We start from the raw sequence: 113,953 nt of genomic DNA on the forward strand, positions 1-113,953 counted from the left end.
GGAAAGGTGGTGGGGTAAAAATCACGTACTTTAATATAGAAAATGTAACAATATAAAAGACTAGCTGACGTGAAAATATTAACTTCAAGTAGCGGGTATTCATCTTAACACAGAAAGATGTGATGATGAAGAAATGAGAAGAAATGAGTGTGTTAGAAGCAGTATGGTGTGTCGAGTGCCATAGTAGAGAAAAAATGTGACAAGGAGTAAAAGAATAAGCTAAGAGAGGCTTTGTAAATCTCTCAACCCATAGATTTTTCCAAAGTGTAACGCGTGGAAGGATAGTGACGTTTATGCTCTTAGTGTAGGCAGAGTAGTGTGCTAACTCTTGTCCCTGATTGTACGCCAGTTTACACACACACACACACACACACACACACACACACACGCACGCACGCACTTACACACACACACACACACACACACACACACACACACACACACACACACACACACACACACACACACACACGCACGCACGCACGCACGCACGCACGCGCGCGCTCAAGGAACCTATCAGTATTCCAGTTTGGTGTGTCAGTGGGGAGCGGGGGCGAGGAGGTTGAGGTGGGGAGAGTGGAAAGTTACAAGTACCGGGCATCATTCAGAGAGAGAGAGAGAGAGAGAGAGAGGAGATTCTTGCGTATCGACTGCACGAGGACCATTAATTGTCTCAGGCTCCTATGACTCACTCGCAGCTGAGTAAAATCGTTCAGCACTAGGTGGAATAGAATGTCAAGAGTTGTCCTGATCGAGAGAGGGTTGGTGGTGGCATTATTAGCACTCAGACTCCAGTGCTCACACCAGCTGAAGAAAATCGTCTTGCAGTAGTTGGAATAATAATAATAATAATAATAATAATAAAAACTAGAGCTGCCTCGATGATGAGTGGGTCAGCCCCTTTAATACAGAGACGTTTTTCTTAGTTAATTCTTGCTTCCTCCAGACGATTTTATTCAGTCTGGAATTATCTCTCGTAGTGAGGGGACCTACGAAGACTATCTCATCAAATACTAAAAGTCGCCCCCCAAATAAAATCGTCTGAAATTAACAGGAGTAAAATGCAACGTCACCGTACTGAAGGGGTTAAAGTAGGCAGAATCTGTTTGCTAAGGCACAATATTCCGCTGGAACAAGATCCGGATTACTTACCTCCCCCTCCCTGTTGCATCTCCTGACATTGAGAGGGCTCTCCCCCTGTCCTAAAGGATCTTTGTATGCGGCGTGTGTTAGGAGTGGAATGCTGTATGATAGTGAGACCTGGGCAGTTAGGGAAGACGATATTCGCAGGCTCAGACGTACAGAAACGACGATGATTAGGTGGATGTGCAGTGCGTCCTTGAGTGCGAGGCCTGGAGGGGGGCTAGCTTTACGATGGAAGTGTTAAGAGGTGGGATGGGACTGGAGTGTATTGGTGCTCTGATGAGGAGGGTAGAGTGAGGCGGTTTTGGGCATGTGGAGAGGATGATGCAGAAAGTAAGAAGTGTTAACGTTAGGGGTAGGAGGTAGACCGAAAAAATCCTGAGATGAAGCCATGGAAGGGACTGAATAGAGAGGCTACTAGAGATCGAGCAGCATGGAGAGCCGCCATTAGGTGACCAAGGCCGACGCGTGGAAACACGTTGGAGCCTTTAAAAACGAAAACGAACGTCCCATATAAGTTCGCAGCTGAGAGTGATGGGACAAATGTGAGACGAGATTGAAGTGATAGAAAGCAAATTGTTGTGTGGTCCTTCGCGTTCCCCAGCCACTCGAAAATTGTCGATCTGTTTGTCTGTCTGTCTGTCGGTTTGTGTCTATTTTTGTCTAATTGCACATCTGTCTGTATTTCCCTCTATGGTAGTTTATCGATGTGTGAATATTTATCGTCCGTCTGAGTACCTGTTTATATCAACCTGTTTATCTATCTGGCTGTCTCTGTCTATCTGCCTTCTGTTTATCTATCTGGGTATCACTATCTATCTGGCTATCGCTGTCTATCTGGAAATGACAAAACAAATGTGCGACTCGAGTGTTGTGATAAAAGCCAAATGGTTCCTTTGTCCCTCACCTACATTGGCGCTGTCCCTCTGGAGTCGAAAATGGCTTCTCCGTTTATCTATCTGTTTGTGTCTACCTCAGTCTATCTGTATGCCTATTTTTCTTTTTATCTATCTATCTATCCATATATCTATCTATCTATCTATCTATCTCTGAGTCTGTCTGTCTGTCTGTCTGAGAATGACGCGACAAATGAGTGACGCAAGTAAGGTGAAATGCGGCCAAATTATCTCTTCATCCTTTACTGCTATTGCCTCTATCACCAGTCATTCGACATTGATCTCTCTGTCTGTCTGTCTGAATCTATCTTTATCTGTCCATCTATCCATCTGTCTGTCTGTCTGTCTGAATCTATCTGTATCTGTCCATCTATCCATCTGTCTGTCTGTTTGCCTGTTTGAGAAAGACACGACAAACGGGCGACACGAGCAAAATATCACGGAAATAGTTCTTTGCCATTCGCCATTATTACCACCATCACCACCCATCCCAAAAATGTCTGTGAATCTCTCTATCGGTCTGTCGGTCTATCTATCTGTGAAATAGCATGAATTTTTGTGCATGAGACTATTTTGACTTGGGTATGAAACAGTATGTATGTCACGTATGTAGCGGCCGGTTTACGTACACACATAAAACACACACACACACACACACACACACACACACACACACACACACACACACACACACACACACACACACACACACACACACACACACACACACACACACACACAGGCAGTAAAAATGTATAAATGTGTATATGCATCAACCTGTACCCATGCATGTATGTAAAATGCCATGAGGAGTCTCTGTGTGTGAGTTTTTCTGTTTGACTTTGTGAGTGAAACAGCAAAATTTTTCGAAAAAGTGTGTATGTATGTGTGTGTGTGTGTGTGTGTGTGTGCAACAAATTACACACTCGGCACCGATTACCCTTGACCCGCCGCTCAGAATCCATTCATCACAGCACTCCGCCTTCAAGCACCAAGTGATTCATTAAGTCGGATCTGTACTCTGTTTTAACCTCTTCAGTGGGATGCGGATTTCATTTCCCTCTCGTTGCCACAGGAAGGATTTGCTCTACTCTTTCACTTTTAATTTCAGGTATTCGTCCTTTTCATTTCACATAGGTCAGTACCAGAAGAAAACAATGCTATGGCACTATATCCCTTCCATAGCGCTTTATTTTTGTGACTAGCACATGTAGAATTATGAGATCATTTATGTATCGTTCTTCCTACCATCAGTCGAATGTACTATTAATCCCCAGACGATTTTCTTCATCTTAGGACAGGCCGCTCGTAGGGAAGAATTAAATTTGACCTCCCTTTCCTTCCCTTGCTATTGTCCCTTGTCCCTCTTCACTCAGCAGTGCATATTGGGTCCTGGAACTAACACCAAATATTGCGGGTCGTATCTTACTCCAATAATGTGTCAGCAAAAATTGATTGTCTGCGTTAATGGCTCTCGTGCAGTCGACAGGCATTATTTCTAAGCCTTCTTTTTCCTTTCCTTCGATATTAAGTTCACATCCAGACGGGGAATTCATTTAAGCTTTAAGAAAGTAATAATAGTAGTAGTTCTAACCCCAGTGTCATCTGAACGTGTACCCAGTGGATCGTATGCTTAACCTGCCCTCCCTCCTGCAGTCCACCACCCTCCTTTTGGGGAATATCGAAGTAGTTGTGGGACGTTAGTATAAACAGACAGTGGAGCCGCCTGGTTAAATAAGTTCCACCACATGAAGGCGTTCCTCTCCAGCAGCATGAAGAGAGTGAACAGTTAATATAGAGCAGAGGTAGAACTGTGGCCAAAAGTAAAATTAAAATGTGGGGATTTGATGCTTCTTCCCTCTCTTCCCAGCTGTCAGTGATCGAGGAAGGGGAGTGAAGGGGAGACTCTGGAAAAACGTAAACATAGAGTAATGGAGGTTGTGGCTACCAAGGGCGTCTGCGGGGATGCGGCTCGTTTTTCCTCGGCCAAAGTGGGTCAGGCGATGGTAATCCTACACATCGCTCCACTGCAGTGGGCCCATTGCTCACCCGCGCCTGTAGGGCAAAACTAACACTCGCATTGCCTTTACCTGACAGAACTGTGCCTCTCCCGTACCCCTGAATAACAAGTCGTGATTGCATGGATTTCAGTGAACCTTTAAAAGCAGCAACGAGACTCCCTGGTTACAAGTCAAATCGACCCTCCAATCAGACTACACTTCGTTATGAGTCGTGGTGTAATTATGAAGTAGCATTAAGTCTCCCTGGTTACTAGTCAAATCGACCCTCCAGACTTGAGTTACACTTCGCCATCAACTTAGCTGTAATGGGTTAGGGATCCTTGTCAACTCTCGTATTGTAGTTTTGCAAAAGAGGTTTCGTAACACCTTTTCCTTACAGAATTATAGATACATTTAGTGTGCCAACCTGCTGACGAAGGAGCCATATTCTTGGTCATTTAAGGGGGCTCACTAGCTTATCTCCCTTCCTATACTCTGTTCATTTTAAGTAGGCGTAAAACTGCCGTCTGTCAGTCATGAATGCTGAGCTGTAAAATGAGATGAGCACTAGAATATGGTGCTAGTCACGAAGAAGTACCATGGATAGGATGCAAAGCCCTATTGTCTTATTCTAACACTCAGCTACGTGAAATAGGCTGCAAAAGGACGAAAACCTTCCACAGGTTAAAGTGCATGAACTACTATTTAATGCCACGTTAATATTTATGTTCATACCTGGAAAGAAAGTCGATAGTAATAGGATTTAAACATGATATAAAAGAATATTAAGGTAAAATAGGCATAACAAATCGATAACAATTATAGAAAGTCCACACAAGACGTCCACCACGACCCAAACACGGAAGAGCAACAACCCTCTTCACAGACACAATATATTCACCTCGTCCTAAATACAATGCCTGTACATCCACCTCTTCCTAAATACAATACACTCAGCCCATCCCACACACAACACAATCACCACAGGCCAGAGACAATACATTCACAGCCCACAGTGCATTCGCGACTGTTAGATACACACAGTTGTATTTCTCGTCAAGTGATACACCCATCGTTCTGTCGCCCCTTGGGGTGTATGGTGCATGTAGTGTGTGTGTAGGGGGGAGAGGGTTTGTGTGGGGGGGTGTATGTATGTGGGGGGGTTGTATGTGTGTGGGGGTAGAGGTGGAGGTGTGTGGGGGTGGAGGTGGAGGTGTGTGGGGGGTGTATGTGTGTGTGTATGGAGGTGCGTGTGTGTGTGTGTGTGTGTGTTGAGGGTAAATAATGCTGGAAATGAGGGTATACAAGCAGACAGGGGCGACAAGCAGTCTGAGGGTGGACAATACACAGGACAAGGGAGCGAGCCAGCTGTGTCTGCCCAAGTAGGTTAAACACTGTGAGGCGGGAGGGGGACGAGCCTGGAGGGGGGGGGGAGTTAACAGGAGAGGGGAAGAACCGGAGGAGGAGGAGCGGGGAAGGGGAAACCGGGGGAGAGGGAAGAGGAAGGGGGGATAGAGAGGGGAAAGCTCTACGACCTAATCAATTTCAGCTAAAAAATAAATAAAACAAGCCTCCATAAAACTTAACTATAATCACAAGTCTGTATTTTGTATTTTTGTCATACTAATGTTTACTTGGATTTGATAGTGTGTAGTAGCTTCAGAAGTGACGACAGACGTATTTATAAGCAATCTCAAACCCAGCTTAAAGCTTAGGAAAGTTTATAAAGTGATCCCAGGCCTGTTAACGGCAGAATTGGGTTATGGGGGAGCTGCTGGTAAACAAGGAGGCTCTTGACCATCGTGGCTGGAAAGGCTGTCGTGCTGTGAAAAATTGTTAGAAGATGTACAGTCGTGGACATAAATATTGATCCACTTCACTACAGATAATAATAATAATATAGTAATAGTAGTGTTAGTAGTAATAGTGGTAGTAGTAGCAGTAGTAGTAATAATAATAATAATAATAATAATAATAATAATAATAATAATAATAGCTCCTGAAATACAATCAAACAACGATCTTCTGTTTCTTTGTGATTGGGAAAGGTGGCATAGTCGGAAAATTGAATTGAAAAAAGTACAATTCCGGACCAATATCGATTCCATTCAGAGCGATGAATAACGAGTCAGTGAGCAATGACTTATGAAACCCAGTGATATTGTCTTCGGAACCCTGCACAGTTTTCACAATATTGCGTAAGAGTGTTATAATTCTTCAGTAAAAAAAAAACGTGGACCGATATTTCTCAGCGTAGAAAATCATACAACGCACATTCCAAATTTCGCGATGGATCCAGAAACAGATATTCGCGTTACTAACACATTTGGCGTGGTAACATTTAGGACACATTTGGCGTGGTAACAGTTAGTGTGTACTGTGGCGCTGTCCACACTGCCATTTGGCGATTCGCGGTAGCCAGAGATCGAGCCCATTAGCATAGTAGTGGAGTTTCCCCTCTTCGTGCTCGCCATGGAGGTTCTCAGTACCATTTAGGGTCATATTCCAAGTGGCGTGGGTGGGGCTTCGTAGTTCTTGTTCTTTAGCGATTTATTTTTCTTGTTACACCTAAGCTCGTCCTGTCTGTTACCGGGGCAAAATATGCCGATGTTAAAATATTTATAAATGAAAGGGGATATCAAAGTGTAATATGCTGAATAAACCACCAAGGAAGATGTGTTACGGAATCTCCAAGGGCCACTTAGTATACTTGTACAACCCGTATGGCCACTTAGCACCTCTTCAGTATCGATTTATTTTGTGTACTTGACATTATCTTTAAGGTATTTATGCTCTTTTAAAATCAACATATGTTTTCACCAGTAGTATAAAAGGGGATATAGAGTTATAATCTGCAGAATAAATCGCTAAGGAAGAGGTGCCACGAACGCCCTTACGCCAACGTGAATACGACTCATACACGGAGCCAATCCCAGTGGTGACTATCAGAATGTGACACAGCTCCATCAAGCGAGTCAGTCACGGTGTCGCTTTCAGTCACTTCGGGTACATTGCTTGAAGCTGAGGGGTTGCTGGGGAGTGGAGGGACGAGGCGTGAGATGCTGGAACGAAACTGCTGGTGAAACCACTGGTGAAACTTCTGGTGAAACTATTGGTGAAACTGTGGTGAAACTGCTGGTGAAACTACTGGTGAAACTACTGGTGAAACTGCTGGTGGAGGGTCTTTGTTCTATTCTCAGTATCACGTACCTGAAAAACTTGTGTTCTCTCAAGATGAATTCTCACCTTATCCAATGGCTCCCAGAGAATTTGACAGATCATCCTCCGTTTTAGCTTTCACGAATTTTCACCTCCCTCTTTTTAATCTTTATTACCTCAGTATGTTTTTAAGCATCGTTGAGGTTCATCTAACAGTGAAAATATCCTTTGTATCTACAGAACATAGGAAATGAGACACCTTGGGGCCAAGACCGGATAATGACATAACCTGTTGAGTGCAAGAAGAGTTTATAGATAACAATTTTAAAAAGGATAAAACAGGGTTAAGTCAGTGTGAACCATAAAATAATAATAACATAGTTGAGAGTAAGGGAAGGCTGTGGGTGGTGGTGGTGTGGGAGACGAGTGAGTTCATGTAGCACAGTGACGTGTACTAGACGCGAGAGAAGTGATAAGTAAAGAATGGATAAGGGCGACTTCAGTATTCAGGTGCAGCAAGAATGTATGACAAGTTTAACAATATTAGAAAACGAATTTTGTTAACTGACAGCTTCTTTGTAACAAATTAACATGTTTTTGAACATGGCTTCGCACACGCCTTGAATCCGCCTCACCCCCCTCGTAAGTGGAAGGAGAGCCCCAGTTTGGGAACCACTTTTCTAGAGTGAGAATTACGACTCTCATCTCTCGCCTCGTTGCCAGGGAGGTGAATGTAGCCGTTCCTGGAGTATTGCTTGTGTTTACTGCTTCCATTGACTCAGTATGAACAGCTCCTCAATACTCCCTGTCAGTAGCGATCCATTTAACGCAGCGATCTCCGCCAGCATTGAGACCTGAGTAGGTTCTCATCATCGCTGACCTATTTTCACGGTCGATGTGGGTCAAGGCGAGGCAGGGAGAGCGAGGCGAGGAAGGAGGGGCCCTATACATGGGCTTTGATTAATGCCTCCCCGCGTGATGCAAATTTATGGACGCTGTGAATGTGTATGGACTAAGAAACTGGGATGATGGACGAGGACGGAGAGGGGTGCAGAAGTGGCGGGTTAGGGTAGGATTTTGAGTAAAGCAGGGAAAAGAGAGTAGATTAAAAAACAATAGGAGGAGAGTTCGAAAAATTTGATAGGTGAGGGAAGTGGTAAGAACAGAAGCACATAAAAAGATAGTGTAGGAAAGAGAAATGGTGTACAAGTATAGGGTATCAGGTTAAGCAAAGGAAACGCTAGGAGGATAAGTTACGATAGAGGCTTAGAAAGAGAAGAGGACGAGGGGTTAGGATAAAAGTTGATACGGGAAGGGAGAAAAAGTGTTTCTGTGAAGGAAGGAGCGGAAGGTCAGCGATATGATGGGTGAGGGAGGGGAGTCTGATGAAGCATAGTAAAGCTGCCAAAATAAAGTCAGAAGATGCAGGTCAAGAGGAGGAGGAGTAGGAGGGGAGGATGTAAGAAAAGGGATGATAGAGGATGGAAGAGGGAAGTTGGTAAGTACCGAGATATATGAAAGAAAAGCGTTGGGTCAGACCAGTGATTCCAAGCTGATATTTAATACAGTGAGTTAAAGTTAGCAAAATACAGAGGTCAAGGAGACGAAGAAAGAGAATAGGGAAAGAGATGATGGAAGTGGTTAGGGACGTGTGTTCAAGAGGAGAGATATGTAAAGGATATGTGGAGGGCCAATCGAGTGACTGGTGTAAGAAATCCGATAAAGCAAGACAATAATATCAGCAAAAAAGCCTGAGAAGATTGAGATCAAGTTGAAAAAGACAGGGAGTGGGGAAAGAACTGATAAGAGAGAGGGAGAGGAGAGTGCAGAGGTATGTGATAGGGGGTGGGAGAGAGTCAGCGTAAGAAGATGGAGAAAAGTCGGGGCAAGATTTCCAACTTGATTTCCGAACTTTCCATGGCAAACTCAGCCTAAAAAGTGCTATATAACTGTGCTAAATTTCTTCAGATATTGTATTATAAAAACAGGAATTGGGTCACAGACTAAAGTGTATTGTCGCTGTATTTTCGGAACAGCTTTGCCTCGGGGTTTCACAAACGGAGCATTGCTAACGGAGGTGCAGAGGATAAGATATATACATTTTCAACACAAAGTTCTGACAGTATCCCGAGGAGGAATTAGTGAAAGTCTTCTAGTCAGGCGGACTCGTATTTTCAAGTAGTATTTATTTGTCACAAAAATTTTAATTTGGTTTTTAGATAAGTTATTCGCACCCCCCATGCCACTCTTTATCATAATTAGCAAGATATAATAGATTTAATTGGCCCTGCAAATAATTATCATGACTATCGTAAGGCTAATTTACTTCAAATGCATATTATCAAGCTCATTACTTAGTGGGTCTCAGTTACAGCGCCATTAGGGATTTCTTAAAGCCTCTAGTAATTTATAATGGACATTTTGCCTCATTATCCACCTGTATGTTACTGATGCAAAATAAATCGCTTAGGGAAATGTTTTACGAAGCCTGATATGCCAGTGACGTTTGCCTTTTATGTGAATATTTAAAGATGTGCTAGATTACTTAAATATATATATGTTAGATTATGTGTCAGAACTATATTAGCATTCTCTCTCTCTCTCTCTCTCTCTCTCTCTCTCTCTCTCTCTCTCTCTCTCTCTCTCTCTCTCTCTCAAATGAATCACAGAAATAACGATATGCCAAATATTACTCGTCACTAATCAGTCTTTCGGAGTTAAATTGAGGGCTTGATTAATAGTAATAAATTTGGACACCAGTTTGTGATTGCATTTTATGACGTTACCATCACGACTTTTTTAACGATGTTTTAGAGAGAGAGAGAGAGAGAGAGTGAGAGAGAGAGAGAATGTAAAGAGAGACTGAAAACTGAGATAAAAGAGAGGGTGCGGAGGCCAGAAATGTAACACAAAACGTAAGTAGGAAGCGAAGGAAATTCAAAACCTTGTGGTGAGAGAGAGAGAGAGAGAGAGAGAGAGAGAGAGAGTAACGAGAGAAGAGGGAGTATAAAATGGGAGCGCTTGAGTGAAAAATTCTGTAACGGAATAAAGATAAGTGAAAAGAGTGGTGAGCGAGGAGGCTGGTAAAAGAGGAAGGGAGAGAAAGGGGAGAGAAAAAGGATGAAACCAGGGATAAGATTACGGATGAATGAAGATGAGATGGATGATGAGGATGATGATGAGAATGGGGATAAGAGGGTGGATGAGGAAGACGATGAGAATGATGAGGAATGAAGGTGAAGGAGAGGATGAGGAAGAAGATGAAAATGAGGATGAATGAGGGTGAGGGGGAGGAAGAGGAAGATGAGAATGAAGATGAGAGGAAGGATGAGAATAAGGATGACGAGGAGCATGAGAATATGAGAGGAAGAATGAAAATAATATTACATTGAGAATAGAAAACTAAGAATAAAGAAAGGAAATGACCATGAGAAAGATGTAGGTTTAATAATTTCTGCCTGAGGACAATTTTTTCAAGTAATTAATTCTCGTTGCCTCTAAATTAGGCTATTAAGCTTTGGAAACGCCTCGTAATGAAGGGGTTAATGAAGGCTATAATTACACCATCCAGTTCAGAGTCTCCCCTAAATAAAAAAAAAAATAAATAAATAAAATAACAGAAATAGATGAATAGCAAAAAAAGAAAAATGACCACAGAATTCCAGCTTCTAAAAATTTTTTGCTGTAAATTTAATGGAAAAAAATCCGAGCCTCATAAAAGCCAACTGAGGACCTTGGAACAGCAATTAGATACGGTAGTTAAGGGGAGGCAATTAGAGAGGCGCAGGACACCCCAGTTGAGCAGTTAAACAGGTTGCAAAAAGTTAGAAAAAGAAATATTCACTTGGAAGAGGAAGGTGTGTGTGTGTGTGTGTGTGTGTGTGTGTGTGTGTGTGTGTGTGTGTGTGTGTGTGTGTGTGTGTGTGAGAGAGAGAGAGAGAGAGAGAGAGACAGACAGACAGAAACAGAGACGGACAGACAGACACAGACACAGAGGCAGGCAGACAAACAGAGACAGAGAGAGTGGGGGAGGGAGAGGGGAGAGAGCAGGAGAGAGGGGGTGGGGGGAAGGGGAGAAAGTAGAGCAGAAAAACTGAAAATGACGCAGAGAAATAAAAGAGGGAGTCGGAACTTTGGAAATACAACTCAAACCAATTGCTCCTGCTGCAGTCCCCGTCAAATATTGAATTCTGGGTGTGTGGCGAAACGAGGGGAGGGGAGAAAGGGGAGGAAATGAAGGGGGAAGGGGAGAAGGGGGAGCGAATGAATGGGAAAGGAAGGAAGGGGGAGGGAATGAAAGGGGAGGAGAGGAAGAGGAGAGAATGAAGGGGAGAAGGGAGAAAGGGGGAGGGGACTGCGGCTGGGGTCATGGAGGTGAATTGAGTGGCCGTATTTTGGCTTATTAGGCTTCGTAACATCGTCTCCCCGGTGTTTTATTTTGCATATGACACATTAACATCCTCTTGTATGTTATGTGATTTTAATATCGACGTAGTTTGATTCACTAATTTACAAAGGGATACTGAGGCGTAATTTGCGGACTAAATCGCAAAAGAAGAGGTGTTACTGAATTTACAAGAAGTTAGGATGGATGGAAGAAAAATTTGATGGGCAGAATATAAAAATGTGACGAATAAAAAGGAAATTCGAACAGATAGAAGGAAGACGGAAAGAACGGGAAAAAAAAAAGGAGAATGAAGGGAAATTTAGACGCATGGAAAAAAAACACTAGGCAGAGGAAATATTGGAAGGGATGGAGGGAATTCCGAGATTGACAGATTTTAGATAGGACAGGCATCTTTATCTGGATCGAGTAGGCTCTGTGTGTGTGTGTGTGTGTGTGTGTGTGTGTGTGAATTTATGTAGGTATATATGTATGTATGTATATGTGTGTGAGAGAATGAGTGATGGACAGGCCTTATGGGGTCAGATAGGCCTTCTCTGGGGTCGATAGGCCTTGTGTGTGTAGGAGAAGGGCCTTGAGTGGCTGTGTGGATGGGGTACTGAGTGTTGATGGAGGGTGGGATGGTGACTGTAGGTAGGCAGGTAGCTATGTAGGCAGATAGGTAGGTAGATTGGTAGGTAGGTAGGTAGGTGAGTGGGTGAGTATTGTTGTAGTGGGCAGGTAACCTTGTAATACTGTAATAGACAGTTAGGCAATGATGTTAGGTAATTAGTTAGGTAGGTAAGTAGTCTGAATGTAGCTAGACAAGAGGTAAGTTAGGTAGCTAGATAGGGTACTGAGAGAGTCGAGGGAGTGAGGGGAGAGGAGGGAGCCTGAAGGGGGCCAGCCAACGTTTGTGTTCCAAGGACGCTGTTTCGGGGACTGAAAATTATTCAAGCAAAGCCGACAACAGCAGCTGTTTTCTGAAATGGTTGCGCCCCAGTTTGGTTCGAGTTTATACATTTTTTTTTTTTAACATCAAGGTTTAACGGATATATGATGCCATTGAGGTGATTTTTCCTTATTTTTAATGTAGTTTTTCTGTTTTATTCGACAGTTAGGTAAGATTTTTTTCATGCAATATTACACCCCCGTGCGCTATAGCCTAACCTGGGAATTGTTTTGCTCGGCATGTGTGACTATGTGTATGAACACAAAAACTCAAATAATTTTCATCCGATTTAGAGCAAACTTAGTGGAGAGGTTGAGAGTCTATCCAGGTAAATATATTTGAGATGATGAACAAAGTTTTCTTTTAATATACACACAGATGTCTATATCTGTCTATCCATCTGTCTATATATCTATCTGCTTGCTTATAAAAATAGTTTGTGTGTGTGTGTGTGTGTGTGTGTGTGTGTGTGTGTGTGTGTGTGTGTGTGTGTGTGTGTGTGTGTTTAGTCTTCCTGTTTTAACATACAATCATGCGTTAATTTTTACAAGCAGTTTTACCTGATATAAATTGAAAGGATATATTTTAGTGCATCTGTTACATATTACACACTCATGGCATATTTCATTCGAGCGGCTGATTGAGAGATGCAATATTTCGAGCCAGTATATCATTTACAGTTTCAGTTATAGATACGTGAGCAGAGCGATATTGGCTGCGGGGCGGCCGTGTGCGTCAAGAGTAGTTTTGTATATGTAACCTTGGCCAGTGGGTCAGTTTTGGAATTGGAACAGGAACTAAAAGAGCTGTGTTATTTGGGTTATTCATCAATTCACTACGACAGGCTTACCCAAAGATGAATATAATTTTTAGATGGTGCCAGCAAAATAATAATAATAATAATAATAATAATAAAGGATGTTATTGCAGCGAAGGGGAAGTGGACATTGATTCCTGTTCTTTCACTCCGAGGGAAATTTGCGTAAGGATAGCGAGAATAAGATATGAGATGCTGTTTTAGTGAAAGGTTAATTCTCTCTCTCTCTGTCTCTCTCCATTTATTAGTCATAACGAGGAGAGAGTCATAATTTTCACCTGTATATGTCACCTACTTTACCTGTGTAATTTATATGAACCAATAATCCACGTGGACATCAAAATCATAACAGGTATTTATTATTCAGGAAATACACCATGCGTAAGTCAGAGCCGGAATACATAGAAAAGTATTTATAGGTCATAGATTTTGGCATTAATTGAATTTAGCGTTTCTCTGTAGGGCGGTGTAATGAAACTCCCCCTCCCCCCCGCCGCCTCATTAATCTTACAAACTTTAGTTTCGTTTTTCTCATATACCAGGTTGATCTCCTGCTCATTATCTGGCTAGTATTTTTTTTTTAAATCTCAGTATTGCCTTACCTTATTAACCTTCCAAGATTTATTTTCATTTACCCATATACCACTTTTATCCTCCTCCTTCTGCTCATTATTTGGCTAGTTATTTTAAAGAAAGATTTATTTCTGTCGATTACGCAACTCTTTAAGGTAGATGACTATGAATTCAAGATCTGAAGACAGAAGACTCAGCGATATCAATTTTCTTTTTATTAAGGTAAAATCTACTCATTAAAAATATTCAATTATAGATAAATAGATAGACATCAGATAGGTAGATAAATGGATAGATAAGTTTGATTGAGTGATTGATTCATTGATTAATAGATAGACGAATAGATAGATAGGTCTTTTCCGGTTCCTCTTTGCGGTATGGTGGATAAATTACATGTCTGATTCTTGACTTCATGTAAATATTCTTCGTGGATGGTGAGGTTTCGATTCAGGCGAGGTTTGGATTCAACTGCATCTCCCTCGCGTGACCCACTTGGAGGTCTACGCTTGTATTCCTTCCCCTGGCATCGACACCATCATGACCTAATACGCCGTGAGTGATAGCAATGGCGTGCACGAAGGGCTTGCATATCTGATTACCTGTGTCGCTCCGCACTACTGTACATCTTGATCCATCCATTCTTGTTAGCGTAAGAGGCTTGTAGTACCTCCTCCTTGGCTGTTTATTATGCTTATTACTCCTTAGCATTTTCTTGTATGTTATTTATTTAGTTTGGTATCGACATGATTTGTGTCAGCAATATACAAGTTTGCATCAAGGATGTACAAGAGCTGGTAAGATGTAGTATGCAAAGTGAGTCGCTGAGCAAAAGCTGTTACGTGATCTCACAAAGTCGACCAATGTGCGATCCCTTGTCTGGCGAGGCGTGCATTTTGGTGTCGCAACCCTCCCCTAGATTGTGTTACTGAGCTGCAGGACAGGTTATGCACACCAGCACTCACATATCTCCAGCCTGGCCTCGTGTCCTGACCCGTTTGGGTGTCATGTAAGAGTGTGGATATCCAGCGAGACAGAGATGGTTGGCGATATTTTAGTCTCTGTGAATAGGAACATATATCATTTACAAGGTGTCCTAGTAATTCTATGCCTAATATCAGGAGGTTGTTTTTGGACTGAAGTTACGGATCCTACAGCAAAATGAGTCCTGTTGTCAGCCCTTATGGACCTCTAGTTACTGATAACCTTATGGAGCTAAGTGGCCTCTCTCATAATTCAACCATACAGCCATCAGCATCTATAACCCCTATAATGGTTGATAATTGGCCCTGGTACAGCATTTCTTACCCAAAACTAACCTGAAAATAGCACAATTTTCCTGCAACACCCTATTTCCTCGCCTGCTCTTGTGTTGACCTGCTTTGCTCACACATGACAGAGTATGCAGAAGCCCAGAGGGACAGAGAAGATCGGGGTATGAAGATTTTTGTGAGTACGACTAACAGGGTGGCCCACTCTTTACTTGAGATGAGTTTCCTCTTATTCTGGGGAGGTGAAAACAACGTGTATATGTAGCACGACAGCCTCTCGTGAAGAAAGATGAGAGGTTGCTTTATCAGGCTCTGTGTGTGTGTGTGTGTGTGTGTGTGTGTGTGTGTGTGTGTGTGTGTGTGTGTGTGTGTGTGTGTGTGTGTGTGTGTGTTGCCTTGACCTGATCTCTTGATGGTAAACGTGCACTGTCTTCATGACCAGGGCCTCACATACACATAATGTTTATTCTTATTTTCATTTTTCCTCTGTGTTCGTGGCTTCAGTATATCAGTGGTGACAGATACTGAAGTCGGTTCCTTATCAGTGCTCAAGTTAGCTCATACTGAAACTTTTTTGGCCGTTTTATCAAGACCGATTGTGCAAAGGTGCGGAGATTATAATATATACTGTCAAAATTTAAGTACCTAAGGTAAAGAACATTATTAGACTGCATTCCACTTTAGCTTAAACTCGCTGCATTAGTGAAGCCGCTGGTGTGTGGATCTGTGTATGTGTGGACGGTGTTTTTTTTTTTAAAGACATTTATTGTATCGCAGATTCCGAGTGGAAATCTGTCAACTTCACCTTTTTTTTTTTTTTTTTTTTAATTCAGAAATTAGACTTTTTATTTCTGTTCAAAGCATCTCACAATCGTAATCCACATTGTCGATAGTCCATCACCTCCAGTCACTTTAACCTCGTCATAGCCATGGGATCCTGCAGCCCCTAGATGTATCTTTTTTTTATTCAGATCCCTTTTACTATGTAGAACTTTTAATATAGCTTTCTTAACCGCTTCACCATAAGGTGGAAATCTGTCTGCTTCGCTGAATACAAGATTGTTATTTTAACTAGAGGGACACTCAGTGGAGCGCATCTCCCCGACAAGGGTAACGTAATTTCCAAACCACTCTTCATAAAGGGTTAGGTTTTCTCACCACGGATTAGGGTTTCATATTTTTTTGTTCCGGATCCAGAATCTTTAATACAATCCGGATCGGTCCCAAAAGTTAATCATTGTTTCCAGGGACATGGGCTATCTTCCCACCAAATTTGGTCCAAATCTCTCATTTAGTTTTTGAGCAATCCTGCCAACAGACACACAAACAATCAAACAGGGGTGAAAACACTCTCCTTGTCGGAGAGAACGAGGTAAAAAAGAAAATGCTCCTTATCAGCAACTCCGCTAACGTGGCTCTTGTGGCGAGTTGGTTTCCACACATGTTTTGGGGTATTTATTTTATTTTTTATTTTTTTTTAATGCAAGGAAAAAGGAACCAAAGGCCAGGAGCCCGCAAATTGTTCCCTCCAAGAAAAAACAGAAACAAGATTAGAGAGCCAAACTCAAGATCCGTTCATTTAGAGACGCCTGTGTAAACCAAATATCTGATCAATACCTAACCCAGTTCGGATCAGATATGGTACAAAGAAAATGCACAGGTCTGGAAAGAAGTGGTTCGCTTTAGGTGCACATCTATCAAAGGTCAAGGTCAGGGGTCAAGGTTTAAGCACAGGCTCGGCATCATCTGATAAATGCCGGGTAAGATTTGGATTAAAAAAAAAAATCTCATAGGAAGAAGTGGCTCGATTTTCTATGGATTATTTTTTAATTTGTTTTTCTTTCCTCTGTTCATCGTCTGTGAAAAAAAAAAAATCGATTAAAGGTCACTGTCACGAATCAGGGTCAAGCTCGTGTCGTTGTGTCCTCCTCGTTGGTTTTCTATATTTTTATTCGTACGTCTTAAACATTTTCTTTTCATCCTGTCTGACACATTCCACTGAATCTATCATCCCGTCTGCCTCTAAGCCCATCACGTCTGACCCCGCTGCACTTAATGGCGTGTTTCATACCCCGCTTTAAACTTTTCATCATCCCTCCACCTTTTACGTCGCACATTTCTTCAGCTTTCACGCTATGCACTTTACCTCCGCACACATTGAATACCTCATCTCGCCTTTCACTTCCCCACTTTCATATGTTTCGTCCTCACGTCTTACCTCTTGTTTACCTTTTAATTAAACCTCTCGTATTTCTTACATGTACCATATCTTACAACTCTTACCACTTATTCTTGCCTCTTACTCCTTACACACCTCTTCCTCTTACCTCTGTTCTTTCGTGTATCACTCTTACTCTCACGTCCCATCACTATCTCTCACCTTTTACTCTATACCTCATACCTCTTCCTTACTTCCACTCTCCCATCCTATACTCATAAATCGGTCTAATATCCACAACCATGTTTTATAATGAACTTACTTAACATTTAGAGCCGCGGTGTCTCGGTGGTAGCGTGTTTACTTTTCAGTCTGCGTGCTTACCAAATCAAGGCTTTGAAATACAAGCCATGGCAGGGGTTAGAACTTGATGTTGTCCTTTAATACATTTGCATATATTATCATACTAGTTTATACCGATGACATACACACACATATACAGACTCTGACACACACACACACACACACACACACACACACACACACACACACACACACACACACACATACTTCGCCCGCATGGAGAAGAGTTAATCTCATCAGTCCGAGGACGCCCTTATTTCATCTTATTCCTTCTATCTCCAGACGTTGTAATTCAGGTTAGAACAAACTTTTCTAACTCGAGATGTTAGTTGCATCCTTCACTAACCTTTTCATTTGCACAGAGGTCTCGTAACCCCTTGACTGCGGGTGGAGTCATTGTACGTTTTTCATACAAGACGGTTTTATTCAACTTAGCAAAAGAGTCTGGTATATAAGGGTTTTTTCAGTGTTATATCAACCTTCAGTTTGATATATCTGTCAAAAGATGAATTTAATAGTCAGGTAATGGTAAAAATAAAATAAAAATGGTATCCCCCGTGCTCAGTGGGTTAAGCTGGATTGAAGAGTTTAACTTTAACTAGAAAATGAAAACTGCGCAACCGGATTGAAGGAGTGTACTAGCTATCAATATCCAGTTAATATGCCGGTCCGGTGCTGCAGTTGGCTTTATATGTGAACTGTTACGGTTACTGATACAGTGTGAAGGTGAAACTTCAACGCTCATGCTGACTCTGATACTTGCACCTCTCTCGCTCACCTTACACCTTTATTGCACATAACAGCGCTCCTTATTATCTTTCACATATCACCTCCGTCTTCATCTCCTGTCACTCCTCGCCTCTCCAGTATTACCTCACTTCTCCCCACCTTTCACTCCTCACCTCTCGAGTATTACATAACTCCTCACCTCTCAAGAATCACCTCACTCCGCCTCACCCTTCTTCCCTCACCTCTCGAGTATTTTCTAACTCCTCACCTATCAAGTATTACCTCTTTCTTTACCTCTCATTTTCACCTTAAATGTGTTGCCCTTTTCCCCACCTCTCACCTGTCATGCCGTCTCTCATACCTCACCTCACCTTACTTCACCTAACCTCACCTTACCTCAGCCAACCCACCAGACATATTTTTTACATCCCTCAGTTCACACACACGTTACCTAAGACAGTCTCTCCCACTCCTCCTCCCTTCCCTCCCTCTCCCCTTCCATTTCTTCCTTTCTCTCCTCTGCTTCTTTTCCTCCCTCCTTCACCCTCCCTCCCATTCTTCCCCTCTTCCCTTCTCTACCATTACCATTACCCCTCCTTTCCGTCTCTCCTCTTCCCTTTCTCCACCTCTCTTCCATTCTCCTTCCCTCCATCTCTCCCTCCCCTTCCTTATCACTCCCATTTTCCCCTCCTACCATTCTCTCCCACTCCCCTGCCTCACCTCTACCATTTCCTCCTCCTCTCCCCTTCCTTTCTCTCTCCTGTCTTTCCTTATCTCTCCTCCCCTCACCTCTTTCTCATTCCCCTTTCCACCCCTCTTTCCCTCCCCTATACCTCTCCCCGCCTCCCCCTCTTCTTCCTTCCTCTCCGTCACCCCTCTCCCCCCCATCTGACCTAGTTCACGGCTAGGGGAGAGGCCTGAGGGGGGGGAGGGGGGAGGGGAGATAAAGAGGGCTGAGAAGGAAAGGGAGAGGGAGGGAGAAGGAAAGTGAGGCAGAAATAAGAGAAGGAGGAGAGAGAAATTGAGGGGATAGAAGAAAAAAAGGAACAGAATGAGATAGGATGGAAGAACAGAATGAGGGAGGTTGGAAGGACAGAATGAATGGATTGAGAGAATAGAATGACAATAATTAGCATGAAAGAGCATAGATTGACAGCATGGTTAGCATGAGAGAGAATAGAATGACAGAATGGTTAGCATGAGAGAGAATAGAATGACAGAATGGTTAGCATGAGAGAGAATAGAATGACAGAATGGTTAGCATGAAAGAGCATAGATTGACAGAATGGTTAGCATGAGAGAGAATAGAATGACAGAACGAGAGAGGAAGAAAAGGATAAGAAGGAGGAAAAATGGAATGATAGCATGAGAGGATGGAAGGACAGAATGTATAAGAATGAGAGAAAATGGAATGACAGAATGAAAGGTTACGGGACAGAATGACAAAATGGACAGCATGAGAGAGAGTACAAGGACAGGCTGGACAGAAATAGTAGCGTTAACATCATATTGGTTCATTTAATTACTACGGACCGTTCTTGTCCTTGATCCATCTCTCTTACGAAGACGAGCAAGATACAAGGACAATGTGATATGCCAACAAGTGATATATAATGCCAACAATTGATATACAGTGCCAACAACTGATATATAATGCCAACAACTTAAAGATAATGCCAACAACTTATATGTAATGCCAACAATTATTATGGTGACAACATATATATTTAATGTCAACAATTGATATATAATGCTAACAACTTATTTATAATGCTAACAACTTTTATATAATCCCAACAACTTTTTTTTTTATAATGCTAACAACTTATTTATAATGCTAACAACTTAAAGATAATGTCAACAACTTATATATAATGCCAACAGCTGATATATATAGTGCCAACACCAGACCATAATTAATCTAACCTGTTTCCTATTTCATGTATTAATATTAGAAGTACAAACATCATTTTCTGAGAGTTTCATTTATTGCTCCAAAAGGTTATTAGGAAATCAATATATATTTTCTTCCAATATAACTTGATTGACCCCTAACTGAAGGCCATTACCCCTTCTGGAAACCCAAAAAAACGATTGTAAAAAAAAAATCTCTACATTTTAACATCCTTTTAAAACTGGAACACTAAATTAATACACCTTAAGGCCTTCTATTTTTAAGACGAAACAAGGTCAATAGCTCAGCCCTTCTTGATGGGAGGAAGAATGAGAAAAGGAGAGAGGAGGAGACCTGGGGAAGGCGAGAGGAGGATAATAGAGGAGGAAATGAGGCAGCGAGACAGAGGAAAGGGTGAGAGGAGCGAGGAGAGAGAGAGAGAGAGAGAGAGAGAGAGGGAGGGAGGGAAAGGTGAGAAAGATAATAAAGAGAGGGAGAGAAAGAGAAGATAAGAGGAGTGAAGGCTGGAAAAAGAGACGGTAGAGAAGAGAGGAACATCTGGAGAAGAGATGAAGAAGAATGAAAAGACCGAGGATGGACGAAACTAAAAGAAAGAGGACTCGATTATACGAAAGGAAGAAAATAGATGAATAGGGGAGATAAGAGAAGGAAGAAAGAGAGGAGAGGAGAAGGAAGAGAATGAGAAGAATAAGTAAAGGAGAGGGGAGAGGAAGAGCAGAAGAGGAGAGGAGGAGAAGGGGAGAAGGGAAGGAGAGAGGAGGAGAGGAGAGGAGAGGGTGAGAATGACAGATATAGATGGAGAAGGAAATGTTGGCCTTGAGGGAGGACCCCGCCAGAATTGTGTTACTTGATTTAAATGAGAGAGAGAGAGAGAGAGAGAGAGAGAGAGAGAGAGAGAGAGAGAGAGAGAGAGAGAGACTATAGATGGGAAAGCTGGGTAGGGGAAGAGTGAAGATGGAAATGAGAGGATGGAATTCGTGCATGCATGTATATGTAAGCGTTGTGTGTGTGTGTGTGTGTGTGTGTGTGTGTGTGTGTGTGTGTGTGTGTGTGAGAGAGAGAGAGAGAGAGAGAGAGGGGAGAGGAGGAGCAAGAAATAAAAGAGAACGAATCCCTGAAATCTTTCACCGAAAAGTTTGCGTGACAAATGAAAATCTGGAGTGAGAAGCAAAAGATAGGAGAGAGAGAGAGAGAGAGAGAGAGAGATAACAAAGATGGCAGAGACAAAGGGAGAGGCTGAATGTGCAGGAATCGATAACGACGCCGCTGATTGGGTACAAGATAAACAGGTGGAAAACACTCATATGTGCGTGGTTAGGCGCCTTCACACACACACACACACACACACACACACACATACACACATTTACCTGCACCATTTACCTATTTTCCACTCGTCTATCTATTCCATCTACACTTTCCACCCTCCCTCCACCCTTTTCCCTACTCTCCACCCCACTCACCCACCGTATCATTCACTCCCCTCTTTCTCCATCCCTAGTCTGTCCTCCACTCCACTCCCTCTGCCCTACCCATTCCTCTCTCTTCATTCCACCCCTCCACAACCCCTCATTGTAGCCCTCCCCTCCCCATCCACTTCACTCTTCACACTCTCCACTCCTTCCTCATCGACCCACCTCTTCACCTCCCTCCCATGCAGTCCACCCTTTCCACCTCTTTCCCATCCACATCGGGTTTTTTTTTTTCACACCAGGTTTCTCGCCCCCTATTTTTTTTTTTACAATACCATTTTATTTTCCTCTCATACTTAGGCATTCGTTGTTATGGTCATTGTTTATTTATATATGTGTTTATTTGTGTGCTTAGTTTATTTATGTTTATTTTCGTGTTTATTTCACTTGTATCTGCGTTTTTGTGTTTATTTTTTGTTTCCTTTTGTGTTTATGTAGTTTGTGTTTATTTTATTTGTGATTATTTGTGTTTATTTCCTTTTATATGGTGGCAGACCTTTATATATCTCCACCAGGCCGTCGTTTCCATGGTTTCTGCACAGTGCTCTTCCAGGAAACGTCTTGACAGAATATTTTGGGACTTCCTCTATCGTCCCCCGCCCCCCCGAAACCCTGTCCAGCACCCCCTCCCCACCAGCGCCTCAGATCCAATAGCGCCACCTCCGAAGACAGACACATCCCCAGTTTTCACCTCCATATTCTTTATGTCCGGAACTGATTGGCTGGTCGAAGAAGAGATACTCGTTTCTTATGCATTTCTCATCACAGTCTAATTATCGGAATCCATTCTTTTCCTGCTTTAATAAGTTTTACACACGATTACTTACTGTATTTTAAAGAGTCACTGGCATCAGGATCTGCGCGTTTCGAAGCCTCGGGTCGAAGAAGAGCGGTTCGAATCCAAGAAGTGGCGGGCTTTGTGGCATCTATACGTCTCTTTGGCTATAGGGTGCTCTCCTACGCCTTAACGTATCTGGACTACAGTAGCCTAGACTTGGGCCCTATCAACCTCAGGCCTTTCGAAGCTCAGAAATAATAAAGCTGACTGTTTATTTATTAGATTTATTTATTTATTTAATTATTTTACCACTTCCCCCTCTCTTGATTTCATGCATAAATCAGCATTGTCTCATCCGCGTGAAATTGTGAGTACTAACGCTCCCTCATACACTCCTCTGATTTCCCCTCATTGCTCATTTTTCTTGCCTGTCATTTTTTTTTCCCCCCAGAGTCATAGCTTAAGACGGGGTGATGGCTAGGTGGATAGATCAGTGGGCGGCTGTCAGAAAGAACGCGAAATCGGTCTCAGGATAGGGAAGGGAGTTTTTGGATTCAAATTTCGTAAAATGGTCAATACCGATCTACTGTATGGCCCACTGAAGCATGAAAAAGAAAAATACAGCATCAGCTAATACCATAACTCAGCCCTGAATGAAAAAAAGTATATTCATTATGGACGGTTGGTTTCAGAGCCAGAAGGGTGATACACGAAGGTTTCTGCATGTGAGGCTGCTGGACCTGAGAGAGAGAGAAAGAGAGAGAGAGAGAGAGAGGGGGGGGGTTGAGTTAGAATACTGATTCCATGGACATTGTGGAAGTCGATACGGGTTTACACTAACTGTACAGTTCCCGGAAACAGAGAGAGAGAGAGAGAGAAGGGGGAGGAGAGATGGATTAATAAACTGTAAAAATGGGACGGGGCTTCGTGGAACGCATGTGTGTGTGTGAGAGAGAGAGAGAGAGAGAGAGAGAGAGAGAGAGAGACAGACAGACAGAAACAAAGAGAGGAGAGAGAGGGGGATAGAATTAGTGAGGGAAAGCTACAATACCTTTAACAATTTTTTTCAACTTTTCTGGGAATGCGTTGTTATTGGAGAGAAGCTTATCAGGGAGAGAGAGAGAGAGAGAGAGAGAGAGAGAGGGGGGGGAAGAGAGAGGAAATAGTGGGAGATAGAGAGGGAGAAGGAGAGAAAGGAGGAGGGAGTGGGAGAGGATGAGGTGGGAGAGAGAGAGAGAGAAAGAGAAAGTGGAGATAGAGAGAAAGAGAGAGAGAGAGAGCAGGAGGCAGGAAGAAAGAGTCGGTAAGGGGAGAGATCTGCAGAGAGAAGAGGAGGGAGAGAAAGAGAACTAGGGAAGAAGGAAGAAAAGAATGGGAGGCAGTGCATGATAGATGAGGCGTATAAAACCGAGAAACGGAAGGAAATCTGTGACAAAGAGCATACGTGTAAGGCTGATGTGAAAGAAGGTAGAGAAAATACGAGAGAGAGAGAGAGAGAGAGAGAGAATGATAAAAGGGGGAGGAAACTGGTAAATGAAAGATGATGAGAGAGAGGGAGAGGATACTATATTAAATTCTGGTCACTGCAACCCTCTCACGGTCGGGGTAACTCTATTTCCTTCCAGCTAACGCCAGACGATTTTATTCAACAAAAAATTAAGTCATTGGGTCTCATACGAATTTTGACTTTGTCTAGAATTACCCTTTCTCCATCTTGCATGCTGACCTGTACCAAAAGATTAACGTTAGAATAAGGTGCTAGTCACGAAGAAGTGCTGTGGGAAGGATGTAGAACCAAAGCATCAAACGAAAACCTCCGCCAAGTTGCGGTGAAAGGAGTATAGCTGAGAATTCTTGATCTTGTGGGAAAAAGAATGCAGACGAAAAAGTTGCTATGATTGCCACAGGAAAGAGAAAATGAGAAAAACTGGTGAAAAAAGAGAGTGAAATTGAAGACATGATGCAAGAAAGAGATCACAGACAGATACTGAGAAGTGTTGATCTGGAACACTCAGGGACCACATTGGGTAAAGACGCTGTGATAAAGATGAGGGGCAGAGAAGAGTGATAATGACTGCACAGGATAAAGACGATGTGATAGAAGAGGCAGAGATGAATGTTAACGAATACACAGGGTAATGACGGTGTGATATCCAGGAGAGGCAGAGAAGACTGATAAGGACTACACAGTGTAAAGACGATTTGAGAAAGAGAAGAGGCTGAGAAGGGCACGGCTAGAGCACTCAGGGATGGCACGAGGCAAAGACGATGTGCTAAAGAGAAGAGGCAGAGAAGACTTGATGTAAAGCCACCCACTCACACATTCTGCATCGCCAGTGCTTGCCTCTTGAGCTGTCTTTATGTGCATACCAAGAGCTTTCACGAAGGACACGTGTTGATTTTGGAGAAGGAAGGAAGAGGGGGAGAGGGATAAGGAAGGGAAGGGGGAAGGAAAGAAGAGGGAAAGGGATAAGGAAGGGAAAGGAGAGGGGTAAGGAAGGAAGGGGGAAAGGGATAAGGAAGGAGAGGGGGAAAGGGATAAGGAAGGAGAGGGGGAAGGGAGAAGGTAAAGAGCGGATGAAGAGGGTGGCGGAAGTGGGGAAGATTAGAGAAAGGCGAGAAAACGGGGAGGAAAAGGAATATTAGTAGTTGGAGACGAGGAAAGGGAGAAAGAGAAAGGAAGGGTAGAAAGAGAGGGGAGTGAGGCCAAATGAGGAAGAAACAGAGGGGAGATGGGAGAAAAGAAAGAAATAGAGGGAGGAGGAAAGAAGAAAGAAGGGGAAATGAGAGCAGAGGGGTAGGGAAGGGAAGGGGGAAAGTGGGTAAGGAAGGAGAGAGGGGGAACAGGTACGAGGGAAGAAGGGAGAGGAGAAGGAAGGAGAAAGATGAATGAATGGGAGAGGTGAGAAGAGAGTATAAGAGAAGGGAAAAGAAGGACTGAATGTGAGAGTGGAGGGGTAGGAAAGGAGGAGAGAGTGGAGGGGTAGGAAAGGAGAAAGGGGAGGGGGGAAAGGAGTGAAGAGAGAGAGGTGGAGAAGGGAGAAGGATGAGCAATATTAGGAGTTATTTCTTTTCTAATCATCTTCTTGGACCCTTACATAACCTGTGACCTTCCACAGTACAGCTGCTTCATCCCCTGCTCCTCCCTTTCCTCCCTTCTTCTTCCTCCTCACCTTCTCCCACAAACAGCTTTGTGTCTCTCCTCAGTGCTTCCTTCACCCTTTCCCTCTCTCGTCTCATTCTTCCTTTTCTCAGTTTCTTGCATTCCCTCCTTCCTCACCTTCTCCGCTCCTCCGTTCCTTCCCCTCTCTCCTTCCTCTTCCTCACCTGATCCCACTAATATCTCTCCTCATCCTTCTCATCCCCCTTCCCTCACTCCCTTCCTTTCCTGTCCTTTCCCCTCTCGGTTTCCTTCCTGGCAGATCATCATAACATTTTCCAAGCAAGGTCAGAAATTTAACACTTCCAGTGCGGCTGCTTCCTTTGCATATACCCTTACAGCCTCAAGACAACCTTCCTCAGACGTCCCTCCTCAGATGTGGCGTCACTTGTCGGATTGAAACCTTAGGAATCGCTTCTTTGACTGGAGGGATGAGATGTAGTGTTCCTTAACCCCTGCTTCTTAGACTGGAAGGGTGAGATTTAGTGTTCCTTAACTCCCACTTCTTAGACTGGAGAAGTGAGATGCTGTTCCTTAACCCCAACTTCTTAGACTGGAGGGGTTAGATGTAGTGTTCCTCAAAGCACACACACACACACACACACACACACACACACACACACACACACACACACACACACACACACACACACACACACACACACACCGCGTTTTTCCTAACCTGACAAAGATCCCTAACCCCCTTTCACCTCAGTTCATCGCCAGACTAGAGGATCGATTTGACTAGTAACCAAGGAGACACACTATACCTCATAACTAGGGTTCACGAATTTCATGCATCCACGACTTAACAGTGATCCAGTTCCGTCATGTGAAGACAAATCAAGTATATTTTAAAGCACTGTGGATATGGGAAAGGGGGACGAACGAATAATGAAAAAAAGAAAAGAACAAAGAAAAGAAAAGAGAAGGTAAAAGAAAAATTCAGATAAAATAGGACATAAACAGATAGAAGTCAGCAGAGGAAGGAAAACGTATGGTTATTAGAGAGAGAGAAAGAGAGAGCGAGAGAGAAGGAAGGTGTGTGTGTGTGTCTGTGTGTCTGTGTCTGTGTCTGTGTCTGTGTGTGTTTGCCTGTTGGTGTCTGTGTGAGAGAGATTACCTGAACAGGTGTATTGCGAATGATATAAATGGAGTGGCTTCAAGGAACTGGTCTGAGAGAGAGAGAGAGAGAGAGAGAGAGAGAGGAAGGGGGGGGGGACTGGGCACCATATATTGATCTTAATGCGGCATCAAAGACAGGCTAGTGAGGGTAGGGTCCAGCCTCCAGTATACAGATGTGGCCAGTCCTGCTGGTGATTGGAGAGTGATTGGATGGTGATTAGTGGAGCAAGTGATTAGAGGAAGTGAGAGAGAGAGAGAGAGAGAGAGAGAATGATTTTTTAGTTTGTGTTTTTTTTTTATTTACTTTACCTTTCTCTCTTCTGCTATTTAGAGAAAAGTGGTGATTGAGTGGGGAGTGGTGATTACATGGTTGATTGGGTGGTAATTTTGTGGTGATTGGTTGGTGGTCAGGTGGTGTTTGAGTTTTAATTAGGTGGTGAATGGGTGGAGGTGATTGGAAGGTGATTAGCTGGTGTTTGGGTGGCGATTTTGTGGTGACTAGATGGTGATTAAGTGGTGACTTCTTTGCTTCCCTTCTTCCCTTCCCATCCTTTCCTTTCGTGAACCACCGTTTCTCTCCTTTCCCTTCCGTCTTCTTTTTTACCTTTATCCCTCCCATTAGCATCATCTCCCCTCTCCATCTCTTTTCCCTCCATCTTTCTCCTCCTCCCCGTCATTACCAGTCTCCTCCCTCTCCTATCTCCACCATCATTCGCGTCTTCATCTTACCCAATTTTTTCTTCATTCCCTTCTACATTCAGTTTTCGATTCCTAGTTTTTTGAGCCCATGATTTTTTTTTTTTTTTTCGTGAGTTTTTCGATTCCATGGCAGTTTTCGAGTAATTTTTTTTTTTTTTTTCTGCGACTTTTTTTTTTTCAATTCTTTTTTTTCCTATTTCCGTGACAGATTTTCGATTCAGTGATTGTTTTTGGATCCCTGGGCGGTGGTGTTTGGATTCCATGACAGTTTTTCGATTTCGTTAGTTTGTGTGTGTGTGTGTGTGTGTGTGTGTGTGTGTGTGTGTGTGTGTGTGTGTGTGTGTGTGCGGTCCATGACAGTTTTTCGATATCATTACCGATTCCATAACTGTCTGTCGATTCAGTGACCTGTTTTTGATGCCATGGAAGTTTTTCGGTGCTTCATGGAAACCTTTCTCAGTTTTTCTTGTCTGCTTCAACTTGAGGGATTGGTAGTGGTGGTGGGTGCCTGTGGGTCTGGTGGGCATGGGAGAGCTGTTCTTAGCTATCCTTGTCCTGTTCTCTGTTATCTTTGTCCTGTTCTTTGCTATCCTTGTCCTGTTCTTTGCTGTCCTTGTCATGTTCTTTGTTATCCTTGTTCTGTTCTTTGCTATCCTTGTCCTGTTCTTTGCCATCCATGTCCAGTTCTTTGCCATCCATGTCCTGTTCTTTGTTATCCTTGTCCTGTTCTTTGCCATCCATGTCCTGTTCTTTGCTATCCTTGTCCTGTTCACTGCTATCCTTGTCCTGTTCTTGGCTATCCTTGTCCTCTTCTCGCATTCTAGCCACACTCTTTGACAGGAGCTGCCTTGCATGGGACACCTTACCTACTACAGTTATCCCCCTGTGGTGTTGATCCTTCCTATATCCACTCGCTCCTTTCATCCTACTCGCTTCCTTCTCTACTTTCGTGTTTGTAATTTTCTCACTCCTCTCCTCTAAATATTCATGTCTTGCCTTGAGCCACTGAAGCTTTACTAATTTCTCCATGGTCGTCCCTCATTTGTTTACCTCTTCATGTTTATTGCCATTTCTCTCCTGTTTCCTTCGTCTTTTCCCTTGTATGCCTTTCAAGATCTCTCTCTCTCTCTCTCTCTCTCTCTCTCTCTCTCTCTCTAAATAATTTTTCTTGCGCACATCTTCTTTCCTTTTTCTTTCATAATTTTCACACCTCTGTCCTCTTGTGGCCATATTATTAAAACTTAAGTGAACGAAGATATGAGCAAATATATATCTGACGATAATTTATGAAAAGTGGGAATGAGCGAATATGTCTGATTATTCTGCCTTTTCACTTTAGCAAGACGTAAAATTGCCATCTCTTCATCCTGAACGTTGGGCTAGAATAAGATATTAATACTAGAATGTGGTACTAGTCACGAAGAAGTGCTGTGAAAATGGTGCAGGGCTGTTGTATTGTGTCCATCTTTAATGTTGAGCTATAAGAAGAGAGTAACACTAGAATATGGTGCTAGTCACGAAGAAGTGCTATGAAAAGAATACAGGATGTAGTATTGTCACTCTTGAATGCTGAGTTTTAACAAGAGATTAACCCTAGAATATGGCGCTAGTCACGAAGAAGTGCTATGAAAAGGATGCAGGACTGTAGTATTGCCTTATTTGGCCACTGAGCTCCGGGAAATAGGCTGCAAAAGAAAGAAAATTCCTCCAAACCTAAGTGAATAACCTACGTACCTTGTATTGTGGGACACAGGTTAATTACATCAAATAATTACAGGTGTTCAGGTGTTCTATAAATGACCGTAAAAAAAAATCGGAGGCTAACTTACACCTTGGCGGACACAGGTTTTAAAAATAGAGTATCCAAATGTATTCTCCTCCATCCTTTGCCTTGAACCACTGGAGCCTGCGTAATCTCTTCATGGTCATCACTAGGTTTGTTTACCTCCTCTTCTTTATCGCCATTTTTCTCCCGTTTCTCTTTCCTGGTACCTTCACTGCGATGACGTCTTTTGATTCGACAGGAGGATTAGCATAAGAGTTCGGTGGTAGTCACGAAAAGTTCTATGGAATGGATTTTGCACCGTAACTTTGCCCTTTCCTGTCATTCGCCTCCGGGCAATAAGCTGCAATAAGACGAAAACCTCCGCCCACTTAAAATGAATTAACTGTTGTATGGGAAGCAAAGACGCCAAATGATTACCATTTACTCTCCAGCAGAGTCCGTTCGAGTAGTAGTAGTAGTAGTAGTAGTAGTAGTAGTAGTCCCTGGTTCATTCGAAACGTGAACCCAGTGGACTCCATTCTGAAGTTGTCTTTCTCCTTCAGTCCACCATCCACTGCCTGGGGGATGGGGAGGGAGTTGAGGGATGTTTGTACAACCAGGCTGTGGAACCGTCAAGTTATATCGGTGCCACTCGTGATGGCGTCCGTCTCCAGCCCTTCCATACGAGTAAAGGAGGGCAATGGACAGAGTAAGAATCGAAAAAAAAAAAAAAAAAAAAAGACAAAATCAAAGAATTATGAGAAAAGGGCCTCATTTATTTTCCATAGTACAGCCTGGGTCAGAAATTATATTAGATCGAGGTACAGTCGGAGTCAGAGGTTGTCACGGGAGTCAGCGATGATCAGGTGCGTAACTTCTACCATCACTGACCCTCTGATACACCTTTCGACCCTGACCATAGCTCCTCCACTTCAGACTCTCCGACACAATTTTTACCCCCTCTTCGCCGTGTTCAAACATGGTCAGGCACTGCATACAATTCTAGCACGTCTTGGATATTTATACACTCCTGCGTAATGGCTGTGTGGGTGTTCATGCTAATAAGCGTTCGGACGTGAGTATCCCGCGGCCCCTCTCCCTCTGCCCCTCCAGCCGGTGTGTTTAAAGATTCAGAGTTTGCTAGGAAGTTGTGCAGTACCTGAAGAAGCCGACACAGGGCGCAAGGGTATCTGTCTCTCTGTATCTGTCTTTCTATCTATCTACCTATATGTCTACTGTCTATCTTCGTCTTTCTGCATATCGCCAGACACCTTAATCCCGTAAGAGGTGGCCACAAACCTAACGCCTCCTTATTACCTGTCCTCCGTCGTTAGGCAACTCTCTCTCCGACTCACTGCTCCCCTCTCTCATATACCTCTCCACCTCATCGCTTCATCTCATCCTCGGTCACCCCTTTCCCCTCTCTCTTCTCCACCTCACATACACTTTCCTAGGTGTACTAAGAGAGAGAGAGAGAGAGAGAGAGAGGAGGTCACTGGTATTTCTCTCTTCTCCTCAGAATGTCTGTTTTTCTGTGTAACATTGTTCATTCTTCTTCTTCTTCCTCATGTTTCTTTCTCTCACACATCTCACATCCTTCACCTTATTCCTCAGCATTCTCTCTCTCTCTCTCTCTCTCTCTCTCTCTCTCTCTCTCTCTCTCTCTCTCTCTCTCTCTCTCTCACACACACACACACACACACACACACACACACACACACACACACACACACACACACACACACACACACACACACACACACACACGTTACCTAATGATCAGTATTTGAATCAGGTGGTGTCGTAATTTGTGTGTGTGTGTGTGTGTGTGTGTGTGTGTGTGTGTGTGTGTGTGTGTGTACTTGGGAGGGGGGGGTCTTTGAAAACTCCTCCCTCCCCACGAACCTGATCTTACCGGCACACGAAAAATAAACCCCTTCCACCTGAGGACATGATTCCTACTCTTACTACCTCCACACCCTTTTTTCTCTCGTCTCTCGCCCTTAACCAGTTCACTCCGGCCCATGATGACTCCCTAGGTATTCTGCGCGACAGGTTAAGACCCTGGTAGTGCTCCCCTTGACCTTTAAATAAATTCCTGGGTGAACTCCAGTCCTATCCTAACCTAACCTAACCTAGCCTAACCTAACCTAACTTAACCTAATCTAACCTAACCTAATCTAACCTAACCTAATCTAATCTAACCTAACCTAATCTAATCTAATCTAACCTAACCTAATCTAATCTAACCTAATCTAATCTAACCTAACCTACCCTAACATAGCCTAACCTACCAAACCAACTCAGACCCTCTGGTGATGGCTGCTCATGTATTCTGGACGACAAATTAATGTGGTAGTTGTATTGTCCCTAACTTTAACGTAATGACCTATCCCAACCTAACCTAATCTAATCATCTCAGACCCGAAGATGATAAGTGGTCCGGTATCCTGGGCGACAAATTAATATGGAAGTTATAGTGCCACTGATTCTCATTGGTATTGCAGTCCTAGCCTAGCCTAACCTACCCTTTCATAACCTAACTAGCTTATACTTGCTGATGACAAGTACTCTGATATTCTTGGCGACAAATTGATGTGGAAGTTGCGTTGCTCCAGACTTTCGTTTAATCCCCGTCCGAATTGCCACCCTAGGCTTACTCAACTCAACCTGCTCACACCGGCACACCGCAACGCCTCAAGCATTGTACAAGATGAATGACGTCAATGTCTAGTTCATTCTTGCTGTCTCTAGGCGGTCTGAAGGCTTTCACGGTTTCATCTTCTTTCGCACTGTATTCCAAGCTAACGCCACAGACGATTTCATTCAGCTGAGAGTGAGTTACGGGAATCTAGGAGAGTTAAAAGAGGAGTTTGGAATTACCTGAAGGGACACAAGTGGTTCATTAACTGGGATCAACAGAGGGGAACGGAGGTGTGATGGTGGAGGGGGTAATAAGGGGTGGAGCAAGGTGGATGACTGGAGGGGGACGGGGAGGCGCGAGGGGTGGAGTCGGGGAGATGACGAAGGGGGAGGAAGGAAGGTGGGGGAAGCCTGGAAGAAGTGTGAATACAGAATAGTGAAGATTGGAAAGGTGTAACGATGGGTTGAATGGTAGTGGTTGGTGATGGAATGAAGGATACTGTAAAATGTGCAGTAAAAGCAGTATATATTAAATGACAGAAAGCTTATTGTACACACGAAACATACTTAAATAATATGTTGTATACTTATGTTTGTGGTTGTGTATGGGGTGCTCTGTGTGTGTGTGTGTGTGTGTGTGTGTGTGTGTGTGTAACTCTTTCGACACTTTACCGAGCGTTAAAATTCTGCTAAGATCCGATGGGACTGCCAAAGCACCTCCCATACATTTTGTCTGTGCCCTTGTCTGCCCTTCCCTCTTTATCATTGCACTGTTATCCCTCTACCTCATCTATAATTGTAACTACTTTTCTGCCACTGAATCTATAATTCCATCATCTTTACTGCAGCTAAAATCATCTTGTCTCTGCCATTCACTACAGCTTCTATTTTCAACCTATAATTTCACCACGTGTCCTTTGTCCCATCTATTATTCCATTTACTTTTCTTTGCCACATCTATAATTCTACTACCTTTCCTCTGCCGCATCAATAATAATCTTGTCTTTCACTCTTGTCCTATCTCTTCTTTCTGCTCCTCATCATCCTCTTCTTTTCATCCTACTTCTCCTCTTCTGTTTTTCATTTTCTCTCTCTCTCTCTCATACATTTTCAAAAGCCTTTTTCATACCTACCAGCACACGTGCCGTCTCTGATTAAACGTAGCCGACGATGACGTAAATACTCTGCCTTAAGCAATTAGGGAAACTGGCTCAGGCTACTTCCCTCCCTCCTGCCTTCACCCCTTCCCTCTTTTCCCTTCACCCCTTCCCCCTCTCCTCCCTTCACCCTGACGACCTGCGTTGCGTCTTACTGCTGCCTCATTAGACGTTATTCACCTTGGGAGAGACTTTTCTGGCAATGAGGGATTAGTAGTAGTAGAAGAAGTAGTAGCAGTAACAGTAGTAGTAGTAGCAGTAGTAGCCTAGTGACTATAGAAGTACTAGTGGTTGTAGTAGTAGTAGTAGTAGTAGTAGTAGTAGTAGTACATGATTCGTCTAAAGGGTCAACCTGGTGCACTGCAGGCTAAAATTACCCCCCCCCCTTCCTGCAGTCCCCCATCCTGCTTTCGGGGGATAGGGAGGGAGTTGAGGGACGTTTGTATAACCAAGCAGAGAAGCAGCATAGATATATCAGTGCCACCACATGAAGGCGTCCCTCTCCAGCGCATGGGGGGGATTAATATAGCATTCATTGACCTATTCACCACATCTCTTCGTTGAATAAAATCGTCTGGTAGAATCCTGAATAAAGTGAAAAATACATAGTCGGACTGAAGAGGTTGTCCTTGAACTTTGAATTACTCCAGATATTTGTCCTTTGCAGCTTATTTCAAGTAGCTCAGTGGCAAAACAAGACAATACTGTGACTCTGCATCCTTGTAATAGCACTTTCTCGTGGCTAGCATCATATCCTACTGTTAATCTATTGTTACAAGTCAGAATTCATGAAGAGGAGATGGAAGTTGTAGCTCAAGTTAGAGTAAAATGAGTATGACTTTAGGATACCGTCACCCATCTCGCTCTCGGGCAAAAAGTAATCTTGGACTCACCTCTGTCACCTGTTGTCCAACCTGGAATTAGTCGGAAGGAAAAGAAAGTATTGTGGGAGGTATCGTTTGTTTACTTCCCTCAGGCAGGATGTCCGTGCGAGATTAAACTCCCTTGGGTGGTCAGCCGTGACGTCATGGAAGAGTACGTTACGTCAGAGAGGGACGCAAATGCATACCAATGTGAAAGCAAGGTCCAGACTCCAGAGAATACCTTGTCAGTCCGCAGGAAGCCAGCTAGAGCCCCGTGACGTCAGCGGGTGTGTTGACAATAGAGCGACAGAGCTGGCAGAGTTGAGATGCACAAAACAAGTTACTATCAGCCGTTTCTCGTAACTTCACACTTTTCACATCACCTTGGTCTAGAATTCTGTACTTTTGCAGCTTAAATGACGGAAATAATGGTACGATTTTACATAATTTCCATAGCTCTACTTGATGGCCAGTATTGGATTCTAATGTTAATCTTTTGCTACAACCCAGCCTTCGAGATGGAGGGGATGGTAATTTTACGTCGAGAGAGAGAGAGAGAGAGAGCACAGCGTTTCAGTTTGCGCAAAGGACAAGAGGACATGAAAAATTGTGCATTCTGTGGCTGATCCGGTGTGAGAAGAGGATGATACATTATGAGTGGGAGGAATACAGAGGAGAGAGATAGAGTTCTGTATTTTCTCTAAACGTTTCAGGCTCAAGATATAGGTTCTGTGTAGCCAGAAACGTTTGTGATAATATAATGAACCTCCAGCTCTGCCCTGTGTGTTCCCTTCACGCCCAGATTATCCACACTGCATTCTCCTATAATAATAATAATAATAGTAGTAGTAGTAGTAGTAGTAATTGTTAGGCTACTTTCTATAGTTACTGTCTGCAGTTACTCTCTACAGTTACTCTCTACGTCAACGAATCCATCAATTACTTAAACTCTGATGTAGAATCAAAATGCGCCCTCTTAACGAACGGGATAAGTCTTGCCATGTTCTCCCACGTGTCACCCAGGCGACACAGGTAACATACTGACCATGGCGAAAGCTGATTAAGAGACAGGTGAACGATGAACCTGGCACCGTATTCCCCTCGGCTAGGGAGCCTCGTTGGGCATCTTCCACGTTCCCATACCTCGTTTACTCCAACTTGGTCTAAAATCGCCGTCTCTCCATCCTGAATTCGGAGTTATAACAACAGATTAACACTATAGATTGCCGTAACACTAGAATATGATGCTAGTCATGAAGAAGTGCTGTGGAAGGATGTAGAGACGCACTATTGTCTTTTCTGCCACTGAGCTACGGAGAAAAATCTGGGCCAAATTAAGGTAAAAAAAAATAATTGTGATATCTTTTGGTTTGTTACATTTTATATATTATTTTAAAATTAATTTACATATATTTTCAACTCCTTCAGCTTATATAGTTTTAATCCCTTCAACCTGGTGACGTGCGTTTTATATTATTCTTGCTATTCCCAAATTTTAGGCCAAGTTAAAGTAAAACGGGTAGAGTGAGGAAAGAGGGGGAGGGAAGATGGTTAACGAGAGAGAATGCGAATCTTAGACAGCATCGGGGAATAACCGCCTATCTCGTGACCTTCTGGAGAGACACCCACAGCATGCTGATTTTCTCTGTTATGCTGATCCTGTCTCATGCTGACACTCTCACTCATGCCAATACATCTACTGATACTGTCACTCATGCCAGTACATCTACTGATACTGTCACTCTTGCTAATACATCCACTGATACTCTCACTTGTGTTGATATTCTCATACTAATATTCTTATTCATTCTGATATTCTTACTCAGGCTAATACTCTCACGTATAAGACGAGAGACCATTACTAAGCAGGGAGAGAGAGAGAGAGAGAGAGAATTAAAGCAAGGAAGGCTCGAAGTAGTTGGCTGGAATGGAAGCAAACAACAATTCAGGTGCACTCTACGTAAACATGTTGACCTGCATAGTAAAGACAGGAGGTATGCACACACACACACACACACACACACACACACACACACACACACACACACACACACACACACACACACACACACACACACACACACACGAGAAAGAGAGCGAGGTGTGTGTGTGTGTGTGTGTGTGTGTGTGTGTGTGTGTGTGTGTGTGTGTGTGTGTGCGTGTGTGCGCGCGCGCGCTCTCTCCATATTACAAAGTTGTACAGACCACACAGACCCTTACTGGCCTTACTAGGTGGCTTGGCCCAAACGCGTAACAAAAACACTTATTCTCTAATCCCAGGAGTTAATGAGCAGAACAACAAAGCAGGATGAGAGAGAGAGTGAGAGGGGAAAGCAGACCTCGCATAACCTTGACCATCACTACGGTATGAAGATTATTGAGACATGCCACCAACCAACGAAATCTCACTTCCAAATCCCCGCCACCACCACCACCACCACCACAAATCCCTCACCCTCTCTCTTCCTCACGTCCACCGATCCATCCTTTCACTTAATCTCCCGTGGGATTATTTCATTCAGACCCTCTAGTGAAAATTATTAAACATTTATACTAGAGGTAATGTTTACAGGGGAACTTAAACTAATGGGAAATGTTTATGTGAGAGAGACACAGGTAAGAACGTGATTTCTGCATTTTCTTAACGTTTTGGGCAGCTTAGAGAGAAGGAGAGAGAGAGACAGAGAGAGAGAGAGAATTCAACCTCTCACCTGTATCTCTCTCTCACTCAGCATTTCCTCTTGTAATTTATCATCTTAACCTAATGGCCAGGTGGTATAGTGGTCAGAACACCCCAGTCGAAGTGATGGTCTTCCTTAGGTTCGATCCCCATGAGTGTATATGACCCCTTAGACCAGCCTCGGACCCTTACACTTCGAAAGGAGTCAAATGGGATCGACTGCGACTGTTACTGCTACTTCTGCTACCACTACTTCTGCTGCTGTCACTACTTCTCCTGCTACCACTACTTCTGCCGCTACTACTACTTCTACTGCTACTACTACGTCTGCTGCTACTACTGCTGCTGCTACCACTACTCTTGCTACTACCCTTCTTCTGCTGCTACTACTACTGCTGCTACTACAACTGCTACTACCACTACTTCTGCTGCTACTAGCCTTCTACTTCTCCTGCTACCACTACTTCTGCCGCTACTACTACTTCTACTGCTACTACTACTTCTGCTGCTACTACTACTGCTGCTACTACCCTTCTTCTGCTGCTACTACAACTGCTACTACCACTACTTCTGCTGCTACTAGCCTTCTACTTCTGCTGCTACTACTACTTCTGCTTCTACCTATACTGCTGCTGCTACTGCTACGCTTTCACTATTATCACATTGTTTTGTTTTTCCTTTTTTTATCGCTTTAATGTGCACTTTAGTTATGAAATATCTAGTGGCTGTGTTAGTAAGGGCAAGTATAAAGGGAAGCAATCGTATACATAAATAAGCTTAGGAATGTTAATAAATACAGCCATAGGTGCCGCATTCATAAACTTTCTTTAGCATAGTGTGTAAATTTGTGTTCCCATAATATTTCGACCATTTTCACTTTCTTTCTGTTAAATCCAGTGAATAACAGAAACTTCTCAATGTAGGTCGATTTTTTGCCTTTTTTTTTCCAATTAAATCCACAGTGAAATACCGAAAAAATGCGTAGTATTGTTCCATGGTTTCTCGTAAAGCTGATTTCCCAGGTTCCCAGAAATGCATGGGCGAGCTGTACGGAAAAATGTTATTATATTAGAGTGCATCCCTGACACACACTGGAGACAGCACGTGTAAAGATGATACATTTATTTGCACACACATCCGGCCAACATGCACCTCAGCCTCGGCGTTCACAGCCTAAACTATACTCTTTCCACCCTAACTTGGCTCAAATTTTCGTCTCTGTCTCAGCGTTCACAGCCAAACTATATTCTTTCCACCTTAACTTGGCTCAAATTTTCGTCCGCGTGCAGTCACCAACCCCTTCGCAGCCTCGGCGTTCACAGCTACTCTATACTCTTCGCACCTTAACTTGGCCCAATTTTTCCTCCCTTTGCAGCCTATTTCACAAAGTTCAGTGGCAGCAAAAGACAGTTCTACGGCCCTACCTCCTTTCCATAACACTTCTTTGTGACTAGCACCTTAATCTAGTATTAATCCGATGTCACAGCTCAGCATTCAAGATTGGGAGAGGACAAGTTTAGGTTGTGTGAACAAAAAGTCTACATCCTTTCCATAGCACTTCTTTGTGACTAGCACCATATTCTTGGGTTAATTTATTGTTACAGCTCAGCATTTAAGATGGGGAAAGGGCAATTTTAGGTTAAGCTTGAGTAAAAAGAGAATAGACCGAATATTAGAATGAAAAAATACGAACTTACAAAATTATCTCTAAGAGTAAGTAACCTCTAAGGACAAGTGTTCGTCGTACAAAACCGGCTGTGTGGATGGGGCATGTTTCTCTAAGCTGAATAAAATCGCCTGGCGTTACCTGGAATAAAAAAAAAACAGATTTCACATTTCTATTAGGTAATTTTAATAGAGAGTTTTCTGCCTTACTGCTGCAGTGGGTGTCTCAGAGGGAAAGAAAAAAGTCTGGCGTAGGCCGCAAAAAAAAAAAAAACAAAAAAAAAAACAAGACTCCCACGTGTCTGTACCACATTACCGTGGGGATTATTGTTCCGATGGATTATTTATGCTCATATTTCGTAAAGTTATATATATGGAGACACAGCAGGTATGACTCGGGATTCAGGTATGAGTGAGATGGAACATACCTGAAGGGGGGCCAGATTGAGCTATTTTATTTTATTTTATTATTTTTTTTTGTATCTACCCCTAAGTACCCTTTCTAAATGTGGATACAATGATTCTTCCAATAGATTTCCAGGACGCAGGCTGAGGGGGTGAAGATGTTTTGTGAATACCGTGCCATGACGCTGTTTGGGCCAAGGTCACGCACACAGGTAGCTTTATGAGAGGTGCGGAGCGATGAGGTAAACACGATATTTCGCGTGCAAACCCTGACGCACGCTTATATAAAATGGCCACTTTCTCTTGGTGTCTTTGTTCTTTCCTATTTTCTCTCTGTCTTAAGTACTGTTATTTTTCCCTTTAGTTTTACTTTTTCCCATGTATTCAGTCTAGTACTCTTCTGTCTTAAAATTCTCTTCAGTTCATATTTTCTTTCACTTCATTGTTTCTAACCAGCCTTTCTTTTGGACACACAATCTTCTTACGTTTAATCTCTTTGTTTCTCCCCACGTTTCCTCTGTCATGGGTTCATCGATTTCCTCCTTATTCTCTTACATTTCCTCTCACCTGTGCACTGTTGTGGGTACTACTATTCCATCTTTTTACTGTTTGTTCCGTCCCATCTTATCTTCCATGTTTACTCTTTATTATATCCTAGTCTGTTCCTCCACCTCTCCACCTTCTCTCTCTCTCTCTCTCTCTCTCTCTCTCTCTCTCTCTCTCTCTCTCTCTCTCTCAACTTTCACCTCTAATTTTGTATGAAATAATTGTTGGCTGGACTTCCCTTTGGCATCATTACATTCCAGCCTCGTTATTTGCATTCCTTGATTACTCTGCCTCTCTAATTAAGATAGAATAGAGGCACTGACGAACACTGATTATTCCTCTTGGTGTGTGTGTGTGTGTGTGTGTGTGTGTGTGTGTGTGTGTGTGTGTGGTGGTGAGTGGGTAGTGAGGATCCCGGAGATAATGGTGATGGTAGTGATAGTGGTGATCCTCGTAGTGGTAGTGGGGCTTATGGAGGTGGTGAGGTATTTGTAGCGGTAGTGATAGTAGTAGTGGTGATGGTGGTGGTGGTGGAGTGTTGTGGTGGTGATGGTGGTAGGGGATGTAGTGGTGATGGTGGTGGTGGTGGAATGATGTAGTGATAGTGTAGGTGGGGTGTAGTGGTGATGGTAGCGGTGGGGATGGATGTATGATGGTGTTGGTGGTGGTGATAGTGGTAGTATTGGTGCTGGGGACGGTAACGATGGTAGTGATAAAAGTGATGGTGGGAGTTGTACCGTCGATATTGGTGGTAGTGGTGGTAGTGATAATGATAGAGAGGTGTTGGTGATAGTAATAGTAGTAGTAGTTGTTGTGGTAGTAGTGGTGGTGGTGGCTGGTGGTGGTAGTGATGGTGATGACTCTGACAGTATAGTGATGACAGTCGTAGTATTAGTAATGACAGTGGAAGCGGTGGTGGCGGTAGTAGTGGTGGTGGTGATAATTGTGATGATAGTGGTGATATTACATTCTAGCAGAAGCGGAAACATCAAGTAATGGTGATGATGGAGATGATACTATTGGTTACAGATGATGATGATGGTACTGTTGGTTGTAGTGGTGGTGGTGATGATGATGGTGGTGGTGGTGGTGGTGGTGGTGGTGGTGGTGGTGGCTATTGTGGTGATATGCAAAGGTGAATATATTTTTGTAACTTTAAAATGGCCTTGACACCTGCACTGAAAGCCACGCTCATAACAAAGCCGTAACTCGCCCAGTATTCTTTACAGTGTGATATTTAAACTCACTCTAAATCCTGGTTACCGGCTAAAACACACACACACACACACACACACACACACACACACACACACACACACACACACACACACACACACACACACACATTAATTTTTCACTGTAATTTCTGTTTTACCTTTACTCTTTCCCTCCATGTAATTAACCCTCCCAAAGGTCGCTTCTTCTCCTGCATTATATTCCATCCAAAACCAGACGATTTTATTCAGCTGACAATAAGTAATAGGAGCTTGAGAGAGAGAGAGGGGTTTGAAAATACTTTGAGAGAATTCGGCTTCCAAAAGTCTGCACCCAGGCGGCTCTTTACCACGCCTTCTGGGTCCATCTACACATTTCTTAGTACTTCCGAGAGAGAGAGAGAGAGAGAGAGAGAGAGAGAAGATAACGAGAGGAAGAAAGAAGGAAGGGAAAAATGTGAGAGGAGGAAAAACAGGCCGAGAGACACAGACGGACGGAGGGGTAAATAGACAGACACACAGACAGACAGACAGAACGTACACACCATACCTTAACTACTGTACAAAATTTGCACCAAAATGGTGAGCGTTGAGGTGATGACTGGCAGGGAGTTAGGTGGTGTGTATTTTTGTTGAGTATATGTAGGTGGTAATGATGATGGTGATGATGATGATGATGATGGCAGTGGTAGCGTCCTCCATCTTGCTGCTAAGGGTCTGGATGATGACAAGTGAGGATGATGATGATGTTGATGATGATAATGGTGACGGCAATAGTAGTGTCCTTCATCTTGCTGCTAAAGGTCTGGATGATGACAGTGATGATGATGGTGATGATGATGATGATGATGATAGTTTCGTGCTGGTAGTATTGATGGTAGTGTTTTACCCCAAACTTAGTCGGGAATAAGATCTGGTTGATGATGATGATGATGTTGACGATAATGATGATGACGATAATGATGACGACAGTAATGATGGTGACGATTATGATGACGAAAATGATGATGACGATAATGTTGGTGACGATAATGATGACGACAATGATGACGACAGTAATGGTAGTGACGATGGTAGTGATGGCGTCAGGTGTAGCCACAAAGCGAGGCGAGCGGCCAGGTATCGACCGGAGCGGAGAACAGAATCACCCTTGACCTTTGGCTGTAATGTATTGCAATTTTTACCTTTTTCACCTATTATCCTCCTCCTCCTTCCCACCCCCCTCATCGACCTACCTGCCCATTTCCCTTGTTTATATTTATTTTCTTCCTCCTCCTCCTCCTCCTCCTCCTCCTCGTTTCCCTTTTCCTTCCTTCGTATATACATTTCTCTCCTTCCCTGCGTCTCGTTTTTATCGCCGTTTATTTTATTTTTATGTTTATTCGCCTTTTCCTTCCCTCCATTTATTTGTTTATCTCCTTCTTCCATGTATTTATATTTCTCTTTCCCCACTTCTTCCTTCTCCGTTATTTCAATTCTCCCGTTTCTTCCTTTATTTTTCTCTCTCCTCACCTCCTCCCTTTCCTCTGTTTATTTGTTTTTCTCTCTCCTTACCTCTCCGTTTTCCTCCGTTTATTTATTTTCCTCCTCCTCCCCTCCCTGTTGCCGGCTTCCCCGTCCCCTGTTACCTCACACATCTCAATTTCCTCTCCCCTATCTCCCCTCCCCTCTTCCTCATCTCCCTTTCCCTCCTCCCCCATATACCCTCCCCTCCTCATATCTCCCCTCCCCACCTCCTCATCTTCCCTCCCCTCTTCGTCATCTCCCCTCCCCTTCTCCACCATATATACCCTCCCCTCCTCCCCCATGTACCCTCCTCTCCTCCTCACATCCCTTCCCCTACTCCAAAACTCCCCTCCTTTCCTCCTCATCTCCCCTCCCCTCTCCCCTGTCCCATTATCAAGAAGCATAACTGTGTAACCTAGAGTCGTATTCTCGTTGGTACAGAGGGTTTCTTAGCGCCTGATCCTTAGCGATTTATTTTGTACATCACACCTTAACACTCTCTTGTGTGTTATTTATGTAGTTTAAAATTCCTACGTAATTTACATCAGTAACATACAAGGGGATACTGAGGTGTAACGCATAGCATAAATCGCCATGGAGGAGGTGCTATGGTCTCCTATAGCATCTAAAATACTGCCCTCAGCGTCGCCGTAGTGTCTAGGATGGTGGTGTGGAGTCAGAGGGACTTTCGTGGCAAGAGTGTGGCTAAATTCCAAGCTCCATGACAATTATATTCCATGTCAAGTTTTGTGGACTAACCGTAGGGGATCTGTTACATAATTTGATACTCGGTTGATATGCATTTGAAATATTAGCATTGTTTGGGGAGGTGGTGTGTGTGGTGGTGTGCGGCAGCCTATACCTGGCCAGGGGCGGTCGGTATATAAAGGGGCGCATGTGTGGCACCGGCCGGAGAAGCATCAGGAAGCTTGAGTAGTGTGTTTCACTTTGCCAGGGCAGGCCGAGTGGCACTTACTCTCTACTCTGGGCAGCTGTCACAGGCTGCAGCTGAGTAATTACGTAACAAGACCTGCAGCGGGATTCATCGTTGTCCGCGGTCGGGTCTTTAAGTTTATAGCAATGTTGTTGTAGTGACGAGAACTGTGAACTTTCCTAACTTTTACCAACAACCAAATCCCGGAAAAACAGACAAAGGAACCTGGAAAGGAGTGAGGAGCCTTTTCAAACAAATCTCTGAAGAAACTCAGGAAACTTAAAAGGTGTAAGGAACTTTTTTATATGGTCCGCGGGTGAAAGGAACAGCAATAGCAGCAGCAGCGCCGGGGAAGAGCCACCGGACAGCACCTGTGAGTCTGGTGTGTTGATGGTGGTCCAGAAGATGAGGTTCGAGGATCCTTTCGATGTGGACGCTTTCATCTCCAACCTTCTCTTCCTCAAGAAATACCCAGGCAAGAATGTAAGTAACCCAAGTAACCTAAGTAACCTTTTAACGAACGGAACAACTTTCTAATCTCAGTCCCCTCGAGGTATACTCCGCGCCATCCAACTTCTCCATAGATATATTTGCCTCTAATAAACTCAGGTAAATTTCTTCCTGGCGAGGTGATATGTGACCCCTAGTATGTCCATATTCTTAAAAGTCACACTAATTCTCTAAGTGTAATTTCTTCCAGGTGATAAAATTATGACGCCCAGTATGCTCATATCCGTAAATGTCACACTAATTGGCACAGGTGAAAAATTATTCCTGTTGATAAGATGGCGATGTGACACCTGGTCTCTATATCCATAAATATCACGGTAATTGGCTCAGGTAATTTTCTTCCACATGAAAAAATTGTGTGACTATGTATTCGTGAACTTAACACTGACCTTTCATGGTTTGGAATGATGGCCGAGAGGATAGTGCTTTACGAACAAGTTGGCTGGGGCGGAGTATGATTCATTGCATTATATCATAGTCTGCCATGTATGTCATCTTGTTTTGATATTACCAGTGCTTCGTGTAACTCCTATACCTCATCCAAAGTGCATGTGTTGATACGCCCACTACACTAACTAAAGAGGGGGGACAGGGAAGCAGTTACACCCTTTGAGAACTATTTTGTTTTATCATCGTCATTCCGCGTAACTCGTGTGCACTATTCAAGTGCATCTACGCTAACCACTCAAGAGATATAGCTGGAGAGATTAGGCTGCAGAGATTTAGCCTGAGAGATTTAAGCTTGAGAGATTTAGCTTGATAGTTTAGCTTGAGAGATTAACTAGAGAGATTCAGTTCGAGTACTTTAGCTTGAGAGATTTTGTTTGAGGACTTAGCTTGGGAGATTACCGTGAGAGATTTAGCTTAAGAGATTAACCTGAGGGATTTATCGAACTGTAGAGGTTAGATTATAGTCTTATTTTACAGCTACGTTTTTTCTTTTCCTCTCTCTCTCTCTCTCTCTCTCTCTCAACTTCGGCTCAAATTGCCATCTCTCCGTTTTCAGTGCCAAGTTGCAGCAATTGATTAACAGCAGCCTATGGTGCTAGTCACGAAGAAGTGCTATGGGAAAGTTGTAGAGCTGTAGCATTTCTCTCTCTCTCTCTCTCTCTCATTGATCTACACGAAATAAATTGCAAAAAAATGGACGAAAACCTGGACCAGGGTAAGGTAAAAACCAGGAAGATTGTTCAACTGAGAGAGAGAGAGAGAGTATAAACCTGCGCGTCAATCCACCTTGTGTCCCCGTGAATACATAATATCTAATTTTGACCCAGACTCACCTGCTCATTCACGACATTTCAGCTTTGCATATTTTTCACCTTTCTGATTCTATTCCCGTCCTATTCATGAGCTATGGTGGGCGGTATCTCTTTGCTGTGCGTCAGAGGCAAGATGCTCTGATAACGGGGTGTATTCATATTCCGGTATTCATCATTGCATACAGAGAGCCAGCCTTTTTATTGCGTTTAATGGGGCAGATCTTATTAGTGCGACAAAAATCTGATTCATTGGACTCGCTCATGTATTTTTACTGCTTAACTCCGCTTATGTACAGACTGAAATAAAAGTTTGCTCCCCCACTTCACCTGTTCCGCATTTACAGCATCACTTTCCTCCCAAACGCATCACAAAGAGAATCACATGGGCGGAGAAACATACCCAGCCTCTCTCAGCTCAGGGATATAGCCTACAGCCAGCAGAGGAAACAGAAATACAAGGGATGAAAAAGTAGGCTAATTTTTGTCCCCGACTGTACATGCTGTCCACCTGCTTAGATTTTTCAGACCCTTGGACAGTCTCTCTCTCTCTCTCTCTCTTTCTCTCTCTCTCTCTCTCACACACACACACACACACACACACACACACACACACAAATAAAGACCTGACTGTAACATTAACAATTGCAGGTTTTATTCTAGGGGAAGACTTATACCTAGCAAAGTTTATTTATTTATTTATTTTTTTTGCCGTAATGACCCTCGTGTAGTCGATAGTTATTAATGAGACGACGGAGAGAGAATAAGTAGAAGGAAGTACAGCGTTGCGGAGAGAGACTGACACGCAATCGTAATGTATGAAAGCAAGTTTTTTTTTTTTCTTGATAGGATCTGTTAACATTTCCCCAAACTCTTTCGCTTTATGTTTTACTGCTTTAATTCTTATTTACTAGACGTTGCATTACGCACAGTTTTAATTTTATTCAAATTAACATAAGACGATTTCGTTCAGCGAAAAAAAAAAAAAATGATGGTGAGAAGGTAGGGAAAATGACTCGCGTAACCTTCGAAAAAGCTAAAAAAAAAAAAAAAAAAAGAAATCTGAAGAAAATAGTCTGGAATTAGTCTGGATAATAAACCCAAGTGCGTCATTAGAATAATTCTTATAGTTTTTTTTTTTTTTTTTTTTTTTTTTTTTTTAAGTAATAGCACGTCCCCCAAGTTAGGTTAATGTCTGGTGCTTTCCTTCCTCCTCGTTCTTATCGTTTTTACCTGTCCTGCTTGATTCCTTCCTATCTTTTCCTGTTTTCATTCTCCCGTCCCTCCTTTCTCAGACTCCTTTCCTCCCTCGCAGTTATTACATCTCTTCTTTCTTCATTCCTTCCCTTCCTCTTATGTAACCATTCTCACCTCCTCCTTTCTCAGATTCCTTTCTTTCTTCCCCGTTCTTGGCTCTCATTTCCTCATTTCTCTCCTGCTTCTTTTGTTTCCATATTATCTCAGACCCCTCTCCTTCCTCCCCGACCGTATCTCTCCTTTCCTCATCCCTTTCCTCCTCCTTCCTTTTCTGCAGTCAGGTAGGGTCAGGTGAGGTCAGGTGGGGTCAGGTAGGGTCACAGTGCGTACCAGTGCTTCACTAATATAAAGCTCACTTAGGTTGCACTGGGTTTCTAATTTGCCGAGGATCAATGGAGTAATTTTGTGTGTGTGTGTGTGTGTGTGTGTGTGTGTGTGTGTGTGTGTGTGTGTGTGTGTGTGTGTTTATGCGGGTCACATGTACGAAGGTGTGCTGAGTCAAGGAAGTCGAGAGGGGTGCAGGGCGAAAAGAGGGGGAGGGGGCCAGTGAGGAGGCTTCAATATGCACGTGTTTGTCCGGGTGAGAGAGAGAGAGGGAGAGAGAGAGAGAGGCGGGGGAAATAGGGAAAGACAGAGAGGAAAACAAAAAAGGAGGAGGAGTGGAGAGAAAATGAAAATCCTTTACGGAAGCTTAATTTTGAGTCAAGAGTTAAAGATGAGTAGGAAGAAGATAAAAAAGGATGAAAGAAGGAGAGGTGAGGAAGAGAAGAAGGAAATACGGAAGAACGATTATAAGAATTGAGAAAAAGAGAGGATGAGAAGACGAAGAAAGATGAGAAGATGAGGAACTGGAGACAAGGAGACGTGGAGGAAAAGGAAGTAGAGGAAGAAGGAGGAGAATGGGGTAGTGGAAGAGGAGGATACCGTCAGTGGAGACAATACGAAGGAAGAAGAGAAATGGTAGAGGAGAAACAGGGGGAAAGAGACAAATATGAACGATAAAAGAGAAGACGAAACGAAAAAGGAACTGTAAGATGGGAGAACCTGAAGGAGCGAATGAGAGCAGACTGGAGAGCAGAGAAGAGAGGAGAGGAGAGGAGAGAACATGTACTGATAAGGAGAGTGTAGATGAGAGCGATAGGGGGGAGAGGGTGAGGGAAGCTGGTCTCAGGCGATGGAGGGAGAGAGAGAGAGAGGAGGAAAAGAGGAGGAGGTAGATATAGAAGAGAAGACAGAGAAGGGTAGAGAAAGAGGAGAGAAACTATTGGGAGGAAGTAGATTAGCAGGAAACAAAATAAGAAAAGAGAGAAGAGGAAAACTTAGAGAGTAACTGCATGAAAATAAAGAGTGGAACATTACCAAGTTGATACGGGAAGGGGAAGGGAATAGGAAGGGAGGAAATGGAATGGGGAGAGAGAGAGAGAGAGAGAATCAGAGGTGGAATTTGAATGATAATAAGGAATGTAAGGTGGACCACGAAGAAGGAGAAAGAGCAGTGAAGAAAGAAAAGGAGAGGAGTTACCGGGAACGAAAGAAGAGACGAACAAGAGAAGCGAAAAATTAAGGGAAGAGAGTTACAGAAATTATGTCGATTGGGTATAGGACTAAGGTGATGAAGAAGGAAGGAGGTAGAAAAATGGAGAGAGAGAGAGAGAGAGAGAGATACAGACATTAACAGGAACGAAAGAAAATATGGAGGAAGAAATAGAAGGACTTTGAGATATAAGAATTGAAAAGTAGACCAGGGTGAGGAGAAAAAGTGGGAGGTAGGAATTAAAAAAAAAAAAAGAAAAAGAAAGAAAAAGAAGCTGGACATAGGAAGAACCAAAAAAGGTTGATTGAGAAGAATGACGAAAATTAGAAGTGAAAAAAAAAAATAGAGAAAAAATGATAACTGAAGATGGAAGAGGGATAATAGGCGGAAAAATGAATAATAATGGAAATCACTCACATTGATAGTATGATGAAAAAAAAAAATTAAAAATGAAAGAGAAATGAACGAAAAAAATCACGTGAGGGATGACGGGATTGCGGAAATGAACCGAGCTTGCAATTTCAGGCTCACAGTGATGACCCGGGGAGAGAGAGAGAGAGAGAGTACTTGGAAACAACTCTTTGAAGTAATACGGCACAGTTTTCTTTTTCTGAGGTAATGAGAGTAGAAAGAAGAGCACTCACATTAAAAATAAAAATGAGAGACAGTGAAGAGGAGGTCCTAAATGAGAGAGAGAGAGAGAGAGAGGGAGAGAGAAAGGGAGAGAGAGAGGACACGGAAGAGTTTGAGTGTACTGCGATAATGAAGGGTGGGGAAATACTTGAGAGGCAGTGAAGAGTTTGTTGGAGGGGCGAGGGAGAGAGAAGGAGGGGTGAAGGAGAGAAGATAGAGAGGAGTAGGAGTAGGAGGAGGAGTACTAGAGAGGAGAAGGGAAGCGGAGGAACAGAGAGGAGAAAGAGTAAAAACGCTCGAAGGAGGAGAGGGTCTATGTAGGAGAGGAGGAGAAGGAGGAGGAGGAGAGAGGAGGAAGGAGAGAGGTTCGATGAAGAGGAGAGGAGGGAGGAAGATAATTAAGTAGAAGTTAAAGGAGATAGGAACGATGAGAGAGAGAGAGAGAGAGAGAGAGAGAGAGAGAGAGAGACCTGAATAAGAGAGGTTTATCTGACTTAGAGAGGATGCGTGACAGACCCAGTTCACCTCTCTCTCTCTCTCTCTCTCTCTCTCTCTCTCTCTCTCTCTCTCTCTCTCTCACACACACACACACACACACACACACACACACACACACACACACACACACACACACACACACACACACACACACACACACACACACACACACACACACACACACACACACACACAAGCCCTTTCTCTCGCTGCATTTTTCTCCTTTTAACCTCTCTCTCTCTCTCTCTCTCTCTCTCTCTCTCTCTCTCTCTCACCCTTACTCCCCAGCCATCGACCTCCCCACCTGTCACCCCATCAACTACCTCTATCCTCCCCATCAGCTCCCACCCTCCCCACCTTCCCCTCCTGTTATCTCCCAGTTCTCCTCATCTCCCCATCGACCACCACCTCACCAGCTTCCTCATGTACCTTCCCCACTTTCCCCACATCAACCCCACCATCCGCCCCCATATCAACCCCACCATCTCCACGGCAGCCTCCCACCTAACCGGCTTCCCCATCGACTCGTGCTATCTCCCTGGCAACCTCCACCCTCCCCAACCTCCCCACCTCCCCTCACTATCTCCTTGGCAACCCCTCCCCTCCCCACCTCCCTCCGTTATCATCCCTGCAACTCTCACATTCCCTCACCTCCCACCAACATCCCTGCCTTCTCTTCCAGCCTCCTTTTCACCTCCTTCTTCAACTCCCCATCACCTAATATTTCCCGAGCACCCTTCATTCTTCCCCACGCCTCAGTCTCCCACAGATCCCACCAGCGCCCAACCTTCCTAGCCTCCCCACTTACCCCTCATTCTCCCCACCTACTCGTCTTTCTCCCCACCTACCTAGTACTCCCACCCTCCCCCCTTTCCATCCCAGCGATTCCCTAAACTCCCCACTTACCTCAACTGTCTCCCAAGAATTTCCCACGCTCCTCCACCCCCCAAACCCTCCTTCCTTACCCTACCCTCCCCGTTTTTCCTTTCCTTCCCCTCCCCTCTCAGTCATTCCCATCTTCTCCTTCCCTCCGCACCTTACCCTTCCTTCTCCACCATCCCCTTCCTTCCGCATCTTCCCCTTCCCTCCCCACGTTCCCCTTCCTTTTCCACCATCCCCTTCCTTCCACATCTTCCCCTTCCCTCCCCACCTTCCCTTTCCTTCTCCACCATCCCCTTCCTTCCTCATCTTCTCCTTTCATCACCACCTTCCCCTTCCTTCCGCATCTTCCCCTTTCATCATCCTGTCATCCTCTTCCCCTTCCTTCACCCTTCTCCCCTTCCATCCTCATCTTCCCCTTCCCTCCCACCATCCCCTTCCATTCCCCTGCAACTCCCAGCCTCCCGCCCCTGGCTCCGCCCCTCCTCCCGCATCAGATCAATGCGACTCGTGCCCCACCCCCTCCCACGGCCAGCTGATTGCGACGAAGTGGAGGCGCCCCCCAATACCCCACCCTACCACAGCCCCCCAATACCCCACTCCAATACATACCCCACTACCCTGTTTCATCATCATCATCATCATCATCATCATCATCATCATCATCATCACCACCAGCACCACCACCACCACCACCGCCATCACCACCACCACCACCACCATAACTGTCATCATCATCATCATCATCACCATAACTATCATCATCACCAATAGGAGCAGCATCCTAACCCTATTTCTCACTATTACGGTTATCTCTTATCATTACCGGTACTGTCTTTATCTGCTATCTGCTCTAAGCCTATGAAATATCCCCATTACTACTAGCCTACCTCCTTTACCAGCCATCATCACCCATCATCCTAACGACATCGCACTAAGGCCAAAATCGGACGTATTCTGACGCAAATTTTTCCCACCGCGTAGGTCAAAGTGAACATTGGAACTAGTCGTAGTGGTGGTAGTAGTTGCAATCCCCAGGCATATCCGAATCGTGAACCCAGTGGACTGCAGACTGAAATTGCCGTCCTCCTGTAGCTTACCTTCCTCCTTTCGGGGGATAAGGAGGGAGCTGAGGGACGTCTGTATAACCGGGCAGTGGAGCAGCTCGGTTATATCAGCGCCACCTCGTGAAGGCGTCCGTCTGCAGCACCAGGTACCGGAAGAATACCTCGTTTCACCGTTTTTCACTGACACCTGCATTGTCTAGCATGAAAAACGCCTTGTCTTGAACCTGGCTCAGTGAAACGAGGTGATCTTTTTCAGGTAATTACACCAACCTGTAGTATCGCATTATTAACATCCTAATATTTCCCAGCCTCGGTGTGAGCAGACGCTAGTTCTTTCTCACGGTCAGATAGAGTATACAGAAGAGTGGGCGATATAGAACCAAGCTCTTCATCATCGGGACACGACCCCCGGAAGAAGGATGCAGTGTATTTCTCTCTCTCTCTCTCTCTCGATTAAGTAAACAATATGGTCGGTGGGGTCGTTACATCCCTATACCCATGCCAGCCAGTGGAAAGGTTTCAGTCAGGGAGGTTTCAAATAGGGAGGTTTCCAGTCTCATATTTATGCTTCTTTTAGTTATTTCTTATGGCATACAAGGAAAACAGTGATAGTAGCCCCTTGCCCCTCTCATGGTTGGGATACCTCTAGTGTTGTTGTCTATTCCAGCTATTATCAGGCGGTTTTGTTTACCTAAGTGGGCCCTTCTAACCTCTTCTCGTCCCCTTCCCCTTCTCCCATTCCTTCATTCTTCCCCTCCTCCATCATCCCTCTCCTTTCTCTCCTCCTCCTCTCTCCCTTTCTCTCTTCTCCCCTTCTCCCCTCACTCTTCCCCTTTCTCCTTCCCTCCCCCTCCCCCTTTCCCCTTCCCTTCCCCCTCCCATACCCTTTTCATTTTTATGATCTCTCCTCCGCCCACGGTTTCTTATCAGAAACCCCTCCTACTCTCTCTCTCTCTCTCTCTCTCTCTCATCCCTTCCCGCTTCCTTCATCCCTTCCACTATCCATCCTATCCTTGCTCATGTCTCCTCCTTCTTCTCTACACATCCCTCCTTCCTCTCCCCCCTCCCTCCAGTAACCCGTCCCTCCTCCTTCTTCCCCACCTACCCATCCATCCTTCCTCTCCCCCTCCCATCCCTCCGCCCAAGTGTCCTTTCTGTCTCCTTCCTTCTTTCACGTCTTCCTCCTCTCCCCTTCCCTCCCCATACCATTCCCATACTTCCCACTTCTTCCATTCTCTCCCCTCTCCCCTTAAACCCCCATATCCTCCCCCCACCCTCCTTCCTCCTCTCCTCATCCTGTCTTCTCCCTCCCCATACCTTCCTTCTCCCCTCTTCCCTCTTCCCCTCCCCTCAACCCCCTTCCTCAGTCTTTTAGAGCGCTGTGTTGGAGCCAAGTTTCCGACACTTTCTCTGAACCAAGTCTGGGAAATTTTGAGCAAATCACGTCTCCCTTATGTAATTTTCTTATTTTTCCCACTCCCTCTTTTTTCCACTTCCCCTCCCTCGATTTCCCTTTTCGTCATTATTTGCATATTTCCTCATTTTTCACCGTCCTTCATAATTCCATTTTTTTTTTCACATAGGTCATCATTTTCCCATTCCTTCATATTTTCTCATTTTCTCCTAATACTTACTCATTTTCCAGTTACATACTCATTTTACCCCTCCCTTCACGGTTCCTCATGTTAATCTTCCCTTCACTTCCGTCATCTTTTCCCTCCCTTCATATTTCCATACTCATTTTACCCCTCCCTTCTTGTATCCTCATTTTCCCCCTCGCTTCAGCTCCTTCATCTTTCGCCTCCATCCTTTCCTCATCTTGCCTGTGCCGGATAGAATCGCCAGGTGTTAGAGGGAATAAAATATAAACAGATTCTCCCAGACTTAGAGTTAAAAATTACACAGTCCAGGTCGAGTGTTAAATGCCCCTCTTTTTTTTCTCGTCGAGGTCGCCAATTCCAGGTCTCATTTGCACCTAATTAAACTCAGACTCTTAGGTGAAACGAATAGACTTACGCTTACCTGCACTTCAGTAGGGAAAATGCAATCAGTGTCCCTGGAATTGAAGACAGATATTATTCGTTTACATGTGTGTGTGTGTGTGTGTGTGTGTGTGTGTGTGTGTGTGTGTGTGTGTGTGTGTGTGTGTGTGTGTGTGTGTGTGTGTGTGTAAAGTATTAAACCTTCCACTGCGAGGGCTCTCACTTAAGCTGAATAAAATCGTCTGAGTGTAGCAGAAACCTAACAAAAAACATATCCTCGTCAAAAATTAAAATAACATAAGATTTACCATTTTTTCTCCTTTGTGTTTTTTTTCGTAAGTGTTAAATCTTCTAAAAACCAGCAGGAACAAAATACCGGGTTCAAATTTCCCACTGAGAGGGTGAAAGGAGCTGAGAGAGTCTTTAAGGAGGAGGAGACGCCTTAAAGTGGAACTGGAGGAGGAGTAGGAGGAGGAGGATTAAAGAGGAACCAGAGACAAGGAGAAGAAGGAAGAGAAGGAGGGAGGAGGAGGAGGAGGGACGGGAAGAAGAGAAGGAGAGGGAGGAAGAAGGAGTCCTCTTAAAGCAGAACTGGGGACAACATGGAGGAGGAGGGGAAGGAGGAAGAGGTGTAAGAGAAGGAGAAGTAAGAGTTCTTCGTGAGCACGATGTATTTATCCACTTCACAAAATTGCAGAGAAAGAGAAAGAGAGAGAGAGAGGGGGAGAGAGAGAGAGAGTCCTTTACCTCTCATGAAATAAAGGGAAGACAGCAATCTCTCGCCCCCTCCCCATCGCCCTCATCCTTACCACATCCTGAAATTTCGCTTCCCTATTCCTCCTTCATATATCCCTCTCTACCATCACTACAACCACCACCACCACATCACTACACCACCACCATCACCACCACCACCACCACCACCACCACCACCACCACCACCACCACCACCATTCTCCCCAATCAACTTCATGAACCCCTCTCTCTTCCTCCTTCCCAGCATTTTCCTTCCATTCACTTTTTTCTACCGATCATCTGTCACTTTTTCACCCCCTGCTGCTGCCAAGTTGTCCATTCTTCCATGCAAGTCGCCATGTTCACAGTAGAGCTCTTGAGACAAAGGATTTTTTTTTAAAGACTATATAAATCCAGAATGGCGCCTGGTGGTCTAGTGGTTAGTAAGGGACAGGCGGAGTGAAGGCCTTGTGGTGTATGGTTGTTAAATATACTGACAGTGCGACAAGGCAAATAGATTATTATTGTTTTATTTTGTTATTATGGTATTTATTCGTACTACCACCACCACTACTAACCTACTACTACTACTGCTACTACTACTACTACTACAACGAATTTAACTGCATGAATATTGTCTATGGGTAAAGAAAAATAGGACCTCTCCTTCAACCAATTACTGGATCCGCCCCTAATATAATGTATCACCATTTTTTTTATTATTTACATTTTTGCCTTTGAGGGGGCGTACTTAGTAGCGAGAGAAGAGGCTTAGTGAGGAAGGTAGAATTAATGAAACGGAGAATAGAGATGACAGAGAAAAGTGCAGTTACCACCCTTCCCCCCCCCTCCCTTCGTTTGTCAGGTAATCTATCACAAGAAATCATGACCACAACACCGATGTGGTAATGAGGGAGGTGACGTCACGGCGGGTCATGACGTGAGATGCACAACACGCCTACACCGCACCTGTTTTCCGCGCGATGGAGGTGGCAGTGGGCGTGAGTTTGCGGACAGAATTTTTAAAACTGAGTACCCGAAGGTGTAATTAGTCCACTGATTTTTGACGGTCCCTTATTGAACACCTGTACTTGTTGGATGTGATTAGCCTGCATCCCACATCACAGAGTGCAGTTAGCGACGGTATGGAAAGGTCAGAAGGTCAGATGTGTTCTACGATCGTCACATGCGTCAGAAAATATCGCCAGCTACTGGGTTTTTTCCACACTTTTGGGTATTATGTTTTGATAATGTGGCCCTAGACTGTGCAGGCCTGGTGACCATGTAAAAACTGAGAGAGAGAGAGAGAGAGAGAGAGAGAGAGAGAGTCCCAATTCCAGATAACAATTTCTAAAGCAGGTGACGAAAATAAAACACACCTGCCCATTCTTTATCACTGCTAACTGCACTCTTTTAATGTGGGATGCAGGCCAGACCGAGCAAACGCTCACAAACATTCTATAAATGACCGTCAGTGGAAGGACTTTCGCACACCCTGTTTTAAGAGTACGAACGAGTGGCTGGAGAGTAGACGAAGCGTGGTTGTTAAAATTCACCATACATTGGGCGTAATAAGGAAGTGTGCGCGGGGACCCAAGGTTGGCATGACCCTGAGGCAGTTACGTAAGCGTCATGAAAGAGAGAGAGAGAGAGAGAGAGAGAGAGAGAGGGAGGGAGGGAGGGAGGGAGGGAGGGAGGGAGGGAGGGAGGGAGAGAGCTTAGGGAGATAAAGGAAGGTAAGACTGGGGACGTCGTTCTCAGATCTCCGCGTACAGACTGAATACCAACAACCTCAGTGCACACCTGTAATAAGAGTCCTTGCATATACTTCCTCGTCGACCGTTTTAGCGTAACCATTCGTCGTTCCGTGGTGTTATCTGATTTTTGGGCTAAGAGAGGGACATAATCATCAACAGCAGCACCATTGTTGTCGCCATCGTCATCGTCCCTATGATTTGCAAATAAGAAAATGGATATGAGCGGATTGGATGAAGCATTTTATTCCTCTGTCTGCGAGTACAATCTTTTTTCCTGCTTTCCCTTCAAAATATTGAAGTACCAACTGATTTTAGCTTGAAAAAATTTGAACGATGTCAGTCAGTGCCTCAGCCCCCTTTTCTGGTCGAAGGGGAAACATGGTTATCCTACTTTCAGATCATTTTTCAATTCAGGTGATAAAAAAGTCTGCAGTCACCTCGTGAGCATTAGGGACATAACAGTGGGATAGGAATCGGATAAATTCTGACGCTGTCCAATCGTGTAGCTTTGAGTTAAAGTTTGGCTAAGCACACATCATTCATTGGCCCATGTCGTGAGTATTCCGCCCCTCAGTGCCAGACATGATGCAGGCAACAGTGAGAAACGCAGTGCCTAGAACTTCGCATTATGAAGGTGTTCTTTTTACTCTAAGCTTTGCATACACAGTCGTACAATTTACATCAGAGTACGCCTGAGTCCAACTTCACCGTGACAAGGCCAATACTGTGATCCGATACTCCACCGTCCTGAAGCCCCGTCATACTGAAGGGGTTAATTTCTATCCACTCTGGTTGTGATCCGAAGCCCTGATGGATTAGCTTACCTGATCCCCGAGCATCCCCATCCCAGCGCAGCCCCGGCGCCTAATCTGATCCAGCCAATATCAATTTGGAAGGGATATTGGGACACGACGATCCCCTCCAGACTCATTCCGTCCCGTCCCGCCGCACCCCAACCCCCCCTGCCTCTCTGTCCCCTGTCTGTCTTCTCTCTCGTCTCGATCCATTCCGTCTCATCTCTTCCCTGGCTTCCCTCCCCACCTCCCTCTGCCCTCTTTCTATCTTTCCTCCAATCAAAACCTTTAAATACCCCCACCCCCGGCTTCCCTTCTCTCCCCACTCCTATATATGTTTACCGTCTAGCCCCTTTCCGCCACATCCCCTATTTGCTTCCATATCCCCCCTTCCCCCCAGCCTCTCCCCCTTTCCCCCCCGAATACAACCACCCTTCCATCTTCATCTTTCCCCCCCTCCCGCCGTCTCTTCCTGCTTCCCTTCCAATCCCCCATTCCACCCCCTACCTCCGCCTACACTTGTCGCTCTTGCCTCTCGACTCCTTTCCCTCCACCTCCGTCCCTCTCCCCCCTTCCTTAGGCCTTCATCTCTCATCCTTTCAGTTCCATCCCACCCCATCCCATCCTTCTCACTTTCCCCTCCATCCTCTATCCATCGCCCTCATCCCCTCTGTTCGACTCAACCTTCCCTCACCGTTCCTCCATCCCTCTCATGTGTCATTCCCTCTCCCATCTCCTTCCGTCTGTTTCTCTGTGCTCCTACCTCCCTCTCTTCTCTCCCTAGCTATGTTTCTCCCCACTCCCTTTTCCTTCTCTTTTCGCACTGTTTCTCTCTTCTTCCCTCTCCTCTTTCCATCTATTTCTCCATCTCCCCTTTTCATTTATCCGTCTTCTACTCCATCTGCTCTCCTCCCCACTCCTTTTCTCCCTTCTTCGTCTCTCTTCGCCAACCCCCCTCCTCATTCTCCTCACCAACTCCCTCCTCCCCTGCCTTCCTCCTCCATCTCCCTCCTCCCCTCCTTTCCTCCCCCATCTCCTCTTCCTCCCTCTCTCCCCGCCTTCCTCCCTCTCTCCCCGCCTTCCTCATCAGCCAAAAAGCCATGGTATTAGTAGGCTCAGTCTTATCAAACTTGGGGCCGATGGAGTCGTCGACGCTCTGTGACATCGACACGACACGACAGATTTATGAAAAGGAGAGAGAGAGAGAGAGAGAGAGAGAGAGAGAGAGAGTCAAGAAATTTAACGGCATGTTTTACGATGTTCATTTCCTCTTTGATATACAGATTGTTTCATATCCTTTTTTCTCTGACATTTCTCCCTTCGCCTGACCCACACAAACAGGACAGTATAACCTTTGTAAACCCACAGCCTCCATGACCTCCCCTCACTCACCCTGTTACCTCCATCCATCCTGTCCCTCCCCCCTAACCCACATTCACCCTGCCTCTCCTCGCCCACACCCTCACCCACATCCACCCTTTCCCCCCCTCACCCACGCCCTCCACCCATCCCTATTAATAACAGTCCAACATCCCGTCCTCTAAGGCGAACGGCCATCCACCCCTGCCTCCCACCCACACCAACACTTCCACTGAGAGAGAGAGAGAGAGAGAGAGAGAGAGAGAGAGAGAGAGAGAGAGAGAGACGTGGCTTTTGTGTATAAATATATCCTATTCACGTCCACCTATTCACTCCCATTCATGTTTTGGAATAACGTCAGTGAAAGTATTATCAACACACGCCCCCGCTTCGCCATTTCAGATACTTACCTTTTTATATATTCACTGCCTTGGATATTCACTGTTTCAGATATTCACAGTTTTAGATATTCATTGTATTAGATATTGCATTAGAGATTCATCATTTTAAATACTGACCATTTTGGATATTCACTAGTTCAGATTTTCACTGGTCATATTCACCTGTTTAAATATTCATCCATTTATAATATTCACCAATTTCTTTTTTGCATTTTGGAATGAGGTCAGCGAAAAATATATTCACACACACGCCTCCGCCTCCCCATTTCAGATATTGACCAGTTTAAATATTGATCAATTTAGATATTTACAGCTTACACAATATCCATTTTTTTTCTTCTTTATATTCAGCATTTTACGTATTCATTATCTTCTCTACCGCCCGCCTCCTCCAGCCATCCAGCGGGCCTTCCACACACACACGCACACACACACACGTTTTGGTATGGCGAGTGCGTTGGACGAAGGGCAGTGTTGACGTCACGGGAACCTGACTGCTAACGAATGTAAACAATTGTGGAGAATGAGTGGGAGGCGGTGTGGAGTGGGAGTTGGGGTTGAGTGGGAGGCGTGAAAGAGTGAGAGGTATAATTAGGTTAGTTTCGGCTTGATTTGATTTGATCAGGTTGGATTGGGTCAGGTTAGGGCAGCTTGAGTTGAAATGGGAGCTATGACGAAGAGAGAGCTTAAGTTAAATCAGGGTATTCTTGGTTAAATTTAGACTAGGTTAAGGTAGGTCAATGGGTGGTGGGGTCGGAGTGAGAAGTGCAATTAAAAATGAAAGTGGAATGAAGGAGTTACGTTGGGGTGGAATGTGGAATAAGATGGGAAGTGAAAGTGCGTCGAGTAGGAAGTGGAAATGGTTGGAGAGGGAAGCGAGAATGGGTGAAGTAAGAGGAGAGGGTACAATTAAATTAGTGAAAGGTGAGATAGAGTGGGAGGTGAATAAGAGTGAGAATTAGTGTGGCCTGGAGTGAAAACAGGTGCGGTGGCAGGTGAGAAGTGGTGCAGGAGGTGTAACTTCACGCGGGAGGGGAGCGAATAGAAAACGGCGATGAAGAGGGAGATAAAGCAAGAGGGATAACTCGAGGAATGTGAAACTTATGAACATGAGAGGGGGGACTAATGAGAACGAGCTGCCTTGTCTACGTTAGGAGAAATGAAATAAGAGAAAGCAGCGATAAATCAGGAGAGAATTGATAAGAGAGAGTCGCTGGGGTGCGGGCAAGAGAAGTCATAAGGAAAGGGAGACAGAGAGGAAGGGAGAGGATGATGCTAATGAGAAAATTTAAGAGGAAGGCCGAGATGATAACCAGTTCAGTCTGATGACGTTTTAAATTTTTTTCTTACTTTCTCCAGACGACTTTTTTACTTATTTTCATATATTTTTATTTTTTTTTAGTGAAAGGGTTGGTTTTTAAGGCTATGTCTACTTTTTCAGATCGAAGTCTCCCTAAAAGCCAATTGTAAGAATGTTGAGAGGAATTCTATTTGGTATGACGATGGTATGGATGACTGGTGTGGTGTTGAGTGATGTTAATGTCTTTTAGACGATGTTTTATTATTATTATTATTATTATTATTGTTACTGTTAATATTATTATTTTTATTATTATTATTATTTTTATTTTTATTTTTATTATTATTTATATTCATGGATACCTAAAGACGATTTTCTTGAGCCATAGAGACGCTCATAACGAAGGAGAAAGAGACTGTCCCCATGAATCCCTTTCCCACGATGACTGTTTGCTATTCCTGGCGATTTAATTCAGTTCACAAGAGATTTTTCAAACGGTAGAGGTTAGATACAGCCTTCACTAACTACTTCTCTACCAAAGGGCTCTTCTAAGCTGAATTAAATCGTCTTGAAGCAGCAAAATCGGACTACTAAAAGACGCAACAAAATTAATCGGTTGAGCTACGTTCATTCGAAGGCGTCATTCTTTTGTTTTTCGTTCTGGCGACCCCCCAACGATCGTCTTTATCTCGGATGTGAAGGGAATTTTAAATAGATGAACCTTGTAACTCCATAAATCTGGTGGCCTCTTATTTTTGGTTTATTCTTGCTACCTACGGACGATGTAGTCAATATTGGAATCAGCATATATTTGCTTGAAGGTAGGACTGCATCAGGTGAGTGGATGGTAGACGCCCCCACAACAAGACAGGACTAATTAATCTTATCTGCATCTGCCTCGACGCATCCACGCAACTTCCGCTGTGAAGACTGACTTGAGTATGCCAGAGAGGAGTCGGGAGGAGATAAGGACGAAGAGGAAGTGGAGAAGGCGGTGGAGGAGGAGAAGGGGGAAAGGGTATGACGAGGAGGGGAAGGCGGAGAACTAGGAGAATAAGAGGAGGAGGAAGAATCTGACGAGCAGAAGGTAGAAGGAGCAGGTGACAGAAGGCGGAGAGGGATTTAGATTGAAAAAAGTGGAGTTTGATTTCAGATTTCCACCTACTATATTTTTCTAAAACACAATGATGTATACTTCCCAAGAATGAAATTTTGAAGAAAGATACGCGGAAACTTGAGAGCACTATGGAAGAATTTGCTTAAGCTAACGCTCCAGGCAGGGAGAGGGCGGTGGCATTGGCAGGTTCATTGTAATGCATGGCTCTATCAAACAGCCTTGAAGCAGGATGGAGTAGAATGACGGGCCAAAGTAGAATGCTAGAGTGAGGTAGAGAGAGCAGGGTAGAATGGCAGGGGAGGATAAGATGGTCAGCTTGAGAGACTTCCTTGCACCTGTTCCTGAGCGATTTATTTCTCATGATTGCAGCTTAATTATTTTCTTGTGTGCTATTTATATCCTTTTATCGACATAGTCTGAAAGAAAAAAACGTGAAAAAAAAAGCTAAATAGGAACACATGCTAGGAGAAGTTAGCCGATGGCCCGTTGTCCACTAGGCAACATGCTAAGGAGTACTGAGAGACAGGAAATGAGTTAAGTATTGGAGTTTAGACCCGCACAGGATTAGATGGCTACGCAGTGGACTCAGAGAGGGGACGGTACAGCGACGGGAAGTACGCGGCGGGCGGGGGATTTGACTCAAAGTACAAAATCTCCATCAGTTAGTTAGATAGAGAATGGTTCCTTATTACCTGGGGAGTACGTGCATCTAGAAATTGTATCATACGTACTTAGGGCACTAGGATGTGTCGAGGGAGGGATAAAGTTAGTGTAAAAAGCAAACAGCATCCCCTTGGTAGCCCCTTCAACTGATTGCCGGCATCACAGTGAATAGACTCCATTGTACTGTCACTTCTGTTATTGTAAGCCTTCGTTCCCCCCTCTGTCGTAACGGAGAATTTTTGTGGGATGATTCATGCTCTTGTCTGGTTCAAAGTTCGGTAGTTACAAGGTGATGCTCGTGTGTTATTGTGTTATAATGAGCTTTCGTATTTACAGCTCATATTTTCGCTTGATATTTCGCTACTGTTTAGTTGTTACTGTAAGCGTTAGCCCTCACTCTCACAACCTTGAGCTTTGTAGGGCGATTCTTGCTCATATTTAAGCTTCAGAGCTGAGCAAATACAAGATGGCGCACGTGATGACACAAGAACGAAGTGAGTCTTGTTATTAGCTTTATTGAGATGACAAGGTTCCGTCTCTCTTATGATAAGAGTTGGTCTTTTGTGTCGGAACCAAGATTTTGGCCTTGCCATTCTTGCTCTTTTTTTAGCTTCAAAGTTCAAGAGGTCCAAGATGGTTTTAATACTCAGTGACATAATATCCCTCCCTCAACCCCCTTCCCTGATATGCCTCACCAAGAACCCATTGGCCTACGAGTGTGCTGGCATGGTGAGTGACGGGAATATTTAAGCAGCTTCCCTCTACAACGTGCCAGTCTCTCCTCTGCGTCTCATTGGCAGCACACTCTAGTATGTTGCTTCAAGTCGCACGATGGGAAACCTAGATGAAGGCGGATGCTTGCATTTCATCGTCGATTAATACATTGGGAACGCCTGAGGGAGGAATCTGATACTTACCTTTCTTCGTCCAGTTGTTGGTCCTATTGTTTACCTTCAGTGTGTGAATGTATATAATGGAGATAGGGTGTTGGAACGGGTATGTGTGGGTGAATTTAACCAATGCAGCCCTATGACGCATTGTTATTGTGTTCTTCCTATGTCCAAAGTATTCCTTTTGCCTTAGATTAGACTTCTGAAACTGAAAGGGTTAGACACAGCCTCAGTTAACCCCTTTAATGATGATGATGGTTCCTCTCTTCATGTACTTCTGGGTCCTATCTCACAACTTCAGGTGGCAGTGGCAGCCTGAATGATGTCTGTTCAGTTGGGCATGCAGTCGATAGTTCCCCTGTTTTTGTAATTTACTGTTACATTGTCTATGGATCTTTCCCCACTTCATGTTGAGGGCCTGGATAATGATGATGATGATGATGAGGAGGAGGAGGAGGAGGAGGAGGAGGAGTGTGGGGTCCCCGGCGCTATGGGACCATATGACCTTTCCTCACCAGGCTCCTCCATTAACCTTGAGACACAAAACCCTAAGAGACATGTTTCAAGGTGGCATTGGAAGCCTCGTAACACCTCTTCCCTAGCGATTTATTTTCTAGCTTACACCTTACTTTTTTTCTTTTTTTTTCTTTTTTTTATATATGTTTAAAATCGACAGTTTGCATCAGTAACATAGAGGAGATTTATTTGAGTGTGATGTGCAGAATCAGTCGCCCAAGAGATGTTGCGAAATCTCTAAAACCATCTAGAAATACTGCCCTTCCTCCTAGACAGTTACGGCGTCACTCCTGGATCAAAGTGCACTAGCAGTTCTATAGCTTACCTTGAAATCAAGTACCATCCTTTGTTTCTTCATTCTGGTTTAGTTACATTCAAATTAAAATTTCAAAGAGTTATTCCTAGTTTCAGCTTCCCTTGTACCTTCTTTTCTGAACATTACCTAGACCTTGGTATGAAAATATTGCCCGTCTTTTAAACACACTAGTTAAAGGGACCGAGGCAAAACCTTCGAGTTTCATAATACAGGCAAATATTATTCCACTTTCCCACTAGAGCCTTGGCATTTTCTATCCCATTCCCTGAAAATAATGCCTCGGAGTGCGTTGTGCATTTCGCTAAGGCATCGTAATTTTTCCCAAGCGGTAAGTGGACTAAAGGCGCGCGTTGTGTGTAAACGTCCTTCTTCTCTTGCCGGCGAAGGCGATGGTGGGGCCGGGGAGTCCTGTCGATCGGGGCCAAGGAAACACAAATACACGATCAAATTCCATGTCGTATCTTGGGAATTGATTTACAGGAAGAACGAGGGTCATGAGAGGAGTAGTAACTCTCCCTTCCTTGCCCTGCCTGAAAAAATAAATAAATAAATAAATAAGAATAAATAAATAAATGGTAAGGGATTGGATCGTAAGTTTGTTTTGTGAATCCCATCTCAGAGAAAAAGATAATAAATGACAGGGGATTGGATCGTAAGTTTGTATTGCGAATCCTTTCTCAGACCTCACATAGACACAGACCCCTATTGTCGTCGATATAGTAAACTTCTTCATCAATCTTCCGTATATATAATTTTCCTCTACTACACCTAACCAGATTAACTATTTCAGGCTCATCTGTTCTTTGTCGTATTATTGTTGGCAGTGTAGGCTTCGTAACAGTTTTTCCTTATCTATTTATCTTGCAGACTATACTTTAACCCCATAACTACGATGATATCAATTTTCGTTATCCCAGTTATCTCCAAGCCCTCTCTCTCTCTCTCTCTCTCTCTCTCTCTCTCTCTCTCTCTCTCTCTCATGTATTTCTACCCCCACAACTGTACACTATGACATAAATCGGTATCGCTAGGTATTGTTTTTCGTATGCATGATTTTTTTTTTTTTTTTTTTTTGAACAAGAGCTGGACGTTTTTCATATATGTAAAGCTACCATATAAAGCCTCCTATGGCAAATTCATTTTTTACTCTACGGTTTTATCAATCAGTTAGGATAAGGCTTCTGCCCCTCCCCCCCTACCCAGCCAATGTGAAAAATATTACGGGGAAATTCGTGTTATACAGGGTAAACGGAACTGTGTATTTATTTGAATATTACAGGGCGGTGCATTGTGGAGTTGGATTATTTATTATTATTATTATTATTATTTATTTATTTATTTATTTGTTTATTTATTTTACGTATGTCCAGTTACTATTCATACAAGTACGACTAGGGAGGTCGTGGCTGGCTGGGCGTCACTTAACCCTCTCATTATCGTCTTCTTTTACATCATTCCCGGTAGTTCACGATCTTTTTCATTCAATTTGCGATATATTTTTGGAACTGGAGGGGGGTTACATATAGTTTTTATTACCTACTTTACTACCAGAAACCTCCTGTAGCCTCTTTAATCCGATCACGTCTTTATTAACTTTATTTCTGCTGCTGTTAGGTAATTTCGCTCAGCTTAGGACACATTTTTCGAATTAAACGGATTAGGTACCTTTGTTAAATCCTCTATGAAGCGATTCTCCCCAAAGTTATATTATCTTCTAGTAAATTAAATCTGACGTACGCGGATTGAAGAGGTTAAGCTGAACAAAACCGTATGGCGGCGACAGGGGGGGGAAAAAAAAAAAAAAAAAAAAAAAAAAAAAGGTGAACAAGGGCCGCCAAAACGTGACACTGAAATAATTTTGGCTCTCCCTCTAACCTTGACCTTACTTCGCCCCTCCTGTCCGTGGGGAGGGGGTAGGAAAAGATGCGGACACAGGGGAGGGAAGAGCAAAAGGAAGAGGAAGGGAGGAGAAAATGAAAGAAGGAACGAGGAGAAGGGAGGAAGGAGTGAAAAGAGGAGAGGAAACGAAAAGAGGAGTGAGAATAGAAGAGGGAAGGAGAACAGAGAAGAGGGGGAAGCAGCAGAAGGAAGCAGGAGAGAAAGAGGAACAAGGAAGCGAGGCGAGAGGAGGAAAGAAGAAACGAGATAAGTAAGGGATGAACGAAGAATTGAAGTGGGGTGTTGTGGAAGGCTGTGATGGTTTGTGGGTGTTGGAATGAGTTGCTGGGGGTTGGAGTGAGTTGTGGAATGAGTTGTGTGTGTAGGGGAGGACTGGATAGAGTTGTGGGATGTTGAGGAGAATTGTGGGGAGTTGGAAGGAATTGTGGGAGGCTGAAATGAGTTGTGGGGGGAAGGGATGTGTTGTAATAATTATGCATATATTATTTCTCATTTCATAAAGTATTATCCATGTAAATATTCTTGTTCATTATACCTCGTAATTCATTGTATTTTATGGTTTACTTATTATACGTCGATGTTCATAGTAAGTGTACATATATTCATTCTTTTTTTATTTGCCTACATCTGTTACACCTGTTTACACGAGATATTAAACATTTACCCCACCATTTCTGTCCCCAAAATCTGTCTCCATTTTTACCTCGTCGTTCTCCAATCTATCTTCATTTTACGCATGCGTGAATGGATAGATAGAGATAGATAGACAGAGATATTTAGATAGATAGATTACCTATAATCTTTTTTCCTACAATTTTCTACCGTCCAAGCTTTTCCTATTATTCTTTATTTGCACATTTTCATCCATTAATATAATTCCACTGTAATAATTTTCCCCTCCAGTTTCTGTCCCTTAAGTTCGTTTTCTATTTTTTACATCCATTTTCCATGTACCATTTATTCTACTTCGTTTATAAAATACTTTTCTAATAGTTTCCCCACCATTTTCAACCCGCTAAGTCCATTTCCAACTTTCCTCGTCCTTTACCCCCTCCCCACAAAACTTCTCACCGCCAGAAATACAGCCTGACCCGCTATTTACTTTCCTTTACACCTCCCATTATTTTCCATCCTCTCCACTTCCTCCTCTCTCTCCCCTCCTTCCGTTCTCCTTCGTTCTCTTTCCATTTTCTTCCCTCTCTCTGCTTTTATTCTTCCTCTCTTCTCTTCCTCTTGACACTCTTATTCGTTTTCGTCCTGTCCAAATACTCCTTCCTCTTTGTTTCCTACATTCTTTCGTTCTTTTTTTTTTTTCATTCTCTCTCTCTCTCTCTCTCTCTCTCTCTCTCTCCTTTTTCATCGTTCCCCACGTATTCCCCTCTTCCTAGATTCTATTTCCCGTCTTCCTTATCTGTTCCTGTTTTTCTCATTATTGACATTCCCCCCCCTCTCTCTCTCTCTCTCTCTCTCTCTCTCTCTCTCTCTCTCTCTTTTTCTCTCTCCTAAATAACGGTTGGCCTGAAGGATAAGTGAATTAGTGTTACGTAAAGCCTTCCTTGCCCTACACATACACAACACGTACACGCATACATAGACACGCGTACATAATATATATATATACACACATAGCAACATACACATACCTCAACACACATACATAGACACGACTTAAACACACATGCATGTATTCATACACATACACTTACATGGACACAAGCGCAGTACACACATGCACGTTTACATACACATATACATACACACACCAGCATAAATACATACGCAAATTCCTACACCTAGGTACACATTCACACACGTAAACATGAATCTTCAGAGAATAATGAAACAGTAGTGTTTGCATAATGTTCTTGTGACAAGTTACACACACACACACACACACACACACACACACACACACACACACACACACACACACTCTACAAGACTTTCATTGTCCCCCATTTTGAAACCAGAGGTTGTGTGTGTGTGTGTGTGTGTGTGTGTGTGTGTGTGTGTGTGTGTGTGTGTGTGTTTTCTATACCATACTGGGACAAGGCGGGCGTGTGCAGGGAGAGGAAATTGGGGAGAGAGGAAGGAGAAAATGAAAGGAGGGAGAGGAAAGAAGGGAAGGGAGGGGAAGGAATGAGAGAGAGAGAGTGAGAGAGAGAGAGAGAGAGAGAGAGAGTGAGAGAGAGAGAGAGAGAGAGAGAGAGAGGTGGTGATCCCCTGTACAGGCCTTGGATGTTATGGAGTGCAGGACAGTAGTGAGGCAGGGTAGGCATACTAAACACCCCACCTGGCTCACCACTGCACATGTCTCACCCCTGCACCTGCCTCACTCCTGTACAGGCCACGGTACTGCATCTGCCTCACCCCTGCACCTGCCTCACCCCTGCACCAGCTTTACCTTTGCACCTTCCTCATGCCTGCACCTGTCTCACTCTGGCTATCACCTTGTCCTTATTCCTTCTACCCCACTCACTCACTCATTCACTCACTCACTCACTCACTCACTCACTAACCCACTCATCGACATTTCCTCCTGATTCTTCCATCCTGTGTCTTTCTTTCTTCTCTGCATCCCTCTTGTCCTTCCACATTCCTGTCCTTACCTCGTTATTTTTCTTTTGGTACCTCCTCCTCCTCCTCCGTCAATTCATTTTCTTGCTGATTCCCATCTCACTTTCGCGTCTCGTCTCTCTTTCTCACCTTCCTGCTTTTCTTTTCCACAGTTGCTCTCCTTTCCTCTCCCTTTTTCTTCCTCATCTCTTCTACTTTCCTACAGTTTCTCGTCTCTGTCAAAATTTTTTACTTTTTATATCCCTAAACTTCCTTCCTTCTTCAATAGTTTTTTCATTTCCTCCTCCATAATTCTCCTTTTCTCCTCTTCCACATCTCTCCTCCTCCTCCTCCTCCTCCTCCTCCTCCTCCTCATCCTCTTCCAGTTTCCTTTTCCCTCCCCCTTTACATAATACACTCTTCTTCGTCTACATAAACCCCCTTCCTTCCCCCTACCACCATCCCCCTCCCACTCCCTAACATATCACACGTCCTTCCGCTAATGCATCACCCCCTCCCCCTTACATTTCCCCTACCCCACCACTCCCTTCTTCCATCCCCCCCCTTCTACTCAGGCTCTATTCCTTCCCCTCACCTTCCTCCGCCCCTCCCCCTTCCCTTTCCTCTCTCCAACTCCCCCCACCCCCTTCCCTCTCCTCCCCTTTCCCTGTTCAGCACCCATCCCTTCCTTCTTCCAGCATCCTCTCCTTCCCTCTGTCAGCTCCCTCCCCTTTCCCTCGTTCTAACTTTCCCCACCATCCCTTCCCCATGCCCCCACCCAACATTCTTTTCCTTTGTTATCCACAACTCCTTCCTTCTTTCCTCTGCTTTCTTCCTTCTTTCCTTCCTTCCTTCCTTCCTTCCTTCCTTCCTTTACCATTATCCCCATTACATTCTCTTCCTCATTACAACCCACCATCCCCATTTCTCTCTCCCTCTTCCCCTCCCTTCCATTAAGACTGGGAAGATTTAATATGTTACATTTCTTGGAGCCAAACCTGATTGTCGACCGAAGAGGGATGAGGGTTGAGGAGGAAGGGGAGGAGGAGGGTATACGGGGAGAAAGAGAGGACTGGGAGACGACAGTGGAGGGAAATGGAAGAAAAGGGAATAATTTAATATATCTCAATGGGTAAATGGCAACGAAAACAGAAAATAAAGAAGCAGAGTGAGAAAGTAAATAGCGACACGGAAGATGGAATGAGGACATGGAGAGTGTGGCGAGGAGAGAGGAAAGGGGATGAGGACATAACGAAGAAGTGTAAGAAATGAGGAATGGTAAGAGACAGGGAGAAACAGGGAGGTCGAAGAGGGAGAATAGAAAGTAACTGAGAAACTGTAGTGAAAAAAGAACTACTGAATACCCGATCTCTAAAGTAAGAGGGAAGGAGCAAGAAATGAAAACAGGAGAAAGGATGAAGAGAGTGAATGTGTAACGAGAAAACAAAATAAAGAAAAGACGAAGGGGAATGGATGACTGATTAGGATGGATGTGAAAAGCATTATGTTTTGCAATAGCTGAAAGGCAAAGGAAAGGAAAGGAAATCACGGTAGGAGAAAAGGCAAGTGCGTGAGACAGGAGAGTGTAAGAGATATGAGTGTTCAAAGAGTACGAGGGATGCTAAGGATCGGGGGAGAAGAGGAGAGAAGAGGGGAGTTAAGGGGTGAGGCAGATTGCGAGGTGGACAAAAAACCAGTCTGGTCACAGGGTTCTAAAAGGTTCCACCTCTTCCACTCACCTTCCTCTAACTTGCAAGGTACATTATTAATTTTCCCCTCACAGTTATCTAACTTAAGGAATTATTCAAACGCCCATTTTTACAGCAAACATAATGAAGAAATGTTGTAAACCAAGCATAGATCTCTAGCCTAATGACAAGTACTTTAACACCATAGATATTCAGCGTCTCGGGATTCTGTGTTAGTGGCGATAGTTCTAATTGTTGCCTCAAATGTAAATGCCTGTAGGAACCTAAGCACTGTACTCTTACATATACTGTTCCTAAATAAAGTCTGTTGATAATAGGGTGAACATTGCACTTTTCCAGCTTGATAGGAGATGTGTGTATCAAAGAATACGGGGAGAAATGAAAATTATGAAAATACACTTTGCAAATTGATGAAAACTTCAAAATCGTAAAATCAGTCGTTTGGATGATAAATGCAGTAAGCCATTTTGATTAGTTTGTTAAGATTTTGATGAGCCATTTCAAAAGAACCTTCAAAAATGTTATAAACTCATCTTGAACAGAATCACGTTTAAATGTTGTGTTGGAATATCCTTTACAGTGATTTTAAGACAGATATTCTCTTTTTATATCTAGCCTGTGAATAATGTGATTGTTTCTTAATGTAATACCGCTCTTATGGCTATTAGTAGTATGGTTATTGCTATTATTATAACATTTCCTTCTGTTTTTCATTATTCTTATTTATGGTTATGACCTCCACTCGCACTGTTCTTAGCGTAACCACTGATATCATTGTTGTAGTATATATGTTTTGTTTAGGTTATTTTGTCACTAATTGCGTTCGTACTCTTGATTATATTAACCTTATGAATATACAGTCAACTTGGACAAGATAGACCCAAGGAAAATGAATAATTAGCAGCAGGAGTGTATAGGAACGAAGTATGTCTGAGGAGAGGAAGACAAAGAATGAGGTAGAAGGAAGAAAGAAAGTGCTTATATAAATGCCTATCGACCGCAAGCCAGTCAGTAAAGCAGGCCAACAATTACCCCTAGAATACGACACCCAACCACGTAAATTCCATCCAGGTCCCGAATTGTAGTGCTGGGTGAACGAGGGCGTGAAAGAAGAAAGTGAAGGGGTGGAGTACGTAAAGAGGGGAAGGGTGGCTTGGAGTGACAGGGGTACGGCGGTAGAGGTGGGGGTTTTGGAGGGGAGGGGAGGTCGGGAGTCGAGATGAGATGGAGAGAGGCTTAGTATTTTGTTATAGTCATCCATGGACAGGTGGACAGTGAGGTTTCTAATAATAATAATAATAATAATAATAATAACTCGGAACACATATATGGACACGGAGACTGGAAAGTTACTAGGATACCAGGTCGGTAAGTTGCCAAATAGTAATCCAAAGGTGCCACGTGTGTGTGTGTGTGTGTGTGTGTGTGTGTGTGTGTGTGAGAGAGAGAGAGAGAGAGAGAGAGAGAGAGGGAGAAAATTATGCAGTGACTATACATGAGAGCATTAAGTTGTTTTTTCTTGGCTTACTTCTCATGTTAAAAAAGAAAAGAAAAAACATTAAATTATTAGACTGGGGAATAAATCACTAGAATCATTTATAAAGACGATTCATGCTGCGGACACGTCGACCTGGGATTCTAGTTTTGTTTGACCTTTTGGAGGGTAAATGGGGGGGAGAGGGAGAGAGGAAAAATATATATATATACTGTATATCTGATGGCCTGTAACCCGTTCTCACCCCAGATATACGATTGTTATTTTTTTAACTTATTCTTGCAATGTTTTATTTATTTATAACTTTATTTATGTATTTATTTACTGCGAATGTCATCTAACGGTGCTTTACGTGTTGTGTGTTGCTAATAAGGGAAGGCACTGACCTCTGTTGTGTTTGTCTGCCAGAAGTCATGTGAAGGGCGGTAGTTGGTCTCGTCCTTCGTGTCTCGTTGTTGTTGCCGTGGTTATTGATGTGCCTGGTATGTCGTTTCTTTGTATATATTATGCTTACACTTTAATGCTTGACCTTTCCTTGTTTCTGAATCCTGCCTTACCCCGTCTTCAGGAGGGATGATGACGATGATGCTATATTATTATTATTATTATTATTATTATTATTATTATTAATCTCCTGCCAACTAGATTTATACTTAAAGCTACCATAATTCACGTCACAGTCTTCTGTAATTCTCCACGCGTGATCAGTATTTCTCAAACACCTTCCGACAGAGAAATACTTCATGTCTGACATTTTTGGAAGACATCAAAATACATACATTATTCTTATATTTCATGAAAAATTAACATGATACCACATGATCGGTTTTCAGGGCAATTTTTCCCTGGCTAATTTTTTCACGACATTTATTTTGGCAACTTTTACAGAAATAGTGTAACACAGGCTTTCGCAGTCGCCAGGGAACGTCACCAGTAATATACGAAAATGTCGCTGGCATGATCGAGCTGCCTGGGAAAGCTGACCCACTCTTCACCCCTCACCCCTTAACCGACACCTCTCATCGCACACCTCTCACCCTATACTCCTAACCCCTCACCCCAAACTCCTTACCCCACACCCCCAAACTTCTAACCTAGTCTAACCGCACCCCTCACCCCACACACCCCTAACCTAACCTACTCTAACCACACCCCACACACCTCTAACCTAACCTGCTCTAACGACACCCCCCACACCTAACCTACCCTACTCTAACCACACCCCACACACCTCTAACCTACTCTAACCACACCCCCACACACCCTCTTAATCTAACCTGATCTAACCACACCCCTCATCCCTCACCTGCCCAACCTGCTGCCTACAGATCCGCATGGAGGAGGCCAAGATCCGTGCCCTGGTGATGGCGGCGAGACAGGTGCTTCTGGAACAACCCACCCTGGTCGAGCTGGAGGCGCCTGTCAACATCATCGGGGACATCCACGGCCAGTTCAACGACCTCCTTCGCCACTTCGACAAACTGGGGTACCCGCCTGACCAGAACTACCTCTTCCTTGGTGATTACGTCGACAGGTGAGAGGTTGAAGGACGCTCTGTAGCAGTCAGTCAGTCAGTCTATCTTCACTACCGGGCCATCTATCTGTCTATCTGTCATTCTCTTTATTTCTGTCTATCTGTCTGTCAGCCTATCTGTAGTAGTCAATCAGTCAATCAGTCATATTTTTAGTGCCTATAAAAGTCAACCCAGACGTTTTTACTAGCAATATATCCAGCTTAAGTTTAGAAGTTTTTATGAATACTTGTACTAAACTATGTGGTGCTCAGAATCACTTTGGCATGTGACGCCTTGAATTCTGCGTCAAAAAAAGAAGAAGAAATAGAAAGAGAAGCTTCTACTCTGACGATTTGGATAACTATAGTGAGTCTAAGAACCAAATATAATCTGGAGTGGATTGAAAAAGAATCAACACATATTTCATGGTCAAAATTAAATTAATACGGCAGGTCTATTCGAAGTTAACAAAATCATATCACGTAAACGGAAATAAAATATCAAGTTCATATATATATATATATATATATATATATATATATATATATATATATATATATATATATATATATCGCTGCTAAAGGGCGAATGGTGGCTGGTATTCAAAATAAATTCTCAAAATACCCATTCATTCATTGCTGTACGTGATCAGTGCATTATTTTCGTGCACAAAAATAGCTCACCTGCCGCGTCCTACCTGACATCACGGTATGAAGTGCGTCACAATACGTCACAGCTCACGTCAACGGAGAGCAACCAGTGTTATGCCGCAACTGCGCCAATTAAATCGCTCAGTCATTCATTTCCCTTGCTTCTCTCCTAATAGGGACAACGCCAGTATTGCATTTCGGCTGACCTCAGCCGATTTTATTAATCTGAGGGTAGAGGAACGTGAGTGTTTATATCGTCACCATTAACCCTCCCGTAGTCGGTACAGCTTTGGAATTATATGGCAGATAACGCCAGACGATTTTGGAATTCTGTAAGACAACGGCGGAGGATTTTATTCGGCTAAGTGCGGTATAGGAACCTGAAAGTGTTAAAACAGTCACCATCATCCTTCTCACGTCGGGACAACTCAGGTATTCTGTTCTGCTTAACGCCAGACGATTTTATTCAGCAGAGAGTGAGTTATAGGAGCTTGAGAGTGTTAATTAGGTGATATACTGTAACTGAAACGTCTGATAGAGAAGAGCACTACCATGAATTCTTCCTAATGGTTTCGTTGAAAATACGGTAGTGTTTATCAGCTAACTCAATCCCTCCCCTTCACCTTGATCAGCCCGAAAGAGAGAGAGAGAGAGAGAGGATCAGGTCGCTTTAGTATACACGTGGTGCCAATAACCAGCCTTGAAACTACCATATTAGCACACTCATGGTCCGGACAACTCTAGCATTATATCCAACTAACTCCAGATAATTTTATGCAGCCAAGAGTGAATCAGAGAAGCCTCAGAGTATTCATTCCCATCACCGTTAATCCTCTCTATAGTTCTTTCACCTAAACTTGGCCCAGATTTTCGGTCTTTTGCAACTTATTTCACGTTCCTCAGTGGCAGAAAAACATAAGCTACGTCTCATCATTCTATTCATAGCACATCTTCGTAACTAGCATCGTATGGTTTCAGTCCGATGCTACAGGTATTGGAGATGGAGAGATGGCAGTTTTAGGCCAAGTTATAATGAAAAGAGTATAATGTCCTATTCCATTAAACGCAGCATGAGTTTATGCAAGTGAGAGTGCCATGAGGGCCTCTCTCTCTCTCTCTCCTTCTCTCGTTCTATACTGTATTCAAGCTCCCATATTCATTTAATATTCTTTTCAGTCGCTGGCATAAGTATTATACCATGGAAAAATGGAAGTAAAATCGAGATACTCTGTGTCATTATTTTACACTAATATTCTGATAGATATAAATTTGTGTTCTAAATGGAGGAGTGATAGTCATTTGTGTCACCCTCGGCGGCTTATTACCCTGTTAGTTGTACCGCCATTTTTATTTATTGATTGATTTTTTTTTTTTTAAATCTGTTTTGTTTCACCGATTCCTTTCTTTCCCCCTACAGAGGAAAGCAGTCCTTGGAAACCATCTGCCTGGTTTTGGCCTACAAAGTGAAATATCCCAATAATTTCTTCATTTTACGCGGCAACCATGAATGCGCATCAATTAATAGGTATGAATATTATCTTTTCTCTCTTTTGAATCATGTGCCGTCTTTTCGTTGGTTCAGGGGGCTTCCTAGCACCTCTTCCTTGGCGATTTATTTTGGCTGTTACACATTCATAATCTTTTGTATGTTACTAATAGCATTTCATATCGACATGCATTGCAGCAATAACACTGCAGGATTTTAAGGTATAATGGGCAAAATAAATTGCTTAGAAAAAGGTGCTACAAAATTTCATATACCAAGAAGAATACGACCTGAATATGAGATGAATTACAAACATCATCATGGTCTTCATCCATTAATGTCTGAACTCCAAATATATCTGACAAATATATTAAAATTATTGAACTGGTGAAGAAATACAGACAACATTCAACAGTTGATTTTATTTGAATTTTCAGTTATATATGACAAGTGTCTGAAAATATACTACACTTGTGAAGAATTTTGTCCTGTCTCACCGATCTTATCTCATTGACAGAATCTATGGTTTTTACGACGAGTGTAAACGGAGATACAACGTCAAGCTATGGAAGTCCTTCACCGATCTCTTTAACTGCCTCCCGCTCGGTACGTAACCATTGATAGCACTAGAGCCAGAATGATAAGAATGTAAGGACTAATGCCAGGATTATGAGTGTGGAGTTATTGATACCTGCACTGTGGAATAATGATAATTTTCTGTCAGTGATAACGTAATCTGTTTCTGAAGTTGGAGTTATGTTTTGCCATGTTTAGCATAGAATCAAAGTCATTATCCTTCTTTCTTTGATGCAAGATGATAGACTTTTTAAAGATGTCTAAATGGAAAAATTATACTGTAACTATATATTGAACTTGTGTCTACTGTAAGTGACGATACAGTTTAAACCTTACTTGAACCTTTGTGGATATATTTGTTTCACTTGGACAGGTCATGTCGCTGTGAAATCAACGCATACAATTACTGAATGTTTCTTTAGTAAGCTGTAACTACTGACTTTGCGTTTCCTCCCCAACAGCTGCTCTGATCGAGGGTACCATCTTGTGTATGCACGGCGGTCTCTCTCCCGACCTTCACAACCTCGAGCAGGTGAGCACACATGCCACATCACTGAGCTTAGAGGACGTACTTTTGTGAGCTTAGTAGTTACCCGAACACACTTGGCGCAGCGATTTGTTTTGTATATACTCGTACTTGCAACAGGACATTAAATAGTCATTTAATTGTGATTCATATTTGCCGAATAACAATAATATCATTAAAAATTACAGTAACCCTTTTCTTCTTCACCAGCTGCGAACCATTGAAAGACCCCTGAACGTTCCTGACTCCGGACTAGTGTGTGATGTGCTGTGGGCGGACCCGGATGAGGTAAGATGCGTATGGATCTGTCAGTGTTAAAACTCATCCTCTACCCTTGCCTCTGGCTGAAAGAAAATCATAGCTAAGGATTCACGTTTAAGAAAGATTAATAGTTTACCACACGGCCGGGCGCGGGTCTTCCAAATCGCCTAATGGCATACTGTAGAATAGATGATGATAGTTTGAAGACTGCACGAGTAACACTGTCGAGACGAACACTTTCTTCATATAGTCTGACAAAGCTCCAAACTAACACATGAACACTGGACAAACAGGTCTTGGTTCGGTGTGAAATCCTGGCTACGATTAGATGGTGAATAGAAACTCGACTCGCAAATGTATCTGTAGCTATGAAAATGAGCGTACCGGTATCTCATGCTCTTTAGCTTTTGTAATAATCAGTTATGATGCCTGTAGTATATTTTGTGTCAGATTTTCCACCACTGCTCTTTGCCCATTGAATGGTATCTAGATGTAAGAAATATAAAGTAATTTATTCTTATTGCCTTCAGACGATTTTATTTATTGTGTGCTTTCTCGTGCTCTGTTCTTGTCAGATGCCTAAGTGCGGAAGTCCTAGATAGATGCGGGACCATACGGAAATTTGCTAAAATGAAGCACCGTACAGTATGGGGTTTCGCAAGGGTGAAGCACTTTGTGTGAAAATCCTTTGATAGGTTAAGTGAAGCACCATAGGGAGCTTCGCTAAAGCATCTTGCATGTGAAAATCCCTGACCGGGCTGCTCCTTGATGTTCCCGCATCTAAAAAACTCTCCATGCAACCCTTTCAGAACGTGAGAAATGTACAGTACTGTATAATAGTTTTTCTACCGCCAAATACAGCTTAGAGGATGTAGCTTCTCTTCTTATCCCCCCCCCCCCTTCTTCTCCAGGAGGTGCGTGGCTGGGCGCCCAATGACCGTGGTGTATCGTGGACCTTCGGAGGGGACGTTTTAAGGGCCTTCCTGGAACACCACAACCTTAGCCTCGTTGTTAGAGCACACCAGGTAAGGTGGTAATGAGAAGAAGATTAATGATCATAAGGAGGAGGAGGAGGAGGAGGAGGAGGTGGTGGTGGTGGTGGTGGTGGTGGTGGTGGATGCTGATACTGATGGTGATGATGATGATGATGATGATGATTAGGAGGAGGAGGAGGAGGAAGTGGTGGTGGTGGATGCTGATGCTGATGGTGATGATGATGATGGTGACGAGGAGGAGGAGGAGGAGGTAGAGGTGCATGATGATGATGGTGGTGGTTGTCGATGCTGATGGTGATGATGATGAGGAGGAGGAGGTAGAGGTGGATGATGATGATATATGCTGCCTCTAAGTGTCGTATTTTCGTCTGCATGGAGACTTTCTAACATCACTGCTGTAACATTTCCATACTGCAAGTTAATGTTTTCTTTTAAGTGCTACTGACCTGCAAGAGACAGTTATGAAGCACTCGTAGTAATGTGTAAGCAGCAGACCAGGATGTGTTAAAATGGTTTGGCCATAGGGGGAGGAGTAGTGAAAGGAGACTGATAATGAAAGAGTACAGATGTGAAGTGGAAGGAGAAGAAGGGAGAGGCCAAAGAGAAGATGGAAGGAGAGTGTATACGAGGCTATGAATCAAAGAAGTCTGAGCATCTTCGAGGGTGAGCAAATTAGAAGGAAGTGGTTCATTGGGGTGATAACTTGATGTCACTGGTCAACAGGCACGAAGTGAAGGTACTAGGAAAAATTGTTATCAGTAGTGCCTGCTTTTAGATGGTTAAGAATTGCTTGGTGTAGGCCATTACACAAGTCAGTTGAGAAAGTGAATGAGTAGATGAAACTCCTGTTTTCTGGTGCAGCCCTGAAATGAATAAGAGCAATCATTTACTTAAAATAAAATGTTGCTGGGGGCTTTCTGGCACCTTGTAGCCATTTCTTTCTCTCTCTCTCTCTTTTTTTTTTTTTTCCAATTTAAGCATTAATATTCTCTTCTTGGTTCCTATTCAGTCAAGCCCCAGTTTGACTTTACTTGGCCAGCAACTAAGCTGGAAAGTTTTAGGGATCTCGGTTAGGTTAGAAAAAAGAGCGCTATAGCTTTCCGTTTTCTCACCCGATCATTATTAACTTCAGGTTGTTGAGGATGGCTACCAGTTCTTCGAGAAGCGATCTTTAGTGACGCTGTTCAGTGCTGCCAACTATTGCGGCGAGTTTGACAACGCTGGTGCGGTGATGGGTGTCAGTGAGGACCTTACTTGCTGGTTCAATATTCTCCCGGTAGGTGGCTAAAGAGAGGCTGAAATATAGTACTGTGTTTACCTTCTTATGTATCTTATGGTATAAATTACCTGCTGATTCAGTGTTCCCCTGTGGAAGATGGTAGGAGATGCTGTATTCAGATATATTTTTCTCATTAGCTATACATGGTCCTGATATGTAACAGAGATGCCATTATTATTCAGTATACCTGTAATTGACTTCTTGCAATGTAAATTCTTACTGACTTTCCATGTACTTTTTAGGAAAGGGAGGTAGTTCTGTGTTTTAATGACTCATTTGCAGTTTATAGCTGTAAATCTATTTGTGCTTCTCTGCTTAAATAATCCCTGTGCAGTCATTAAGCAGTAAGCTGTCCTAACAAACCATTTCTGTTTATTCACAGCCTGACCGTCGCCGATCCTACATCAAGAAATGAAGTCGACGTAAGAAGAAGTAGAATGGTTTGTTTTGGGCAGTTCCTGGCTGAGCCAAGACTGCCTGGCCCCAGAGCCACCTATCCCCAACCCACATCTCATGAGGGCCAAATCCCCCAACATCACACCTCATGTTGGTCATGCCTCCATTTTGATATCCGTTTGCACTGGTCTCCTCATGTAGTGTGGAATATATAGGCTACTAGCCTTAGAAACAAAGTAAAGCATTAGGGGAAAAAAATCCAGTACTCATTTTGAAATTTACAACTCATTTATATGTTTCCGATGTATGAAGGCTTCTGAAATGTTTTTGGTTTAGGCACACATGACTGTTATGAAGACAGCATATGCCATGTAGCTCTTATGAAATCATTGTTTATACAGTATTACTTTACTTGGAATTACCGCCTCAAAGACCCGTATGTGAATGTTTTTATATCTGCAAAGCTTGAGATGGCCACTACACTCATTACCTACAATATACTCATATTGCTTTATACCTTGTAAAGAATGTATTTTGGGAATGAATGCATGGCAGAGCATCAGAGGAACGCTTCTACCAAAGACTTAATATAGCACTGACCTCTAATGGCCAGTAAATCATCAGCAGGATCTGATTGTGTTCAGGCAATAGAATCATACAATGAGTAGTTGTTTCTGTCAAACTGATTCACCCATTCACTCTGGTGACTTATTTCATATACTGTAATATTCTTGATGCCTTCAGCTGATGTTCTTCGGCTTAGAAGAAACTTTATTAGCCCATTCAGTACGATAGTACTGTACTCTCGAAAGTTGAATAATGTCATCCATGGGAAGAATAAAAAAAAAAAAAAATAATATGTCATCAGATTGAAGCGCTTAACATAAAGTAGCACAACTTTATCTAGAGGTCAGTGATTATCAAGATGGTTTAGCTGCACAGATTTTATACTGAGTGAATAGTGGTTCAGATTCTGTTTATAAAGGCAAGCATCCTTGTGTTTTTGGCCACATTGTAGGTAGCATACTAGGCTACGTAGCATCTCTTTCTGAATGACATGTTTTGCACAATACACTTTAACAATCTTTTGTATGCTATTTATATAGTTTTAACATCAATGTAGTTTTCCTCAGTAACATAGAAGAGGATTACGAAGGTGTATGTGCAAAGGTGATACTAAATCTCCAGAGCCACATATAATACAACCATTTGTTTGTGATTGTGTCAATAACAGTGAAACGAATACTCCCACATTGTAAATTATACTTTGTTGATATATATTGTACCATCTCTCAGAAAGTTATTGCATACTGTATACAGCAGCAGTTGACAAATACTATAAATATCCAACACAGTTTACACACATGCAACTCTTCTCCATCAGCAAAAGTTTTAAGATTTGTTTTTTAGGGCTGAGAGCAGGAAAGAGGAAGAGCACTAATGTGGAATGTTACACATAGCATCCATGACAAATATGAATCTTAAAGCTTAAAAAAATTTTGGTGTCTTCATTTCTACCGTTTATGCATTTCAATGGCTACTAGTACACTGTATTGCCAATATTTTACATTGTTCTGTTTTGTACTGTAAAATTTGCCACGCAGCTGAAAACCTTTGAGGGAGTGATGGAATATCTGTAATTGGTAGACAGTACTGTATACACCTCGATACACATCCACGCCAGTACTGTATTTTCTTTATATTACTGCTGAAATTTATTCCCTTTTCTTCACCCAGTCTCTAAGGTCCTTTCCCACATTGATGCCCAATGACAAACACTATTCCTTTCTTCTCCCTCTCCTAACATCCCCACCACTCCTATTAATTGTGCCAGAAGTAGCAGGCTTCAAGTGAATTTCAGACTTCATCCTTTTGAGGCCAGTTAGTCTCACAGAAGTTTTTCATTTACGGTAACTTCGTGTTTGATACTATTGCAGAGAGACAGCAAAATACCTTTATAATACTCTTTATATTGTGATGATCTGAGCTGGTATATCAGTACTGTAGTTTGTATTTTTGGACTGTGCACTGAAATGCTACCTGTGATAAGTGGTTGATTCCGATAACTTCTTTCCAGTAATTCAAACTGCGTCAAGAACATAGCAGATGTTTAAACTCAAGAGCCACTCTCTTATCTTAAACTTTCGTTTCTGGGAAGTTGTAGCAAGGTTTCACACCAAAGAGATGTTGTCCAGTATCAAGCCGATAATTAATCTGATGCATTCATAGACTCAAGAGAAACAGTCCATGATGACACTGTTCCTCGGCAGTCTAGAGAAGCTTCAAACTATGAAAAACAGGTCTTCACCCACTATGACACCCTAGCTATGACTTTCTTTCAGTCTGGGATGGGGGGAGAGGGTGAGCATAAGCTATGGATTTCAACTTTACTTGTGGTATTTCTCTTGACCTCATTAAAGTTGACCAGCATACCAGTAAGCTGGTTCATTTTTCATATGTGCATAATATTCCTCATCAGAGAAGTGTAGTGAGGGCCTCAGTGCATGATAATATACTATATTCTCACTGGTTTAGGAGACTTCATAACACTTCATTAGCAATTTATTGTGCATATTATATCTGAAAACATTCTCAGGCTGAAGAAAATTATCTGGTGTTAGATGGAATAAGGTACCAGAGCTGTTTAAACCATGAGAATTAATAGTTTTTTACATTATTTATATTATTTCATACTGACACTCTTTCCACTAATAATGTACACGACAATATCAAGGTATAATAGGCAAAATGAATAGCCAGGGAAAATTTTTTATGAAATCTCCCAAGACAGTGAAGACCAGTGTCCCACCTTGTAATTTGTATAGAAACTATAGTCTGTTTTTACCATACAGAACTGAGTGGCTCCATGAAACTTGATGAGCCTTAGTTACGAGGTAGGAATGAGCCTTCCTGGTTACTAGTCAAATCAACCCTCAGATATATCCACACATAGACCTTAACTGAGCTGAAATGCATTAGGGATCTCTTAGTCAAGAAAAAAATGCACTGCAGGCAGTCACACATAAATACCGTGCTCTTATCGGGAGTGTTTTTGTAGACACACATTCCCATCAGTAATGTTAAATGTTGCAGTTATGTATCGAAAGGGAAAGTGATTGCACTGTATGCCGAATGAGTTATGAGTTAGTGTGTAGATATATATTATTTTGTGCTTTACTTTGATACAAATTATTAGTGAGTTGCTAATTTGGTAAATGAAGAATATTGGAGATATTCAGTGAAACTATTTTGATATCAAAGGTTTAGTAATGCCTTAGTGTGTGGCTGAATTTTGTCAGGAGTTAAAGGAAAGCTGTGAGTTACAGTATTGTGTTTTTTAGAAACGAGTGGAGGAAAATGTGACTGACAAACTATTATGTATAGTTTAGTGTTTATATGAAAGATAAGATGACACATTTATTGTCATAGGAATTATTACAATACTAGACCAACTGTGATCCGAGCCAGAATGTTAAGGGCTTCATCACACTGAGGCCAGAATCAGACATTCTGATGCAAACTGTCCACCTGGTGACAGAGGAGAGGTTGATATAAAGGCAATTTCTTCATGACCCTTCCCTCCAGGATTAGGGCATCTACCTATAGACAGACAAATTGACCAGTCATGTCAATGGAGTAAGGGTTGGAAGAAGATCACCTGTGTTTTCAGGCCTCATATTTGGCATTGTTTTAAGATGCCAGACATAATGTAGTTGGCAGTGTGGAAGGAAATACCTAGAATGTGGCCTTAAGAAATGGGATGTTCTTCCAACTTTTATCCTGGCTTACAGTTTTGGACAATTTGCATCAGAATATGTTTGATTATGACCTCAGTATGGCGAGACTCAAAGCCATGCCCTTGCTGAATAGTCATATCTCCCTTAAACCATCACAGTACGTGGCAAGCATCCATTATCTGCCAGTCCAATGAGGTATAATAATTTTCGAAGCAGTTCAAAGCTATACTACTGTGGTAGCTGAGTAGTTAGCACTGCTAGACGCAAAACTGCTGTTGCAGTAGTACCAGAGTTTGAATTTTTTTTGTGGGCAGCTGGAACCACTCAGCTCAGTTGTCCATCCACTTTTTGTGGTCTGGTAGGTACATGGGTACCTAGGGTACCACCTAAGGGAGATAACTTTGGTAACATGGCTGATGCAGTGGCCTTGAATCCCAGGATAGTGGGTGAATAGCCCACCACAGGCTCAAAAACTAAAGTTATGGACATTACCACTGCAACTAAGCACCTGATGGTGTCTGACTCAATATTTGCCCTTGATAATGCTATCTGTATAGCATTCATGATATTATCAATAATTTATGACAAATCATACACACTGTAATTACAGAAGTTCTTTATGTTCCAGCACTTCACTAGCAACAGTAGACTGGATATACAGCTTTATTTATTTACACTTCACAACTTAATCTTTCATAATAACACATTTAAAACCCTACATACCCCTTCAGTATGAGTACATCTTTTTGTTTATTTCAGTATTGCTACCACTAGACGATATTCTTGTTTAGGAAAAACCTATAGCAGTGTAAGGGTTAGTGAAGACTGCCTTCCGAAAGAAGAATACATTTGTCTGAAGGTATGTGAATGAAATAGAAGAAAAAGCCCATCATGGTGAAGGAAAGAGAAAAGTTGGTCAAGAAAAAAAAAATCTTTCCATGTAATTCAGTAACATATGGAAGTTGATTACAGATGGTTGCCTGTTTGCTGAATAAGTTTGTGTAAGACTGCACTATGACAACATACCTCACTCTCACTGACTTAGGGGTTGTCTTTTAAGTGGCAGTGGAATGACAGGAAAGGAGGAGGGGGAAATGAAGGGAAAGGGGAACCATGGCAAAATTATTAATCAGTACCAGATAGGCTCAGTGAGAGAAACAAAAGGCTCCTTGGGTCAGCAGTCTGGTTAATGGGGAAAATTTTTAACCCCTTCATTGTGAGAATTGCTCTTAAGCTTAAGGAAAGTGTCTGACAGTAGCAAGAATAACAAAGACACATCAGTGTACTGTAGGATTTTAATTAGTGCAGTTTCTAACCCTGAAGCTAAGTATAGTTTTCTGGTTGTAGCAAGAGAGTAGAATTTAAAGCTGTCATCATACAGAAGGGGTTAATCAGTTGTACCAAGTGTATGAAGCATAAATGACACCTCATATTATTACTAGATTATTTGTTGTGAGCTAGGTAGACATTCTTAAGCATTATATCTGATGACCATAACGAGCGATTTGATTCACATTTTGCTCAATATCGTACCTGTTTTGCAAGCACATATATTTACAGTATATTTACTATCAGCAGCAAATGTTCTATGGCCTTTTCTGCTTCTCTCTCTCTGTGGATGCAAGAGAAGTGATGGGACTTTTGCTGTCAATAGTACAGTCTCCTACTGTGCCAAATACCCACAAGCCTCTGTGTTCTCTTAGCGCTCAGAAACACTATAAATGATTCTTCATATATTGTGCCCTTCTGTCTCGAGTATTATGAGGATGACTCAGTCTGCTGGTTTGGTTGCCTTATGATATTACTAATCACCCTTGCAATCAGTGGACATAAAAAAGCAGGTACTATAATGCATGAAAAGCATGGGAAGTAGAAAAGGGCACTGAATGGATGCTGGAAGCACTGACTGAGCCAGCCCCACAACACATGAGAATTGAGATGAGCAGTATATGAACTGCCCTCTTGTTAATCCTCTGAGGCCAGGAATGTCTATTTTCATTTTATTCTTGCCCTCTCCTGATGATGTTATTCAGCATAGGGTAGACTTTCCAAACTGGAGGGGTTAGGCATTATACCCCATGGGTTTACAATGTCTCTTCAAACATGATCAAAAACGTCAGGTAGCAGGAGCAAGAATAAACTAAAAAGGATGTCAGCCAGACTGAAGGGGTTAACAGCCAGCATTATACACTGGTGTTGTATTATAAGTGGCTTTAGAGATTTTGTAACATATCTTCCTTAGTGGTTTATTCAGGACATTATAACTCAGTATCCTCTTGTGTATTGGTGATGTGAGATATGTCAGTATTAAAACATTATAAGTAACATATAACATTTTAAGTGTGATATGCAAAATAAATGGCTAAGGAAGAGGTGTCGTAAAACCTATCCCACCTACTATACAGCCCTTAGGCACATTATGCCAGTTCATGTTTGTCACAGACTGCCAGATGCGTGTGGTGTAGTTCATCCTCAAAGAACTATGAATAAATTACTACTTTCCCATGTTGTCTAAATATTCCTGTGCACATTACCTATATTGAATAGGAACATCCTTCCACCCATCACCTAGTCCTACGCCACCCCATGAGGAGCATAGGAACCCAGGGCTAGGCAAGTTGGACCTGATGAGAGTGACAAGTCTCAATCATCCCTGAGTGGCATTATGTGAGCACTAAACCCTAACCACCCCTTGGATATGAACCTACACAGGCTCAATTCGACTGGAGCACCTTAATTACCCACTAAACCACCAGGCACCATAATTTGGTTATATGGTTTCCATCCAGCTTGTCACTCAGTGTAGAGTTACCCACAGGCAGAAGGAAGAGGAAAGACAGAAGAAGGAGTGTAATGTCACTCATAGGCACAAGAAAGGGGAAAGAGTGATGGAAAGAAAGACAGAAGAGGAAGGATGGAAGAGAGGAAAGGGCAAATGCCCAAAGCAGAACTACATTGAGTGAGTGGATGGTGAGAGCCCCCACCTACCACTAATGAATAGGAACAGTGGGAGGAACTGAATACAGAACAGGAAAAGTTGTTTATTGGAAATAACTTTGACCCTCTTAAGGATGAAGAGATGGGACATACTGTTCCTAAAGAGGGTGTTAGTCATGCTAAGACTGATGAATCATCCCACTAAACAATTTTTCCAAATGTGGTTAACATAAAACATGAAAACAATAATATGAATTACTTTTAATTTTTTTCTTATACAACATACATAACAAAATGCCACATTATATACAAAGTACAGTGCAGTACTACAGTATAAACTCATAATTTATATGCAATACTGAGTGTACACTAATTACTTTTCTAGAAAAAAATACAGTAATCCCTCTACTATCCGATGTAATAGAGCCAAAGGCATTATCCGGAAAGTGGTCCCGTTCGGAAAGTGCGCCCCTAGCTCCTGGACTGGTACTTAAGGACCCTAACCCAGCCTAACTTTGAAAGCCACCCAAATAACTCCCTACCGGACATGCATAGCACCTATTTAAACCTATTTAAGACACTATTCACACCAATAATGGACATAAAGCATGAAATAAATGAAAAGGAACCAAAGGATGAGAAATTAGAAGTGACTGTACCTCAGCCAGAGTACTTACAGCACGTTTGTGGCCGGTTTTTCTAAGGTTTTGGCAGTGGTGAAAATGCTCTTGAAGCACGTACAGTAATCCAGTGTTGTGCTGCACTTAGTTCTTTGCACTCTGAGTTATAATTATTTAACATTGCACATTGTTCTTAACTGCACTATGCCAGTTTCAACCACCAATTTGCACTCCACAGTTAATCCTTTGCACTCTAAATTCTAACTTCTTAACACTGCACAACACTGTAATTTCCTGTGTGGTCTAGCAGTGAGGTATTGCAGTTTATTCACAAAAAATGAGCACATGTGGCTTCCACTGCGATAGGCATCTACTCGCCATCGAAGTTAGGCAGTAACTGTTGGAGTGTTGGTGACGGGGAAACAGAGCTGCAAGATCACGACGGCCCCATTACCAAACTCCTCATTACCAAATTCGTAAAGCTAACATTTATTCTTCACTAATTATATATACAAGTGGAAATACATGTAATCACTCTTCTCATAATTAACAGCATGTTGATTATTTTCACACTATGTTGGCTAGCAGAGTAATCAGAGAGAGCAAACAATCCACCATCTCCATCCTGTGTATCCTCATACATGTGAAAAATCAGTTTGGTACGGTAATACATTATGATGATTCATTACCAAACAAATTTTTCATTACCAAATTGGCCCACATTTGGTAATGAAAAATACCAAATGGCAACCCTGACAGGGGAGGGGGGAGGGGGGAGGAAGGAAGGGGTGAAGGGGCCATGTAACAAGCTGTTCGGTGACACACGGCAATTTCAAATTATGGGTGGGGAAAAAATTCGGATTTTGGGGGGATTTTTAATTTTTTTTTGGCCATTTTTGGGTACTGAAGCTCCAGGCCCACAATGTCCGGTAAGTGGGGTGTCCGGAAAGCACGGGGATTACTGTAATCCAATCCATCTGTATCCCTCGGCAAGCCCCAGATGAGCGAGTATTAGAGGGCCCACAGTTAGGTTAACTTAGTCCAGATCACTTGTGCCACAGGGAACCACCTTACGTCCCAAGCAGTTCTACGGTAGGACTTGTCACCTTCTGTGTTCAAGCTGTCCGTCTCAGACAGATGTTAAGAAATGCCATGCACGAACCAATTTTCCTTTATCTATGCAAAGTTTGCTATAGTGTTTCCACCTTGACCTGGCCCATATTTCTGTCCTCTTGCAGCTTATTTTACGTGCAGTACTGTACTCAATGGCACAATAAAACAACACTATGGTTATCATTTCCATAGCCTTTCTTTATGACTAGCATCATATATTTATTGTTAAACTCAGCAGTCATGATGACAATACTAGGCCAAGTTAAAGCAAAAAGAGTATAGCATTATCTTTCTCAACATTTATATGAAACTGACACCAGAAAGATGATGTGTTCATCTTTGTACACCCGTAATCATTCACAATATCCAGAGTTTCACTCATTGTTAAAAATATCAACCACTTTACTTTAAAGAATTTGTTCTACTTTATCAATTCACCCAATCATTATGCCTTACTATGTAATCCAGAGTTAAAACTTTAAATTATTCTGCTAAAAAAAAAAAAAAAAAAAAAAAAAAAAAAAATGCAACACACTACAGTATTACCCCGCTCTACATGTTTGTTTTTGGTTGAGAAATTCGCCATACACTTTCAAGATATCTACACCATGCTAGTGTACGGTCCTGTAGTGTGTTTGTTCTAACCTGACACATCCCTTACTTTTATTTTATTTTTATTTTTTTTTAGTTCAGTAGGTGGTCAAATGTAGTTAGTGGCATGCTCATTTAACTACCACAGTATCCCAGAAGACTCATTCCTACCTCATAACTTAGGTTCATCTAAGTATTCAAAATGTTGGAATGGCCCAGTTTCATCAGGTGAAAACAAACTGACTATAGTAAAAGAACTTCCTATATGAACAGATAAAATACAGCTTATTCTCCAAGATCTTAAATCTGTGTGTTTACATTAATAGTCCTTGTGAGAAGTTGCCAGTTTCCGACATTCTTTTTTCATATTGTTTCAATAAATTAGAGATTAACTGTCTATTAAAGTTTAACTGCTATCTACATACCTCACTGGCCAGTTTCCTAACTTACAGTACCAAACGTATGGGAAAAAACAGATACAATATTCTGGAACACATCCCTGACCTGTAATGCTTACAAGAGGACTTCAAGTTCAATAATATAAGTACTAGACAAACTACATACAGTAGTGTTCTAGCTACTCAATGTCAGAAAAAAACGTAGGGGTTTCTTACTGTGTTATCAAACCTTTCCAGCTCAAAAAACCTATCCTACACTAAATGCAGTTATCAGGGGATAGCAAGAACACAATGAAAAATCATTCCCTGACTCAATGAGATAAATTGCTCAAGGATTTTGAGCAAAGTTTAATACTCTTATATTTCAATGATACATTATTACCTCCCTACAGCTGAAACAATTGTAAGAGCTAATACAATTGAATGACTTGCTATTTATGTCCATGTGACAATAACAATGCCAACACCCAGTCAAACTCCATATTACCTCCTTTGTAGTGTAGGGGCCCCGAGACTACATTATGTTACAGCAGTTCAGTACATTTAAGTGAAGACGATTAGCCTACTCCCCTTGATAGCATTACATGACTGAAAAACCTCCCATCATCTCTTGGAAACCAAAATTATACAAGACCATCACTCTGACTGGGGAGTTTTAACCACCAGATGACCAGGTACAGTGAAACTTTATGACTGGGTATTTTCTTAAATTTCAAGTTTGTAACAAAATGCCTGTGTAAAATGGTAATGGTATATAACTACAGTACTGTATGCACAAAATTCGGCTTAAATTCTGTATTACACCAGTTGTTCATCTGTTTACAGAGATCTTTCCATACATGTTTATAATTAACAGTACTGTACTTTATCAGGCAGGAAACATTAATTAATTTTTGAAATACTGGTACAAAACATCTACTACAATACATAATTTACCAATTACCCATTGACATTGCAGGAGCAACTCTAATATTTGTAATGAATTTAAACAACAAGCATGAAATAATGGAGCTTTAAGATAGCTTCAAATTACTTATGCACAGAGATTGCTATTATCTATAAATTTATTAACAAACAGTCTTTCAGTAATTCTGATCAGGTAACTATATACAAAAATTCAACAAATCCTGACATACAGTATTTCCAGACAAAACAATTGTAGAAAAAGGATAATGGAAGAGTTACACTTCATTCTGATGATGTACTTTCATCTTATTCATGATCCTCCAGACAATTTCATTCAGTTTTGGAGACCTGAATTAATGAGGTTAGACATATCTTACATTTATCCCTTAACAACAGAGGTCTCCTCACAGCTGAATACAATCATCTGGAAGTAACAAGAATAAATTAATACAACATCGCCTGATAGAAGGGGTTTTGGGCAGTTGTTATAATACACTGTAACAAAATACAAAATAAAGACCACATACCACAAAGTGCAACATTATCGGAAGAAATTGAATCTCCTCCTTGATGGTAATAGTCCATTCTTATCAAGCAGAGCACCTTCAATGTCAGATAGGCCAGGAAGGCATGCAAGAGTGCCGAGGGCTGCAACTGAGGGTTTGCTGCGTAACATGTTGCCTGCTGCCCGAAGTATGTCCTCTCCTCTAACGTTACCTGCATTAAATTAGATACAATAAATACTAGTTATGTTACTTTCTTTTACAGCAATTTTATAGAGATTGCTAATTAAAGTCCTACTGCTATCTCTAAGTTGATCTGGCTGGCATAGGGAAGGTAGATAAAATTTTATCATTGTCACTCTGGTATGAGAAAGTCTGGTCATGCAGCAGACCTCATTAACTAAGAGAGATATAGATGAAGGAGGAAACTGAAGGTAAATGCTGTAAATAGAAAGATATGGCATTTCAGTGGGGAGTATGAATTACTGTATTTATTTTGTCACCCATATTATAGGGTAACCAACGAGATTAAATGAAATGTAGAATCAGAATGTGAAATGATATGCATAGGGATGTGAAGAGTTTTAAATAATGAAGAGCTGTAACATGTAACTGCTATCAAGCTTTATACAGGTATAGACTACTCCAAGATACGATACCCCTAGATGTGATACCCTGGCTTAGCACTGGGTGTAGAAATAACACCATACCCCGCCTAACGATGGCCAAATCCCGTTTTACCAATGGGTATAGATTTTCTTTTTACCAGTTATGATGATATTTTAGACAAATTTTGTGTTTAGATTGATTTATAAACTGTTTTTAGACTTAGATTGACGTGTTTTAGTCATAGGTGAGGTGAACATTGTCCTTTTGGTGTACAGTACAGTTTACAAAGTTTGATTTTTCCAAACTTATATTTGACTATTTTCAGATTTTATTTTTGGGTTTAGATGAGTTATAAACTGCTTTTACGCTTAGTTTAGCTTGTTTTAAAGCTATTTGGGGGTTTAGGTGAGCTAGAAACATGTTTTTGGACTCATCTGGGTGTGTTTAGGATTTGGTTGGAGGTGGAAACCCAAGGCTCAAAAACACACCCCCATACTTCACATGTTAAATCAACCTCAATATATCATACCCTGCCTAGCTTTGGATTTTTACTTAACCAACTGCATTGTTAAACTGAAGTATACCTGTATTAACTTCAAGTAAATAACTCACTAATCATTTCTATGAAATGCTGTGGTGGTAGTCTGGTGCCAGTAGCCAACACTTGCCGAGCAATATCCTCAAATACCACAGGCCGACTTTCTAGGTTCATCAACAGCATCGACTGTAGTTGAACTTTGGCTCTCTGGAAAACATGCAGTCCTTTTCAAATTTTGTATTAAAAAAAAAAAAAAAAAGCAATGACAATGCCACTAACTCCTTCAGGACATTATCTTCCAAGTCACGAAAATTGCGGTAAGAGTTTTTGCCTAACGGCTTTGTAATAAATGACATGAAATTTTCAGCTTACAAAAATATCCAATAACTAACGTCATCATAAAGAAGAGATTTATTATTACATTTTTATGTACTTTACAAGCAGTAGAATCATAAAAGAAGAGGTTTATTATTACATTTTTATGTATGGTACTTAAAAGCAGTAGTAGGTGGAGGTGCTCACCATCCACACACTCAATGTAGTACTGCTCTTGGGTGACTGCCCTTTCCTCTCTTCTTTCCTTCCTTCCTTCTGCCTGTCTTTCTTTCCTCTTCCTTCTGTCTACGGATGACTCTACATTGAGTGACAAGTCAAATGATATCCTGTACACCAGGAAATCATTTACCGTACTACACTGGCTGGTAACCATATAACCAAATTATGATGCCTGGTGGTTTAATGTGTAATTAAGGCGCTCCAACAGGACTGAGCCGGTACAGGTTTATATCCAAGGGATGGCTGGGGTTTACTGCTCACATAATGCCACTCAGGGATGAGTGAGGCAGGTCACTCTCATCTTAAATGTCAGGACCAACTTGCCTAGTCCCGAGCTCTTATGTTCCTCACTAGATTAGATGATGAATGAATGATCAAAAATCATTTATTGTACTAATTCAAAAATACTTTACATATCCATAATTTCATATAATTCTAAAAATTCTTCATCATCAGCATTGGAGGGCATAATACTGGTTACTGTAAAGTGTGGCTTTCAGTTACACATTTCAAAATGTGTTCCATAATTTCCCCCAAAGGATGTCTTAGGATTCATGCCTGACTCCTGCATAAGGCACATTATATAAGGTAGAAAATCCATTTCCCCTATGACCTAATTTTTCCCTACAATATGACCAGCAATAATTAAATGTCACATTCCAGGTCCATGACTAAAGTGATGGGTGAACTGGGACAAGGAAGAAACAAACAATATGAATGTGACCAGACCAAGAAGCAAACTCAGGTTCTTCCAGTTTGTGAGACAGACATGCTAAACAATACACCACCAGGTACCTTGAAGGCTGCTCACCTCAAGTTCCTCCTTGCTTATGTATCCAACCATGGCAGCAAATTCCCTAGTGATAATCTGTGTGAGCTCAGCTAGATGAGAAGGGTGGGCAGAGGCATGGATGCAGAAGAGGCCACAGTCATTATATGAATGGTTATATGCTGTTGCATTGTGCATCCAGTGGTATCTGGAGGGGAAAAAAAAAAAAATAATAGGACGATGATGACAAAGGAAAACAACATACCAGGCACATTTATACTTTTAAAAGAATGTACAGACAGCCACCTACTGTCACAAATGAGAAGAATCAAAACTCTTTGAGCTATTTTCCTGATATCGATACAACTCGTTACCATAATCACCATAAACCAATTTCCCGCTACATGTACATGCATGATGGAGGTACTTGAGAGGAAAGGTATGCCAGTTCCCCTCAACTTCCTCCTTATTCCTCCAAATGAATTTGTGAACTGCAGGAAAAGTACAACTCAGCATGCAGTTCATTCAAATGAACCACGGAACCACAACAGGAACTCTCATCTACATTTACTTTTGGACTGTGACACTCAAACACTGAAGAAAAATATAATACTGTACAGTAATAAATTATCATACCTATTGAGAACATTAGTATAGAGTCTGGTGTACATTCCCTTGCCTGGGCCCCCAGCACTAAAGCTGCCACCTCCTCCCATCATCATGTTGAGGACACAGCAGGTTACAAAGTCATTGTGCTGGTGGCTAACTGACTCTAGCCCAATCACCAGGTGGGCCAGTTCAGGCAATGGATTCGGACCAAGGGAAACGTCTGACAGGTCCATTTCATCCTAGTAAAGGAGATGAGTTAACATTACCACTGTTATTAATAATGACTTGTTTTCCCCATTTGCAAATGAGGCAAGTAGGCCCCAGAAAACAATGAAAGCGAAAATATGAAAGTGGGAGAACTATCAACGACATAAGACATGTATCAGTACATAATATTCAATTAACTACAAATTAGTATATTCAGGAATCAGTTATTTAAAAACAAAATACAATACAAAGATTTGAATTTTACTAAAGGAGATCAATAAATCAACGCCCATCCCTCTGTCACTGAGTTTATCAACCATGCATTATTTGTTCAACTCACCTTAACAATCCCTCCTGTGTACTGTGAAACAGAGTTATCCACAGCAAGAGACCGTGTATTGGCTAATTTTGGATCCATCTCCCATATGGCGGGTTTCTCAACAAAATACCTGGGTGATAAAATTGTCATTTCAGCATCCATGTTATGAATCAGCAGTAGCACTACTCTTAACATTAGGTTTCATTTAATTAATTAATTATTAAAACTGGTGCAGTAAAATCTGGAAAATATATAGTATATCTAACATACAAAGAGAAGTTTAGCATTATGTGCATAGGATATTGTAAGTGCTTTACAGTATACTGATGTTAATATTATAAAAACAGTTTTACTTCCAGTCACCAAAGTCTTCCTACTTTTGTGCTTGCTCAACCAGTGCATCATGATCAATGCCCACACCAGCCAGGACCATGCGTGATGGGGTGTGGTGGTGCTTTAGGTAGGAGAACAGCAGTGACTGATCAATCTTCACAACATTCTCAGTTGGGCAGATCTTGGGCAGGCCCAGTGTGTTATCTCGGAAAGCAGCCTGAGTAATGCATAAAGCAACAAAGTAAATGAGCAAATATATATTTACAATAATAATAATAATAATAATAATAATACGAACAAGAATGTTACAATAAACTGATAGTTATCTATGCATCTTATTTCAAATAAGGCAGTGCATCTAACAGACTATCACCTGACACCAGAAATCTTTCTTACAACACCAACTTTCAATAAAAACTCTAAAAAAGAACTCTTGATGCATTCAGCTGAAGTGTCCAGAACAACAACAATCTCTCAGATGCATACACAGTGTGTGACACGTTTAACTCATTTGTTTATTCTGGCAAAGAAAATTTACGTCATGTAGTTGTTACAAAGCAGACATATATCAACATGGTAACTACTACCCCAATACTGGAGTATCTATTCTTTAACAAATATAAAAAGATGATGTGGATTCATCAACTCACAGCATGAATCATCTCCAGCAGCAGTGTGTCCTTTTCTGGGCGTAATTGCAGGTCTTCCAGGTCAAAGGTCACAGCCATCTGAGCATCTAATACCTTAGGAGACATAATAATCAGTTAACTTTGCAGTTTTATGTATTATTTCACTGACTCAAATTACAGTATTTATAATAGCTCCAACATGCCTGCATGTGTTGGCCTTGGTCACCTAATGGTAGCACATAGGAAAATGACTGCAATATTGTTAAAGACCAGGTTAACTCTTTAAAACCGAGAGGCCTTCTCTAAACTGAATTAAATAATCTGGTAGTAACCAGACTAATATACCTATATGTAAATGATTTTAAAGAATCTACTTTGTACTCTGATAAAGTAGATTGCATGTCATTAATCTGAATAAACAAATACACTACTGTACTGTATTACCATAAACTACTGGTGTCTAATGCAAAAGTGGTAAATAATACTGGACTTCTTGTTACAGTTATAAAATAATGATTACCAATTACAGTATTTTACTGCATACAATTATATATGAACAGAGAACACAATACAATGCCCCACCTCTTCAGGAGTTAGCTTAGGTCTGAGGACAACTTCTGACATGATTTCAACAGCTTTAGCCATGCCTTTTGACTCCACAGATGTTGCATATATCAAGGTATCCCTGGAAATATAAGGCATTCATTGTCCAAGCAACGTTAGTATGATGCAAATTGTCTATCTATCTATCTATTGCCAGACACCTCAATCCCGTTCGGGGTGGCTACAAACACATCGCCTCCACGTCGCCCTGTCCCCCACCATTTCACTACCCTGCTCCCAACTCACACCCCCCCTCTCTCATATACCTCTCCACTCCATCCCTCCATCTCATCCTCAGCCTCCCCCTCCCTCTCCCCCCCTCCATCTCACTCACATACACTCTCCTTGTCAGTCTCTCACCTCCATCCTCTCCACATGGCCAAACCACCTCAGTGTGTTCTGGTTCCAATACCCACAAGAGTTAAATTTCTATCTATTTATCTATCACCTAATCCCCTTTTGCCTTAGGAGGAATGTACGGATTCAGGGCTAGGCTACTCAGTCCCGACATTTACAGCAAGGGTGACCAAACCTTCCTCGCCAGAGTGACATCATTTGAGTAATAAGCCACAACCAGTCCTCAGATGCAAACTTTGCAGGTCCCATTCTGCTGACATTTAAGGCAAGGGTGACCAAACTCTCTTGTCTGAGTGGCATTTTGTCAGAAATAAACTCAAACCATTCCTGAGATGGAAACCTTGCGGGTCCCATTTGTCTGAAGTACCAGTACCTTCACCCTCTAGACCATCCGGTGTATGCATCTGGTTATATGGTTGCTACCCAACATAGTAAATGGTTCCTGGAATGCAGGAAACTATATGGCTTGTCACTCTGTGTAAAGTCACATGAAGTTTACAATTTCAAGTGAGTGGATGGTGGGTGCTCCCACCTATCACAATGAAAAGGAAACCTTGTGTGTGGTGGGGAGGGGAATCAATGGTGAGTTATGAAACCACTGGAATATGCTGAAAACCTAATTGCAACATTCAATATTTTCAACTTAATGAACACCTTAATATACTGTACCTTGAAGACTGGCAGTCACATATCCCTCCAAGTTTTTCAAATGTTCCCATTATATCTTCACGAGTCATATTTTCGGTTCTCTGCAATACAAGTATCATGTCTGTAATGAGTAAGTCACTGAATATGAATAACAAAAATACTTAAGGTATCTGCAAAATAACAAAAGAACACAACATACTGCTGATTAAATTCATATAAATTATTTCTAAGTTTTTAAAAATGTCAGCAGTCCAGAATAATGGAAGTTAGGGCTGTCAACAAACTAGCATTTGACAGTAAGATATGAACAATCATTTTTCTGCCAGTTAACTGAGATATGTACAGCATTTTGTATTTAAGGTTACATTTATGCTGGATTTGCATTGTTATAACTAACTACCGTAATTAGCAAAGATGACAGTGCATTGGGCTGAGGAGAGAATGTGTGAAAAAGTAATGTATTTCAGTCCAGACTGAGAGTTATTAAATGATAGCAATGAATGAGTGAAATATAAAAAAACAAACAGAACCAGATGGAAAGGACTGCACACCTTCATAACTCAGATGTGAAAGAATGGCTTCCTTACAGATGACATGTGGATGGTACAGCCAGTGTTATGGAACCACGAATTTCAGAAATTTGATAGTATTTATATAAGTGACAAAAGATATTATTACCGAGGAATTCTACTGAATCTTAACTGTAGTGGAAATGAAGCTTGGACTTAACTGGACAGATGCAAGTCGAGCGTGGATATGAGTTATAGGAATGTTCATTTTCATTTATAAAGGCTCCAACATGCTTGCATGCGTCAACCTTGGTCACCCAACGGCGGCTCTCTGTGCTGCTCAATCACTAGCAGCCTCCCTATTTAGTTCCTTATCCCTGAGGTCACACTACGACCTTGTCCCAGGTCTTTTTCGGTCTGCCTCTGGCAACCCAACCCTCAACATTCACACTTCTCTTGTAGAGGCAGACTAATGAGGAAGATATGTCTTGTGGTACCGATTTGATAGTGCTGGAAAGTTACCTTAAGAGGGTGTAGGCAGGTATAGCACATGGACAGTAAGAGAATGACTATGTGAGTGAGGCTGAAGGAGAGAATGGGAGAAAGTGACCAAGGATGAGATGGAATGACTGAGCTGAAATGTACCGGTATGGTATATCAGTATGAGTGATGTGGGATCGAGAGAGCTGCCTAGTGCCCGAGGACAATGTAAAAATGGCCAGTTAGTGTTAGACTTACCCCAAATGCCAGCTTCTCTAGGAAATGAGATATTCCACTTGGATATGCCACCTCGTACCTACTGCCACTGTCAATAACCACTGAAAATAAAGATATAAAGTGTACAACATTTCTGCAATCTCAAAAATCTGCAGCTAGAGCTATGACAATTGATGCTTAGTGTGATGGAAAAAAAATGTGCTGAGTAAAAACTCTTGATGGTCTATTTACCAGGTATCTATCTATAGCCAGATGCCATAATCCCGTAAGGGTGGCCGTTTGTCTTGGAATTTGTTGTTTTACAAGGAGGGGCACTATTATTCTGCCAACCCACTCGTTGAAACGTAGGGATCATGTACGGCTTGGTTATAAATATGGTTACCACCCAGCACTGTAAACTGTTTCCTGGCTTATGGGAAACCATTAGGCTTGTCACTCAATGTAAAGCCACCTCAAAAAAAAGAAGAGTGACAAAAAGTGATAGGAAAGATGGGAGAAATAGGAAGAGAGGAGGGCAGACACACAAAATGAATGACAATGGTGATGAAAGAAAAAGAAGTTGGCAGTATTGCATCAAGTGAGAGGATGATGGTCTTGATAGTATAGTTCAGAATATTTTAACGTTCAAATTACCAGTATGGAATTGCTTTAATATCATGGGCTGTATCAGCTTCTAGAGAAACCATCAAAGGCTGAGAGAGAAGCTTTTTCTGCATTTTGTGTTTTTCCTCCATGGAATTAACAATGAGTACAGTACAGTACAGTATTCCCAGCTTCAGCCATTATGACTGTAAGTCATAAATTACATTGTATGAGTTTTACACAAAAAATTCATCATCACAGCCATTAAACACACATACACTGTAACCATACCATAAAGGACTCACCTCCAACAGTACAAAAGTTGCCAAATTTGGGTTCCGAAGCCACACGTAGTCCATTTTCAAGTGTGGTAACCTTGGTTTCATAGCAAGATTCTGAGGCTGATGAATACAATGGCTGAGCCAGCCATGACACAGGTTCACTTAATGGTATTTTGGTGATGGGAGTGCCAGCCTTCACTCCAGCCTCTCCACCCGAACAAAGCCGCACAATGGATGTGGTGCATCTGAAATCATAATTTATTACCTTCGTAGAATACTGTAATGTACTCTATCATAGTGATAATGGTGCACTTACTCTGATTATGTGATGTAAATATGATGTAATCACTTCAAAAAACTTATCAGGCAATTTTTGAAAAGCATAATGCTAGCACTGACCAACTGGTAACTACCAACATGGCCACATGATAGCACTGACTAACCAGGAACTACCAACATGGCCACATGATAGCACTGACCAAACAGGAACTACCAACATGGCCACATGTTAATTTAATTTTTTTGAGTCACAATAACTGTATACTGATCTTTGCAAACACCACAAAGTGATCTATCATTATTTCTAAAATTGTTACTGAATACCATACTGTCATTCAGAACTGATGACACTGAGAGCTTTTCTTCAAGGCTCAAACTTCTTTTTTAGCAATAAAACAACTCGACGGCTTTGCTTATGTCTGAGGTGAACAAGTATTCGTCTGTAACCTCAGAATAATTACATGTTTTATATAATACACACCAGAACAAATCTTGAAAACAGAAGCTGAATAACTTTGTACTGTGCCAGCAAAGCCCTTAATATGAATCTCTGATGACAAAACGCACTGTTAAATTATATAGTACGTAGATAGAGAAAACAAGAAAGGCATAATTACTTAGGCAGAGCACGTCTCACACTACAAGAGAACATATTCCTCTCTCCACACTGGCAGCGGCACTAGCAATCGGGCAGTCGACAATAACACAAGCAGACGCTTCTATAGACGCTGGAATAACACGTGGATTATACGTTCCGAACCTCTTGATTCTAAAGTAAGAGCATCAACATATGGTTGTTAGTGGTTTGAAGTATCGTATTCAATTACTTTCGGTTTTATTCATCGCTAACCCAAAGTGCTGTAACCTTCAACTCGAGTATGTAGATTGTATTTTAATTTGTGTAGCACAAGGTTGGTATTCAGCTTGTCGCCTGTAACTGAGGTATGTTTCGTATTTCAATCTTGGTGTCAGTTGAATCATTTTGTTCCTGAGGGACTGGTAAGGTTACTTTTTAAAACATTGCGTGTATTGTTTCTGACATGAAATGTTAAGTCGACAATTTCGGCCCTATAAGTGGGAGAATGGAGTAACTATTAAAGAAGGTGAGGGGAGGGGTGGAAAGGAAGGGCTAGGGTGAAGGAAGCACTTTGGAACTTCTTGGGGAGGATATTCGAGATAATGTTGGGGTGAGTTTCATGTTAGTCACAGTTGAAAGTGTTAGTGGTTGTTCCTTACCCACAGAATAGGCTACTGCTTGTGCATGATGGGTATTTAAGCCCCAACACTTGTTATTTAAAAGTAAAAGGTGTGTGGTTAGGAGTTTAGGATAGCTAGGGTTGGTTATTTGACTGCTGCGGATAAGGCGTTAGCTTGTGAGCATCCACCCCACAAACTCAGTGGCAGTCGGTAAAGTTCACCACTCTGGGCATCCTACAAATGTCGGGCCAGCACTTAACCGACCGAGCCACCGAGTCGCCCCTTGTTCATTCAAGGTCTCAAGGATTTCCACTGGCCCCTAGACAAGTACGTACAGCACGTGATATTTGCATTCCAGCAGCAGGTATGCATCACTCATTATACTGGAGCTGTAGCCTAACTTGAGCTCGTTATACTTGCTCGCATTATAATAATAGGATAGGGTTGTTAATATATATATATATATATATATATATATATATATATATATATATATATATATATATATATATATATATATAGCTACCTTCAGATTTTGAAACAAACTTAGTCGAGAGCTTTGTAACTTTAGATCGTCGGATCCAAGTTTGAAAACACTCGAATCTAGTACCGAGCTGTGAGAATGTTAGGCCCTGAAGTCTGTGATACTAGTTTTGGGGATACAAATCATTTCGTCTCATCCTGTTTCGTCACCACGTTTTAAACCCGTTTCGTAACCTGTATATCACCCGTTTCTACCTGCTTCGTCATCATGTTTCATCACATGTTTTTGCTCTTTTCGTCACAGAGTGTGCCTGGTGTGTCGCTAGTCACTCAGGCAAAATCAAACTGTTGGGAACAATAAAAACATGTCAGTAGGTTTTTTAATAACAGGTTTGCTTCCCTTGCTGAGGACCAAGGGTATGTCATTTTCTGTCACAGTATTACATAGGGTAACAGAAATCAGGCATCACCATTTAAGGATGTTGAACCTTATTCAGTTCAGTGTGCTTCTTTGACTAGCCAGTGGCCAGGTTGCTAGTTGCTATAATGATGACACATTAAAATATTAATGCTGCATAAAAGTAGTATTTCTAGCTGAATTTATTGTAGTGGCAAAAAATTGTCACTTGTCTGTTGTGTTACTCATAGGTGAAGGCTCTGGTGTTTAACCTTGGAGGAAGTTTGTGGTTGAGATGGTCTTCTTATACTTTCCCCAGAATGTCCAGGGGCGAACTTGTTTGCCTTGGACGGCCTGTTGTAATGCTGATTTCAAATTGTGCTCTGCAGCTAACTGTAAGGCAGATGCCTATCTACAGTATAATTAAGGGGACTAAGAAATAAAGCAGGTCATTTTTCCCTTGCTGATCCATCCGCTAGTATGAAGCCTCGAAATCTTTATTAATTCTTATTAGTCGTCAAAATCACTCCACTTGCCCTCTGACCACACGCCGCTATTAAATTGTGCCTTTTTGCCTTTCTATCTTTCCTTTTTTCGTTTTTTTTTTTTTCGTTTTTTTTTTTTTTTAAGTTTGACTGTGATATCGAGTCTGAAGTTCTGCAAAGGCAGGTCTGATGTTTTGTTGAGGTACTACAAGGCATCTCAGTATCAATCGATATGCAAGATGAAGAGGCGCCCCCTGTTCCATGTCTCATACTGAATCGCCCATATTTATAAAATATAAAGACGGTGGGTCAAGGAGGGGGCGGGACCCTCAAAAGTGCCATAACATGATGCATTGATGTGCCACACCCACCTTTTACGATCATGGTTTTACATTTCCATGTTATATAAAAATGGTTTTGCAAGGCCAAAAACTCATTTTCACTTTTAGTGAGTGAACCTGTGGGCACTTTTAGGATGAGGACACAGTCTATCACACCACCACCCAAGTGTTTTAAATGGTGACGGGAGGACTCAGTCTGACATGAGCAGCAGAGGAGAGGGTAGTTTACATCTTGTCTCCAGTTAGATGCTGCACACGGCATATGGACCTTATAGAAGGTCGTCATTTCTCATAATGCGACCACCCACAGTGCACATCCTGCATATCCCCCATGTAGCACGGGCACCGAGTGGTGTCCTAGCCCGCCAGACGATTTTATTCAGCTGATAGTCCTAGGAACGTCAGAGTTAATAGCGCCATAAACCGCCTCGTGATCCAAACAAATTATTATTATAATACAGCAATCACCAGACGATTTTTACTCAGCTGTGAGTGAGTCATAGGAGCCTGAGAGTTTTAACTCAGTGACTGTGGCAGGTGCCGTAAGAGGTGACCTGCCATGACCCAGAGCGGCTGCCAGCTCGCCTTATCTGACGCCACGCCTCCTGCCCCACACCACCCTCCTTTGTACACGTAGCCAGTTGAGACCGTCCTATGTTAGCCAGAAACCAGAATTTAAGAGCCAGAAGCCAGAATTTACGAGCTGATGTTCACCGCTAACCTTGCAATATATTTTTCTTATCTCCGGACAGTGTTATTCAGCAAAGAGGAGGCTTTTTAGACTGGAGGGTGAGATACAGCTCTCATTATCTCTTTCACCATCTGGGTTTTCTTCTAAGCTAAATAAAATTGTTTGCGATACTCTGTTCACTTTAACTTGGACTAACATTTCCATTTCTCCTTCTTGAATGCTGAGTTATAATAAGAAATGAACACTAGAATATGGTGCTAGTCACGAAGAAGTATTATGTAAAGGATGTAGACACTGTAAAGTTATAGTACTGTCTTTTGCTGACACTGAGCTACGGGAAATACGCTGCAGAAGGACGAAAATATAGATCAGGATAAAGTGAACGAACAAAAATACCAAAATTGAAATTTAAAAAAAGTAACATAGTAACTCAGTGGCTCAGGTTCACAATTAATAATTCGACTCAGTTCAGCCTTTTATTAATGCACTTGTAGCTTTCTTTTTAATATTTGGAAACTATCCAGTATGGTTTGCCTTTATAGGTGTTTGCACATTTACCATTTACAGTAATTATGATCAAGAAAAGGCTTTGTGTTTGTGTATGACTGTGTGTGGTGTATGTGTGTAAATGTGTGTATGAGTATTGTGTGTCAGTGAATGTGTGTGTTGTTACTTTATTGTATTTTTACAACACTGAGTGGGACCGTACTGAAAGTGTGCATGAGTATGTGGTTGTACGAGTGTTTATGTGTATATGGTCATGTTTATTTGTGTGTATATAGCAGTATGTGTGTAGGCTATGTGCAAATGCACATGAGCAAATGTGTGTCTGAGCGTGCGTGTGCAGTATATAAGCGCCTGTGTGTGTGTGTGTGTGTGTGTGTGTGTGTGTGTGTGTGTGTGTGTGTGTGTGTGTGTGTGCGTGTGCGTTGACGCAGCAGGTGACTGGGGTCGGAGGGGATTGGGGAAACGGAGGGGGAGGGGAGGATGTTCAAGAGGAGGGCAGTGTGAAGAGGTGGTTGTGTACAGTCGGGGACAAGGATTCGCCTAATATTTCACCTCCTGTGCTTTTCACTTCGCTCTGCTGGTAACATTCCCAGGCTGATGGAGGCTTGGTGTGTTTCTTTGCCCATGGACAAATGCCCTTTAACTTGGTGCGTCAGGGAGACATGCTTCTAAAGTATGAAGCAGATGCGGTGGAATGGTAGACCAGCTTTTGTCTCTGACAGTATAAGCCTGGGTTCATAATTATTTGTGACTCCTTCAGCTTAAACTGTGTATAGCCTACGATTGCCAGTTTATTTATTTATTTGTCTTCATAAACAACAAAGCACATCACAATAAAATAAGAGTGAATATTAATGTGACAGTGAAAAACACTTTCTAATATTAGTAATAATAATAATAATAATAATAATAATAATAATAACTAATAATGGCAATAAAAATAAAATTATAATTAAGTAACCTCAGAAAATAATGCACTGCGATGAATCACTTGCTCAGCCTTGTGAGTAACACGCAGACTGTTATGACTCACTGTCAGCTGAATATAATCGATTGGATTTAGCATGTAAAATAATCTAGGGTTATCCCGGCCATGAGAGGGCTAATGATGACTATATTAACTCTCGGGCCTCTGTGCTTACTCTAAGTAAATCTGTCGGGTGTTAGGTGGAGTGTAACACTTGAGTTGTCCTAATCATCAAGAGTTCATGGTAACAGCTATTTACACTCATAGGTTCCGATGACACTCAGATGAATAAAATCGTCTGGTGTTAGCTGGTATCCAATGTAAGAGCTGTGACGAGCATGAGAGAGTTAAGCTTCTTGATAAGTAGGATCCCTGGCGCCAGTCCATATGTGAGAGGGGTGGGGAGGGAAGTGGGGAGGAGAGGGAGAGGAGAGGAGGGGAGCTGGGAGGAGAGGGAGGGGACGTGACACTGCATGCGGCCACTCACCTCCTTCACCACCCTCTCACCCTCTTTTAACCCCATTCCCCACCCTCTTACAGCCCTCTCCACCCTCTCCCGGGCCTCCCCACCCTCTGACCCCATTACTCATCCGAAAAAGGAGAAGAAGGCTTTGATATCGACTGTCCTAGGCTCATTAAGGTAGACGATCAAGGCCTCTCACCTCCTTACCTACTTTCAGATTCCTTTCTCGTCCCTTTGATCTTCCTTCCCACCTTCTGGCCCACCATCTGATCACCTTCCTCACCCTCTAAACTCATTCCCCACACACTGTCCCCTTTCCCCACACTCTGTCCTTTTTTCCCCACTCTCTGACTTCCTTCTCCACACTCTAACTTCTTTCCCCACACCCTACCTTCTCTCCCCACACTCTATCTTCTCTCCCCACACTCTAACTTCTTTCCCCACACTCTGCCCTCCTTCCCCACACTGATTTCTTTTCTCACTATCTAACCGTCTCCCCAAGCTCTAACCTATTTACTTCAGTACGTCATCAAAGTAAAGGGATTAAAGGTCTCTCTCTCTCTCTCTCTCTCTCTCTCTCTCTCTCTCTCTCTCTCTCTCTCTCTCTCTCTCTCTCTCTCTCTCTCGTAATGGAGTCCACCTCTGGATCTGTAATATTAATAAAGACGGTTCGGGATGCCGTCACCCCCCCCATTCTCAGTGGGTTATAGGAGCCGTATTCTAAGTGACAAATAAGGCTTCGTGACACCTCTTCCATAGCGATTTATTCTGCCCAGGGCTCCCTGAATTTCACGCAGCCACGACACAGTATTTAATTGGTAGTTATGATCCAGTTCCCTCAGGTGAGAGCAAGGTAAATATAAGATCTGGTTAGTTACTTAAAAAAACCCTTATGTACCCTTTGTAACTGAGACTAAAGTTAACCTCCCCTTTATGTACTGATTATAACTGAGACTTTAAATTTAACCTCCTCTCCTTAATGACCCAGTTCCTTCAGGTGAAAACATTACAGGATCTGGTTACCTGAATACAAACCCCTTTAGATACTGTGTTATAAATGAGACTTAATCCCTTCAATCCGGTGACTTTTTTTTTTTTTTTTAAGTTTGCCATCTCCAGACGATTTCATTCAGCTTAGGAGATACTTTTCAATCGGATTAGATAAAGGGGGTTAAGGAAGCTCCCTAACACCTCTTCCTAAGCGAATTATTTTGCTTAGTACACCTTGCTGTCATCTTATGAGTTATTTAGATTACTTTTAATTCATCATATCCTGCATGAACAACTTACGAAACGATATTAGCCGACCGTATCCAAAAATAAATCACTTAAGGAAAGGTGTTAGGGAGCCTCCTCAATCCCTTCGCTACTAGAAATGTGTCGCCAGCTGACAAAAATCGTCTGGAGGCAGCGAGAACGACATCCATTAAAGGCGTCCTCGTGGTGAAGGGTTTAAAGAGCGTCCTCGTGATGAAGGGCTTAAAGAGCATCCTTGTGGTGAAGGGTTTATAGAGCGTCCTCGTGGTGAAGGGCTTAAAGAACGTCCTTGTGATGGGCTTAAAGAGCGTCCTCGTGGTGAAGGGCTTAAAGAGCGTCCTCGTGGTGAAGGGCTTAAAGAGCGTCCTCTTGGTGAAGGGCTTAAAGAGCGTCCTCGTGATGGGCTTAAAGAGCGTCCTCGTGGTGAAGGGTTTATAGAGCGTCCTCGTGATGAAGGGCTTAAAGAGCGTCCTCGTGATGGGCTTAAAGAGCGTCCTCGTGATTTAAAGAGCGTTCTCGCGATTTAAAGAGCGTCCTCGTGGTGAAGGGCTTAAAGCTAACCTCCCCTTGCCTTAATGGCCGCCATGTCTGGATCGGTAAAAAATTAATAAGAGCCTGAGATCTTGCCGTCGTGTTCTCTCGTTTATATTTCACGTTTTAATTACAGCACGTCCGCCAGCGCTTTTATTTCGCCCTGAATCCTACCCCCCCCCCACCGCACACACACGCACACACACAATAATTAGGTACGAACACACACACATACCGTACATACACAGAAAGAATAGGTACCCTAAGAAAACACACTGAATAGGTAGGTAAGAAAATACACACACACACACACACACACACACACACAATAATTAGGTACGAACACACACACATACCGTACATACACAGAAAGAATAGGTACCCTAAGAAAACACACTGAATAGGTAGGTAAGAAAATACACACACACACACACACACACACACACACACACACACACACACACACACACACACACACACACACACACACACACACACACACACACACACACACACACACACACACACACACACACTTCTGTTTTAATTCAGAACAAACACTTCACTTGTTGCGAGTTAAATTCAGCTCAGAAACCACGAGAGGAAAGCACACTCTACCAGATGAACAAACTTCCTTTTACTCGCAGTCCTGGGTTCGTATTCTCGTCGGTTGAAGAAGCTCCCTAACATCTTTTCCTATGCGACTTGTTTTGCTTATTACACCTTACTTTCTTTTCTGTGTTATTTAAATCACTTAATTATACGTGGATTCCTGGGCTTGTATTCTTGAAGGTTAAGGAAGCTCCCAAACACCTTTACCAAAGCGACTTATTTTAGTAATCCTTACTGTCCATTTCCGTGTCACACAAATCATTCTAATATCGCCATTCTCTGCTTAGATAACGTACATAAGGATATTAACCTGCCATATCCAAAAATAAATCGCTAAGGAATAGATGTTAGGGAACCACCATAATCGATGCGAATATGGATCCTGGTTATATATGAGTTCCAGAATAGCACAATTTTTCTAGTGGGTTACGGCGCTCCAACCGGCTAGGCCCTGCGAAGGTTTGCATCGAGGGTTTGTTAGGGTTTCATGCTCACATAGGCCTAGTCCCGCTCAGGGGCGAGGGAGGCGGGTCACTCTTGCCCTAAATACCGGAGCTGAGTAGCGTAGCCCCAGACCCCTACGCCCTTGTCGGGGGAGAATAGATTTGTATAATGGATGGATAGATGGTATTGTAAACTTGGGGGCCTAATAAACCAACTTACCTACTTACCTCATTTCCTAGCTCCTGTTCCATAGCGATTTATCTTGCATATTATACATCTTAAATAGATTATCTTTCTTTATTGTAACCATTTGACCAAAAATTTTCTCCATTGACTCTTAGGATTTCTCTGGACTGAACTCGGGCGTCTGTTGTTGGCCTAAGAGAGAAAATATTATTCAGGTATTTTTTAAAAGCCTTGATTACTGGGAATTTTCTCAGTTGAACAAATCTACTGGTATCCTGAACAAAAATATCTAAGTGGACCAAACCGCCTCGTAAATGTGAACAGCAAAAATGAACGTCAGAAAAAAAAAAGGAAGATGTATAATAAAACTTACTGTATCATGCTTTCATACACAGACAAGCCTTGTTCTCTTAGCTGCCCACACTTACTTACATGAAAGTGGGTAGTTATGTGCGAATTGTTGGAGTGCTGTTGAAGAATATAGCACACGAGCTGGGTATGGGAGAACTGCGTGGCTGGTTTTATTTGTACGCACACGCACACACACACACACACACACACACACACACACACACACACACACTGAATAATTAGGCAAGAACACGCAGCACCATTAAATAAGAACACACGCGGAGAATTAAGTAAAACACACACACACACACACACACACACACACACACACACAATGAATAATTAAGCAAGAACACACAGAATCATTAGGTAGGAACACATGCGGAGAATTAAGTAAAACACACACACACACACACACACACACACACACACACACACACACACACACAGGTTGTCGTGTAGCCAGAGGTCGTCCACCGTGAGAGCAGGACAGACAGGGAGTGAGAGGCAACGCAGAGCCAAGCCACGTTAGCTACAAGGTCGTTCTTCTCCCTTCCTTCCCTTTGATTACCACCCTTACTGCCGTCACCACCTTCACCTCCTCCTCCCGCGCTCTCTTCCATCCTCCCTTCCTATCCCCCTCCCTTCCTAAGTTTCCTCCCCCCTTCACTTCCCCTTCCCCTCCTCTCTTCCACTGTCCCTTCATTTCTTCCCCCCTCCCTCTCCTTTGCTTCTTTTCCTCCACCTCCCTCACTTCTCCCTCCCTTCCTCTCTTCAATCTCCCTTCATATCCCCCCCTCCCTCTCCCTGGCTTCCTTTCCTTCATCCCCTTCATTCTCCCTTCCTTCCTTTCCTCCACCTACCTTTCTCTTTCCACTTACTTCCTCCACCCTTTCATCTTCCCCTCCCTTCCTTCTTTGCTTTCCTCCATTTTCTCTTCTCTTCCCTTCCCCTCCTTTCCTTCCTTCCTTGCTTCCACCCTCCCTTGACCTCCCCTCCCTCCTTTTCTCCCATTTTTCCTTCATCCTTTTACTTCCTCCTCCTTTCCTTCCTTTTTTCTCTTCCATCCTTCTCCCTCCGTTCTCTTCCACCCTCCCTTCGCCTCGCTTCCCTCCCTCTTCTTCATCCCTTCGCCTCTCCTTCCTTTCCATTTCCACCCCATTTCCCCCCTCCCTTCCACTCCATTACCTCACCCTTCCTCCTTTTCCTCCACCCCTCCCTCTTTCTTTTCATTCCTCCACTCACTTCCCCTTCCCCTCCCTTCCCTTCCCCGACCCGGTCCATGGAGGCACAAGCAATGTTGCAGCTCTTGCAATATTCACTATATTTAAGCCTTCATTTTTGCAGCTTTCTCCAGCGTTTCTACCCCTGACTGTGGCGGTGACCTTGGAGCTTTCGCGGCACTTCTTCCTCAGCGAATTATTTTGCCTGTTGCACTCTCATATCCTCATGTATGTATCTTATGCAAACCTTGATATTAAAAAGATAAGCAACACTTGAGAAAATATTAAAGATGTGTGAGGCAAAATAAATATCTAAGGAAGAGGTGTTACGAAGTTTCCTGTGACACCTAGAATGCAATATGTCGGGAAGAAAAAGGGGTGTTGTATTAAATCCAAATCTAGCACGTCTCAGGGGAAATACCTTGATGACTGTGGCCGCGTCCCTCCAACACAATGCACCTCAAACCACGCCACTGTTGGCTGGCGAGTTGTGGCTGTCAGATCAGAATTTGGCTCACGTGGCGTCGCATTTACCAGCTTTATTGAGCCTACTTGTCCTTATATTTAGAAGTACAGACTCGTGTGAATATTGTTGTTATGAACGTAAACCCAGTAGACTGTATGTGAACTTGAACCCAATATTTTCCTTTTAGAGAGACGGGGTTGGCTGAGAGACGTTTGTATAATAGAGCAGCTACCGTACTTGTTTATATCAGTGCCGCGTGAAGGCCTCCCACCCCATAACTTTAATAATCCCAGAGTCAGTATCAAAGTGAATAAAGACAAATACCAGAACCACATCTGGTAATAGTAAACTGTTATGGAAACTTGTTCATTCTGTAAAATCGGTTGAGCCTTGGTAACTATGAACTCTGGTCACGCAGGACACTTCAGTAACTGGTGTGGCTGAGTTGCATATATTATTTACCTTCCACTCCCTACGCCTTGCACTGGTGTCAACTGCTTTATTACCGCCAGCGTTGTGGTAAGGGGTAGGAAAGACAGCTTCATAAACTTTGATGGGCTGAGAATATGTCTGTTGTATAAACTGAAAAAAATGCAAAGAAACAAAGAGACTTGTCTGAAGTGAGTTGCAAGGAGGGAGTGCAGCAAAAAAAAAAAAAAGTAAAAAAAAATAAAATGAGGGCCCGGATTCGCAGACAAATTTATGATCAATTTCCTGTCGCAAGTACAATTTGTTTTCGTAGTTAGGCCAAGTTAAGGAGAATGCAGGATATTCATAGCCTTCTTGTCTTCCCTTAAGCACAAGTCCAAGTTATGACAGGTGATTAATCTTAAGTATCTTTGTGAATCTAAGCCCTGGTAGGCTGACGATTACGCCTAGGGACCGTAAAGGATAATATGGAAAAATTGGTAAGAGACTGCCCTGAAGTGAATTGCAGGGCAGGAGGAAGAACAGAAATAGGAAAAACTATGTGAGGCCAGCATTTACGACAAGGGTGCTGGTGAGTGTGGAAAATGGGGAGAAACTGAAAGTGGCGCTGTGCTAAAACTGATAAACAGAGCCCGATTTAAAGTGAGTTTTAGTTGCAAGGCTGGAGGGAGCGAGGGAGGAGGGGTAAAAAAATGCGGCAACCGGCAACTGGAGGGCAAGAGGTCGGCCGGCACGTCTGGTTTACCTTCCCTTACACCAGCATCAGTCAGTCGCGCTCGTGTTGTGCTCGAGGTGGGAGGTGGGCCGCTGTAAGACAGACGGTCGTACTCTAAAGAGGCTCATGAGATTTCTTTACACCTCTTCCTTAGCGATTTATTATGGTTAGAACACTTCAGTATCCTCTTGTATGTTATTGATGGAAACTGTATTGATGTTCAAACGATATAAATATCATACAAAAGAATGTTAAGGCGCAACATGCTAAATAAATAGCTAAGAAGAGGTGCTTGGAAGCGTCTTATGCCACTTAGGATATAACAGAGTTTGTGCTTCTTAATGGACACTTGGTTCTCGGTTACGATGTTGTGACAGTGCTTTTTGGCGAATATAGTGAAGTGTACAGTGAGTGGAAATATATGTGGAGGAAACCAGCCGCATGATCAGCTATGTAAAGTTTGCGATTCCAAAAATTTCTTCCCGTTGAAAAGGAGGATTTGCGGATCGAATATTGGTGGCTCGGGTCGGCAGGTGGCGGGAAGGGAAGGAAGTAGGGGAAGGAGGGGAAGCTCAGGTAGGCCAGGTGAGCAGTGAAATTTGATTTTTGGAGGGAGGGACGGGGCGCCACAGGTGTCGCGAGGATATTTTTATTAGCCTCGCGAAGACGTTTTTATCAGTAAGCCGACATCTTTATCTGCTTATTTTTTCTCTTGTTATTTTTCGTTGGTTATTGGCTTATTTTATTTTCTGGGGATATATTTCTTTCTCCTTTTCCTCTGAGGCAGTTTAGTTATGTTTCCTTGTAAATACGTGCTTAGGAAGGCCTTATATAAATCGCCTTATTTAATCATTAATCTGAGCGACGTATTTTGGTTTTCCTGCGACCAGACGATTTTATACATAGGAAAGGCCTATTATTGAAGGGGGTTTGTTCTGCCTCTCTAGTTCAGCTTCTCTCCAAAACTGAAGAAAAGATAGAAGAAAAGAAAATGAAAATTATGTTCCTAGTCTGAAGAGGTTTAAGGGTATTTCACCGAACGCCTGACTGTGTGTGTGTGTGTGTGTGTGACTTGATTGTCCTTTGTGTCTGTTCTTACCTAATGTTCGTGTGTGTGTGTGTGTGTGTGTGTGTGTGTGTGTGTGTGACTTGATTGTCCTTTGTGTCTGTTCTTACCTAATGTTCGTGTGTGTGTGTGTGTGTGTGTGTGTGTGTGTGACTTGATTGTCCTTTGTGTCTGTTCTTACCTAATGTTCGTGCGTGTGTGTGTGTGTGACTTGATTGTCCTCTGTGTCTGTTCTTTCTTGCCTAATGGTTGTGTGTGTGTGTGTGTGTGTGTGTGTGTGTGTGTGTGTGTGTGTGTGTGTGTGTGTGTGAGTGTGTGTGTGTGGGTGGGTGGGTGGTTTTATCGATGCTTTAGCGAGTGTGAATTTGTGTGGCAGTGTTTATAGATCATGAACTGTTTTGCTGGAATGATATGCATATATGTTAAAACTGAATGTGTATTTTTTTTTTTATCTAACTGCTGGCTGTCAATTCACACCCATTTTTGGAACATCATAATCGTTTTAGAGCCATCGTTCTATCCAGTTATAATACAAATCCACTTATTTTTCATAGGAGTAGGAATGCAGATGGAATGAAAAAGATAAATAATGAATAAAATTGTTCATACCATAATCTGCATCCAGTGAGGAGAGATTTGGGTTCGTATTCTGGTCGGTTAAGAAGCCTCCCAAACACCTCTTCCCAAGCGATTTATTTTTGGATATGGCTGGTGATTGTCCTTTTGTACGTTATATGTGCAGAGTATGGCGATATTGGAAAGATTCTTGTAACACAGAGGAGGACAGTAAGATGTAATGTGCAAAATAAATCGCATAGGAAAAGGTGTTAGGGAGCTTCCTCAACCGACGAAAGTACGGGTCTTGGTGGCACACATAGATCTCACGAGTCACTGGGGATATTTGCTTAAGTTTTACAGAACACGAAGGCAGCGTTGAGGATTGGGAGCCTTATTTGTGGACTTACTCGTGTGTAAATATTAGAGCTACATGGCCAGAGTACACACACGCGCACACATACATACATACATACATACATAAACACACACACACACACACACACACACACACACACACACACACACACACACACACACACACACACACACACACACACACACACACAAAGTTGGGATATTATGAGCATGACTTAATCCTGTAAATATAAAGATTAGGTCAGAAGACACACACACACACACACACACACACACACACACACACACACACACACACACACACACACACACACGCATCCAGGAAATCTTTTAACACGAGTGAGAAAGAGGGCAACGCAAATTAATGCTGTTCTTGAATTAAAAGTACCAGGCTCCTACTGCGATGTGAATGCCGATGAGGACGTGAAAAGGAAGTGAAAAGTGTGAATCCCAAATCTGTTTTTCCCATGAATTTTTGCAGGTATGAGTGTGGAAAATGCGCCTAATATTTCACCTCTTCTGCTTCTCACCTTTCTCTGCTGGCTAATATTCTGAAGCTGAGAGAGGCCCAATATTTCTTCATAAATGATGATTTTCTACTCCTTATTTTCCTTCGCTTTCTGATAGTCCTAAACTTTCTGCTGTCTAGTATTCCTTAGCTGTCTAATATTCCTCTGCTGTCTGATATTCCCTGTGTTTCTCTGCCCATAAAAGACCCTCTTCTTTCCACGTTCCTCTGCTGGGTAATATTCCGAAGCTGAGATGTTTGGTATGTTTCTTTGTCCATAGATAATTCTCTTCTGCTTGTCACTTTCCTCTGCTGGTTCATATTCCTGCGCTGAGAGGCTTGGTATGTTACTTTGCCTTTAAGTAATTCTCTTCTACCGTCTCATTCCTCTGCTGGCTAGTATTTTGAAGCTGAGAGAGAGACCCTTGTTTTGCTTATCTGCCCAGAGATGATATTCTTTGGTGTGTTGCGTCAGGGAGGAAAGTGATGGATGTGCCCTATGTTTGAAGCAGACGAAGTGGCATAGTAAGCGAAATTTTGACCTTACTGTTTGTAAAAATAATAATAATAATGGTAGTGGTGATAATAATGATGATGATGGTGATGGTGATGATGATAATAATGTTAATGATAATAATAATGATAATAATGATAATAATAATAATAATAATAATAGTAGTAGTAGTAGTAGTAATAGTAATAAAGATGATGGTGGTAATAATAATAATAATAATAATAATAATAATAGGCTAAACAGTGTGGAGTGGACGTGTCAAATCAGCTCTATCGCAAATGAGGCGGTCCAGAAATTTAAGATGGATTTGATTAACTTCCGCACAACGAGAGCGTCTTTTTAATTTTAGTCTCGCAAGTTCAAGACAAAAAATAATCATCAGTACAAGTTGCAAAAAAATCATCGTGTGTTAATATTTTTCTTTTTAGTACCCAGGGTTCAAAATTGCGAATTTTCAAGAAACCCTAAAAAGGAAAAAAAAATCGCATTCAGTTTTGCGTCGAGAAGAAAAGGAGGAAAACTGCATCAAAGAATTGCTGGGTTTGGGTGAAGGTACAGTTATTCGCTAGTGTAAGCTGAACAGAGGAGAAAGCTTGGAGGGCTGTGCATCCCCTTAATACTCGTAGATCCCAACACCTCATCCTCAGCAATTTATTTTTGGATAGGGCTGGTTAGTATCCTTTTGTTACGTTATTTATGCCGAGTATGGGTGTGTTTGAAGAATTTATACGACTCAGAATAGGACAGGAAGGTATGATAAGTAAAATTCATCGCGTAGGACAAGGTGTTAGGGAGCTTCCTTAACCGATGAGACTATGGACCTTAGGCTGGGTGCAGGTGAGGGACGCCTTCACGCGGTGGTGTGGAAATACCTGGGTGTGTAAGTCTATCTAGCCCCGAAGTGTGACGGCCAGTATCGATTTTATCCACATTTTTTAAAGATAGTCTAGCGATTTTTGTGTAATTTCTATCAGCCACCACCAGCATTACTCTATACCGTATCCTTTTTACACTAACTTGGCCTAAAATTGCCATCTCGCCACCTTGAATTACCAGTTGTAACAATAGAGTAACACTACAATATTATACTTGCCAAGATGTGCTGCGGAATGGATGTAGAGATGTAGTCTTTTTCTGCCACTGAGCTATGTGATATAATGTGATATAAGCTGTAAAAGAATGAAAATCTGGGCCAAGTTAGTGTAAAAGAGGTAATTCATTCGTATTAGAAATTTTCGTCCTTTTGCAGCCAATTTTCCATAACTCCAGAATAGAGACAAGACTTCGGCTGTTCATCCTTTTCACGGCACTTCTTCTTGATTGGCACCATATTCTAGTGTTAATCTCCTGTTAGAGTTCGGTATTCAATGAGGAGGGAAGGCAGTTTCACGCCTAGTTAAAGAGAACGGAGTAGGCTATAGGTCTTGCAAGAGCAGTATTAACATTGCAGCCTTGTCAGATGTAATAAAAGCCTGGAAGCGACTGTGCGAGAACGGCTGCAGATTGAAGGATGAGTGATGGTTGGATAATTAATACGTCCACATCAATAACCACTTTAAAGAGCTGCTGGTACGGACATACGGCACTCACTAAAGCATCAGTGTCCTCTAGTATGTTACTGAGACAAACTACGTCAATTTAAAACAATATAAATACTGCACAATAGAAGAGAACGTTAAAGTGTACTGTATAAACTAAATCGCTAGGGAACAGTAGCAACGAAGCCTCCAGTGCTACTTAGTCTGCGGACCTTTGCGTGGCGACAGTGTGATGGTGGAGGGAGGCAAGGAAGTCCGCCATCCTAATATCCGACTGATAATGTTGTTTTCAAATCGTTACTTCAGGCCCCACCCGGGAAATGAACTCTTCCCTCCCTCCCTCCCTCCATCTCTCCCTCTCGGTACCTCCATCCCTTCCCCTCTCTCCCTCCCTCTCTCGATTCTTCCATCCCCTGCCACTCGTCCTCCCTTTCTATCCATCTCTGTATCCCTCCCTTACGGTCTGTCCATCCCTACCTCTTCACTGTCTTTATCTCCCTCTCTCTCTCTCTCCTTTCCTTT

The 113,953-nt window shown here is 42.5% G+C and overlaps 2 protein-coding genes across 2 annotated transcripts; one reads left to right on the forward strand and one right to left on the reverse strand.

Moving 5' to 3' along the window:
- The first annotated feature begins 43,346 nt into the window (after nt 1-43,346).
- On the forward strand, nt 43,347-77,905 carry LOC145400124 (uncharacterized). The gene is made up of 9 exons (XM_080272635.1): nt 43,347-43,452; nt 71,424-71,629; nt 73,677-73,784; nt 74,263-74,351; nt 74,783-74,853; nt 75,058-75,135; nt 76,020-76,133; nt 77,236-77,379; nt 77,765-77,905. The coding sequence occupies exons 1-9, from the start codon at nt 43,360-43,362 to the stop codon at nt 77,795-77,797; spliced, it is 936 nt and encodes a 311-aa protein (XP_080128761.1). The 5' UTR covers nt 43,347-43,359; the 3' UTR covers nt 77,798-77,905.
- A 10,048-nt stretch (nt 77,906-87,953) lies between these two features.
- Nucleotides 87,954-97,795, reverse strand: LOC145400126 (mitochondrial-processing peptidase subunit alpha). Its single transcript, XM_080272636.1, has 12 exons — nt 97,745-97,795; nt 96,873-97,093; nt 96,007-96,086; nt 94,781-94,860; nt 93,734-93,836; nt 93,173-93,265; nt 92,567-92,739; nt 92,211-92,319; nt 91,691-91,902; nt 91,097-91,262; nt 89,805-89,937; nt 87,954-88,797 (listed from the first exon to the last, which is right to left on the reverse strand). Exons 1-12 carry the CDS (start codon nt 97,777-97,779, stop codon nt 88,622-88,624), a joined length of 1,581 nt encoding a protein of 526 aa, XP_080128762.1. The 5' UTR covers nt 97,780-97,795; the 3' UTR covers nt 87,954-88,621.
- Nucleotides 97,796-113,953: the final 16,158 nt, after the last annotated feature.

This window comes from Coenobita brevimanus, chromosome 51, assembly GCF_032717465.1.
Source record: "Coenobita brevimanus isolate Jiangsu-jjx chromosome 51, ASM3271746v2, whole genome shotgun sequence".
In the NCBI taxonomy this organism is placed as follows: domain Eukaryota; kingdom Metazoa; phylum Arthropoda; class Malacostraca; order Decapoda; family Coenobitidae; genus Coenobita; species Coenobita brevimanus.

Excerpts from the sequence above, each read along its gene's own strand:
- LOC145400124 (XM_080272635.1), top strand. The coding sequence starts at position 43,360 with ATGGTGGTCCAGAAGATGAGGTTCGAGGATCCTTTCGATGTGGACGCT. Across the intron at positions 73,785-74,262 it reads GAATGCGCATCAATTAATAG|AATCTATGGTTTTTACGACG; the intron begins GTATGAATATTA and ends TCTCATTGACAG. Across the intron at positions 75,136-76,019 it reads TGTGGGCGGACCCGGATGAG|GAGGTGCGTGGCTGGGCGCC; the intron begins GTAAGATGCGTA and ends CTTCTTCTCCAG.
- LOC145400126 (XM_080272636.1), bottom strand. The coding sequence starts at position 97,779 with ATGTTCTCTTGTAGTGTGAGACGTGCTCTGCCTAA. Across the intron at positions 96,087-96,872 it reads CAACTTTTGTACTGTTGGAG|TGGTTATTGACAGTGGCAGT; the intron begins GTGAGTCCTTTA and ends CTTTATTTTCAG. Across the intron at positions 94,861-96,006 it reads TAGAGAAGCTGGCATTTGGG|AGAACCGAAAATATGACTCG; the intron begins GTAAGTCTAACA and ends CTTGTATTGCAG.